Source organism: Oncorhynchus nerka, linkage group LG13 (genome assembly GCF_034236695.1).
Source record: "Oncorhynchus nerka isolate Pitt River linkage group LG13, Oner_Uvic_2.0, whole genome shotgun sequence".
In the NCBI taxonomy this organism is placed as follows: domain Eukaryota; kingdom Metazoa; phylum Chordata; class Actinopteri; order Salmoniformes; family Salmonidae; genus Oncorhynchus; species Oncorhynchus nerka.
This window is the reverse complement of record NC_088408.1, coordinates 39327659-39471837: the sequence shown is the minus strand read 5'-3', so window position 1 is coordinate 39471837 and position 144179 is coordinate 39327659. Positions and strand designations below refer to the sequence as shown.

At 42.8% G+C, this 144179-nt stretch overlaps 2 protein-coding genes and 1 pseudogene across 5 annotated transcripts in view; 1 reads left to right on the top strand and 2 right to left on the bottom strand.

The window, feature by feature from the left end:
- The first annotated feature begins 14792 nt into the window (after nucleotides 1-14792).
- LOC135574772 (gap junction alpha-10 protein-like) lies at nucleotides 14793-16739 on the top strand (annotated as a pseudogene).
- Nucleotides 16740-24472: 7733 nt separating this feature from the next.
- On the bottom strand, nucleotides 24473-119327 carry bach2b (BTB and CNC homology 1, basic leucine zipper transcription factor 2b). Of its 2 annotated transcripts, none has more exons than XM_029677017.1 (5): nucleotides 119059-119327; nucleotides 46059-46313; nucleotides 34142-35710; nucleotides 26367-26573; nucleotides 24473-24973 (listed from the first exon to the last, which is right to left on the bottom strand). In XM_029677017.1, exons 2-5 carry the CDS (start codon nucleotides 46299-46301, stop codon nucleotides 24491-24493), a joined length of 2502 nt encoding a protein of 833 aa, XP_029532877.1. In that variant the 5' UTR covers nucleotides 46302-46313; nucleotides 119059-119327; the 3' UTR covers nucleotides 24473-24490. The 2 variants fall into 2 exon arrangements, with proteins under 2 accessions (XP_029532877.1, XP_029532876.1); XM_029677016.2 differs by lacking the exon at nucleotides 119059-119327 and adding an exon at nucleotides 105494-105602.
- A 20658-nt stretch (nucleotides 119328-139985) lies between these two features.
- LOC115139520 (mitogen-activated protein kinase kinase kinase 7-like) overlaps nucleotides 139986-144179 on the bottom strand; it is a 21903-nt gene continuing 17709 nt past the window's right edge. For all 3 annotated transcript variants that reach the window (XM_029677011.2, XM_029677014.2, XM_029677013.2), the window contains one exon: nucleotides 139986-143433. In XM_029677011.2, the coding sequence (XP_029532871.1) occupies nucleotides 143253-143433 (181 nt within the window). In that variant the 3' untranslated portion in view covers nucleotides 139986-143252. The remainder of the gene's footprint in view (nucleotides 143434-144179) is intronic.

Sequence of the window (144179 nt, the reverse complement as noted above, 5' to 3'; positions counted from 1 at the left end):
GTTAAATTTCACTGCTATGCGGATGACACATAGCTGTACATTTCAATGAAACATGGTGAAGCCCCAAAATTGCCCTTGCTAGAAGCCTGTGTTTCAGACATAAGGAAGTGGATGGCTGCAAACTTTCTACTTTTAAACTCGGACAAAAGAGAGATGCTTGTTCTAGGTCCCAAGAAACAAAGAGATCTTCTGTTGAATCTGACAATTAATCTTGATGGTTGTACAGTCGTCTCAAATAAAACTGTGAAGGACCTCGGCGTTACTCTGGACCCTGATTTTTCTTTTGACGAACATATCAAGACTGTTTCAAGGACAGCTTTTTCCCATCTACGTAACATTGCAAAAATCAGAAACTTTCTGTCCAAATGATGCAGAAAAATGTATCCACGCTTTTATTACTTCTAGGTTAGACTACTGCAATGCTCTACTTTCCGGCTACCTGGATAAAAGCACTGAATAAACTTCAGTTAGTGCTAAATACGGCTGCTACAATCCTGACTAGAACCAAAGAATTTGATCATATTACTCCAGTGCTAGCCTCCCTACACTGGCTTCCTGTTAAGGCAAGGGCTGATTTCAAGGTTTTACTGCTAACCTACAAAGCATTACATGGGCTTGTTCCTACCTATCTTTACGATTTGGTCATGCCGTACATACCTACACGTACGCTACGGTCACAAAACGCAGGCCTCCTAATTGTCCCTAGAATTTCTAAGCAAACAGCTGGAAGCAGGGATTTGTCCAAAATAGCTCAATTTTTATGGAATGGTCTGCCTACCCGTGTGAGAGACGCAGACTCGTTCTGAAACCTTTAATTCTTTACTGAAGACTCATCTCTTCAGTGGGTCAAATGATTGAGTGTAGTCTGGCCCAGGAGTGTGGTGAACGGAAAGGCTCTGGAGCAACGAACCGCCCTTGCTGTCTCTGCCTGGCCGGTTCCCCTCTCTCCACTGGGATACTCTGCCCCCAACCCTATTACAGGGGCTGAGTCACTGGCTTACTGGTGATCTTCCATGCTGTCCCTAGGAGGGGTGCGTCACTTGAGAGGGTTGAGTCACTGACGTGATCTTCCTGTCTGGGTTGGCGCCCCCCCTTGGGTTGTGCCGTGGAGGAAATCTTTGTGGGCTATACTCGGCCTTGTCTCAGGATGGTAAGTTGGTGGTTTAAGATATCCTTCTAGTGATGTGGGGGCTGTGCTTTGGCAAAGTGGGTGGGGTTAAATCTTGCCTGTTTGGCTCTGTCCAGGGGTATCATCGGATGGGGGCACAGTGTCTCCTGACCCCTCCTGTTTCAGCCTGCAGTAGTTTATGTGTCGGGGGCTAGGGTCAGTCTGTTATATCTGGAGTACTTCTCCTGTCTTATCCGGTGTCTTGTGTGAATTTAAGTATGCTCTCTCTTATTCTCTCTTTCACTCTTTCTTTCTCTCGGGGGAGGACCAGAGCCCTAGGACCATGCCTCAGGACTACCTGGCATGATGACTCCTTGCTGTCCCCAGTCCACCTTGCCGTGCTGCTGCTCCAGGTTCAACTGTTCTGCCTTATTATTATTCGACCATGCTGGTCATTTATGAACATTTGAACATCTTGCCCATGTTCTGTTATAATCTCCACCCGGCACAGCCAGAAGAGGACTGGCCACCCCACATAGCCTGGTTCCTCTCTAGGTTTCTTCCTAGGTTTTGGCCTTTCTAGGGAGTTTTTCCTAGCCACCGTGCTTCTACACCTGCATTGCTTGCTGTTTGGGGTTTTAGGCTGGGTTTCCGTACAGCACTTTGAGATATCAGCTGATGTACGAAGGGCTATATAAAATAAATTTGATTTGATTTGATGATTTAAAAGGTGGATTGTATGATGTAATGTCAACTTTATACATTTCTATCCCAGGACCACTCAATTTTCAAATTGTCCAAAAATCTGCTGTGGATTACCCAGAATCCCATACCTTTATCACTGAGTGTATTACACTGAGTGTAATGTAAACACACGAGCGGCGCAGCGGTCTAAGGTACTGCATCTCAGTGCTAGAGGCGTCATTATAGACCCTGGTTCAAAAGCAGGCTGTATTATAACAGGCTGTAAATTTGGAGTCCCATAGGGCTGCGCACAATTGGCCCAGCATCGTCTGGGTTACGGTTTGGCCGGGGTAGGCCGTCATTGTAAAAAATAATTTGTTCTTAACTAACTTGCCTAGTTAAATAAAGGTTAATATATTTTAAAAATGTAACTTCATTACACCGTTACACTAGCATACAAACTCGGTAGCACAGAGTTGATCATCCATATGACCTTGGGAAATAGGGCATTGTGGGTAGTTTAGAAGATTTCCCGAAATAAGTTAATAAATATGTAATAACGCAAAAACATGTTTGTAATTATAGGTAACCATAAAATGACTACAACTAGCTTATTAAGTCTTTAACCACACGGTATTGTTACTCTGGTGAGTAAAAACTCATGCTTCCTACACTTTAACTTTTTGTCTGAAGATAAAATATAAGTTTTACTCAACTGCATTACCCACTCCAGTCAGCAGATGGCGATGTGGGACATTAAGCCAATGCTGCTAGTGTGACGTATAATCTAGAGGACGGAATGCTTTTTTCAACAGCAGCAACAGTTAGTCAGCCACCTCCGTAGCTTGCTAGACAAAATAGACAAACCAATAAAGCTCTTTACATGCTTTAGTGTTTATTAGCCACTGTGTTTTAAACACACTTCTGTCGTCTAGTTAGTTATCCGATTTAATTTCATATTTACGGTGTTGTTGTTATTAGTCAGCTAGCGGGCTGGTTAAGTTAGCATTGGCCTAGCTAGCTAACATCTCCGACCATGAGTTCACTAAGCTACTCTCCTCCTGCTAAAGAAGAGGGGGGCTGCTGGACGGAGAAAGAAGCTCTCGTCAAAGAGGAGGAAGAGGAGGCTGTTTCAATACAAAAACAAGTTGGTGAGGCTGTTACAGTGAAAGAAGAAGAGAAAGAATTTTCAATTAAAGAAAAGGAAGACGCGTTCAGAGTGAAAGGAGGATGCAGTTTTTGGAGTGAAAGAGGAAAAGGGGAAGATGACTGTCACATTGGAAGAAGAGGAGGGAATTGGATTTCTGGGCCCGGTTTCCCAAACGCATCTTAAGGCATCCAATGGTGAACTTAGCCGTAAGATGGTTTTGAGAAACCGGGCCCTGATTAATACTAGTAAGTACTGTCTTAAATACCAAGGCACAAACTCTGCAGTTGTTGAACTGATGTGTGGTGTTAAAGGGGAAATATGCAATTGCTACATCCGTTTTTGGACTTTTAACCCATGCTTGAGTTCCAAATATCTCTAACGGTCGCTCCAGCGTGAGTTTTTTTATGCACGTGATAGAATGTTCTCTCCATTCCAGAATGTGATTGATACGTAACAGTACATTTTATCCGCGCTGCCCTCAAACTAAAGCACGCAACTTGTTTATATTTATAGGCTGTTTCAACTTCAATTTCAAATGATTTTCTAACAAGTTTTTATTTTCTAAAAACAGTTTGAATTTAGGTGTGTTCCGCCTCCTTATTCATTCACATAAAAATACTTTTACTTTTACTTTTGCGGACAATTACATTTTTGGGAAATTTCTGACACGGACAAAATTCCCCAAGCACTTCCCAATTGTTTGTGCAGTTCACGTCTGCAGACATTTGCTCATCTCCCGTCAGAACAGGATCTGCACACATGTTCACATTTTTCCATTTTCCATTCCACATTTCTATTGTAGCGTACTGTATGTATGGGGCATAATATATTTGTGTATATTCTTTATAACCGTGGACACGTGAGATACCGTTACTCATTTTATAACCTTTATGGTGTTATAGTCAATTGTGCTTATGTAGATACATTATTCTATTAGCTCTGTAAAACAATGCTAAATGCGTCAGAGAAGTATTATCTTGTGTTGTATTTTGAAGCTACATGTCCTTATGACTCCCAAGTGGTGCAGCACATCAGTGCTAGAGGCGTCACTACAGACTCCCTGGTTCAAATCCAGGCTGCGTTTCTATCAAAGTAAGTGCCTTATTACGTTATAATAGTTTCCGTATGCTGTTTCTGCTGTAGCTCACTGTATGTATGGAGCATAATATATTCCTTATAACCGCGGACACGTGAGGTAACGTTACAGATTTGATAACCTTTATGGTGTTATAGTCAATCGTGCTTACGTAGCTACTATTAGCTTGTGTTGTATTTTGAAGCTATCCTGGCCTTATGACTCCCAAGTGGCGCAGCGGTCTATGGCACTGCATCTCGGTGCTAGAGGCGCCACTACAAACACCCTGGTTCAAATTCAGGCTGTATCACAACTGGCTGTGATTGGGAGTCCCATAGTGCAGCGCACAATTGGCCCAGCATAGTCTGAGTTTGGCCGGTGTAGGCCATCATTGTAAGTAATAATTTGTTCTTAAATTACTTGCCTAGTTAAATAAATAAAAAATATGACCATGGTTTCTTTATTTGCTCTATTCAGCATAGCTCTGTTCTGCCCTGCCTTGCCCCCTTGTGGAGCTCAAAAGTTAGTTTCGTACTGTTATAACTCAAATCTGTAATTTTGTCAATGCAATAAACAATTTTTATAGCAGTGTTTATTATGTTACTTCTTTGTAGTATTGTTTTATTGCTATATCCTTATATTGTATTCTAATGAATAATTCCTCTTTATTCTGTACTTTCAGAAACCACAAACATTATTTGCCAATATCATAACTGGAGCTGGACATCTTTGGAGCTGAAGAATGAGGACAGCTTTTGTATGCTAGCGTACACTCCTTAACAGTTTTACTGGATGAAAACACAGCAAGAAAACACATATGCCAATATGTAATAGTCATCTATTTTATTGTAGTATTGGTAGTTGGTTCAACAACTTGTTTTACTAGAAGACAAAAAACTGAATATGCATAACCCATATTTAATATCCATGCAGTGACTGAACAACTACTGCATTTCCACCCCCATCTCTAAAGGCATAGTATCATGGCAGGTCACCTGTCAAGTCACCTGTCAGGTCAGTCACTCACTTATTGCTGCAGATGTGCTCAATAATGCTTGAGCATATGATACTCCTCAAAGCATGGTGAAATACATAGAGGTGTATCACAAGCTAAACACATGTATTTTGTCATCTTCCTCTGCTTACTTCTCCTGGCGCCAGACAGGCAGACTTTGCAGTGCCTCCGTGTGCGACTACCTTGAGAAGCAGTTTGAGGGACTTTGCAGGGAAAATGCCGTGCAGTGAGGCGTAGGGGATTGTCTACAGCAGGACGACCCCCAGTGGATGGGCGCCGAGGGGTGTGGTGCTCCTCCAGCAGCTCTCACATGAGGTTCTCTCTGTATTTTTGGTAGATAATTACTTTACCTATGAGGGAGTGGGGAGGATGAGGAAAGTTAGAGGATGATGAGGCAGTGGGTAGGTGGGTGAGATATTGTCACTATAATTGCATAATGGATTTGTATGTGAACTGTACATCCAATTACCAAAAATAACTTGTTCAGTAATCATCTCACCCATTAGTTGGCGGTGAACTATGCTGCCGTTGAGGACAGTGTCGATCAGCTGGAAATATATCTTCTTATACCACTTGGTCGTTTTCCGAGTGCATTCCACAAAGCTGTTTATCATGTCCGCCTTATCCACGGCCCACATTTTGAGGTTATAATCAAGCACATAATCTGGTTTGATCTTTCTCTCTCCCATCAGGTGGTCCACTGTTAGGAAAATTATGATTAAATGACTGAACAAATCATTTTAAATGGAACTGTAACTAAGTAAACTTATACTCTGTTTTATTATATCTAATTAACCAATATGAGTTCATAAGAAGGGATTGTGTGACACGGACAAGGAGTAATTAAAGTTAATGAACACCATTCCAACTAGGCAGAAACGAATGGGTTGTGGATTAAGTAAGCAGATAAGGTAGTTAACCTATGATTGAACCGACGAAACTTAGCTCTGGGGTGTTTTAGATAAGAGAGTGAGTGCATTCCTAGGTTTTCTGTTAATTAGAACTGTCAGCTAAGTGGTGATCGATAATGTTGAGGGGTCAAAAGTTAATTCAGTTGTGTTGTGTGTCCTGTGCTAGGGGGGTCAGAATGAACTCAGAATGAACCTTTCAAGTTCCCTTTGACCCGGTCTGGAGGAGGAGATTCATTTTAGGAGCAATGAAATGACGTCATGTTATTGTATATAAACTGTTGCTCGTGGTAACGTGGCAGCGCGCTCAGAGAATAAATTATGTTACCTATTATTGATAAGACTGGTCTCCGTCTATTTTATGCAAACAAGAATCTTACAAATTCTCATAAAATAGATTAAGGGAATTCAATTAATGAAAACACATTGGTATAATTAAATTACAGTAACATCCACATTCCCTGTGGCCGACATGGTTGCTGTATGGACAGTGGAGAGGACATGGACATCTCATTTGTCATGCCACTTTACTGCCAGCTGTTGACCGCTCTCCTGGAACTCCCCTATCTGCATCTTCCTGCATCCGAATGCCGGCATCCCCTTCCTGTTCGACCTGACTGTGCCACAGGCCCCTGTGCTGTTGGAGAGCAGATGCTGGAAGAGTGTGGGACTGCTGTACCAATTGTCCACGTACAAAGTGTGTCCCTTGCCGAGATGAGGAGCCAGCATGGTCATCACCACGGACCCTGACACCCCAAGCCCCTCATAATGTTTAATGTCAGTGGTGGACCCTGTGTAAACTATAATATCCTGGACAAATCCTGTCTTCACGTCGCACATGAGGCTGCATTCATTGTAGCTGGGGATTTTAACAAGGCTAATCTGAAAACAAGACTCCCTAAATTGTATCAGCATATCGATTGCGCAACCGGGGCTGGTAAAACATTGGATCATTGCTATTCTAACTTCCGCGACGCATATAAGGCCCTCCCCCGCCCTCCTTTCGGAAAAGCTGACCACGACTCCATTTTGTTGCTCCCTGCCTACAGACAGAAACTAAAACAAGAAGCTCCCGTGCTCAGGTCTGTTCAACGCTGGTCTGACCAATCTGATTCCAAGCTTCAAGACTGGTTCGATCACGTGGATTGGGATATGTTCCGCTTTGCGTCCAAAAACAACATTGACGAATACGTTGATTCGGTGAGCGAGTTCATTAGAAAGTGCATTGATGATGTCGTTCCCATAGCAACGATTAAAACATTCCCAAACCAGAAACCGTGAATTGATGGCAGCATTCGCGTGAAACTGGAAGCCCGAACCACTGCTTTTAACCAGGGCAAGATGACCGGAAACATGACCGAATACAAACAGTGGAGCTATTCCCTCCGCAATGCAATCAAACAAGCTAAGTGTCAGTATAGAGACAAAGTAGAGTCACAATTCAATGGCTCAGACACAAGAGGTTTGTGGCAGGGTCTACCGTCAATCACGGATTACAAAAAGAAAACCAGCCCCGTCACGGACCAGGATGTCTTGCTCCCCAGGCAGACTAAATAACTTATTTGCCCGCTTTGAGGACAATACAGTGCCACTGACACGGCCCGCAACCAAAACCTGCGGACTCTCCTTCACTGCAGCCGCCGACTTCACTGCAGCCGACGTGAGGAAAACATTTAAACGTGTTAACCCTCGCAAGGCTGCAGGCCCAGACGGCATCCCCAGCCGCGTCCTCAGAGCATGCGCAGACCAGCTGGCTGGTGTGTTTACAGACATATTCAATAAATCCTTATCCCAGTCTGCTGTTCCCACATGCTTCAAGAGGGCCACCATTGTCCCTGTTCCCAAGAAAGCTAAGGTAACTGAGCTAAAAAACTACCGCCCCGCAGCACTCACTTACGTCATCATGAAGTGCTTTGAGAGACTAGTCAAGGACCATATCACCTCCACCCTACCTGACACCCTAGACCCACTCCAATTTGCTTACCCCACAAATAGCTCCACAGACGATGCAATCTCAACCACACTGCACACTGCCCTAACCCATCTGGACAAGAGGAATACCTACGTGAGAATGCTGTTCATCGACTACAGCTCAGCATTTAACACCATAGTACCCTCCAAACTCTTCATCAAGCTCGATACCCTGGGTCTCGACCCCGCCCTGTGCAACTGGGTACTGGACTTCCTGATGGGCCACCCACCCAGGTGGTGAGGGTAAGTAACAACATTTCCACCCCGCTGATCCTCAACACTGGGGCCCCACAAGGGTGCGTTCTGAGCCCTCTCCTGTACTCCCTGTTCACCCATGACTGCGTGGCCATGCACGCCTCCAACTCAATCATCAAGTTTGCGGACGACACTACAGTGGTAGGCTTGATTACCAACAACGAGGAGACGGCCTACAGGGAGGAGGTGAGGGCCCTCGGAGTGTGTTGTCAGGAAAATAACCTCACTCAACGTCCCGTGTGATGGTACGTGTGAAAGGGTTAAGTTATTTATATATAGCCATTGATTCTTTGAGAATATAACACATATAACACACTTAGTTCAGCTGTTGTACCCCATCAGAACCCCAAATAAGCTTGTTTTACTCCAATGGTTAGAAACAATGTAAATCAACACTGTATAGCCTCAAAACATGGTTTTAAACTATGATGTTGATATCATGGATGGTCAGTCCTTGCATCCATAGGTCTGTCTATGAATTTGAAAGTAGTTACATTTCTCCAACCCCATCATCTTATTACCAAAACAGTGTTTGAACTGCAGATTAGTTGATTGATTGATGTGTTTTTATTAAACAGCAACAAAATGGCTGCCCAGAGACTTGGTTTGGTAAACAGCTGAGGGATGGGGGCTGGAGAAATGTAACCACTCTCAAATTCATAGAGAAAGCTATTGTAGCAACCGTAACCCAACACCTACCGACCTCGTCAAGAAGTTCAGACATCTTTGCATAACAGTTATAAGGTTTTGACTTGACAGTCGCTGAACCCAGGTTTGAGTTCAGCTCAGGGCTACCCCCTGAATTCAATTAAATTCCATTCAAGGGCTTTATTGGCATGAATTCACTACACTATGAATACAAGGACTGGCCATCCATGATGTCATAATGATAGTTTAACCAGGTTTCTAGGCTATATAGTATATTCTAGAATTCATCCATGATGTCATAATGATAGTTTAACCAGATTTCTAGGCTATATAGTATATTCTTGAATTGCCAGTGAAGATTTCCTGTGGAGGTCAAATTGTTACCACTGATAAGTCATTGTTTAATATTCAGCCAATGTTTTTCATACCATTACATTAAAGGCTAAACATACCTAGATTCAATTACATTCATGAATTGGTTTGAAACCTTTGTTTTAAAACCTTCTCAAAGTTGGTCCCTTGACGGATTTGTAGAAAATGGTTTGTCATAAAACAATATTTTTTATTTATTTAAATGTCGGAAAAAGGAAACCGCACACTGCTCTTGGTAGTATCACTGATATTTCATAAGCTTACGTATCGGCCTCACGGCCTTCGTCAGAGCAATACTCAACAAATGTTCACTAGATATAATGCTATTAATCGTTAAACATGTGTTGAAGGAAGCAAAAGAAGTTGAAGTTATGATTAGCGAACATGAGATTATAATGAAGGAGATTCTAGTCCCTAATTTTATAGCCATAGACAACACAATCAGCCAGTCCATTGGAAAATACAGAGACTTTCTACAAGCAATAAAGATCAAGAAATATCATCGAGACACAGAGGACTACCAGCTTAACCAGTTGTACGCATGGGAAGGCCCAAGGACAGGAGCACGGAGAGGCCAACGTAGGGACGCAACACTGATCGGGGGACGCAGATACGCAGCAGTGGGAGGACATGGAAACTTGGACACAGAGGCATCCACCGAGAGTGAATTCCCTACAGACAGTGACTCCAGCTACCATAGCACACAGTCCGTTTTTTTAGCCCGGAAGCAACACAAGGCTCCACGAAAGAAAATAAACGATGTAGGAGAGGCAAGTAGTCGAAGAGGAGACCAGGAACACAGGCCGTGGACACGGAGCTACAGTAGGACACGATAATTAACCTCACTGACGCTCAAGTCTCAGTCTTATCTCAGTCTTATCTAAGGGCCTCTCTTTTGTACCTTCATGTACAGATAAACCATTTGATACGAAAGTAGATCTGTTTAAATTCGCAAGATTTAACTTAAGCATGTGTTTTCACAAAACACTGTTTCGGGCCTAGAAACACATCAAAGAACTGGTACCCATTTTAAGCCCAAAAGCAAATTCTGTCCCATGGTTAACTCCTCGATTAATACCCATTGTAGGTTAGTCGAACAAGAAGCCATGTCAGTATATACGAGACAAAAAAAAACACATTCTGAAGAATCTCACTAGAACAGAAGAACAGGCACTTAATGAATTAATGAAAGATTCATCTTTGGTTATAAAACCTGCAGACAAGGGCGGTGCTGTGGTTGTTTTAGACTATGAAAAATATAATGAAGAAATTCAGAGACAACTCAGTAATGAACGTTTCTATAGAAAACTGAGTGTTGATCCCACGCAGATGTTCCAAAGGGATATATGCTCTAATCTGGAGCCCTATTTTAAACCACCTCATCTCAAAACCTGAATATGAATATCTTTGCTGCAAATGTGCCATACGTCCATGCCTGTACATTTTACAGAAATTTCACAAACCTAAAACACAACAAGGCAACTATCCAGGCAGACCAGTGATTGCAGGAATAGGCTCAATGCTAGAGCCGTTCTCGAACTTTGTTGACTCTTTTATTGAAACTCATGTGCAAGCATTGCCATCATATGTAAAAGACTCTACAGACTTCATAAACAAGATCTCACCAATAATGGGTTTAAAAGAAGACTGTATTCTGGTCACATTAGATGTCGAGAGTCTATATACCAGCATTCCCCATGTGTGTGTGTGGAGGGGCAGCACTAACACACTATTTGGGAGACAGAGATACTAATGAATATCCACCAACAAACTTCATTCTAGAGCTGGCAGAATATGTTTCGAAGTATAACTATTTTAGGTTTGATTTCACACGCACCGAAACAGCATCTGCGCTATCTTCACCATGCCTCACCATCATAGAAGACACACCTGAGAGGGACCACAGCAAGGGTAAGACGGGGAAAAAGCGGACAAGGCACCACGTCGAAATGAAAGCAAAGCGGCCTAAAAAGGAGGTGATCCCTGAGAAGATCAAGCATAAAAAGAAGTCCTCAAAAAGGGCCAAAGGAAAGGAGACTAGAAGCTCCAAGAGCGAGAGAAGTAAAGTCACTACTCCACCCCAATCTACCCCATCACCCAACAGCCTGTCTGCCAAGAATATCATCATAAGAAAGGGGGCAGTGGTGGTGACTTGGACAAGGTGAGTTGGGTTTTAACATTCATGCCTTTTTGTTTACGTACCATCTTGCATGTTAGCTGTTGGGGAGTCTTGAAGGTCAAGTGTCATGATTTTCACTGAAAACCGTCATTTTCTTTTAAAGGGATGAAGACCGAGATATTCTGCTCGGGCTGAAGATGAAAGGTGCCTCTCCAGATACTTTCTCTTCCCTATCGGAGAAGATGAACAAGACACCCACTCAGGTATGTCTTTACCTATTTGCTGTGTTTGGAGTTTTCTTTTTCATAGTAATGGAATTCTATGTTTTCGATTTGAGACTAGCAGTTATTGCTGAGCATTAATGTCGGTTCTGTATATTTGAGTATTTAAAAAATATATATCTTTTAGATTGCAGAGAGATTTTCCCAGCTGATGAAGCTTTTTAAGAAGAAGAAGATGGCAAGTTGACTTTCCAGAATCGTGGAATTTTTCTTCATTCAATGAAGATTTCATGTACTATGCTTTTTACATTTTTTTTTACTCAGATGTCGCAAGGTCAAGGCTCGAATTTCCCATTTGACGAATGAGCAGAAGCAGATCATCTGAATTTGATCCCTGTAATGCTCCGGGTGTCGTGGGTGTGGAGTCAAACGCAGGAGACAGAGAGTGCAATGCTGTTTGTCTTTAATAGCACCAACAGGGTGCTCACAATAGTAACGGCCCCAAACACAGGGAATGAAAATGTACAACGGAAAAATCACGACCAGGCACTAACACGTACCTCTACAACAGAGCTCAAGGTTACACTGAAATAATCCCGCACAACAACCAGGCTGTCTAATAAAGACAAACTAATCATACATAAACAGGTGCTACCAATAAACACAAATACAAGGAGGGGGAGGAAAGACAATCAGTGGTAGCTAATAGGCCGGTGACGACGACCGCCGAGCGCCACCCGCCCGGGAAGGGAAGCCACCCTTGGTCGGACTCGTGACAATCCCTGGAATTGATGGCCCTGGAACATATGAAGGCCAAACCAACTAGATCTCAAACCAAAATGTTTTGTTTTTTGTTTGTTTGATGGGTGGTCAGCAAGGATCAAAATATCCTTGAGGTAACATCCACACAGGCTTCAATGTATCTCCCCACAGCCTAAATGAATACAGCTCGTATAAGCTGTTTTGGTACATCTGCACTAGTATTTTTATTTTATTTTTGTTTGCGTTAAATCTAATCTATCATGTTGATCCTGGGCAATATCCCATATCAACTTCACAACTCTTTAATATGCCCCAGCAAGTTTATACCGTATGTGGAGTTAAACACTGCTGCAATCATACATTTAATCTGAACTAATTGACACATTTTAGCAGTAAATGGGGAGTTGTCTCTGATACTTTTATGGAGCATTGTCGTATGTACTAAAGTTACTTTTTATACAACGTCTGGGGGGGGGTTGTTTGGAAATAAAGATTGGAACTACAATTCAGGTCACATTTATATCTTATTTAATGCTGTACGGTCACATGGCAGAAAGTACATTTTACTGTACGGTATGTCAACAGTATTCTATTTTGGATATATATTGTACTGACTTCAAGATGGTGAGTTAAATGAATAAATAAGGCGTACACGTTCCATTTTATGTACGATTCAAGGTGGTATGTTTATAGAAATTAAGGATTTTAAGGGGAATATTTCCTGTCAGATTTTTGGTTGGTTGGTTTGGATGAGTGACTACCTGGTTAAACAAATGTACAAATGTATATTGTGCATATTTTGGTTTTGTAAATAAAGTGTATTTATTTAACTTGGTTTTGATTTATTAATGGAAATTGCACTCAATGACTACTTACCACCCAAATGAGTACAGCATATTTTAGGCACATTCTCAACTGCTGCTTAGGTTTTATTAGCAACAGGCAGCATATCTTCTGGCCAAAAGTATGAAAGCTTCATGGTCATAGTTCAGCACACTTATTTTTGCTGCAACAGCTGTCATGGGATATTGTTCATTAATAATTAATCCTTCTGGAGGGCAATGTTTCAAGGTAATACATGCTCTAATATAAATATCCAGAAACTGGGCCACGAAGTATGGGAATTGAGGTCAGTGCCTAAGGATGTACTTGCCTTAGCTCACTGAAACAAAGTTGAATGAAGTTGGTTATAGCAGAGTGATTGTAAGGACACCTTCTCTTTTATGAGAAATGAATGTCATGGAATGGGATCATGGGGTTGAGACTCACATTTGGGTGTATTAAAGGGATATTTCACAAAAATATGTTTTTTATTCCTTACCCTGTTAACAGTCTAGGGAGAAAGTATGACAGCAATCCGGGCTTTGTTATTGTTTAACTGGCTGCTAATGTAGGTAACATTGACTTGCGTTGGATTTGTACCACAAATGCTAAAAAGTTAGCCTTTGAAACGGCCAGGTAAACAAAACCAAAGCATAGATTGCTGTCACACCTTGTCCACCGACTGTTTATAGGGTAAGGAAACCAATAAGCCATGTTATAATTTGGGTGGACTATCCCTTTAATGGTGGCTATTGCAACCACACAGTACCACGCAATGTAAAAGTAAGTGTTCAATACATTCCATAATTGATTTTTCTTTCCAATGATTAAATTGTTAACTCATCTTTAGGAATCTAAATGGGCTACTAAATATCAATGGAAAACATGTGAATATGTTGTTCTAATTGTGTCATCTGTTAACAGTTTTCATTTATTTAATTAACAGAACTTTTGGGGAGGTCTGGTTGGTCTGTTGCCAGACCAGTCCAGTGCCTCAAATAGCCCACCGTGTAGTGAACTATGAGATGGGGCATGACTCGTTGAGCATTCTGTCTGGCCCAATAGATTGTTCATTTTGACTTGGTCATTTGAAAACATTTAGTTATCAGATTTAGATCACATATAAACATAACACCAGCATACAGTGAAGATCAAGAGCTATTTGGAAAGTAAAAATAGCATGCATTTGACATGTATTGGACATTCAAAGCTAGGCCGTGAGCTGATTGGCGCTGTTGGTAACGTTACATGTCCTGCCATCAACAACTGTGTGGTAAAACAAGCCCCAGGCCATTGTCCCGTCGCTTGGTGGATCGATCCTCGCAATCTATGAATCCTGCTTGCAACAGATTGGCGATACACTCACTGTAGCGATTCTCAGAGATGGGTCGCCTATCTCGTCAATGGGTGGAAACAAAACGTACATTCTACCAAATATTCAGGTGTTTCTGAAGCAAGTGGAACACACAACCTAGTTGACATGTAAGTTGTTTCTTACTCTTAAATCCTTTATTTTGATATTGCATGCTTGAACAGTCTACATTTGAAAGAGGACAATTGCATTGGAATCATGAAAAATATACACACTAAACTGTGAAAAATGTGCTTATCCTGTGAGGTATTTAGAAAATACCATGGCCCAGTGGAAATTCATGTATGTAAAATCTTTTTTATAGCATAAGGATATGTGACTCAGAAGATGGGGGATTGGAACTTGTTGGGGAGTATCTTAGAAGAGGTACATATTCATTCAACCATCGTGGGAAAAATCTGGCTAACCATCCTTTTTATATTCCGAATGCTCGTTCTTGGTGTGGCAGCAGAGGATGTTTGGGACGATGAGCAGAGTGAGTTTGTGTGCAACACGGACCAGCCTGGGTGTAAGAACGTGTGCTACGATGATGCATTCCCCATTTCTCTTATCCGATACTGGGTGTTACAAATCATTTTTGTGTCCTCTCCCTCTCTGGTATACATGGGACATGCACTGTACCTTTTGAGGGCCCTTGAAAAAGGGAGACACAAGAAAAAACCTTCCTGAAAGCGGAGCTAGAGGGCGCTGAGCCCGTTCACGAGGACAGACAGAGGATAGCGAGGGAGCTGAGGAAGCTGGAGGAACAGAAGAGAGTAAGGAAAGCTCCACTCAGGGGCTCCTTGCTGCGCACATATGTTTTCCATATCTTGACGAGGTCAGTGGTGGAGGTTGGCTTCATAGTGGGACAATATGTGCTGTACGGAGTTGGATTGGATCTTTTGTACAAATGTAAGAGATTGCCTTGCCCGAACAGTGTGGATTGCTTTGTGTCCAGACCAACTGAGAAGAACATTTTCATGATCTTCATGCGCGTCATCGCTGGGGTTTCTTTGTTCTTGAATCTCCTCGAGATATTCCACCTGGGAATGAAAAAAAGTCAAGCAAAGTCTGTATGGAAATAAAGGTACAGATGACGAAAGCTTATTAGCGTTCAGGTCCAAGAAAAACTCCATGGTCCAGCAGGTGTGTGTCCTCACAAACTCATCACCCCAAAAGATGATGCAACTCACTCAGACGGCCTACACAATGGTCCCTAACAGCCACGTGGATGCTATCCCCTTGTACCTGCATTCGGTAGCTCCTCACAACGATAGTGGTGGCATCAACGACTCAGAGCAGTACCTCAGACAGACTGAGCTCCAGTCCCTGCGACAGCTGAGGAATGTGGAGCACCACTACACCCTGGACCAGAGGAACCACTCATGCAGCAGTGATGACTCCAACGGGCCTAAAGGCTCAGGCCATCCCAGGCACGGCGGAGCACAGCCACGGCCTTCCCTTATGCAAACAGAGCCGGGTCAGCACTCTGCAGGATTACAGTGACATGAGTAATTCACCTGACAGTGGTCACTATCCCACGGGGAGGAAGGCTAGTTTCATGTCCCGAGGACTCTCTCAGACCAACCTGGACAGTCCTTCTGATAGCCCAGAACTCCGGGAGTGGGACGGACACAGAGGCCAAGCGTATCGCCCAAGGAGAGAGCCCACCTATGACCCCGCCTCCAGCCAACGGACGAAGAATGTCAATGGTAAGTAGAACTATTACACAACACAAATTTTTTTTAATGGAGGATGCATTGTAGGATTCTCATCATGTGTTTCTTAAGGCTAAGATTCGGATTAAATAACTACTGACTAACTCATGTTGCATATTTCAATCTTTCAGAGCATGATTCTGGAACTGTCTTCAATCATGAAAAAGTGAGAACTGGCTGAGGGACCAGAAGGATCTGGGGACACTGATTACGAAGCAACATTCCCCTTCTAATTGCCTAATTGTATTCATAATAACATATGTATTGTGGAGGAGCAGTAAACGCATTAGTATAGTTACACTGAACAAAAATATAAATGCGTCATGCAACAATTTCTAAGATTTTACTGAGTTACAGTTCACATAAGGACATCAGTCAATTGATAGAAATCCATTAGGCCCCAATCTATGGATTTCACATGACTGGGAGTACGGATATGCATCTGTTGGTCACAGATACTGTACCTTAAAAAAAAAAAGTAGGGGCGTGGATCAGAAAACTAATCAGTATCTGTTGTGACCACTATTTGCCTCATGTAGCACAACATCTTCTTCGCATAGAGTTGATCAGGCTGTTGATTGTGGCCTGTGGAATGTTGTCTCCTCTTCAATGGCTGTGCGGAGTTGCTGGATATTGACGGGAACTGGAACACGCTGTCATACACGTTGATCCAGAGCATCCTAAACATGCTCAATGGGTGACATGTCTGGTGAATATGCAGGCCATGGAAGAACTGGAGGTCAGCTTCCAGGAATTGTGTACAGATCCTTGCAATAAGGGGCCATGTATTATGCTGAAACATAAGGTGATGGCAGGGGGATGAATGGCACGACAATGGGCCTCAGGATCTCATCAAAGTATTGGTAGCTTATGTCTACCCATACCATAAGCCCCCTCCAATCTTGTTTTTGGAGAATTTGGCTGTGCGTCCAACTGGCCTCACAACCGCAGACCATGTGTAACCACGCTAGACTAGGACTTCCACATCCGGCTTCTTCACCTGTGGGATCGTCTGAGACCAGCCACCTGGACAGCTGATGAAACCGTTTCAGGGAAGCTCGTCTGCGTGCTCGTCATCCTCACCAGGGTCTTGACCTGACTGCAGTTTGGTGTCATAACTGACTTCAGTGGGCAAATGCTCAGTTTTGATGGCCACTCATACGCTGGAGAAGTGTGCTCTTCACGGATTAATCCCGGTTTCAACTGTACCGGGTAGATGGCAGACAGCATGTATGGCTTGGTGTGGGTGAGTGGTTTGCTGATGACAACGTTGTGAACAGAGTGCCCCATGGTGGTGATGGGGTTATGGGAAGAGAAATTAACATTCAATTATCTGGCAACAGCTCTGGTGGACATTCCAGCAATCATTATGCCAATTGCACGCTCCCTCAAAACTTGAGACATCTGTGGCATTGTGATGTGACACAAAACTTCACATTTTAGAGTGGCCTTTTATTGTCCCCAGAACAAGGTGCACCTGTGTAATGATCATGCTGTTTGACCAGTATCTTGATATGCCACACCTATCAGGTGGATGGATTATATGGGAGGAGAAATGCTCACTAAGAGGGATGTAAACAAATTTGTGCACAACATTTGAGATAATGAATTTTTTTGTGCGTAATGGAACATTTCTGGGATCTTTTATTTCAGCTCATGAAACATGCGACCAACACTTTACATGTTGCATTTATATTTTTGTTCAGGGTATGTTTGCTTGGGTAGTTCTAATTTCAAATTTTTGATATGTCACATGCTATCTTTGCAAGAAATATCTGTGGCATCAAATGTAATTGCATTCGTGGAATTTTATATTTTTTTTGTCAAAGTGATATGACTGCAAGCTACTTGTTAGTGACATTTTGCTAAAAGACAGTCTTCTCATAAGATGAGAATTCAACATTTTGATTGATAATACATGTAAAACATTGTGGGATATGACGATAAACTCCACCATGTACATATTTGATCTCAAAATGTAAATATGATTATTTTTTAAAGCACTTTGATATTGTTTATCCTACAGAACGATGGTAAAGTTGGAGATGGAAGTGCTCTTCAAATTGAACAAAATGTGAATTTATTGATGAATATCTTGAAATGTTTTGTGAACCCTGCATTGGATGCTTTACAAAAAATGTAACATAATATCTTCAACTTTCTTGATATCGTTGAGAAATCTATACCCTGTTTGCTTGTACATAATGCTTTTCTAGGATCTGATGTACAACTATTCAAATGCAAATATGTCACATCCAAAATTATTGGCACCCTTGATAAACAATGACTGTATAAAATTATAGAATTACAAATACTGAGCTACATTGTATGCTGAAGAGAATTTTAATATGATTTTATTTTATACTAATACAATTGCTCAGAGAACAATATTTTGTTTAACAAGTAATATGAAAAAATCTCAAAAAGATGTGTCAAAATTATTGGCACCCGTTTTCAATACGTTGTGCACCCTCCCCTTGCAAGGATAACATCACTGAGCCTTTTTCTATCATGTTTTATGAGATTGAAAAACACATTGGGAGGGATATTAGACCATTCCTCCATACAGAACCTTTCCAGATCCTTGATATCCTTCATCTGTACTTATGGACAGCCCTCTTCAATTCAAACCACAGGTTTTCAATGAAGTTCAAGTCCGGAGACTGAGATGTTGATTTTGTGGTGTGTTTTGGGTGATTGTCTTGCTGGAAGATCCACTTGCGACCAGTGTCCTGGCAGAGGCAACCAGGTTTTTCTCTAAAATATCCTGGTACTTGGCAGAGCTCATGATGCCGTGGACCTTAACAAGGGCCCCAGTACCAGTGGAAGCAAAACAGCCCCATAACATCAAATATTCACCACCATATTTTACAGTAGGTACAATGTTATTTTCTGCATATGCATCCTTCTTTCGAGGCCAAACCAATCACTGGTGGGTGTGGCCGAAGAGCTTTATTTTAATCTCATCTGACCGTAGTACCCGGTTACAACCCAAGTGCCAATGCCATTTAGCAAACTTCAGGTGTTTACAATTGTTGGTTGCTCACAATACAGGCGTTTAAAAAAAAAATAGAAACCCTTCCAAATAGCCTTTTGGCTTGGAGGTGGCGTTCTGTAACTCTCCAATTGTGGCTCTTGGACTTTTCTTTGCCTCCCAAACCATCTTTCTCACTGTGCAAAGGGACAAGAAACACTTGGGTCCTCTTCTTATGTGACTACTTTACACCTTATTTCAAATCTGATATGATTTTAATCAGATAGTTCATATACCTTTGATTAATTTCGAATTACACCTTAAAAGTACAGATTATGATTTAGTGAAAGAATACGACGAAGTAAACAATATTTATTTGCATTTGCAGATATTCAAAAAAAAAGGACAAAAATAACGTACATGATATGATTCTTTATTTCATAAACAGAAATGGTGTCTAGACAAAAATGTCATTTATATAACACTAGCAATTGAAATGAATGAAAAGGGGGTTTACGCAACACTGTATTTACAATGGTTGTTAAGTCATTTGAATTCATTAGGGGTTGTGTAGCATTTAAAAATGAACAAGGTAAGTAGAGATTAAGCAAATAACAGTTATTTCAAATTGACAATATTAACACAAAACAGTCTTCTAGAAAAACAGGAGAGAAAAACAACTTTGTGACTACAAGCTTAAGAGTTATTACATTTAAAGAAAATGATGCACCAAAATCTACTAATACAATAATCCATATAATCTGTGTAAAAAGCATGTAAAAAAAACCACCTGATGCAGTTTGCTGATACAGTCATTGACCAATTATGAGAGGTATGAAGGATTTCACAGGTAGATAAGTGTGAGAACGTCTGCACTGGTGGTTACTCAGAAATGGGGGGCGTAGGCCCCTGCATACACTCACTTCACTTGAATGTGAACTATGGCCTCTGCAAGTTCTAAGGCAAAAATCGGAGGTGCACTTGTATCCGTGTAACTCTGAAACATCCCCAGTTGAATGAAAAGACAAGTTGAGGAAACACAGTTTTCTGTTTACAAAATGTAAAAACACTTAACCATCAGTCCAATTTTAACCTACCAATTTCTATATACATGGCAAATTGAATAAACACAACTTTTTTGTAAACATATTTAACTTTTCTTTTACTCCTAAAATGGTCTCAGCCTGTGCATGTAATCAGGATACCAGTATACTGTATTATAAAGTTGAGCAATTTGTGAAAAAGGCAAGTTTTGTTCGTCTTTTCAAAACAACAACCTTTGGAGTTGGAGAGACAGTGTTTTTTTTCTTCCAGAGAAGCAGCACAGAAAAACTCAAACAAACAAAAGTTCAACTAAACAAGAAAATATCCACCAACTAATAACCAAAGCCAGTTAACAAATCAAATGACATGGATTTTTTTGTTGTTGTTGTTGTGTGTTTGGCTTGTAAAAAAAACTGCAGAGGTAAAGAACTTGAGAGAAATCCAACTAATAATGAAATGTATTACCAAAACATAATTCATATTTGTACTCTAATGTATTGTGTACTCTCTGCAGCCTCTTGATGGGGTTGATCTGTATCGGGCCAAGCTCATTACACAGTATTTGCATTGGTAGAAATAAGCTTCGGGAATATAAAACCAGAGTTTAAAGCTATACTTTCACACACCCAAAGCAAAGCCAAAAACATCAAAGCAAACATAAAAACCAGCTAAAAGATACAAACGTCTGCTCCAAATTCAGAAATTGAGAAATAAAACACTTGGCACCCTGAGACGATATACAAGAGCAATGACTGATCCTGGTTAAAGTTAAACCAGACGATTGAGATGATGACACAACAAGCTTATTTCACCTGGAATGCTTGGGGGGTTGAGGTGGCCGTGCTCTACTTTCAACCACTGGCCACCATAGTAACACCACACATGGCATATCAGGCATGGAGCAGCTCTCTCAAGGCTAGAGGGCTAAGAGGTATGGACTGGACTGTCAAATGACTGGAGGGATGGTGCTGCTTTAAAAACTCTTCATGTATCTGCATCCACCCAACCAGCCTTTACATGAATCCAGGGGGCTCTTTTGGTAGAGCAAAAAACAATGATGAGGAATTAGAAATGTTACGCACAGTAGCCTACACACCAGAAATATGCTATGCACTCATTGCTATCCAAAGAACATCAACAGTAATCATAATAGCATTATAAGGACATCTACAAACAGATAGAAGGATATCTATTGGCATAGCTTTGATGGAGGACAATATAAACCTGATGCATTTCAATACATTTTCCCAAAATATGACATTTGTCAAAGTGTAGCCTAATGAGTGTGCTTTTCTGGTGGAACGTCATGCTTTTCACTTTTTACTTAAAAAAAAACGAGTACGAAAAAGTCGGAATTGCATATGGTTTGCACAAATGTCCACTTGAATCCACCCATCTTTAGTTTTCTGTTTTGTATCTAATAATGGGGATGAATACCGTTCCACTTCAGTGACGGCTTATGAATCAGAGCAAAGTGGAAAAAGAACCTAGCAAACAACAATTTCAACAGGCAATCAATCACAACTGCTCTAGACTGAAGCCTTCGAGCAAGGATGCCGTTACGACATGCATGGTGTGTGTGTGTGTGTGTGTATGTATTCATATTTGTGCCTATGCTTGTGGTTCTCTGTGTGAGACTGTATATGAGTCTAGCTACAACCTTAGGGAAACCTATGTGTATGGTCAAATAATCAGACTAGCAACCACACCGCAAAACACAGAGCACTCTTAATACCACACGGTTTGTTCTGTCAGGACTGGTTGGAGAACTACATAACTGTGTCCAACAGGGGGAAGCAGAGTAACGCCAAAGGGGAATTTGCAGACTCCTCAATATTTACAGTTGTATTTATCGCTCTTTCCTGACAAACTGTATAGCTTTTCGTCCTGAATGAAGTTCAAGTTATGAGCAAAGCTTTATATTCCAATTGAATTCACTCCTCTTCATAGGTTATGGCTCTATTTTCTTATATTCTGTATGTTCAAGCACATCTCTGACTGTTGAACAGATAAGAAAAGTATTTCTGTATATTTACATTATAAATGTAAATATGGTTCATCAACAAAAGACAAGAGTAAATCATTTAGCTGAGGACTATTGTTAGAAGCAAACGTAAGCTAGACAAACTAACTTAAGTAAAATATACAGGGGCATGCATTCACATCACAGAATATGATGTTTTCAACAAATGTACAACCAGGGCAAAAAATGTTACTATATCATATGATTGTTACTCAATCAGTTTGATGATGACACACACAGTGCTTTCACGTGAACTGAAGTCTCAATTAGCTTATTCAATTCTTAAAGAATTACAAATATAAGATGTGAACACTCTCAATATTATGTTAGCTTCCTTTTTTTTGTTAATAACCCTGTTTACTGTAGTTTAAAAAAATGTAATGTCTTCATAGAGATATTTATATCAATATTAACATTCAATAAGATGTTTTCATTTAAGTGCCAATTCAAGTGTTTCGGTATCAGACTTTTCAGGATTCTGAATCAGACATAAGCCCTCTATGAAGTGCTATTAGAACTAGTTATAACTGAGCATCCAGTGCTGGAAGGAAAGAGCCTGAATTGAGCCCAGATTCATTAGGAGAAAGTATCCTTGGTAAATAGAAATACTTTGTGTCTGTTTTTGTTGTTGTTGCAGACAGAATAGCTATCCCTCAGCTTGAGAAGATGTCTACTCACACATTCCTTGGCAACATTGAAACATAACACCGAAGAAATCCAAAGGGTGCCTGTGAGAGTTTTCCCCATCGTACATATAGCATCTTCAAACACTGACAAGGAGAAATAAAGTTTCCTCAAAAACACAACAAGCTGAAACTCGTTTTCACATTTAAAGTGGTGTCAAATTTTGAATGGATGTGGCTTGAGCCACTGGTTAATAACATACTTACACGGTCCGTGCCAGCAACATCCAATTTTCATGCAAGGGGCTCTGAAATGAATGTGTGTGTGTGTGTGTGTTTTGTGTGCGTGTCAAGCTGATTTCCTGAGTTTAAGAACACCCACCCTTATGGGGAATTTTCCTTTGGGCAGGAAACAGCAAAGCAAATATTTCCCCTTAGCAAAAACCCCAGTGAAAAGAAACGTCTAAGCCTCTACTTGTATAATATTACTGTGACAGTCACCATGCTTCATACTATATACATTATACGTTCTGCCCAAGCAAGCACTTGAAAGTTACCATTACAACATCCAAATACAATGGTATTGCTGATGTGTGGGAACCAGGATTGGGGTTAATTCCTTTTCCATTCCAGTTCATTCAGAAAGCAAACCAAATTGCAATTCCAATTTCACATTTTCCTCATTGAAAAGCCTTCAAGAGAGTTGGAATTCAGTGTACTTCCTGACTGGAATTGAAATGGAATTGACCCCAACCCTGGTGAGAACATAGCTATTTAACCACCTGTCAAATCGTTAGTTTCTCTCTTTCGTTTCAGTGCTGCGGAAGGCAAAGGAGGAATGTTTAGGTACTGTCTGTACACATTGTTTTGCTGTACAGAAAATGCAAAATGAGTGAAGCAGAAGACATTTTTTGCATATGAACATTTACAGTCTAACTGCTTCATAAATCTCTCATGTACAGAAGCTGTATTCTTATTTTCATGAATCATATCGAACATTCAGAAGATTTCTTCCTGAGTTTGAATTGCTGTGACAAGGGCCACCGAGAGAGAGTGAGAGAATAAGCGAGAGAGAGAGAATATACAGAGAGCGAAAGTGTTTTAAGAGGTAGAAATAGATTGATAGGAAATAGACAGAGTAGAAGAGCGATTGGGAGAGAGAGAGAGAGAGAGAGAGACAGAGAGAGAGAGAGAAAGGGAGAGCGAGAGAAATAGAGAGAGGAGAGACAGGGAGATAGAAACTGTAAGTTGATCGAGAGACAGAGGGAGCTGCTGTTAGGTCCATTGAGGTTTGAATTGAAGATGTGAACTTTGCCCATCCCCGTGAGTAGACTGTAATACATGGATAAAGAACACTGTGGAGATCGCTGCCTGCCCGGTCACGGTGTAGCACCATTGTAAGAGGAGTTTTGTGTGAGAAGTTCCCACTCTGTCATGGTTACAGAGAGGAGAATACCTGGAGAACAGTATTGCTGCTCTTAAGACAACTGTAGTGTCAACCTTTAAAAAGACATACAAACAAAAAATATTTTCAAAGAACACTGGCCAAGGCTGACCATCTCAACAACCCAGAGAAAGGGGTTTGTCAGAAGAAAATCAAAACTAAAAATTAAATAATAAAAACACAGATATTAAAACCACCGTTTACTAAGTACAGTCCTTTCTCGGCTGTTCATCAGTTGTACATTTATCAGTCATTTCCTGGCAGAAGTCTACCGTCACTGTCTGATTGGACTGTTCATTGAACGAGAGCCCCGCCTCCATGTATAACCTCGGCTCCTGGCCTTCCGCCTCGTTGCTGCCCGCCCCCCCGTCAGCCCCATTCCCCATGACCGAGTCAGGCTCGCTCTCTGAGGGCCCGGGGGACTTGAGGAAGCTGGGCTCCGGGGTGGCTGAGCCGGAGTGGGTGGTGAGGTCAATGCTGTTGGAGGCAGCATTGCCGGCAATGTCGATGGTGTTGGTGCCGGGCTTCAGGACCGGGCAGTAGTGGTTCAGGGACTGGACCTGCTCGGGGCTCAGCTGCACGTCCCTGCACACTTCTTGGGACAGACAGGAGAAGTTCTCCCACAGCTCACCCATACACTCCTTCAGCTGGTTCCTCTCTGTCAGCAGCTTGTCCTTCTCGTTCACCTGGTGGACACACAAGGAAATAGTAGGGATGAGGACTAGTGTCATGAGCTGTGGTCTGACCAGGAGCAAAGATACATGCAGTACATACTGTGATACCCTTTGATACTGCAGCTGCACAGTCGACGTTCTACAAATGCTTCACGCTGCCTATAGCAGCAGCGTGACATAGATACGTACTACATGCCAATTCACCTCTTCGTATCAACATAAAAGAGTTCACGTGACCTAGCTTTACTGCTTGTTCACCGAGCTTATATTAAATAATGCATGCTTTGGATGAGGTTTGTGATGGGCGAGCATTCCCAGGATGCTGTGCGCACCTAGGTAACATGGGACCAGGTGGTGGAAAGCGGTTTGAGATGATGAACTTGTTCTCATATCCTAGGATGCTGCTGGGTGACATCAAGGGAAAGGCTGTCAGTCCATTGTGGAGTGTAAAGCACTCGTGTGTGTGTGTGTGTGTGTGTGTGGGTGTGTGTGTGTGTGTGTGTGTGTGGCTGACACACACAACACATCAAAGGGCCCGCAGCTCCACCCCTCATCATGGAACAAAAGCATACTGGCTGCCTGTGAGAGACCACCCACCGCGATGCCATGGAAACGTGGGGGCGAGGAGGTAGGAAGAGAGACATACAGCCAGCACTCTACTGCGGATGCTCGACTCTTACTATTCTTCCCCCTACACACATTGCTGTACTTTGACAGCTTGGCAGCTAGAGGGCAGTCGGCCAGCGTGAAAGTGCTGACACGGTGTTGAGGTAATTAATATCGCTCTATCCCAAGGTAATGCTTGTTGCGCTGTCAACATGTGATTTAAAAAATAGATATATTTAACTCGGCAAGCCAGTTAAGAACAAGTTCTTATTTTACAATGACGGCCTACCCCCGGCCAAATGCTACCCTAACGACGCTGGGCCAATTGTGCGCCGCCCTATGGGACACCCGATCACGGCCAGTTGTGAGACAGCCCGGGATTTAACCAGGGTCTGTAGTGATGCCTCTAGCACTGAGATGCAGTGCCTTAGACCGCTGCGCCACTCGGGAGCCAACAGTTATCATTAGTCCAGTGAGAGATCGGTACTATATAGACACTACATGGTTCTACTACTTTACTTATGCCAGTAGGTCCACACACTATGTGCTGTAGTACTGTATGCGCCAGAGGAGGCTGGTGGAAGGAGCTGTAGGAGGACGGGCTCGTTGTAATAGCTGGAATGCAATGGAATGAACGGAACGGTATCCAACACATCAAACGTATAGAAACCCCATGTTAGACTCCGTTCATTTCATTCCGGCCATCCCAATGAGCCCGTCCTCCTATAGCTCCTCCCACCAGCCTCCTCTGGTGTGCACAGTGTATCTGTGAGAGAGACATGGCTGGAGACACACTCACCAATTTTCTGATCTCACACTCCAGGTTCATGATACAGTCAAGCTTCCTCTTGCGACAGCGCTGCGCCGCGATGCGGTTCTTACTCCGCCGCCGGACGTCATGGATGAACTCCAGCTGCTCTGAGGTCAGTTTGTGCATTTTGACCATCATTTGGAAGTCGTTCCGTGGAAGATTTGTGATCTGATCGACAGGGAAAGGAAGCTTTACCTGCAAATCAAGAAATAAAGAAGGGCTTTTCACATCTGACGTGGTACAGCGTTCACTTTTGAATGGAATATGGAAGGAACGTGAATGTGAACGAACATGTAACAGTTTGATGAACCCTTGCTGATTCGACTTTATGTGCGTGTCAAAAACGGTCAGCCACATTTTTTTTACCACAAGATGGTGCCAGAGTGCCGTCAGGACCTGGATTAGAGGATGTGATTTACATACACATGTAAAGCCTGCATCTCTATCTCTATCTCTCTCTCTCTGTCTCTCTCTCTCTCTCTCTCTCTCTCTCTCTCTCAACCTGAAATATTGAACATCGTGTAACCTATTCTCGGGCAGAGGGGGACAACGTGATCCAAGAAAGGAGTGTCTCTCCATCTGTCCCTGCGAGCTTGGAGAGGTGCCAGCGTGACAGATCGAGGAGGGACAGGCAGGGACTTGTCACCCCCATCCATAATGGTGTCAGGTGATATCTGTAGGGCATGATATGTAACATCTACACTAGGGGTAGGCAACTAGATTCAGCCGTGGGACGTTTTTTTTTTTGTCGGAGCTGAATGGTCGGAGGAACGGGACATAATTATAATCATTTCCACACTGCAAATTGACCCCAACTATAAGCCCCCAAAAATAGATTGTATTTGAAAATCACAATCATTTCATACGTTGAATAACATTGAGAGACGATCACATAGGTCTCTTTTTCTATTCATGGGAACACTTGGAAATGAATTTTTTTTCCTGAATTTAACACATTTGTTGCTGAATTCCTGGTGATTTTTACCGTCTTTTTTTTGGACACTACAAACGTTAGGGGGGGGGAGAGGCAAACAAATATAATCTTGCAGGCCAGATCTATACTATCAACCTGCAATAGTCCACGGGGACTGCAGAACAAAAGAACCACGCAGAGCCCATACTTTCTCTGACACCTTCAGTCACATAGTGCAACACTAATCCGGAGAAAAATCATTGGCAATAAGATACAGATAATTGCAAATTATCGCAATACATTATTTCCATGGATTTGCTGCCAATTTCCACCAGGGTGTGATTTTTCCTCCCCGCAAAGCATCAATAGATCGCCTGATTCTTTCTGTTCCCTTTAGGTGCTGACAAAACTTCTGATACCGACATACCCCAGCGGTACCTCACAGCACCAGGGAGCCATAGCAGAGTAGCTTGGGGGGGGAGAAAGAAACAGGATGGCAGAGAGAGAGAGAGGCGAGGGGGAATAACAAAGAGCCAGAGGAAGACAGCCAGAGAGCTTTTGCCAAGATGAGATGAGCTGCTGCTCTCTTCCGCTCTGCTCTCTCTCTCCCCCCCCCGCGGCTGCCTCTCTGGAGCACGTCAAGAACAAAGTCAAACGGCGAGGAGGGATAGGTGGGAGGGAGGGAGGGGGGAGGAGAAACGTCTCCCGTTCTCTCTGTACCTGGCCGCTGAACCAGGGCCAGATGGAGAATCCAAAAGCCCCTCGCAAACTGAGCCCCACTAAAACAGAAGACTGGAGGACAATGGACTGGGCTGGAGCCTGCTTACACTCCCTCAAGCTACTACACACACACACACACACACGCACGCACACACCACAGTGAGCCGAGATATACGGCATCACCTGGGGTAAGTGCTGCACTTCAAGGGACAAAGCAAGGTGCCTATTCACGAGCACATCGAAATCACTCTCCATTGAAAAGCAAATCTAGATGTCAATTTATCCCAGAGAGACCGGCTTGAATTTCCTCATTAGAAGCCCTCAGTCCTCCGAGCCGTTGAGCCTATTTCTCATCTGGCCGCTGCATGCAGACACATGAATAAATAATGGGGGGAGATTTCAAGGCCACACTAGGCCCTGCAGGCTCCCTCCCACTACCAGCCAGGGTATGACAGTAGCTACAGAGAGAATGAAGGCAGAAAGAGAGGGAGGGCAATGGAACACATCCATATCCTGCCTGCTCTATGTGATCTGAAAACAAACAGAAGATGACTCTGCCGGTGATGATGGCCCCATTGAGCACCATCTAATAACCACTAGTTATAGTCTATGGAGTGACCAGACAGATGCACCGATGGGGGGGCTCTCTCCCTGAGACAGGCTAGGGGAGGGAGGAGATGTTCAGCTACCTCTCCACAGCGAGCGACCTTGTAATGTTCTTCTCTTTTTTCCTCCCGGCAGTGGCGTTCGGCGTTCGGAAGGGGTTCTGAAGGGGTACCTAGGATATATTTAGTGGCTCCACCAGGAGAATCAGTCCAGCAGCAGCTCTGACGGCAGTCATAAATTCAAACCCAATGTGTTCTGGATTCTCACTAACTTTCTTTTTCCCCCTTCCGTCTTTCCTTCCTCTCCTCTTTCCCCTCTATTCCCCCCAGACTCACTCTTTCTCTGGGTCACTATGCTGCAAATAGGTCCAGAGTGAAAAGCAGGGCTTATCTGCTACCCGGGGCGGCACTGTGTGTGCAGTGCCTCTATACCCTACTTCCCTCTCCCCTCAGAAACACAGAGAGAGGCTGGGCATCTGGCTGCCTGCAGGTCCAGACTTGGGCCAAGCCTTAGGAGTCAGATGGTGGGGCGGCCCGACGATGACGGCTAACGCCTGGGGTCAGTGGGTTCTGTACTGCCAGTCCTCATCTGTAGGGTTGGTGACCCACGTTGAACCCTGGGAGGCAGTTTAACACTGCAGCGCACTGTGCAAGAGAGAGGCATGCAAAGCCACCTACTACTGTGTTCCTTCCGAGCTATTGACACAGGCCTTGAGGCAATATAAATACAGATGTGGGATCTTAATTTCATCACTCTTTTGTTGCTGAGAATTTTCCTGCACAGCAGGTAATGCTAATTTGTAGTGTATTCAAGATTTAAAAAGGCTTCTAAAGTTTGTAATTTCCAGGTTAAAATGTCAGACTTGATTTCCCCTAACAGTTTTTTTTATCAACCCCTACAAAAAATGTCCATTCATTTTAATGTACATAATAATCCACATTTCCTGTTGCCGCAGGAATATTTTCCTGCTATAGAAAACCTACTCAAATTAAGATCCTACGTCTGTACTTCCAATTTTCAGAGCAATTTTGTCTGAAAAGTGAAGCCATTGACTTAAATGGCCACGCACTGTGACTTGTTTTTCAGGTCTAACCGTCTCCCACTAGTTCTATAGTGCTGCTATCGTGACTGTGGCTCTGCATCAAAAACAGACCTTTATCTGGTGAGTACGATAAAACATGAACGTGAACACTAGCGTCCTTCTATGCTGATTATATACTACGTGCTCCCAGTTACACAGTGATATATCACTTGTTGGTTTATAATGTGATTACAGAGCATTATGCATCCTATGAAGATCTGGGAGAAGATCATGTTGTTACAGAACTCCGTTTAGTATCGTATTGCTTTTTCTACCGTAAACAAACGCTGTTGCCGGAAAACCCCTATGGGAGATGAGTTAGAGAGGCTCTGTGGTGAAGAGATGGGCTGTGTGTCTGTGGGTACTGTTACTGCAGGATGCCAGGTCCCAGGGGATGGAAGGCGAAGTGGCAGCACCCCAGCTGGCTTTAAAGCTGACACAGAGCCTGTTCTCAGCTGCCAGCCCCAGCATCCGACCGTTCCCCAATGGGTACAACAACAGCCTGACTCTGTCTGCACACAAGACAAATAACGAAACCTACAACAACAACAAAAAAATTGAAATGTCTGCACCAAATCAGTATAATGTGGTTTAAACTGTATGCCCCAAATGATTGAGACCACAGATGCATCATAACAAGGGTGGAGCAAGATTTTTTATATTTTTTACTGTAGACTATAATAGAAATAACAGAAGTGATATTTAGGTTTGTGCACTTCCTGTGTCACATGTTCATTCAGGGGTTAACGTTTGGTGGTGGGCGAGATCGGAAACATTGTGCTGCTAATATATCAACTCTACTTCCCTATCACTCCCACCTCACTCTCAGATCAATATGTGCAGCATACTGTGACCAGACAGTTAGACTGAGCTTAACGCCTACACAGGGAGAGAGAGAGAGAGAGAGAGAGAGAGAGAGAGAGAGAGAGAGAAAGAAAGAAAGAGAGAAAGAGAGAAAAAGGTCTCAGCTCTTTAAATCTCCTTTATCACTGTGAATTCCATCTCCTTTATCACTGTGAATTCAATCTCTTTTATCACTGTGAATTCCATCTCCTTTATCACTGTGAATTCCATCTCTTTTATCACTGTGAATTCCATCTCCTTTATCACTGTGAATTCCATCTCCTTTATCACTGTGAATTCCATCTATTTTATTACTGTGAATTCCATCTCCTTTATCACTGTGAATTCCATCTCCTTTATCACTGTGAATTCCATCTCTGCTTCCTCCTCTGTGGGTGGATAGTGCAAAAACATTGGCTGGTGGTGTACTGGGTTCCGTATTCACAAAGCGTGCTGATCTCGGATCAGCTCCTCCCTGTCCACATAATCGTATTCATTATGAACTGAAAAGGCAAAACTGATCAAAGATCAGCACTCACTCCTCTGAGACTCTTTATGAATCCGGGCCATGGTCCATGTTTCAGAGGGGCCTCTCCTGACCCTATTGGCTGATTCACTATGTATGATGTCGTCCAGCTGGGAAGCAGTAGAAATACAGTTAAGGTATAAAAAAGTGTCAATTAAAAAGTTACCCCAGTGTGGTGTAGTGTCTGCTATGTGGGAGGGTGTTGCTAATGTGGCTACCAGATGTGGGCTCGTATGCAACACCCTCTAACCTCAGTACTGGGAGCAGCCAGGAGACCTCAGACTACCTTGAATGACTATTGCCTCCCTCTGCCAGACTAGCCTCCAGTTTAACAACTTCCTTCCCTGTCAGAATTCATTGTTCCCAGCGCCGGGGCTGCAGCTATTTCCAACAGCAGCAGCGTTGGGCGCTTGCCTGACTAGCTCTCCCTGAGTGGGGCCCGGTCTGCCTGTCATTTGCTCTGCAAATACACAGAGGGAGAGGCATGGCAGAGGCCTCCCTGGACGCTAGCTGTGTTTGTTTGTACAGCCGACTCACTTGGGGGAATAAGGAAAAGGGGGCCCCAGGAAGCATGAGGTAGCAGTTTTGTTGCCAGATAAAGCTGGAGGAGAAAGCACGGCGGGATTTGGCCCCACACTGAGGCTTCTTATGTAAATGCTCTCCTACGCCTCCATCCATAACAACATGTAATAAACCAAACAGCACTACTGCGAGAGGTTCTCTCACACCACAGCAGCATCTGAGACCAGGCAGAGTCTGCCAACCTCATTCATAATCCATCTTATCAGCAGCAGGCAGATATAACTCCATGCGGGTCAATAGCGGTCTGACCAGGGGAGAGCGACTGCCCCCTCTCATTGAAGCCACGGAAGTTCAAGGCCGACCGCAGCACTGCAGGCATTGTTAGCAGAAAACAGGATTCCCCCCTTTTAGTGAATGGAAGAATGGAAATCTTCATGGTCAATCATTGTGTAAAAAAAATACAAATACAAATGAAGACAATCACGGTACCAATAATTGCTTCTATAATACACCAGATGTTTGTCCTTGAACCAATCGTTTTTTAATTGCACAAAGAAGAAATTACAAGGATAATTTAGTTGCTAATGGCAGCCTGCAGTACCCCGGGCGGCCTTTAACTTGAGTTACTCAAAGAGAGGGGGCAGCACTGAGCTAGCCTGCAACGTCACTTCCTGGAGTAGCTCAAACAGCGCATGTTATGTCTCCATGAGCCGCCATCTTAACTGACTTAATTTGGCTTCTATTGAGTCTTCACATAGGAATGAATGGTGTCACGTGATCAGTGACTTTGTCCATTCATATATACAGTCATTGGATCTGACAGTGGATATTGTGCTCTGCTAATCGACTGCCTACAATAGAGTGTAGTGTGTGTTCCATACACTCTTTGACTCATACAAGATAACAAAGGGAACTGGAAATGTCTGAAGAGTCATTTTGGGGCTGCTTTTCTCTTCCTCGACAGCTCTAACGCTGTAAATTACAATTGTCTATAGTAGAGCACTCAACAGTCCTTCAAACGGCCAATAAATCACTGGGTGTGGGTGCCACTGAGGTAATAATTACACATTACTGCTAGGGCTGTTAATCTCTCTGTTTGTGCACAGAAGAAGTGACTGACTGGATTCTTTCCACAGTCCCTGTCATGTGGCTCCAACACCGGCAAAACAGGGACGAGGCTCCGTGAATCCGATCGCCATGGCAACGCACCAGTTTCTCCCTCTCTCGGCTCCCTGCGCACTTCAAGGTCTCAGGCTGAGAAGCGGCGAGCCTTTATCTTCCAGGCAAAGAGAAAACACGTCTGCCTACAACAAAAGCAAATGCTACGGATGCAATAGTTTCAAGATGAAATTAAAGAGGCATCAGAGGCATTCTGTATGAAGAAAAAAAAGGATCATTTTACATTTCCTTTTGATGGAACAAAACCGCTTTCATCCTGATTATAATTGTCCACTTGACTAGGCTGTATTCTATTTATCCTTAGTGATCTCACAGTAAACAACAACAACAACAACATCAACAACAACACCAGAGCTGTTCTGCAGTCAGCCTGGAGGACATCGGTTGTCTGGCCAGATGGATTAGGGGATGATTAAGGGATTGGCCATCCATCCTTGTCAGCAGCATGCCAGGCGCTGCAGGATGCAGTCTCATCATGACACAATGCGGAGCAGGCCCCCCACCCTCCACCAAACCACGTGCACAATACAGCTACATCCTGTTTCATTACGCTGTTGTTGTCCGATCGCTATCGCAAACATACCGTATATGCTTTAAAGCTGTGCGTAACACAACATAGCCTACCTTGCGTCTGTCACATACATTATAAGCTATATTTGTTTATAACACAACAAAGGCTACCTTCGCCTTCAAGTAGTGCAGGTGTATTGGTGACACAGCATACATGTATACAGTGTGCATGCCCAAGCGAGGTGGCTCGACAATTAGCAGATGCAGATTGTGTGGAATTGGATTAGAGATGTCAGGTTTGTGGAGGGATAATATCAGCTATTTAGCCCGCGACAGCTAAGGGGGACAGAGATAAAGTCACAGGAGAACCCCTTCAGACCCCGGGCCTTAGAGAGAACCCGGACTCCTCCCCAGCTCCGGCCGTCTACATCTCAGTCTATTAGCCCTTCTACACACACCAGCGCTTCCCTGTCCATAGGATCAACCAATCACAGCCCTCGACACGACCACCGCATCCTCGGGTGTGTGTGTGTGTGGGCTCAGACTGTTCGAGCGAGCGCGTTCGGTTTGGACCCTCGCTCCTATTCAGACTCATTACACAGATCTCAAACAGTGCGTAGAGCCGATTAACATTATCAAGGCGCATCTGTGCCCCTGTTCTGTTCACGGTGGTGTTGCTGTAAATCTGTTATTGAAAGAATAATACTCCCGCTTCAATTACATGATGATCTAATGACTGTGAATGCAGACCCAGAGAGCAAGGTCACTGTGAGATGATGATTTGTCTCCAAGGTGGGACTGGGTGTATGAGCCATTGTGTACAACATGAGAGAAGGCAGTGTGATAGTGTTAAATTTACTCACCTCTGGCCCCTGCTCGACTCGGCACGACTCGCTGTCACCCTCGGAGAATGATCCCGACTCGTCGCTGGAGTTGGTGCCGTACGACTGCTCGCACTTGATCTTGGGGCGTACCTGGTTGAAGAGGGCATCTCCCCCTATCACGCCCTGGTCCTGCTGGTCGGTGGAGAGGCGGAGAGCCACGTTGGAGCACGGCGAGGAGGAGAACTCAAACTGGGGCAGGCTGCAGGGTGAGCCGCCGCTCCCGTCCTCCGCGTAGGAGTAGGAGGAGCAGGAGCTGGAGGTCCTCGTGCGGGTCTCGGAGGGCGGCGAGCGCGTGCACACCTTGATTGGTACTGGGCAGCTGGTGTTGGGCCGCGGGTGGCAGAGGAGCGGCGGGGGCTCTGTGGTGGTGGAAGCGAGGGTGGGGGCGCTGCTGGGAGAGTAGGTCTGTGAGGTGGGGAGGGACTGGCTGGCACCAGCCCACAGACTCTTTGGCGTGTGCTCTGAGAGCTCCATCTCCAAAGAGTTCCCACCGGGGTAGGAATGCGCCGGGGTGCCCAGACGGTCGCAGGCCCCCGAGGAGGAAAAGATGACACTGCGGCGGTCCAGCTCCACTTCCTGCTTGCAAACGCCGTCGCAGGAGGCGGACTTCAGCGACGACAGCATCGGAGGGAAGCCGTCCACTACCTTTGGGGATGTAACAGACAGGCCCAGCTCCACTGCAGTGAAAGGCCTGAAATCTCCCTGAGTGGTTTCTTTGTCTTCGGGGCAGACGCTGGCGAGTCTGTTGGCGAATAGCTGTTGTGACACGTTGGGCAGACCTGACAGGTCCGTTCCTTTCTTGAAGAAGGCGCGGATGCAGGTGGGGGACTTGCTCCTCTTGACGGAAGAGGGGGATACCACTGGGACACTGTCCAATTCCATGGCTGTCACGTCGTCCTTGTCATGGCCATCCTGCTCGTCCCCTGACAAGCACAGCGAGATGGCCTCTTCCTCTGCCCGAGGCTCCACTTTGATTTGAGCCACCGGCGGCCTACTCTGGTCCCGGACTGCCCCGTCGCTGATGCCACCGCTGGTCTCCTTAAATAATAATGTGCTTGGAAAACCTGAGGTACTGGTGTGTGAGGAGGTGTCGTTATTGTGCTTGTTGCAGGCCCACTGGTACTTCCTGTATTTGGGGCAGCGAGGGAGGTCCGATGCTCCGTGCCTGTCGAAGTCCAGCCGTCCGTCTGCGAAGTCGCTGGGCACCGCCATGGCTAACGGGTCCGCGTCTGGTGCTTGCCGCAAGGAGGCCAAGCATTCAGCGCGCCGCCGGGCCCGGGGGGAGGCAACCTTTGTTGTCGTCTCAGACTGCATGCTCTCGTCCTCAGCCTCGTGGTTCCCCTCGGCCGGCGCCACCTTGTGGCACAGCAGCAGGCCGTCCTCCTCGCTGCGGAGCTGGGCCTCCAGGAAGCGAAAGCACGAGTCCTCCAGGTTGTGCATGCGCAGGAATTCGGCACAGCGGATGACCTCCTGGATGTTTTCTCTGCTGAGTAACAGCTTAGCAGTGTAGGCAAACTGCAACAATGGGGCGAATCCCCTGGCAGTGACCTGCAAAAAAACAGGGAAATTGCCAGCATTACCATCAGCACTGCCATTGTTCTGAGCCCTTGGAGTGTGGTGAGACAACCCGACAGCTCTAATGACCATAAACAAACACTTTAAAGTACCAGTTAATCTTTTATCGGGTCAGCACCGAACTTTCTATACAGCCTGGCAAATTTTTAAAAACCCAGTGGTGCTGGGCTAGCTGGCTGGCTGTGTCCAACTCCCATTTTATGTTGTGTCCAACTCCCCATTTTCACTACAATAACCCTTGTGGCATACTGACATTCCACTGGCCCACCACAGTCTGTCTGCCCTGCCGCCCGGCGGTAGCCTATCAGTCCCCTGCAGCCCCTCTGAGGTGAAGTGCCTCTAAAACCTAACGATTATGCAAGACAGTGGCTAATCTTCACTGCAGCCATACGGAGTAAACTAGGATGAGAGAGGGAATCCTTCCATTTAGACTTAATGCTGGATAATTAGGTAAACTCCTGAGACTGCAGAAGCTTGGCCGCCCTCTACTACTGTTGTTGTTGAAGACAGAGAGACAGGAGGACAGAGCCAGGCTAGCTAGCTGTTTAATGCCATTCTGTTTGGTGTCTGTAGAGAGAAACCAGTGTTAAGCTCAATTTGAGAGACACATCCCTTGCGCAGGCAACAGTAGCACACAGTGCTGTTTAACTACAGTTTCTGATGGCGAACGCACCTCTGTTCGGGTCTGGCTCGAGGAATGCCACGTGAAACTACACAAGGCAAGGTGTCCTCACAAACACAACTACGAGGGTTTCACTTTGAATCGGGGAGCGGCATTGTTCAGCGAAGCACTTTTCTTTGTCAGAGCGATGTCAAGTTCCCGGTAACACTTAACGGGCTCTCTCAATGTGTTTTTAATGACCAGGGAGAAAAGGCCCAGTGTTTACTGATTATTTTTGCTTTCCATTGTTGGTAGGAACAACACAAGATGAATTCCCTAGGTGTAATGGTATTCTCTCTCTCTCTGAGAGAGAAGACTGCCCGCTGCCAACTGTCAGCAGTAGAGGCTGCAGGCAAACCGGCACTCCAATGCTCTGTGCCACGCACCCTTCTAGTAAAACCGGATATTCCCTCCTCAGAAATGAAGCTCACAAACCACAGAAATGTGCTTTTGGAAAAACAACTGGGCAGTGTATATAAGGAAATACAAACATAGAGGGGGATTTTTTTTTAAAAGCCTGAGGTCATTCAATCATTCCTAGCAGAAGGAATTAAATCACTGAGATGTGTGTTGATTGTGTTGGAGGGATTATTCTAAATGGGTTTAAAATACACCAGATTGGGCCTCCCCAGTGGCTTAAGGCACTGCTAGCTGTGCCACTAGAGATTCTGGGTTCGAGTCCAGGCTCTGTTGCGGTCGGGAGACCCATGGAGCAGTGCATAATTGGCCCAGCGTTGTCCGGGTTAGGAAAGGGTTTGGCCTGATCAAACAATAACACGAGATACACTCACCTACGTATTTATTTGGACAGTGACACTAAAACGTTTAATTTGGCTCTATATTCCAACCTTTGGATTTGAGATCAAATTCGTTATATGAAACGACAGTGCAGCATGTCAACTTTTATTTGAGGGTATTTCATACATATCTGTTTTCACAGTTTAGAAATGAATGCACCGTATGTATTTAACCCCGCCCATTAGAAGATGTCACAAGTATTACCGCATGGTACGGTATTTGCACCGCCCGCAACAGCAGGGATCTCCAGAGGGTAGTGTAGTCATTCCAACGCATCACTGGGGACACACTGCCTGCCCACCAGGACATCTACAGCACCCTGTGTCACAGGAAGGCCAAGACCATAATCAAGAAACTTAGCCACCCGAGCCATGGCCTGTTCACCCTGCTACCATCTAGAAAGTGGAGACCGTACAGGTGCATCAAAGCTGGGACCGAGAGACTTGAAAAACAGCTTCTATCTCTAAGCCATCAGACTAATAAAAAAATCACCACCTGCCGGCCTCTGACCAGTACCCTGCCCTGAACCTTAGACACTGTCACTAGCCGGCTACCACCCGGTACTCTACCCTGCCCTTTAAACACTGTCACTAGCCGGCTACCACCCGGTACTCTACCCTGCCCTTTAAACACTGTCACTAGCCGGCTACCACCCGGTACTCTACCCTGCCCTTTAAACACTGTCACTAGCCGGCTACCACCCGGTACTCTACCCTGCCCTTTAAACACTGTCACTAGCCGGCTACCACCCGGTACTCTACCCTGCCCTTTAAACACTGTCACTAGCCGGCTACCACCCGGTACTCTACCCTGCCCTTTAAACACTGTCACTAGCCGGCTACCACCCGGTACTCTACCCTGCCCTTTAAACACTGTCACTAGCCGGCTACCACCCGGTACTCTACCCTGCCCTTTAAACACTGTCACTAGCCGGCTACCACCCGGTACTCTACCCTGCCCTTTAAACACTGTCACTAGCCGGCTACCACCCGGTACTCTACCCTGCCCTTTAAACACTGTCACTAGCCGGCTACCACCCGGTACTCTACCCTGCCCTTTAAACACTGTCACTAGCCGGCTACCACCCGGTACTCTACCCTGCCCTTTAAACACTGTCACTAGCCGGCTACCACCCGGTACTCTACCCTGCCCTTTAAACACTGTCACTAGCCGGCTACCACCCGGTACTCTACCCTGCCCTTTAAACACTGTCACTAGCCGGCTACCACCCGGTACTCTACCCTGCCCTTTAAACACTGGTCACTTTAGGAGCTAGTAACATTAGCATTTCGCTGCACCCGCTATAACATCTGCTAAACTTTGTACGTGACCAACAAACTTTTATTTGATTTGATTTAGCCTAAAGCATGTTTAGCATGATAGTTATGCCTCTGTAACTTTTTCACTCATCATTATTCTCGATTAAATTCACGATTATCCGTAATTTTACACGGGTGGGTGTAACCCTGAATGCTGATTGGTTCAAACTTATCCCACAAGTTACCACCGGCTAAATCTATGACGTTAAAATTCCTATTTACTCTGTTCCATTTGACTGCGCAATCCACTGACTCATCAGCCCAGCAGGGCAATTTATAAACTTGAACTCCATTCTAAAAAAGCATCTAGACGTTATCTCACATATCTTTTAAACTAACATTATGTTTTCAACACCAGAGATTTGTATAAACCTTGCTGCCAGTCTCTACGTCATTTGCAACATTGTTTCAATATTCAAATTTGATCTCCAGCTGTTGCATAGTAATGAAGGTGTCGGGAGTCTGGATGAGACATTCAACCAGGCGGCTTTTCTCAGATAATTGAAATCATGAATCAGCATAATTTTTATAGATATATACAAAGAAATATCAATAGAAAACAGGTAAAACTAAACGAAGTGCAAATAGTTTGCAGTCTTTCCAGCTTCAGTGTTTGAAGTGATTGTGTTAGCTGTGTTGTTGGCTAGCTCCTCTGAACAACAGTGTCCTGACGAGGGAGCACATGTTCTATCTATGCCAGGTGAAATCACACCTCATTAGCTCATTGTTATATGTATCCAAATAAATATCACTAGAAAACAGCTTAAACAAATGCAAATGCTACTGTTGTTATTCTGGATGCACTGTTTGATGTGACCTTAAATTAGCCATAGTTGGCTAGCTAGCAAGCAAGGGATAAGAACGTTGCTAGCCAGTATGGCAATGGAACATTTAGAACGAACGACTGGGTTGCATCCATAGATACAGAATAAAAGGACTTAACGACTGGGTCGCGTCTCTGGCAACCGAACCGATAGAACGAACATCCAGCCAGCTTGGGTAGCAACCCTAGATTTGTGTCAGGACTATTTCTTGTGGAAGGACGAAATTGTATGAATAAATACATAATAATAAAGTTTTGAATATATGTAAATCATAATTTGAATAAATTGGTAACCTGTCGTGTGATAATGCCGTCGAAGCCGGTGTTTGGAGGAGATATTGGCACGGTTTGACTGCCGTCGACTTTGTCTCGGACCTAACAACACCCGTGGCGATATATCCCCCAAACACCGGCTTGTCGGCCATTATCGCTTCATCATGGTAGCATCCACGTTGATGTAGAAGTGTTCAGAAACATATTCTATTCCTATTTACAATAAAAGTGACTCCAAAAATTATACAATACATTATTTATCATTCCTTTCTATTGGGCACAAAATAATCCGAAACACATCCAAAACAAACTGCAAATGCATCCAAGGTTGCTTGATGTAGTTGTTGCATGATGTTGATGTTGCATGCTAGGAATATGGGACCAAATACAAAACGTTTGACTGGAATTTGTCCAAATACACCTTCAAATGGGGGGACTAGATACCTAAAAGTGCAAAAATTTCTCAACGGTAAAACAGACATGTATGGAAAATACCCTCAAATATAAGGTGACATTCTGTACTGTCACCTCATATAAAATATTTAATCTCGAATCCAAAATGTAGAGAGCCAAATGAAATGTTTTAGCTTTACAGTCCAAATAAACACGTAGGGGAGAATATCCTGATGTTACACACTATGTGTACGGTGCACAGTGGAAGGAAAGAGGCTTTGACTGGACTCGCCACTACTGATGAGCACAGCACCTCTACTATACCACTGCGGTACCACTCTGCCACATCAGTGTGCGCAAACACGCGTGCACACAACACAGGAACACAGACACCTCCCTGCAGACAGATGGAAAGAGAGAGAGAGAGAGAGAGAGAGAGAGAGAGAGAGAGAGAGAGAGCGCCTCCTCGCCACGCACTGTCCACCCCTCCCTTCCTTTGACACACCTACAAACAGGGCAGATACAACCAGCCGTCTTTAAACGTGAAAGTGGTTTGGGCTTAAATGAGGCTGGTCGGCTGGGCTTGGCTGGCCCGCCGCATCAGGGCTGCTGACAAACAAACACGGAGCTGCTGCTGGGCTGGGGGGGGGGAGTGCTGAGCGTCGCCGGGATCTATTTTCAGCTTGTATCAGCAGCTGCTGCCTGCGGGAGCACCTCTTTATGTGTGTCCTGCACCATACGTGATTACTCCAGTGATGAAACCAGCACAGTAGCCCAACGAAGGCAAGCGTGAGGGATCCGGAGGGGGAGAAAGAGAGAAAAAGAAGAGAGGGAGAGAGGGAAAGAAAGAAACAGAGAGGGAGAGAGGGAAAGAAAGAGAGAGGGAGAGAGGGAAAGAGAGAGAGGGAAAGAAAGAAAGAGAGGGAGAGAGGGAAAGAAAGAGAGAGAGAGGGAGAGAGAGAGGGAAAGAAAGAAAGAAAGAGAGAGGGAGAGAGGGAAAGAAAGAAAGAAAGAAAGAAAGAAAGAAAGAGAGAGGGAGACAGGGAAAAAAAGAAAGAGAGAGGGAGACAGGGAAAGAAAGAAAGAAAGAGAGAGAGGGAGAGAGGGAAAGCTACACTATAATAAATTAAAGGACGAACAAAAAGCAAAGGATATAGGATATAAAGAGCATTTCCTGGTCATTAGTGGATCGACATTGACATATGAAGCGTTTCAGGCCGTTAGCAGCACTTATTGCATGAGTTAAGACAAAGGGACAAATTAATCAAGGTGACAGATCTGGGCCATTATGCTAATGTGGGCTTGTGGACTGGGTGGATCTGGCCCTACTCTGTGTCTGGGGACTGGGGGGAGCGATACCATTACAGAGTAGGAAGTTATAGCAAGAGTGCATCACAGAACCCTGACAATTCCCATGCCATTTTTGGGAAGTCCTTTTCAAATATCCTTTCATAAACAGGCAGTGTGGAATACTATCCTGCCCCTCTCTCTTTTTCTTTCTTTGTCTTTCTTTCTCTTTATTTCTCGCTCTCACACACCCTCTTCCTCCAGTCTATCTCTCTCTCTGTTCTTACATCAGCCTTTCACCCCTCTCTGAAGTTGAGATGGTTAATTTATGCAAATGCACTCCAGTGAATTCCTGCATGTCATGCATCCTAATGAGGACATTGCATGGAATGACAATGGAGTACTTCCCCGGCCGCCGCCGCCGAGCCCGAAGATAAATACTCCCATCTCCACTGGAGAGTCTACCCGCTAGATGCTTTAATATCAGCTCTGCCGAGTAACCTCAACGACGATGAGTCACAGCACAGCGCTAATGGAGGGAGATACTGCATGGAGGGTTGGCTGTCAATGCGATTTACCGTCGTAGGATGGGGATGGGAGAGAGTGGAGGAGGGAGCACAGGGATAATGAACTGCTGCAGTAGAGCCAAGCCCATTGGTCAGTCTGTCCGGAATCCATTTAGGCTACTATGCCAATAACAGGAGGGAAATACAAAGTCATAAAAAGTCAATTTGACGGCTAATGTGAATGAATGCATAGTGTCTCATCAGTGATGAAAAGGAAAGGAACAACATGTTTTCCCACACTGGGACACACTGCAACGTCTAGCCACAGCTTAGCCGTAACCATAGAGTTTTATTTGACCTTTATTTAACTCGGCAAGTCAGTTAAGAGCAAATTCTTACTTTCAATGACGGCCTAGGAACACTGGGTTAACTGCCTTGTTCAGGGGCCGAACGGCAGATGTTTACCTTGTCAGCTCGGGGGATTCAATCTAGCAACCTTTCAGTTACTAGTCCAACGCTCTAACCACTAGGCTACCTGCCGCCCCAGTAAACCTCCCTTGACAGTGTGGATTAAATCAAACACTGCACTGCTTAATCATCTTGTAGTTTACTGTCCATGGTGAGACGATGGGGAGGACATGACCCTGCAGCTTTGCTAGGAGTACGCTCAGCTCTGACTTTACACACTGTCCCTGTCTTTACTCTTCAGGATGCTGCACTCTATCCTGCTTTGTTTCTATACAAACGGGCTAACTGCAGAACATTACTGCCGTCCCCCGTTTGAGACACCCAGCGTCTGAGATGAGACATTGAAAACACAGCGCAGCCCGTGGTTAATTGTCTGGGATCTCGTGGGTTAAATCCAGCCATTATAAAACACACAGGGATCACTCTGCAGGCTCTCACCGGGTGTCCCGGACTGACTGACTGGCTGGCTGGTTGACTGACTGGCTGGCTAGTAGGCTGGGAGGGAAACATAAGCTGCTCAAGGTGCTTCTCAGAGGAGCCTGCTCAAATGGCAGACAAAGAGCCTGTATCCTTACTGTCAGCTGAGCGCTGAGCCCTTGTGCTGGCGGAGAGGAGACCCCCTGCCACGACCAGGGGGGCTTGGCATTAGCACCAGCAGTTACACCAGGGGGTATCGCTAGCGTACTCGTTCCTCTCTCTTCCTTTTCTCACTCCCCTCTCCTCCTCCCTTCTCCCACCCCTCCCCCACTGTCAGTATGGGGAAGACTGAGTTAGAGATACGCGCCCGGCTCCCGCCATCTGTCTAATAAGCTGTAAATGTGTGATAGTCTCCTGCTTAGGCTCCCTGTTTGTGCAAAGCCATGCTGTTGCTGCTCTGCTTCCACCTCACCCTGAGTCCCTCAGATTAGTTAGCTGGGCTTCTGCAGGTGCCGACCCAATCAAGTGTCTGTGGAGGGGGGGGGGGGGGGGGATGTCACTCACCAACCCTAAACCTCTCAAGGCACATTACATTTCCCTGTCTCATCAGCCACTCATCCGCCATTCCCTCCCAACCCACTTCACCAGGGCTCAAAATTATACTTAGTACGGACTGACAAATCACTGCAATCGAAGCAGTGTGGCTGGGGTTGTATTTTTTTGTTTTGCTGAAGAGGGAGTTAACAAAATACGCACCAATGGGCCTGAGTCATGACTGAGGGAACTGACAAACAGGAGGCGGTTGGAGGTTTCCACCAACTGCCCCTCTGTTGAATCACAAGGGAAGGTACTGTACGTCCTTAATGTCACACTATGCCCTACATAGTCCACTGCTTTTTGAACCAGACCCCTATTGGCCCTGGTGGAAAGCAGTGGACTATATACAGTATAAGGTACCCCTCCCGATGCATGCTGAGTAAACCAGAGGCCAGAGACGGCTACCGGTCCAGCAAGGGGCCGCCCTCCTCCCTCCTCCATCAGTCTGGATCTGCAATCAATCTTCTCCCGTCTATTCACCCTGGTCGGAGCTGCTTTCCCATACTGTGGTGAAATGGGAATGTGCAAAGGACGCATGGCGCAAGTCAGTCGGCTTGCCTGTGTATGAATGAATATTTGAATTGAATTGATTTCATTATCAAATCTTGCGCCGCATCCCGTGCAATTATTCACTGTATTAGAATCCTAATGCAAATTCACTAATAATAATCAAATCACCCCTACAGCGGTATTGTTCACAAATATACTTCATCGGTCGCTGTATATTTACTATGAGGATATATTTTCGATAAGGAAACCAAGGGGACGTGCTGACAAGTAGGTCAAACTGACACCCTCCCAGCCGGGCTCCAGTGAGGTGGTGCAAGCCGGGGATCCAGTCAGACATTACACTTACGCCCAGTTTCATCATGTAGGAGAGCAGCTCTGAATTGATCGACGCGGACTCGCTCCTTAGCCGCACTGCTGCCCGCAGTAGCGTGATGACCACTCTTCTCCAGCTGGGGGGGGGCGGGGGGGGGGCACGACGACGACGACGGACGGACGACTCTCTGAAATGCCTCTCCTTCATTCGATCTCATATTACATCATACTGGTCCGTCTATGAATAGCCCTTTGTTCTGGCCCTGTTCTGTGATGTGGAGGAATGCTCTAATGTGACCCTGTGAGTGTAGCCTTCTATCATCCAATGCAAACCAAGTGTCCTCTGTTTGTTTGCTCTTGCTTGGCTAAGGACTTAAAGGAGACAAGACTTGATTGTTCTACTTTCGTGATCTGATCACGAACAAAGACCTTGACGAACGGGCCCCGTCTCTCTCTCTCTCTCTCTGAAACAGCTATGACATTAAATCGATGATGAGGTCACTAACCGGTTGCAGCACCGGCGACTTCGGACTGACAAGGTCATCTGGGAGGAGCGAGGAGTGATACAGTTTAGGGGAGGAGAGGATAGTGTCATAGCCCCCGCAATGGTCTTTGTTTCACATTTCATCTGCAGTGTGTTTCTCTCTCTCTCTCTCTCTCTCTGCGCCTGCCTGCCTGCCTGCCTGCGGTGATCATCAAGGCCTCCTCGGTTAGTTGCCCTTTGTTGCACATAGGTGGCAGCCTTCGGTAGTGCTGGGGAACACAGCCCCTCTCGATCTCTCTGACTGGAGCCAGACCCACCAGTATCAAGGAGGCCTAGTGAGCTAAAGGTTGGTCGGTGCTGCATTGTTGCCGACACAAATCGGTGGGGCGAGAGTGGCCATAAGGCAAATGTGTCAGCGCCTGTAAGTCACGGACCATAAAGACGCGGGTGACAGAGGACCTTAAAACTTGATTGGTGACATCAATGAAATGTCCTTCCCTACATGTTGGGACAGTGGCCCGTCTAGACAGGACAGTGTGAGAGAAATATTGGATGAGCCCGAAATGGCACCCTGTTCCCTACATAGTGCACTACTTTCAACCAGGGCCCATGGACATTAAAGACACAGGCTCTTTCAGAAACATGTCACTTTCCACACACGCTCACACCTGAAATACACAGCTGCTCATGCATTATGCATAACGCAGAAAGTGTGAATGAAAGGGATTCTGCTTCGGCGTGTGTCGGGGGGGGGGGGAATAACTGATAGTAACTCACTCAACACATGATGCTCATTGTACGTGAGGCAGGAACGGATTGATCTTTCAGGAGAGATCTCCGCAGCAGAAGCCATTTGACAGGCGTTCATGTTATAAACCTGTGGTGTGTGCCCCAGTTCCGCGCACCACATGTTTGTACGGCATGTGACGTGTAAGTGTGTTAAATAAATACATCTGTGGAGAACTTGAATCACTCCATGACACATCTATGAGTGAATGACTGGAGGCTGGAAGGACAGGGGTGCTGGGAAGAGGAAGCCGAGTGTTGGCTGTGTGAGGGAGAGGACTCTACCTGCGACAGAGAGCTGAGGAGCTGAAGAGAGCAGTGAGCTGAGGGAAAGGTGATAATTGCTAATCATGTCTCTACATTATCTACTAGCACCGTCGCTAGCACACCTCCCTATCTCACTCTCTCGCCTTCAGCTACTAGACCTCACAGATTCAATTAAAACACGTATGTTAACTTGTTTCCTGCCTGGCTGACACCATTCATCTCGATACCATTCCCCTTGACACCGTTCACGGCAAAGTGAGTTTCAGTATTGGAATGAGAAGTTATCAAGTGACTGGTGATAAAAATGGGCCGACGATAAAAGAACCTGATTGGAGGGAATATCTAACTGTGTGTTTGACCAGGTGTGGAAACGAAGAGGTTCTTCTGAACGCACAGGGTTTTTATACAGTAGATACGTACCTCTCCAGGTAGGCTGAGGAACAAGCCATTCTCGGCCTGTCGAACCAGAGCCTGCGAGAAGTACTCTGAGCAGGCGGCCAGCACGGCCCTGTGGCCGCGGAACTCCTTGCCCTCCACCAGGACAGTCACATCGCACAGGATATCCTGCTTGCGCTGGTCGTTCAGGCACAGGAGGATATTGGTACAATGAACCGTCGACTCATACACGTACATGGGGGCTTCAGGCTTCTCATCCACGGACATTCCGCTCACGCCCTGGAAATAGAAGCACAACAGGGGGGGGTCAGCTTTCAGCATAATGCGGCGGGCCCTGTCGGTGAGTGTGCGCATACTGCAGGGCTGACATCAGTGGCCCTCTCCTTGCACAGCCTCATCCCACCCCACCAGCCCCAAACACAGTCAACCCCATGATTCAACACTTGCACCATGACGAGATTAAACCGCCTCCGCCTAGCTCAGCATTCAGCTCTACCCTCTCACTTCCCCCTTCCCTGGTCTAGCATCAACACACGCACGCACGCACACACACACACACACACACACACACACACACACACACACACACACACACACACACACACACACACACACACACACACACACACACACATACACACACACACACACACACACACACACTCGAGTCACAGGCACTTAACACATTCCCACTCATATACACCCGTGCATGCAAACACACAAGCAATAATACAATCCTCCCCCGTCCACACACACATAACTCCACGTAGACTCCTGTAGACAACCCCACACACAACCCAATCCTGACCATACTCCCAAGCAAACACACGCACGCCACAGCGCAAACAGAAAAACGGCTTGCATACCTCACTGCACACAGACACTGACATAGCACAACAGAAGGCTTAGTCTCAAGGGTGTCGTCCTTTCACACAGGCAGTAAGAAGAAAAGGCCACATGCTGGTAATCTATCCAGGTTGGGAGGGATCGCGACGATGAGTGGCACTCGAACACACTCGGCACAGAGTAACACGAGTCTCGACAGGGAGAGGAGCGAACACCCGCTACACAAACACAACTCCAGCCTCCTCACCACCTCTGTGTAAACTGTGTGAGGGAATGCAGTTGTTCCTGTTGCTTTAAGCCACCAGAAAGCTGAGATTTGGCAGGGAAGAAATGCATATGGTCAAGCTATTCAAATGCTATCAGTTGTCCACATACACAGTGCGGTGAGAATCTGCAAAAGGGGATCTTTTTTGCACTCAAACAACGGCACGTTTGGACGAACGTTCCGTCTCGAGTGATTATGAAATAGGAAATGACCGAAGAACAATGTAAATGATCAACTGAAACCATTTGAAATCACTATAGAAACCAAGCGATGAACACAGATAGTGCCTGCCAGGCTGTTTTCCATCACATAATGACTCTTCACTTCCGCAGCACTGGCCACTAACGTAAAGCTAAAACATGACTAAATCAGAACTACTGCGTGACTATATAGTTCTTTCAAAACACATCATCATCCTAAGAAGTCCTGCACTGGGAACCGGCTGCGCATTTGCGTGAAGTCAGTGCCAGCCTAACGTTCCCCTCTGCTCACCCCCTGGTGATTGATAAGCATGAAACTATCTTCCCGCAGAGAAGTCATATCACTCTTTCAACCCCTGAGTTTGCTTACCCGACAACCCCTACTTCATTCCTGGTTGTTCACGTGGAAGACAGACCACTTTGTGTACATGTAGCGATCAGTCACATTAAATTGAGTCCCTTGTGACCGGCCAGACCGTGCATTCCTTAACCTTCTGACACCGTGCCACATTTGAAAGAGTCTTGGCTCTCACTCAGTCAGGCAAATATAATATCGGTAACACGACTCCAAGACACCGCCTCGCCATAGGGGACGACGACATTACTGGTGAGAATGGAGACTTCTCCCCTGGCAAATGGAAATGTCTCTGTTGAAAATGGGAATCCTGCCTCGCAAATGGACGTGGACCCGGGTGTGCTGTGGACACTCTGGATCTCAGACGGAGGAAAAAGTTACTCTGCTGCACCGCAAGGGTAGTGAAATGCCACGCATGTCCAGGTTCTTCTACAGTCCACACCATGTAGTCATCAACTACCTGAGGGGATAGAGTACTGGCTGTTACCTCTCCAGGTATAAAAACAAACTGTTACTACACCAGACATCATTCCAGGCAAGGATATCATATGTTTTCCATGCGGGGATCCCCTGTCCAGACATTTACAGTGGTTGTCTGAGTGGCCAGCCCTAATTATTGTTTCTTTTTTTTTCTCCTTTTTTTCCACCAAACATTTCTCAGTTGGCTTGGCAGGATGATGACCTGTCTTCCAAGAATAATGTCTCCAGATGTGGTTGCAAGGTTCATAACAACTCAAACATGCTATTTCCAACCCTGGAATGGGCATTCGCCTTGCTTCCATTTCAGACTGTCTGTTTCACAGTGGGGAAAGGAAAATACAAGGGATATATACACACACACACACACACACACGCACCACAAAATAGCTGGCTATGGTCACGTTCTGATTCGAATTGCTGAGGGATGCAAAAGCTCTTTTTCTTTTTTCAAGTTTTTTTTTTTTCAACTGTAGCTCTTTTCGCTAACCGACGCAGCTAACCGACGCAGCTAACCGACGCAGCTAACCGACGCAGCTAACCGGCTTTGTAACTAACACTCCTGCACAGATCAAAAAGCGTGGCGGTGAGTTTCCCGACACCCGTCAACAGAGCTGACTCCAGGGGCTTTACCACAACTCCTTCTCCCGAAGCACTAACACAGATCTGAGTGGCACTGATTAACACTAATGAGGCTGGAGAGGAGTCAGTTCTCGGCTCTACACTTCACACATCACGGTTGAAACGTTACATATTCTGTACATGCAGTGGGGTCTGGAATGATTGACGTCCTTAATAAAGACGAGCAATAATATAATAATTCTGAGTGAGAAAGTTACAGAGGGTCAAAGATCAAACCTCTAAGACATTCTAACCTCCCATGTTATTGGTAATGGTGAGAGGTCGGCACGTCTTGGGGGAATGATCTTTGACCCCGATTAATTCATGATTGCCATAATCATGGTAGCATCCACATGAATGTAAGTGTTCAGAAACATCTTCTTTTCTGATTTACAATAACTCCAAAACGACACAATACATCATTTATTCTTCAGTTCCTATTGGGCAAAACATAATCCGAAACACCGCCAAAACAAACTACAAATGCATCCAACAAGTCACAACCTTGATGTAGTCATTGTGTGCTAGGAATATGGGACCAAATACTAAAATGTTGACTAGTTTATTTATATGAATCTTTAGGTGTTAATCATTTTAACCTCTACCTTTATGAGAAAAAAAACATGTAAAAAATAACCTCTTTCCTCTGAGCAATTGTACTAGTATAAAATAATAGATCATTTTTTTGCATACAATAAAGCTCAGTATTTGAATTATGTATTTTATTATTGCTAATCTTTAACAAGGGTGTCAATAATTTTGAACTACAATGTATATACACGCATACACATACACACATACACATACACAATGTACGTACGCACGCATGTATGTACACAAGCACGCACACACACCTGCACACAGCCTATTTGAATTCAATGCAATGTGCTACTACAGAACAGTATGTATTACTACAGTACAGTATGTATTACTACAATACAATATATGTTACTACAGTACAATATGTGTTACTACAGTATAGTATGTGCTACTACAGTACAGTATGTACTACTGCAGTATAGTATGTGCTACTACAGTATAGTATGTTCTACTACAATACAATATGTGCTACTACAGTAGAGTATGTGCTACTACAGTACAGTATGTGCTACTACAGTATAGTATGTGCTACTACAATACAGTATGTACTACTACAGTATAGTATGTGCTAATACAATACAGTATGTGCTACTACAGTATAGTATGTGCTACTACAATACAGTATGTGGTACTACAGTATAGTATGTGCTACTACAATACAGTATGTGCTACTACAGTATAGTACATGCTACTACAGTATAGTATGTGCTACTACAGTACAGTATGTGCTACTACAATCCAGTATGTGCTACTAAAGTATAGTATATGCTACTACAGTATAGTATGTGCTGCTACAGAACAGTATGTGCTACTACAGTATAGTATGTTCTACTACAGTATAGTATGTGCTACTATAATACAGTATGTGCTACTACAGTATAGAATGTGCTACTACAATACAGTATGTGGTACTACAGTATAGTATGTGCTACTACAATACAGTATGTGCTACTACAGTATAGTACATGCTACTACAGTATAGTATGTGCTACTACAGTACAGTATGTGCTACTACAATCCAGTATGTGCTACTAAAGTATAGTATATGCTACTACAGTATAGTATGTGCTGCTACAGAACAGTATGTGCTACTACAGTATAGTATGTTCTACTACAGTATAGTATGTGCTACTATAATACAGTATGTGTTACTACAGTACAGTATGTGCTACTACAGTATAGTATGTGCTACTACAGAGCAGCACGTGCATACAGTACAGTATGTGCTACTACAGTATAGTATGTGCTACTACAGTGCAGCATGTGCATACAGTACAGTATGTGCTACTACAGTATAGTATGTGCTACTACAGTACAGTATGTGCTACTACGGAATAGTATGTGCTACTACAGTGCAGCATGTGCATACAGTACAGTATGTGCTACTACAGTATAGTATGTGCTACTACAGTACAGTATGTGCTACTACGGTATAGTATGTGCTACTACAGAGCAGCATGTGCTACTACAGTACAGTATGTGCTACTACGGTATAGTATGTGCTACTACAGAGCAGCATGTACATACAGTACAGTACACAAAGGAGCTACTTACAGAAAACATTTTTTCTTGTGTATGACAAAACAGTGGATGGTTTCATACACCTACGACATGGCAGTAAGATGTGTTCCAGCTTAGGGGGCTCTGAAGGAGAGGGGGCGATGACAGCATCATGATGGGCTCTGTGATGTCTCTCTGTGTCTCTGAGGAGCCATATGCAGAGAGGGGACTGACAGGAGGGAGAGGAGGGGGAAATGGGGAGGGCTCCACACCAACAGCCCCCGGGCTTGCTCGTTCTCTCTCTCTCTCTCTCTCTCTCTCTCTCTCTCTCTCTCTCTGAGCACGAAACAAAGCTGAGAGTGCCACACTCATGACAAGAGAGAGGTCACATGACTCATACCAGAAGCAGGGCATCATCCCCTCTAATGGCGACCAAACCCCCTCCCCCACACATACACCCTGGATGCCATTACAGCGCACTCCTCTTCAGACCTACATGCCTCTATTTCTCTCCAGCCATTTCCACGGATTGGAGTAGGATGTGAGGTGTCTTAACGGACAACACAAAGGACAAGGTTAGACTGTTTTGACATCGTTCACTACACCATCTTACATTTACATTTCTTCCCTTTAGAGGAGAATCAAGTTGAAAACCGAGCAGTTGCATTTTCAGGAAACAACAAAACCCAGTCTCCTGTGCTTAGGAAAGATATCATTTGAAGTCTCCTTGCTGTCTTATATAAGACGGGCCTCACTGAGCTCCTTTGATTGGTAGGAAATGCCAGTCTAGTGTGCAGTGAGTCATTTCCTTCATTGGCTCTGACACAGAATCAGATTCAATGGCTCATTACGTTCAAGATCCACTTGGCATTAATCACGGGTCTCTAATGACAAATCCTGTTGTTCCACTAGTATAAATTCACCTTCAAGGGGCATTATATAGTCTATAAGCAATGACGCCACTGTACAGGCCATACAGACCTGTTCAACATGAAATGTATCTGGAATTCATATATTTTTCCAAGGCAAGGCTATAATGTTATTCATTACAATTAAACATAGACGACCATGATGTCAGAGGGTTGTCCTCCAGAGGCCCTGTGCACAACATGCAGGTAATGAGCATGCTGTTGCTGCCGCTATCGAGATGACGTAAGTGAGTAATATGAGCACATTTCTTAAAAACCTGAGTCATTTAACATGTCCTGTCTACAATAACAATGTGTGTATGTACTGCGGATAGCCTGGCGGGTAGGAGCGTTGGGCCAGTAACCGAAAGGTTGCCGGATCGAATCCCTGAAATGACAAGGTTCAAATCTGTCATTCCGCCCCTGAGCAAGGCAGTTAACCCACTGTTCCTCGGGCGCCGAAGATGAGGATGTCGATTACGGCAGCCCCCTGCACCTCTCTGCTTCAGAGACACTGACTAGGTATCTCCCTTTACAGTATATGTGAGAGATATAGGGGAGAAAGAGAGCAATTAGGAATGAATTTAAACCGGGGGTCTCTTTGCTAGTCTCAACTCTCATCTGAATAACTTGTCTTGTTATTCCCTACCCATTCCAAAACTGAAACGAGTATTTCTTCAACAAACAATAGAACTACTGTGCTGAGTGCCGACACCCCAAATGACAAATCCTTATATTTGCATACCTTATCGTTCTTTGAAAGCATATAGGCCTATGCTTACAGTATAAAACAAACAAGTTGATGTGCTGTACCTGCTGCTGTGGTTAAGAACATGAGTTAAATGAGTTTCTTCATCATGGGAGCAGCTTGGCCAGAGTCTTACCAAAGTTTCTGCCCTGGAAAACAAACAAATAGCATAGTTCCCATTCAAAAAAATCAGAATCACTCTCTATGATTGCATTTGCTGGTCGTAAAACAAGCCCTGTCTGCCGCTGCAATACTAGGGTTGCGTTCCAAATGGCACCCTCATCCCTTTATAGTGCACCACTTATGACTAAGGCCCATCAGGCTCTGGTCTAGGGAATAAGGTGCCATTTGGGACGAAGGCCCAAGTCTCCTAAGCAGGATAGTAGCAAGGCTACGAGGAACAGGAGAGAACACTGTGTTACTGTGTACCATTAGGACAGATGCCTGTAATTACTCTTGAGGATGAGCATGGCTTTAATGACAGAATCCAAATGAAGTAGCTTGCAATAACAAATATGCTTGTAGAGGTATGGATGTCAAACATGGCTTTAAAGAGCCACTGAACATGTCGATTGGCACGTGTGTTTTCTTGTGTCTAAGTGCTGAGCGATTAGGTCGGTTCTATAAAAAAAAAAATGAAATCACGTTTTTTTCAATTTAAATCATTTTTTAAAAACGATCCATTATGTGGGTTGAATGCTGTAACACAGAATAAAATAAAGTCCCATGATGGTAGTGACTGCCCATTACTGCTGATCACTTATTAAGCATAATTTATTCACATGATTTGACTTTAATAAAATATTTAATTTGTTGTGTATATTACATGTGTTTTATTTGATGACTTTATTATTTAATTCCAAGTCATCGTCTCATCTCTATAGAGCTGCTGCCTGTGTGGTCTGACAAAATCACTATTTTGTAGATCGTAAAAGTAAATAAGGCATACTTTTAGGACTGCTGAATACTGACTATCAATCAGTTAGATCATGTATTTTCAGGTAGAGATACCTCACTAAGCACCAGCTGCTCTCTATATAACCTCACAATCAAGCATTCTTTTGTCTCTTCTGTAGCAGGTATAAAATAAACACAGACTGGACAAGTAGATGCGCAATGGATTATGGTCCTTGTCGTTAATTACCACATTTTATGCGCTCAACTATGTATAATATTGGCCTGTTGCAAACTAAAACTCCCTACTACATCGCACAGTTCAGACTGGATGTGATTTATCTTTCAATAAATTATAATCAAATAAGTAAACCGACAATTTTTACATCTAACAAAGGTGTTTGGTGCAGTATTTGTCAAGTAAAAAAATGTGCGACGTGTTGTCTTATGGAAACAAAGTGGGAGCTGCCGGGCAGGTCTGTATCACTGCCTATGCTGTTGGATAGAGAGCAATCACAGCTGTTACCCATACATGTTAGTGGGCAAATGGACATAGTCAAGTCAAAAACCAACCTTCAATTACCCGTTATGACGCACGGATGTTCCAAACTCCGTTTTAGACAAGACTGACTTCCTGACCCAAATGATCCTATTTACAATTTGACACTGGCATAGTGGTTTCTGAATCGAATTGAGGCTACAGTTTTCAAAGGGATTTGTTGGTTTTTAAAGGCAGTCACTTTATTGTGAGGGGTTGATATGTTTCAATAGTGCTCCAATATTTACAGACAGAGACAGAGAGACAGACAGAGAGAGAAAGAGAGAGAGAGAGAGAGAGAGAGAGAGAGAGAGAGAGAGAGAGAGACAGACATGTGTTCCTCCCAGTGCCTGATGTATGTTCCTATAAATGCATACATTCATCTTTGCAATTTCTCTAAAATGAGGGAGCAGATCCCTCCACTCACTGCAACATGAAGGTCAACCCAGATGACTATTCCATTATACCTAAGTGGCAATTTCCTCAAATCAATGCTCTCAGGCTCCTGCATGATTCTCTTCATGCAGCTAGATTTCTCTCTCTCCCGCAGGAAATGACAGAATTCTGCTTATTAAACCACCTGGAGGGCCTCATGGGTAGTTGTTCAACTATTAAATCGTGAAGTCATCTATTGATATTACAACAGTGATGCAGGAATCCATGTAGTACATGTTCTCCTTGCCATCAAGGTAATTATTTCCTCAGCCTGTTAGAGGGATTTGGTCTGGGGCTTTAGGTAAATTAATTGTAGTAGATTCATGAAACCGAATCATTGAGAGGCGCAGACAGTCAGACACCTGAGAGGGCTGGGCAGAGCACTGTTAAGGTGGTGACGGAATTTGTGGAGATGTTTCTCCCTAATTCTGCATATAAATAAATCATACAAAAATATATAAATAACAGACAAGTTGAAGTGAGCACATGCTGTAGGTCTCATTGATATTCATCAAAAATCTGTGATATCACACCGAAGGTGGCAGTTCATTCCTAGCCAAACTACAGCGATGGAAACATGTTAATGCTTCATTATAGAATATGCAGAGTGAGGATGTTTGAGAATAGGAATTGATTGAAACAGAGATCACTATCAGAGGGCTCATGACGAATTGTAATGAGAATGGACTCAGAAGCGCTGCCTTTAAGTGACCTTAGATGTCTCTCTGGTACGTACCACTGGGCTTTATCAGTGTCTGGTGTTCCTCAAGGCACCATTCAAGGACCAATACTATTTATTGGGCTAAGGAGTAACCTTAATGACTGGTTAATGACAGAGGCTGGCAATGTAACATATGTTGTCGTAAACACGTTTTGCTTATGACAAAATGTACATTTAAGTACTACGGCAGATCATCAGTATGAAAAAGTACGAAAATGTATGCACTCGCTACTTAATGTAAGTCGCTCTGGATGAGAGTGTCTTTTAAATCAATGACTAAAATGTTAAAGAAATGTATCATGCAAAGAGAGAGAATGATTCTCTTGCCTGAGGGAGAAAAATGGCAGAAACGAGAGTGAAAGAAAGGATCTCTTCTCAGCGGGGGTTTCCAGCTGACTGTGTAACCACAGACAGATAAGACAGTGACGTCAGTGGCTGAGAAAAGCTGTTACTCTCAGAGGCCAAGATATGGATCAATCTGGCTTCCATCGGTTCAATGGATTCTCATATTGAACCGGAGACCATGCATACAGGACACAGACATTCGACGTGCTGACGGCGCTGACTGAGCTCTTCTATGGAATACAGTTGATCTGTAAACAATGTGACTCAACTGAACTGACCTCGTTGAACCTATTTTAACGTGGAACCATTTTGGTTTAGCCTGGTCATACTGCATGGTTACTTTTCTGTCACTTCTGATCTCATTTTTAACTCATTAAATGATGGAGAACCATTTACGCAAGCGAGTTCATGCTGAATCTATGACGTTGAATACATTTGAATTCTACGTTAGACATAGTTGAGCGTTTGCATCAGGAGGGTTTCCCCTTATCACCTCCACAGGCCAGAATGTTGAATACAATTTTATTTTATTTTATCTATCTATAATAGAGGTCTCTACATGAACACGTGGCTATGAGAGCACAGTGGATAGTGCATCTGCATTGAACTATGGGTCTGCTCAGGCCACAGAGAGGGGTTACAGATGTGGCAGACAGACCATAAGCAGGAAAGAGAGACCTCAGCGTTCAAGGCAAAGAGCTGGGCCAAAGACACAGAGATGAGTCAGGCTATGCCAGGAGTTCATTAAAGCCCAACTCAATCAACAAACGGACCCAGAACCTTTTCACCCAACTAGAGATAAATATTGCCTCCCTACACTTTGATCCCGAGCCAGAGCTAAAAACAGCATATCATACATTTTCGACCATAGGTTGCCAGAGACTTGAAATATTAATTTAAGGAATTTTGTAAGACACTGTGCATGTGGCATGTTCATCATTGAAAAATGGAACATTGCTTTACAATGGTTAGAGTCTGAAATAAGTGGATAATATGATCCCAGGTGTGGTATGCAATGTTACTCAGACCTGGTTCGGGACAGTCTTTTGGAATAGAGCCTCTGGGTCTATGACTCCCTAAGGTGATTCTCTGCAGTTTTGCAGACCAAACCCTGGAGCTCCTGCCTGCTGACATTGATGAATGGGATCAGCTCTGTGTCTGGTGATTGTGAAGGCGGGAGGAGAGAAAAGTGAGGGAGGAGAGGAGGAAGGAGAGGGAAGGAAGAAGGGAGGAGAGAGCACAACTGATTTTGCACACCTGCCGGAGCACTGGGAGACTTGCACAGTAATGACATTAAGGGGTGGTTTCCCGGGCACACAGATGAACCTTTTCACATGTGAGTTTCTTTTTATGCGCGTAATTTCAGAATGCACACACTGTTCCAAAATGTGATTTCTACGCAACAGGACAGTTAACACATGCTGCCCTTTATAGGCTATGCTTAAATTTGTCAATTTCAAATTAGTTTCAAGTTTTATTTTCTAACAACATTTTGAATTGAGGCGTATTGAGGCGTGTTCCTTCTCATTAATTCACATAGAAGTAGCCCATTTTACTGTTGCGAACAATTAATGTTTAAGGCTTTACTGAGCAGGACAAACATCTCTCTTCGAGTAGAGGCCAATCACTTCCCCAGTGTTTCCGCACATCAAGTATGCAGACATTTGTGCAGTCTTGCACAAACTTTTCCCCCCTGGCACATTTTCTGGCTGGTGCTCGAATTGCCTTCATTGTTGTTTTCCTTACAAATAATAACTTTGGACGTGTGTGTGTTCCTATCAAAGTACGTGCCTTATTTTCTGTTTATCTTGTTGTCATTTCTAGTGGAGCATACCGTATGTATGTATGGAGTATAATCTATTTACAGTCTTATTCATGTTTTCAAGTACTGGTGACACCAATTCTTGCATAGATTTTAGTGGACACATATGATGTGTGTAAAATACTTTTATGAAGGTTGTACTGATTATGATGAGCTAATGCTAAGCTATTTGCCAGCTATGTGTGGTGCCATGTTTGTTGACATGATACAATGCATTCTGGGTGTCACGTAAAGTCTATCAGACAAAAGATGTTATAACAAAATGAGGTGGGATGGTTCACTCCTCTTTCAAGTAAACTCCCGGAAGTGAATGAAGGGAAGTGAATGATGGTAGACGACACACCCTCTTCAACATGCATATTGCAAACAGACCAAACTCATTTTGTCTCATCTTCTTATCTTTGGTTGCCTCAACAACAACAAAACATGGCGGACCGCACAAACTACCCATCGTTGGATTACTTAACATTTTTATAATGTTTTTTACTCAATTATTTCGATCAATGGTGAGCTCACCTGTGATGTGATGACTTGTAAATAGCTATTAGCTATTAGCTTATTGATATTATGGTTTCTGTCAGCTGAGAGTTGACCGCTTGTGTTACGTCAATCTTTCCTCAGCGCTAGGACTAATGTAGCCTACATTTTCTGGTTTGGATGAATGTGTTATGCTAACGCTACTTCTGTGAATGTCTGAACATTGCATCCAAAAATAAACTAGACACATTCAGGATATAACATTGTAAGGACTGTGTTTGTGAAACAAGTTTCTGTGAAAAAACAGGGTAGCCATCTCAAATGCTGACTGTTGCATCAATCGAAACTGGACGTTCTAAATAACCATTATTTTTTTATAAAAAATAAAATGTACACCTTTTTTCTCCCCAATTGGTAGTAGTTACAGTCTTGTCTGCGTCCTCCGAAACACAACCCAACCAAGCCGCACTGCTTCTTGACACAATACCCATCCAACCCGGAAGCCAGCCGCACCAATGTGTCGGAGGAAACACTGTGCACCTGGCGGCCTGGTCAGCGTGCACTGCGCCCGGCCCGCCACAGGAGTCGCTAGTGCGTGATGAGACAAGGATATTCCTGCCGGCCAAACCCAGACGATGCTGGGCCAATTGTTCGCTGCCCCATAGGCCCCCCAGTCGCGGCCAGCTGCAATAGAGCCTGGACTCGAACCCAGAATCTCTGGTGGCAAAGCTAGCACTGCGATGCAGTGCCTTAGACCACTGAGCCACCCGGTAGGCCCTTTAAATAAGCATTCTAATCACACCATTTTGAGCGTACGCTGCAGGGACCACTAGAATGATTACACCTGTGTGTCAAAGTTAAGCCTAGTCCATTTTTTTTGCCCAGGACTAGGCTTAATCTGTGTCCGGGAAACCGGCCCTTAGAGTTCTGTACAATCTACCATTAAAATCAAAGGTAGTTAATGTCTTAATGAGGCAGGCAGAGTGCCATATCCTTCAGAATGTAATCAATACTAAGCACGCCATCGGGATTCACCCTCCAAAAAGAAAACAATTAGTAAAAAGTACAATAGCACACACTGTTTAAACTATCTAAGACAACTGTTAGCCAGATTACAGCAGGTTAAAATGCTCACGTATTGCCTGTGAGACAAGAGGGTGATCATTACACATGTAGCTAGCAGAGAAGTTATTCCAGACAGTCCACATTACAGGCTCTCTCATGAGTCATGACTTACTGTTGATTGAAATGAAACATACATCGTACTGTATAGCCTTCCTTCTGATCTTACCTGCAGAGTAAATCCCTCTCTTTAAAAGTATCAAATTCATTCTAATGATGAAGTTAAGGGGATTTTTGTTTTATCTAATCAGTGCTCTTTAATTCCACCGCACAGTGCCTTAGTCAAATTAGTATGTCAACATAAGCAGCAACGTTTAATTAGATTTTTTGAAGCAGTCCCTCATTTAGATGAAGTTGTAATGAGGTTGCAGTGATTTAATTGCTATAATTGCAGAATCTACTTTACGACAAGAGTGTTAAGACTACAACTACGTGACTTACCAAAAACAATAACACAGCAACTCTTCACACCACTTCCCGACACAAAATGCAAGTTACGTAGCTCGTACCTGGAATGCATCTCAAAATATAGACAAACATGCTAGCATTACCTCAGAAAGCCTTCTCAACTTGGCCACTCATTCTGTTACTCTACACACTCTGGTAACTTTCTCATGTCTCACAAACTGTTGCTGAGTACATCTGTGCATATGTGAGTGTGTGGGTGTGCATGTGAGTGTGTGAGAATTGCATACCAGAGTATTTTAGGCTCCGGCCTGCATTAGCTGCAGCTTGCATGAATCATGACTTCCCTTCCCACATTGTAGGTCAGAAAGCAGGGTGAGTCATTACGCTGTCTTATATGGTAACAGACTGCAAATGTGATAGAAACACGGAGTTATCTATAGACCTTGGCTATAATTCTGCATGGACTCAAATGTAAATAATATTCACTGTTGTATCTCATTCTGTGTCTACTTTGATATTAACGATGTGGCCACACTTCTAATACAGTAGAGTAGATTCCTCCATACTTTAACATGTTTCTATTACTGTATTTCTGAGCTGGCCAGTGTCCGTGACAAACATTTTGTTGATTTGGAAGGTAGATGAGGCAATGGCTGTCTCCAAGAAGAGTACGACAATCCACTGTATCCAGACATTGTTTCTACCTGAATTGTAACTAGCAACTTGATATTACTTACATGTTAGAAATGGTAGAAAAGTAATGTGGCGTACACGCTTTTGTGTGTCTAATCTCGGAGAGTACATTGGTATTGACTAAAGCAACAGGATAATCACTAACTACCCTAATCTGCACCTCAAGCAAAATCCCTCTCCTTTGTCTCGTCGGTTAATGACCCCTTCCTCCTCCTATGATCAGTTCAATAATCACAGAACCCTTTCTAATGAAGCTACAATGCAACCACGGACACCTCAGCGATATCAACCACACAAAACTCTGACACAAGCAAAACACTCACACCATCACTTTGGCCTGAAACTGCCAAAAAGATGATCAAGATAGTATTGGGGTTATTTCAGATGAATCTTCATTACCATGAAGATTTTGAGCGTTGCCACCAGAGCCAGAGGTGTGTGGTGATTGGTGAATGGGTGGCCGGGCGCTTGGCGACCATGCTCTCACGTGCTAATTAAGCCGGGTGATTGGCAGGCCGGGGGGGAGGAGTGTTTCCGAGGCGGGATTGTCCCCTGCATTATTAATGGGGCCCAATGGAAGGTGCTGGCTGGAGGATGAGGGGTAGGAGGGTAGGGAATGGGGGGTAGAGGATGGGGGTAGTGGTGGGAGAGAGACCAGATGGAGGGCTTTACACGAAACAAGAATACAGAGAAAGAAAGAAGCCCATATGAGAAAAGTTGATGTGATAATTGGCAATGAAATAAACCTTCAACAGGCTCAACAACAAACAAAATAAAACAACACCTTGCAAATGGAAACTCTCCCCATAGGAAAAATATGGCACACAAAACCACCCACATGAAGCCTTCAAAGGCTGAGTGTGTTGTTCAGTGTGTGTGTGTGTGTGTGTGTGTGTGTGTGTGTGTGTGTGTGAACGTGCATGTGTATGTAGGTCACTCCAGGAAATGAGTGCGTTTTGCGTCCCTTTGATATTTGAAGTAGAAATTGTGCACCAATATTCAATTTAAAAGCCTGTTAAATTAAACTAAGTGCCCTTTAATATAAACCACATGGAGAATTCAATAAATCTGATTTGTCATATGAATAAAGACTTGTTAAAGTGCCACATTTCAGCATTTTGACATGACCCTCCATGCACCCTCTGTGACTGCTAGGAAGATTTTAACCCACTTGACCCAAAGATTTCTCTCTAAGTTGTCACCATTACTGTAAAGCCAGAGTTATTTTGTTGCTTTGACAAAGTTAACAAAGACAAAGTTTAACAAAGTTTAAAGATTATTATTTACTTCATGTGATTAGTGATTCATTTACATATGTCCTTCATTTGAATGTGAACGCTGTTATCTGAACTGTACTCTTGTTATAATATGGTGAAACTACAATTTTTTTCATTTTTTTTTTTCAAAAAGAATCATTGAACATCTAAGAGTGAAATCATAGTATAAAAGCAGGTGAGCTAGTTCTACTCCTTTTGGCAATTTTTGTGTTCTGTGGTGGAAAACTGAACGTGTCGAACATAACATATCATCCCTGTTACCCACAGATAGACAGGCGAAACATATTTTTAACAATAAAAAATGTTTTGTGCCACACCCTGTTGCACACAACAAGTTTCCATTCCACCTGTCACAAAAAGGATTTATGGCTGATTTAACTTCTGAAATCATCAACCTTGTTAGTCAACCCCTATTACTTTATTTGGCACTTAGATGCAGAAAGTAAACATCATAGTGGGTCAATCTCTGCAACAACTAAGAGCGTTGAAACGCGAGGCTCAACTTCTCTGCTAAATTGGCCCAGAGGCTGCCACACTGTAACAGCGTGAAGAGAACCCGTGCAAATGCATAGATATGCTGCTGCTCATGGCAACTTCATTTCACTCAGTCTATCTTTAACAGGCACCAACTATAGTCATTTTTTAAATTTGACCTCTTGAGATGGGAAAATTAGTTTTTTTTATGAAGATGAACATGTGCTCTTTATGACAGAATGTTAAAATGAGGTGAAATCAAAAGCGTTTAATTTTTTTTGCCGTGGGGAATTGCTTCTATACAGCCACAAGAGCATGAGTGAGGCCGGGCACTGATGTGTGGCGTTCCAATTCATCCCAAAAGTGTTTGATGGGGTTGAGGTCAGGGCTCTGTATAGGCCAGTCAAGTTCTTCCACACCGATCTCGACCAATAGGGTGCCATTTGGGACACAGAAAAAGATCCTCCATTTTCACATGACAATCCTGTTTCTATGGTTATTTACAGTTGTCATTATATGCCACAATAAGCCCTGTTCTTGCAGGAAGAACGATCATACACTCAAAATAAAAGAGAACCATACGAATGGTCCTTTTTTGCAGAGGAAGGATATCGCTGTGAAGGCTATCGCTCATTCATAAAAGCTGAAAAACGACGTAATCATTAATGAAGTCTGTAGTTTTGGTTTTTCCACCAATGTTGTGAAATGTGACTGAGAATTTCAGTCATTCATATTTTTAACATTGACCCCCGTCAGCATTTCCTCTTTAAACTCAAAATCCGCGAAATGTGTCCTCAAAATCGAATTGATGAAAAGATGAATAAATTAAATATGGTTACACAAATACTCTAATGCCAATAGAATGATTAAAAAAAGAAGGATCCACCATAGATATCAACAGTAGACTCCATAAAAATAATCTGTTCAGAGTTTTCATAGGCCTGTGTTAAACAAAGCATCCCTCCCTCTACTATACTATAAGGTAAATTATAAACTGGGTGATTTGATCCCTGAATGCTGATTGGCTGAAAGACTTGTTATATCAGACCGTATATAACGGGTATGACAAAACATTTATTTGTACTGCTCTAATTACGTTGGTGTGTGGTATATGGCCAATATACCACGGCTAAGGGCTGTATCCAGGCACTCCACGTTGCATCGGAGTACCTGGCGTTTAGCCATATACCATACCTCGGGCCTTATTGGTTAATTGGACAGGTGACATAAATGGATGTCATGTAGCGTGCCAGTAAGGGTTTCTAGTGATACACTGCCTGCCTGTAAACCCGTTCACGACTGTTGTACTGTGGCTGCCTGGCTATGGTGAGAGGTTAAAGCACATTCACACATACCAATACATGAAGTGTCCCTGGACCTGACCAAGCGGGGCTAGCTCACATTACACAGGCAGATAGTGACTGCCAGTGCCCATACCAAGTCAGATGACCCGCTGGCAGCAACGCTGACAAGAGTGTAAGAAAGCTAATTTTGGAACTAAGGTGAGGCTACAACACATAGAGTATGGATACGTAAATGTGTGAGTGGGGATAATTAGTCTGCATGTGCACACTGAGATGGGAACGGGGCGGCAGGTAGCCTAGTGGTTAGAGTGTTGGGCCAGCAAACAAAAGGTTGCTTGATCGAAACCCCGAGCTGACAAGGTAAAAATATGCCCTTCTGCCCCTTGAACAAGGCAGTTAACCCAGTGTTCCTAGGCTGTCATTGTAAATACGAATTTGCTCTTAACTGACTTGCCGAGTTAAATAAATGTAAAAGACAAGCCATAACATTAGCAGAGGAGTAGGTTAGTCTAGACGTTCTGAAATGAACGCCATGCAGATCATCAAAAATGATCGAATAATACTAATAATGGAATAATTTGACCACTCACTCCCCACTCATTGTACACGCAAGTCATGTGATGTATTTCTTCAAAATGCAACATCTGCATGATTTGGCCTCTTACAGTGGTGACTCCATGATAAGGTTAATGAGGGACTGACACGGAAGAATCAATCTGGGGCACCCCAGACGTGCTCAGTCATAGATAGGTGTAGCTACGTAAATGCAACCCACGTGCGTCTGAAATACACTGTGAGGGCACGGACTGAAAGGTTATGGTTGAAGTTGGCAAAGATGTGACACATACTGTGGTTAGTGTGGGTTAAGACAGACAGCGCTGCTGGTGACTCAAAGTGAGAAGAGAAAGCCATATGCACTCTTGTACGGATGAGGGACTTGAAGATACGGTGGAAATATTCTGAGGGAGGCGATACCGACTGTATCTGTGGCGATGATGAGTGTGACTACAGTAACTTCATATCCATCATCGACAGAGGTGATTTTAGATACAACAATTGACAATGAAAATGTTATGTACATGAGCAACACTCACCGTTGCTTTTTGAGATGAGTACCGGTTGAAGTATTGTTTTAGTGAGGGTGGGGGTTGTCTCATCCACCACATTTTGGTAAAGTGGGATATGGTTATCCTCGGCCTTCATCAGACATCTGATATTACCACTTACTGTGGACAGATAGCTGCTATACAGTGGGGCAGAAAACTATTTAGTCAGCCACCAATTGTAATTTTCATTATAGGTACACTTCAACTGTGACAGACAAAATGAGAATTTTTTTCCCAGAAAATCACATTGTAGGATTTTTAATTATTTTATTTGCAAATTGTGGTGGAAAATAAGTATTTGGTCAATAACAAAAGTTTATCTCAATACTTTGTTATATACCCTTTGTTGGCAATGACAGAGGTCAAACATTTTCTGTAAGTCTTCACAAGGTTTTCACACACTGTTGCTGGTATTTTGGCCCATTCCACCAGGCAGATATCCTATAGAGCAGTGACGTTTTGGGGCTGTTGCTGGGCAACACTGACTTTCAACTCCCTCCAAAGATTTTCTATGGGGTTGAGATCTGGAGACTGGCTAGGCCACTCCAGGACCTTGAAATGCTTCTTACGAAGCCACTCCTTCGTTGCCCGGGCGGTGTGTTTGGGAAAATTGTCATGCTGAAAGACCCAGCCACGTTTCATCTTCAATGGAAGGAGGTTTTCACTCAAACTCTCACAATACATGGCCCCATTCATTCTTTCCTTTACACGGATCAGTCGTCCTGGTCCCTTTGCAGAAAAACAGCCCCAAAGCATGATGTTTCCACCCCCATGCTTCACAATAGGTATGGTGTTCTTTGGATGCAACTCAGCATTCTTTGTCCTCCAAACACGACAAGTTGAGTTTTTACCAAAAAGTTATATTTTGGTTTCATCTGACCATATGACATTCCCCCAATCTTCTTCTGGATCATCCGAATGCTCTCTAGCAAACTTCAGACGGGCCTGGACATGTACTGGCTTAAGCAGGGGGACACATCTGGCACTGCAGGATTTTAGTCCTTGGCAGCGTAGTGTGTTACTGATGGTAGGCTTTGTTACTTTGGTCCCAGCTCTCTGCAGGTCATTCACTAGGTCCCCCCGTGTGGTTCTGGGATTTTTGCTCACCGTTCTTGTGATCATTTTGACCCCACGGGGTCCATCTTGCGTGGAGCCCCAGATCGAGGGAGATTATCAGTGGTCTTGTCTGTCTTCCATTTCCTAATAATTGCTCCCACAGTTGATTTCTTCAAACCAAGCTGCTTACCTATTGCAGATTCATTCTTCCCAGCCTGGTGCAGGTCTACAATTTTGTTTCTGGTGTCCTTTGACAGCTCTTTGGTCTTGGCCATAGTGGAGCTTGGAGTGTGACTGTTTGAGGTTGTGGACAGGTGTCTTTTATACTGATAACAAGTTCAAACAGGTGCCATTAATACAGGTAACGAGTGGAGGACAGAGGAGCCTCTTAAAGAAGTTACAGTTCTGTGACAGCCAGAAATCTTGCTTGTTTGTAGGTGATCAGATACTTATTTTCCACCATAATTTGCAAATAAATTCATAAAAAATCCTACAATGTGATTTTTTCTTTTTTTTTTCTTCTCATTTTGTCTGTCATAGTTGAAGTGTACCTATGATGAAAATTATAGGCCTCTCATCTTTTTAAGTAGGAGGACTTGCACAATTGGTGGCTGACTAAATACTTTTTTGCCCCACTGTATGTGACAAATGCTGTCTAGTATCAATGGTGCTCAAATCTCAACTTCAACTTGATCCAAACATGTTTCAGCCTTCATACCGCCCTCAAGTGTTGCCTGTGTTTTTAAACAACCACAGCATCAGGCTGTTTGCATGACCATACAGATGTAGGATCTTAATTTGATCACTCTTTTGTGGCTAAGAAAAGCAAAACTTGTAGTGTATTCAAGGTTTTAAAAAGGCTTCTAAAGTTTCCAATTTCCACATCAAAATGTCAGACTTGATTTGACGTAACAAAACATTTATCAACCACTATAAAAAATATCCATTAATTAGAATCCACATAATAATTCACATTTCCTGATGCTGCAGGATTATTTTCCTACTTTGCCAAACTGGCTGAAATTAAGATGCTGTAGTACAGAGCCACTGGGCAAATGACTATGTTACACTCCTTATTCTAAAATAAAAACTCAGCAACCTACACACAATACCACATATTGACAAAGGGAAAACAGGTTTTTAGAAATGGTGCAAGTCTGTTAAAAAAAACACCTTATTTACATTTACAAGTATTCAGACCCTTTGCTATGAGACTCCCAATTGAGCTGGGGAAGGGTACCAAAACATCGATTTGACTTAAAAAAAAAAAAAAAAAGTGAATAATTTATTCAAAAGAATCTAAAATAATCCTACTTTTTAATTCATTCTCAGACCATGAGAAACAAGATTCTCTGGTCTGATGAAACCAAGATTGAACTCTTTGGCCTAAGAGCCAAGTGTCATGTCTGGAGGAAACCTGGCACCATCCCTACGGTGAAGAATGGTGGTGGCAGCAACATGCCGTGAGGATGTTTTCAGAGGCAGGGACTGGGAGACTAGTCAGGATCGAGGGAAAGATGAACGGAGCAAAGTACAGAGAGATCCTTGATGAAAACCTGCTCCATAATGCTCAGGACCTCAGACTGGGGCGAATTTTCACCTTCTAACAGGACAATGACCCTAAGCACAGAGCCAAGACAACGCAGGAGTGGCTTCGGGCCAAGTCTCTGAATGTACTTGCATGGCCCAGCCAGAGTCCCGACTTGAACCCTTGAAACATTTCTGGAAAGACTTGAAAATAGCTGTGCTGCGACGCTCCCCATCCTACCTGACAGAGCTTGAGCGAATTTGCAGAGAAAAATGGGAAAAACTCCCCAAATACAGGTGTGCCAAACTTGTAGCGTCATACCCAAGAAGACTCAAGAGTGTAATCACTGCCAAAGGTGCTTCGACAAAGTACTGAGTAAAGGGTCTGAATACTTACGTAAATGTGATATTTCCTTTTTCAAAAAAACTGTTTTTGCTTTGTCATTATGGGGCATTGGGTGTAGATTGGATGAGGAAAAAAAGCAATTTCATACATTTTAGAATAAGGCTGTAACGCAACAAAATGTGGAAAAAGTCAAGGGGTCTGAATACTTTCCGAAGGCACCGTATCTCTGTAGCAATTGGTTTCCGCTTGATTAAAACAATGCATCTTAATAAGACCTCCAGACCAGGAAGGGAGGGAAAGAGGGAGGAGTGGGTACACTGAGTGCACACAAGGTCTTGTGAGGGGCAATACTTGCGGAAAACAAGACAAATAAACAGCAGGATAATAGGTTACGGGTGGGGTAGGTGGACTGGATAAAATGGTATCTATACCATTATAGACCATACCATTATAGAAATGCAGCATATTTCTGAGTATCCCAAACATTAGGAACACTTTCCTAATACTGAGTTGCACCCACCCCTTTCACCCTCAGAACAGCCTCATTTCTTCGGGGCATGGACTCTACAAGGTGTTGAAAGCGTTCCACAGGGATCTTCTGGTACATTGACTTCAATGCTTCCCACAGTTGTGTCAAGTTGGCTGGATGTCCTTTGGGTGGTGGACCATTCTTGAGACATACAGGAAGCTGTTGAGTGTGAGAAACCCAGAATTATTGCAGTTCTTGACACAAACCATTGCGCCTGGCACCTACTACCATACCCTGTTCAAAGGCACTTAAATATTTTGTCTCGCCTATTCACCCTCTGAACGGCACACATACACGATCCACGTCTCAATTGTCTCAAGGCTTCAAAATATTTCTTTAACCTGTCTCCTCCCCTTCATCTACACTGATTGAAGTGGATTTAACAAGTGACATCAATAAGTGATCATAGCTTTCACTTGGTCAGACTATGTCATGGAAAGAGCAGGCATTCTTAATGTTTGGTATACTCAGTGTACAGTATATTGTAAAAGAGGCTGGTTGAAAATGGTTGGTTGAAATGAGTACAATTGAGTTTCTATCAAAAGGGACCATATCTATAGGCTGCTGGGAGGTAGAGAACAGGAAACTGTTTTATTTATTTAATTGCTTAAACATTGATTCGGTTAGTGAAGTAACTATATTTCTCATGACGAAAACAAGACGTCTCATCTCAAGAGGTTTATCCCGCCCGCAAATATAAAAATAAACGAGAACGAAAATTGGTTTCTATACTTCAGGGCTTAGTGTGTTGTAAAGATCCAGTAGATGAATAGGACTCTACTGGATACAGTTAGTCATTCATTCCATGTACAGTACCAGTCAAAGGTTTGGACACGCCTACTCTTTTAAGGGTTTTTCTTGATTTTTTACATTGTAAAGCTGTCATCAAGGCAAAGGGTGGCTACTTTGAAGATTCTCAAATATAAGATATGTTTAGTTTGTTATTTTTTCAGAAGGAGGTTGTGTAACATTCAAAGTCATATTGATTCAGATATACTCACATATTTAGTTATCATATTTGCATTTGATATCATATACATTTACTTGTACCTGTGGGCTGCCACTCAAAAGAAGAAGACAAATCTAGAGAAATACGTACAAAGATAAAGAACCGTTTCAACAGCTTTGTAAAAAAAATTTTTATGCAAGGACATCTGAGGTATAAGGACAACCTCATGCAACTAAAGCTGTCCAACTTCTCTTTTAATACGTGCTTTTTGTCTCCCTGTTGAAGGTAGACAAAGAGGTGAATGGTATTATAATATAACAATATATGCCATTTAGCAGACACTTTTACTCGAAGCAACTGACACACACGTACATTTGAAATTCTTTGTTTTATACGCGATAAACCTCGGCGAAAGATAGTGGGTGTAAAGAGGTTTAAAAAGCTTCCAGCCTACTGAGCGAACCTACGTCACAGCTTAAAAAAAATGCACCCCCCCCCCCCCAGCAGTCAGTCAGTCAGTCAGGGTGAAAGAGGCAGAGAGGTGTTTTCTAGGGCAACATTCCATGGCTGTTCATCCTTGTATATTCCTCAATTTAAAAAAATATATATATGAGAATAGAAAGAGCCTCAAAGTAAAGTCCATCCTCCCATATGTACAGTAGATGTTGGGCAGAGTCTGACTCTGGCCCTGGCTCCTGACTGTGTGATTCCCAAAGGTCACTCTCCTTTTCAACTCGCGCTCTGTTTGAAGTCAAGTGCAGAACAAATACAACAATGACTGATGTATCAGGCCATGCAGTGTTTTCTTCTGGAAGCAGGGATCTCGTGGGAAAAAAAAAGAACACACACAGGCTGTTGCTATTTGGAGATTAGGGCAAGACGCTGACTGAAATTACACATTGGGGCCAGGCGGAGGTCTACGAACAGGAGGGACATTTTCTTTTCCAGCGGGAGGAGAGGAAAGGACAGTTCTTGGAAGGCAATGATCAATGCGCCGTGTCTGGCTGAGCCATGCTCTTGCATCTTAGGCATTTTAGCTCTAGTCTGTGGGCTAGCCAGAGCACCCACGCACAGACTGGACATAGCCTATTGGCCTCAGCCTGTCTGCCTGCTAGAAGGCCACTCTTCCAGGTCCCAACATACAGCAGGGCTAAACAGCACTTTTCTATCCCGCCGCCTGCTGCCGCTTCCTGACCAACCAAGGTCAACCTCTGGCAAACCACAAATTACACCCTGAATCGCAGGCAGACAGGCCAGCGGAGAAAAAATACTTTTTTTGTTCCTCCACGTAAGCGGCTATTTTTAGCAGTCTAATACAGGCTCAAGTTTTACAAATTGAAACGCATAAATAAAAAAAGGTTTGTGTTAAAGTGTACCCACCCGGGGTTGTTGTCTGATCTTTCATTAGTTGTGCTCCTAAAATATCCCAGGTTTAAAAACAAATGGCAGAAACTTACATGCCATAATATAGAGTACAGACTTCTTAAGAGCTTTTATCCCATGGCCATAAGATTGTTAATGTCTAACAACTACTGCTCCCCCTCTACGCTGCTGCTACAAAAACAATTTTTTTGATTTATTACTACCACTACACTGCTGTTCATTGATTATTGATTGCCATTAACATTCATATGTATCGATTTATCCAGCTACTGGTCACTATTACTCCTTTTTACATGTATACAGTATATTACCATTAGTATATTACCGTAAGAATTTACAGTTGAAGTCGGAAGTTTACATACACCTTAGCCAAATACATTTAAACTCAGTTTTTCACAATTCCTGAAATTTAATCAGAGTAAAAATTGCCTGTCTTTGGTCAGTTACTTTATTTTTAGAATGTGAAATGTCAGAATAATAGTAGAGAGAATGATTTATTTCTGATTTGATTTCTTTCATCTCATTCCCAGTGGGTCAGAAGTTTAAAGCCCTGACCATAGAATATTTGTGGGCAGAACTGAAAAAGCGTGTGCGAGCAAGGAGGCCTACAAACCTGATTCAGTTACACCAGCTCTGTCAGGAGGAATGGGCCAAAATTCATTCAACTTATTGTGGGAAGGTTGTGGAAGGCTACCCTAAACGTTTGACCCAAGTTAAACAATTTAAAGGCAATGCTACCAAATAGTAATTGAGTGTATGTAAACTTCAGACCCACTGGGAATGTGTACACATACTGCTACACTGCAAATGAATGGCCCCAGCCTGCTGCTAATGTACTATAATGTACTGCTAATCTCTATTGTAGCTCCGGATCAAAATGAACACACACACAGACAGACATTGGTCTTTCGTCCTTTTATTAGGAACAAACTGTTCTAATCTTCTCCCACCACACATGAAACAAGGCCTGAGGACACCAACACACTCTGACTACCCTGCTGAAAAATAAACAGTGTCGACCAAAATTGCTGTGTTTTTGCTGGTGCCTTCGCTGTGTTTTGGCTGGGGACCAGCATTTGCTGTGTTTTTGCTGGTGACCAGCTTGCCCTGTGTTTTGGACACTGATGACCAACATGAGCTGGTCACCAGCGTGCCAGCATATGCTAGTCACCAGCAAAAACAGCACCAAAATACATAATTATTTAAGACAATACATTATATATATCATAAAGCCTTACTTCGAGGGCCTAATACAGTGGTCACATCAGGCCTGCAAGTCACATCATGCTGGCTTGCAAAGTGATGTTTAATTCCTATTGGAATCCAGCCAGAGTGGGGATATTCAACAATTGGAACTTTTATTCACCGCAATAAGTCCCCCTCGTAAGCGGCTATTAATGGAAGTCTAATCCGTCAATGGATTTCTAATGGCTCAGATTGTGCAGATGAAAAAACATGAATAACAACAGGTTAAACGTTGTTAAAGTGTACCCACACAGGTTTTTTTTTGTCTGACCTCTCATTAGTTGTGCTCCTAAAATATCCCAGGTTTAAAAACTAGTGGTAGGGAGTGCGAGACCTGTGTTCTGAACCAAATGTTGGAGTTACAGTATGAACACGGTTACATTTAGATACAAACGTCAGACACATTGTCTAACATGAACACATTTCTAGGATGACTACCAGTCGGAGGATTTCATTGGCTAGGAAAACAACCCACTATATTCATTGAGTGCCTTCTTCACTCAATTCCACTAACTCAGTTGGTAGCTATAACAAACTAGCACTGCTGTCTGGCCAGTCCAGATCCTACACATACTGCTACACTGCACATTAATGCCCCCAGCTTGCTGCTAATGTACTGTCGCTCTATTGTAGCTCCGGATCAAAAATGACCTCACACAGACAGACATTGCTCGTTCATCCTTAGGCTTTTATTAGGAACAAATTGCTCTAATCTTCTCCCACCACACATGAAACAAGGCCTGAGGGACACAAACACACTCTGACTAACTGACTGGCCTCAGCCTCAGCCTCTCGCCTGCCTCCTAGGACTCCAAAGAAAGAAACAGATCAGCAGCCCACTGTGGACAAAAATGCCCTTTATAGCTGCAGCCTGCCTGCTAATGAGTCAGCGTAATCCAATAGGAAACTGTCTAGTCGCACATCGTAATTCTCACAAGGGGGGAGCTAAACACGCACAACAAGGAATAACGAGCCAAGTAGTAGTAAAAACACAAACAAACACGCAGTCCTGCTGAAACAGGGGAAGGCATGAGGCATCTTTCAGTCAGAGTAAACACATAAACACTCTATGTAGCATTCTCCTCTTGAGCCTGCCTGGCACACTCCCAGGCAATAGGACGATAGGCTCTGATCTGCCTTGGATCTCAACTCCACACGCAACACCCTGATAATGATCTGCTCTCTGTGATGAAGCGATAGTAGCTGATGTATTTGCTCTCTATTTGATGAATGGGTCACATTCCAGCCTGTGTCTGGTGGAAAACCCAGCGGCAGCTTTGCCCTGTTCTGTCCTGTGCCTGTGGTGAGGCTGTGTAACGAAGTCAAACCCAGAGAGGGCTGGGGGGAGGGGGGGCAGCAGAGCAGCAGAGCAAATAGAGAAAGACAAGAATTAAACTACAGTATATACAGGGAGTAACAGCACCAGACAAATTCGGTATTTGAAGTACATATGTACATATACAGTAGGCAGGGTATAGAAAATAACAAAATTAAGAAAGGAACAGAGTAGTGACTTGCAGCACACACACGTCTGTCAGGTCGGCCTTGCCTCTGGATCTCATTTAGGGTGAGGTCTGGACAAGAGGAATACCTATGTGAGAATGCTGTTCATCGACTACAGCTCGGCATTTAACACCATAGTGCCCTCCAAGCTCGTCATCAAGCTCGAGACCCTGGGTCTCGACCCCGCCCTGTGCAACTGGGTACTGGACTTCCTGACGGGCCGCCCCCAGGTGGTGAGGGTAGGCAACAACATTTCCACCCCGCTGATCCTCAACACTGGGGCCCCACAAGGGTGCGTTCTGAGCCCTCTCCTGTACTCCCTGTTCACCCACGACTGCGTGGCCACGCACGCCTCCAACTCAATCATCAAGTTTGTGGACGACACAACAGTGGTAGGCTTGATTTACCAACAACGACGAGACGGCCTACAGGGAGGAGGTGAGGGCCCTCGGAGTGTGGTGTCAGGAAAATAACCTCACACTCAACGTCAACAAAACTAAGGAGATGATTGTGGACTTCAGGAAACAGCAGAGGGAACACGCCCCTATCCACATTGATGGAACAGTAGTGGAGAGGGTAGTAAGTTTTAAGTTCCTCGGCGTACACATCACAGACAAACTGAATTGGTCCAACCACACAGACAGCATCGTGAAGAAGGCGCAGCAGCGCCTCTTCAACCTCAGGAGGCTGAAGAAATTTGGCTTGTCACCAAAAGCACTCACAAACTTCTACAGATGCACAATCGAGAGCATGCTGTCGGGCTGTATCACCGCCTGGTACGGCAACTGCTCCGCCCACAACCGTAAGGCTCTCCAGAGGGTAGTGAGGTCTGCACAACGCATCACCGGGGGCAAACTACCTGCCCTCCAGGACACCTACACCACCCGATATCACAGGAAGGCCATAAAGATCATCAAGGACAACAACCACCCGAGCCACTGCCTGTTCACACCGCTATCATCCAGAAGGCGAGGTCAGTACAGGTGCATCAAAGCTGGGACCGAGAGACTGAAAAACAGCTTCTATCTCAAGGCCATCAGACTGTTAAACAGCCACCACTAACATTGAGTGGCTGCTGCCAACACACTGACTCAACTCCAGCCACTTTAATAATGGGAATTGATGGGAAATGATGTAAAATATATCACTAGCCACTTTAAACAATGCTACCTAATATAATGTTTACATACCCTACATTATTCATCTCATATGTATATGTATATACTGTACTCTATATCATCTACTGCATCTTTATGTAATACATGTATCACTAGCCACTTTAACTGTGCCACTTTGTTTACATACTCATCTCATATGTATATACTGCACTCAATACCATCTACTGTATCTTGCCTATGCCGCTCTGTACCATCACTCACTCATACATCTTTATGTACATATTCTTATCCCCTTATACTTGTGTCTATAAGGTAGTAGTTTTGGAATTGTTAGCTAGATTACTTGTTGGTTATTACTGCATTGTCGGAACTAGAAGCACAAGCATTTCGCTACACTCGCATTAACATCTGCTAACCATGTGTATGTGACAAATACAATTTGATTTGATTTGATTTGAGGTCTGTGCATACAGCGCAGTACTGTGAGGGTCTGTATTGATACCAGGCTAAAGCAACAGAAGCGCATTCTACATGTACTGTATGTATTAGTCTCTCATGGCAAACGTGTTCCAAAGTGAGCCTATGAACTCTCTGCAGGAACTCTCTGAACCCCCCGAAGCAGCACCTTGAAACTGAGTGTGTCAAAGCTGACTTTTTCAGTAGCATACAGTGATGTACATGTACACTGAACAAAAAACATAAAACACAACATCTCATGAGCTGAAATACGCTCAAAAAGCGTATTTCTGTCAAATGTTATGCACAAATTTGTTTACATCCCTGTTAGTGAGCATTTCTCCTTTGCCAAGATAATCCATTCATGTGTAGCTCGTTTTTGGTCACAGGTCCAGGAATGGCTGAAGAATTGCAACATTTGCTGAGAACTAATGCTACAGATAGCAATACTGGGTGCTATGAAAAGCCATAGTCAATCAATCAATAATATAATAATTAGTTTAGCAAAAAATGTTATCCTTAATTTACAATCTATGGAACCTATGAGAATAGAAAGGTTCGGAACTTTTGTTAAGCATCACAGCACAGTTGAAAAATATATGGCAAATAGAAATCCAAAATGGAGGGTGTAAAGAGATAGATGGGAGGGGTAGAATGGAGCTGAAGGGTGGGACTAATAACAAGATAACCAAAAAAACATATGGGTCTGTAAAATGTATATAGTTTCAGACAGTTCATGAAATAGCACAGTTACAAATAAAAATCGAACTGGATGGACATCAGACATAGAAGGACTAAAAACAAGCAAAATAGAACTATTGTTAAATAGATTGTGTCTGTAAAATGTGTATAATATGTATAAACTGAAGGTAGGAGCCTAAGTGTTATTGTTTATTAGTTTACTCCAATTGCTGGAAGGGTGGTAGGGTTTGCGGGGAATAATACAGGTATATTCTTTAAAAAAGTATATTTATCTATGTACAGTTTAAGTCGGAAGTTTACATACACTTAGGTTGGAGTCATTAAAACTCATTTTTTCAACCACTCCACAAATTTCTTGTTAACAAACTATAGTTTTGGCAAGTCGGTTGGGACATCTACTTTGTCCATGACACAAGTCATTTTTCCAACAATTGTTTACAGACAGATTATTTCACTTATAATTCACTGTATCACAATTCCAGTGGGTCTGAAGTTTAAATAAACTAAGTTGACTGTGCCTTTAAACAGCTTGGAAAATTCCAGAAAATTATGTAACGGCTTTAGAAGCTTCTGATAGGCTAATTGACATAATTTGAGTCAATTGGAGGTGTACCTGTGAATGTATTTCAAGGCCTACCTTCAAATCAAAAGAAATCAGCCAATACTTCAGAAAAAAATTCTGGTTCATCCTTGGGAGCAATTTCCAAACGCCTAAAGGTACCACGTTCATCTGTACAAAAAATAGTACGCAAGTATAAACACCACGGGACCACGCAGCCGTCATACCGTTCAGGAAAGAGACGCGTTCTGTCTCTTAGAGATGAATTTACTTTGGTGCGAGAAGCGCAAGTCAATCCCAGAACAATAGCAAAGGACCTTGTGAATATTCTGGAGGAAACAGGTACAAAGGTATCTATATCCACAGTAAAACGAGTCCTACATCGACATAATCTGAAAGGCCGCTCAGCGAGGAAGCCACTGCTCCAAAACTGCCATAAAAAAGCCAGACTACGGTTTGCAACTGCACATGGGGACAAAGATCGTACTTTTTGGAGAAATGTCCTCTGGTCTGATGAAACAAAATGGTACTGTTGGCCATAATGACCATCGTTATGTTTGGAGGAAAAGGGAAGGCTTGCAAGCCGAAGAACGGGGTTGGCAGCATCATGTTGTGGGGGTGCTTTGCTGCAGGAGGGACTGGTGCACTTCACAAAATAGATGGCTCATGAGGCAGGAAAATGATGCGGATATATTGAAGCAACATCTCACGACATCAGTCAGGAAGTTAAAGCTTGGTCGTAAATGGGTCTTCCAAATGGACAATGACCCCAAGCATACTTCCAAGGTTGTGGAAAAATGGCTTAAGGACAACAAAGTCAAGGCATTGGAGTGGCCATCACAAAGCCCTGACCTCAATCCTATAAAACATTTGTGGGCAGAACTGAAAAAGTGTGTGCGAGCAAGGAGGCCTACAAACCTGACTCAGTTACACCAGCTCTGTCCGGAAGAATGGGCCAAAATTCACCCAACTTATTGTGGGAAGCTTGTGGAAGGCTACCCAAAACGTTTGACCCAAGTTTAAAAATTTAAAAGCAATGCTACCGAATACTAATTGAGTGTATGTACACTTCTGACCCACTGGGAATGTGATGAAAGAAATAAAAGCTGAAATAAATAATTCTATCTACTATTATTCTGACATTTCACATTCTTAAAATAAAGTGGTGATCTTAACTGGCCTAAGACAGGGAATAAATGTCAGGATATGTGAAAAACTGAGTTTAAATGTATTCGGCTAAGCTGTATGTAAACTTCCTACTTCAACTGTAGGTATGTTGTTGTATGTATGTATATATGTTTATATGTATGAATGTTTATGTATGCATATGTATATGTATGGGTATGTACATGTAGGTATATGGATATATATATATATATTTCCCCTCCAAAGATATGGGGGATTGGAAATTATGCAGACAATTACATTGATGGAAGCAACAATCATTCCGCAATATTAAGCTGATCCACCCCTATAAAAAAAAGGAAAAAAAGACAATTAATGAATTTATCTAATTAACACTTTGTTCTAGCTAGCGATTTGTGTAGGTAAACACAATGATAGGTGTGGCATATCAGGAAGCTGATTAAACAGCATGATCATTACGCAGGTGCACTTTGTGCTGGGGACAATAAAAGGCCACTAACATGTGCAGTTTTGTCACAGAACACAATGCCACAAATGTCTCAAGTTTCGAAGGAGCGTGCAATTGGTATGCTGACTGCAGGAATGTCCATCAGAGCTATTTCCAGATAATGTAATGTTCATTTCTCTACCATAAGCCGCCTCCAACATAATTTGGGAGAATTTGACAGTACGTCCAACCTGCCTCATAAATACAGACCACATGTATGGCGTCATGTGGGTGAACGGTTTGCTGATGTCAATAACACAAACAGAGTGCCCCATGGTGGCGGTGGGGTTATGGTATGGGCAGGCATAAGCTACGGACAACGAACACAATTGCATTTTATCAATAGCAATTTGAATACACCGAAATACCGTGACGAGATCCTGAGGCCCATTGTGAGGCCCATTTATTTTAAGGTATCTGTGACCATATCTGTATTCCCAGTCATGTCAAATCCATAGATTAAGGCCTAATTTATTTATTTAAATTGACTGATTTCCCCATATGAACTGTATTCAGTAAAATCTTTGAAATTGTTGCATGTTGCCTTAATATTTTTTGTTCAGTATAGATGAGAGGTTTGGGTAAGGTGTTCAAGGGGAAAAACCATGTAAACTGCTCATGACAGTAAAGCAGAGTGTATGTACGACGTGCCTGAACCCGACTGGTATAAGAGGATAAATAAGAGCAGAGTCATCATGTCAGAGGGTGAGCCTGTGGATGCATGCCAAATGGCACCCTATTCCCTATGTACTTTCGACCAGGGACCTATGAATAGGGTGCCATTTGGGATGCAGATGCTCCCTGTCCTTGGGTCTCTCTATAAACTAGGGTACCAGTGAGGATTTCCTACACTGGACAACTTGTTACAGGTGTTGATAAGTCATTGATAATAATTTGCCAATCTGTTGCATGCCATTACCTTAAAATATAAGGGGGGAACATAGATACATGTATTTTCCATAAAATTCCCAAGTTGATGTAAACGCCTATGTTTAACCCTTTCTCATGGTTGTTGTCTTGACAGATTTGTCTAAAATCGTGTGACACAAAACATTACTTTTCTGTCCTTGCATTTATGGTAGAGTAAATTGTCATTATATCATATATTAAGCATTAACCAGTTAAATTAGATATTGAACTTGAACCCTGTAAGAATCCTGGATCTAGCTATCAGACAGTTGTTTGTAGAGATCTTTTTGAAATTCAGTGTAACTATGTAACATTTTGTGTCGCCTTATGTTACGTGGTGAAAACCGTTTCCATGGGTACAAGAATCCCCAAAGAATGATGCAATTGCAAAATAAAATGCTTCTAACCGAAAGAGTGACCTTGACACTGAAAAACAAAATTGTTACTATCATTAATGTGTGTTCTTCAATAATTATGTACGACACTTGTTGAATGTGCATTTGGTGTCAAGCTGTTTAATTACGCCGTAGTAATTTCACACATCATCAACTGATCCAGTGATGAACAGCTGTCGTGATAACACGTGCGATTTTGTTTTCCATGCTACACCTGCAATTTTAAACAATATACAAGAACTCAAATTTGGAGCTCAGAAATTCAAGTACTGGAATGTAAATTATTACATTTGAGTAATTTAGCAGACGCTATTATCCAGATGTCTGTATAAACCCTGTTTTTAAGGATGTATCGTCCTAGTCCTCCGATGTTGTTGTGTTGCTGGAGTTATGGCCAATGTGAATATTATCCTCTAAATACACATGTGGAACTCCACACAAATACTTTACATTTTTTTGTTTCAAACCATTTTGACATTTTTATCCCAATGTCACACATGGGCCCCGTTATCTATAGAAAGACCCCCTTACTCCACACCATAAGACCTGCTTCTAACTGGGAGAGCTCATAAAAAACCAAGCCCAAACTCCAACTGTCAAGGCGCTAGCCAGCCGTGAGTCATGGCAGGATTCATCAAAGCTTTCTCTGCAGAGTGAAGGTCGTCTGAGGGAATGGTTGGCTGACGTAAACCAGTCAATTGTTCCCCTCGTCCTGCTGAAGAAGGTCGACTCAGATGACTAGTGTGTATGGGGAAATGCACGGGGGGAACGTACTGTAGCATACCATAATGATTCTATCAGTAATGTTCATCCCACTCCTTTCACATCTTGCCTGAGCGAATCGAGTAACCTTTTACCATTCCTGGTGAGGTGGGGAGAGCGGAAGCAAAGGGTGGTGTAGGTAAGATAAGGTGGGGAGAGAGAGGGGTCCCAGGGCTAAAGAGAAGAATCATAAACAGCTCGCAAAGCACTGAGGCGACAGCAGGGAATACACCCCCCCCCCCAAACACGCAAGCGTGCACACACACACACATTTTGACTCCCACATTTTCACATGCATGAACACACACACACACACACACACACACACACACACACACACAGACACAACCATGTGTACACCTCCAACTCCCCCCACCCAGATGCACTCCAAGAATGCTCTGATGTCTGATTTAGTTTTTTTGCTCCCTCCCTCTGAGTCATAATTTCAGTGAGGGAGCCAGGAATGAGTCAGAGAATATTCCAGAAGGCTAATAGTACATTGTCAGAACGCCATGACAGACTCTCAGTGGCTAGTTTTCCTTCATCGGGCTGAATCAGTTATAGTGGGAAAAAAGTTGTCAGCCTTTTCTTTCTGTTGTTATTTGCGGTATTATGAATGAAATACACAATCAGTCATAATAACATATGACATATGAACATCTTTCTATGCCAACGACCCTTTATTATGAACATGTAATACTTTCACGCGTAGCCTCAAATATATCACATATGATAATAAACCGCTACCACAGTCTCAAAATTAGCTTTTTTCTCTCTTTGAAATTCTATTCCACAATAGAAATTAATTGGCTTTGCAGATGAAAGAGAAGTGTAATTGTTAAGTGCTAAGTGCTGCAATGAGAGGCTTAGCGAACGTGCATCACATCAAAGCTCGGGCCAATTAGACCGGGTCTCCCCTGCTCCACTCAGAGGGCTAGGGCTGACGAGGAGGGCGTGACTATGAAGGGTCCTTTCTAATTACCCATTCAGTCAGGCTTCTCTCCAGACAGCTGCTCCCCCGAGACGCAGAGAAACACACCCCTGGGAACACCTCTCCATCCCAACATCACTGCTCTTAGACAATGTATAGTCATGGTGCCCATGGGTGGCTCCATCACAGAGCCTGACTTATAGAAGTCTTGAGGTCCACACCTTTCATACTACAACAGTACATTATATCAAGCAATATCACACATCAAGGTAAGGTAGTTTTCTTACATGGGTGTTTTAACTCAAACCCAAATCAGAAACCTTCCGTGATCAGATCAAAGAGAAGGGGGTTTACGTCGTATATTTCCCTCTCTGCCACCAATGCCAGAGGTTTAAGGCGTATTTGTATTTATTAGGGATCCCCATTAGCTGCTGCCTCACTTTACACACAAAACGAAAGATAAAACAGTACATCATATAACAATATTACACCACTACTAATTTACAGTACAAAATGTATAACACCACCATACAGCAATATTACTATGTACATGTGTACAGTGCGTGTGCTAGCGTGTGTGTGTATGCGTGTGTCTGTACCTGTGTGTGTCTCTTCACAGTCCCTGCTGTTCCATAAGGAGTATTTGTTACTGTTAAAAAAAAGAAACCTGATTCTACTGCTTGCATCAGTTACCTGATGTGGAATAGAGTTCCAGTAGTCATGACTCTTTGTAGTACTGTTAGCCTCCCATAGTCTGTTCTGGACTTGGGGATTGTGAAGACACCTCTGGTGGCATGTCTTCTGGGGTATGCATGGATGTCGAAGCGGTGTGCTAGTAGTTTGAAACAGACGGCTCGGTGCATTCGGCTTGTCAGCACTTCTTACAAAAACAAATAGTGATGAAGTCAGTCTCTCCTCTACTTTAAGCCATGAGAGATTGACATGCATTTCATTGGTGCCAGGTGTGGGGATGTTTTTCAGCAGCGGGGAATGGGAGACTAGTCAGGATCAAGAAGAAGATGAACGGATCAAAGTACAGAGAGATCCTTTATGAAAACCTGCCCCAGAGTGCTCAGGACCTCAGACTGGGGTGAAGGTTCACCTTCCAACAGGACAATGACCCTAAGCACACAGCCAAGACAACTCAGGAGTGGCTTCGGAACAAGTCTCTGAATGTCCTAATGTGGCCCAACCAGAGCACAGACTTGAACCCGGTCGAACATCTCTGGAGAGACCTGAAAATAGCGGTGCAGCGACGCTCCCCATCCAACCTGACAGAGCTTGAGTGGATCTGCAGAGAAAAATGGGAGAAACTCTCCAAATACAGGTGTGCCAAGCTTGTAGCGTCATACCCAAGAAGACTCAAGGCTGTAATCGCTGCCAAAGGTGCTTCAACAAAGTACTGAGTAAAGGGTCTGAATACTTACGTAAATGTGATATTTCATTTTTTTTTATTTTAATCAATTCGCTAACATTTCTAAAAACCTGTTTTGCTTCGTCATTATGGGGTATTGTTTGTAGATTGATAAGGGGGAAAACTATTTAATCCATTTTAGAATAAAATAAGATCACAAAATGTGAACCAAGTCAAGTGGTCTGAATACTTTTCGAATGACCTGTACATTATCAAGCATTTCACACATATCATCCAGATACTAACTGTTAGCACTTGGTGGTGTATATCATCTTCCCACAAGAACAGGCTTTTGGTGAGGCAGATAAACCTGTAGCCATATTACTTCAACAGTACTTAACATGAGATCCTCTTTAAGCTTTACAGGAATTTTGTTTGGAATATAGACCGCAAGGTTGAAGACAGTAGTGTTCAGTAGAAAGTAGCCGTCGCTGTAGTGTAGGAAGGGAGGAGGAGTAAGGTAGCGTCTCTAATGGCACCCTATTCTCCATGAAGTGCACTATATCCCCCGAAACTACGGCACTGTATAGGCAATAGGGTGCCATTTGGGACGAACTGAGGTGATGGACGATTCCTCACATAATACCTCAGCCCTTCCATGTGAGCCACGAAGGGATAGGAGCCATTCATCAAACTTTGGGCAGCACTACAAGTGCGCCGCTGTTTGAAGTGCTGTCAACTTAGTCATGCTATTCACCCAAAACAAACCTTCTGTACCCAGTGCACAGAGTCAGGATTTTTTTTTTGTGAGACGTGAAAGAGGTCTTTTGTTCGATGTATTGAGGGAGCCTGTCAGCGTTGTGTGATCAAGGTATCAGTGTTTTTAGAACAGACCGTTTGGAAAGAGACTACTCGGCATTCATATACATCATGACAGAGCAGCAGACATTCTTGAAATAATCCAAACTAAACACAAAGCACATTCTTGCAATATAACTCAAGCCAGGTGTCTAGGTCTTTTGGGGTCTTGTATAGGTGGCTATAGTATAATTTGGTACTTCAGCTTTTTTATGCCAGGCAGTGCATGATACTGTATCTGTAGTAGGGGTCAGAACAACTTGCCTGAGGACTCATCCTGAACTTAATTCCGCTGCTCCATCGATGATTCCATACCTCAGTCTGAACCTGCCATCCTAGAAATTGTTTGAGCTGATGTCAAACTGATGTGATTCATGATTCGTGTCGGCCAGCTCTGGTCCAGCCCATCCGTTTCTGGGACCAATCAGAATGGCTTGAACGTGTTCACTTTTGAGAAGTCGTCGGGGAGGATGCAAATCCAGACTCATCGCGGAGAAACGTTAGTGGACGCGGTTTGGCCAGAGTGCTGTGGATGGGTAACCAGGCAACAGAACAACATAGATTGATCATCATTTGGCTAATCTGCTGCTGCACATGTTGTGTATTTTGTGGAATTGCATTAGTGTGACCTTCGGGGAAAAATGTTGTAATTTCCCGGGTCTTTTCATGCCATTTTTCTGATAAATGTGAAGAGTGTTCCCGGGACAGTCTCTGGATCCCGGTTACCCATGTTAATACCTAGTGCTGACTAACAGAAAGTAAATTGTAGACTATAAAAAATAAATAAATAGAGTCACAAACTTTTTAGATCAGTTATCGGGCATCATAGTGCCTTACTCAGGGTAATATCATGAATGTTTGAACAGGGTTATGAGGACAAACAGTACAATTTGTGCAACCGATGACCACAGAGTGATGAGACATGAAAAAGTAGAACTGTTCAAAAATAATAGTTTACAGCAGGTAATCCCAAACTGGGGTACGCCAAATAAAAACGTTTATTCACATTTTCAAACAGTCCATTTATATTTCCCAAGGGGGCTATACATTTGGGTGAGTTTTTTCTCTCTCTCGCCTGAGTAGCCTTGTTTCACTGCCAAAAATAAAATTTGACCATCTAGTGTTCAACGAAATAACAACACAATATCAAATACAGGTAGCCCCGTCAAATAATTAACATCCAATCACATTAACCGCTACTCTCTCGCGGGAATTCCACTGACGGTCCGTATGTAGCCAAACGTAGCTGCTGCTCATGTTGGTATCTGTACCGATGGGGCAAAAGCCATGACAGGGAGTCATAGTGGAGTGGTAACGCGCGTGCAAGCAGTTGCTCCAAACGCCTCTTGGGTACACTGCAGCATCCACCGAGGGGCTCTTGCTGCCAAGGGAATGCCTGACAGCTTGAAATACATTTTGGACACTACAGTGAAAATAACTTTGTTAATTAAAGCAAGGCCCCTGAACTCTCATATATTCTCCACACTATGCAATGATATGGGCAGCGACCATGTAATGCTTTTACAACATACAGAAGTGTGCTGGTTATCATGGGGCAAAGTATTGACCCGTTATTTTTAAAATTGAGAGAAGGGCTTAAAGTTTTCTCACTGACCATAATTTTCACTTGTCTGACCGCTTGCATGATGAGGAGTTTCTCACACGACTGGCCTATCTGTTTTTTCTTGCCTGAATGATCTGACTCGTTATCCCTTTCATGCCCTGCCTCCAGTCCACTTACCAATATCTGAACAAGAGAGCCTCATCGAAATTGCAACAAGCGGTTCTGCGAAAATGTAATTTAATCAGATGCCACTGCCAGATTTCTGGATTAGGCAACGCTCAGAGTATCCTGCCTTGGCAAATCGCGCTGTTAAGACACTGATGCCCTTTGCAAACACTACCTACTGTATGTGAGAGTGGATTCTAGGCTCTCAATAGCATGAAAACGAAATACAGGCACAGACCCTGTGTGGAAGATGATTTAAGATTGAGACTCTCTCCAATACAACCCAACATTGCATGTGTGCATCCTTTCAAGCACACCCTTCTCATTAACCTGTGGTGAGTTATTCACAATCTTCGATGAACAAATACGGTTTTATATGTAAGATGGTAAAATAAATAGCAAAATTATTGATTATTATTATATTATTCTTTGTGCCCTGGTCCTATTAGAGCTCATTGTCACTTCCCACGAGCCGGGTGGGAAGTGTTTAATAACTGTATCGTATAGTGTGTGTGTGGCAGGTTTACAATGATGTCAAAAAACCCTGGTGCTAGAGGGGTTACGGAGCTGGAGGTTGAATGGGGTACGGGACTATAAACAGTTTGGGAACCACTGGTTTACAGCATGTTGAATATATTAGGCTATTATTTTCACCATCATACTGCAACATGATTAAATATTGTATATAGTATTAACGTCATAAATCATTATTATTCAATTTCATGTTCCCTTGTTTACATTTCATTTAACCATTGTTCCATATAATCTTTTAGTTAAAACATATATAGTTGCCCCACATGATATCTTCTTTCTCCAATAAATATTGATTTATAATCGTGCCACATAGGGGCAACACAGCATGCCGATACCCCACATCCATTCCTTTAGTGAAGTGTGCACGTCTTTCCTCTGATGTCAGAGACAGAGTAGGCCTATAGTATGATCACCTCAATATGCCCTGATTCGCCGAACACAACACAAGTCAAACGCTTTATTTTACGATTCAATAAAAAAGACTGAGCCACAAGAGGCACAAAGCACTCCGTCAATGTCAAAACCCCCGACATCATCGTATTTTTACTGGTAATCGAATAAATCTCACCTGTTTTTCTCTCCCTCTGTTTTCTCTCTATGACAGCCGGGGATAGGTAAGGGTCCCTGTCCATGGATGAGGTCACTATGGATTCTATTCAGGGCCTGTAACAATTCACAGTAGACTGCCAGGCCTGAGAAGCCAGCGGCGACCCATCAATGACTGCCTTTCTCCCTGGGGAGCCACTGTTTACTAAGTACAGGGAGGGATGGAGGAGGGGAGAGGGGGAGAGAGGCAACAATGGTGCTCCTGGACCAGTGAGCCTAATATTGATGTCATACTACTCATTCCACATTATCCTCTCTATTGATTAGGCTGATCTCAGCCTTGCAGAGCCATACTAAACCAACCAGCATCTATCTATCTATCTATCTATCTATCTATCTATCTATCTATCTATCTATCTATCTATCTATCTATCTATCTATCTATCTGTCTGTCTGTCTCTGTCTGTCTCTGTCTGTCTTTCTCTCTTACCCAGACAGTGTGCTGGGTTCACATTGTCTCTCCCCCTGCATCTCTCAATTCTTAGTTGAGTTCTCCCTCTACGCATAAGGATGAATAGACTGAGGTGACTGTGTGTCAGCATCACAGACACAGACACACACTTACAATGTGCTGCCTCTGGGACAACATGCTACTCTAGATATATGCATTACAGTTTTTCTCAGTCGCTTTGGTGCATTTTTCACATCATCCCTAACATGTGCAAAATAATAAGTGCATTTCTCAGAACAATTTGTACAAATTGCAATATACAATAGATATGTTTCTAAAGCTAGTCAGTCACTAAAAATCCTTAGTACATCTCTCAAAAGTAAATATTCATGCCAATGATCATGTCAGTGTCATCAGAATGATAAGTCATTGAGTCATTGTTCACGAACAAGGTCGTCAAAATGTTTAGGCATGTTGTCAATGTAACTGTGTACTTTGACAGTATTACCTGATGTAAACTTAGGCTACAGTTTGGATGACAGCTACTGTATTGAAAATGCACAAGGCTGCACTTCTATGGCATATATCAATTTTAACAGTGCTATTTACTTATTACTGTATGTGGGTTATTGATTGAAAGAGACTGGACAACCCAAGAGGCACAAAGGAAAAAAAACTAAATGATAAAGAAACACAGGAAACCACCCCTAAGGCACAACTTTGCCCGCAGCACTGTTGTGCTGTCTCTACACATCCAGACGTTCCTGTCTGTCGGCCCACATATTCTCATCCACATCACACCGGATATTTTCCCTTCCAATGCAACGTGGAAAGAATCTTTTGGAATGCCTTATCCATCCTCTGCAGGTGTCTACTGTGATGTCCTCACATGCTGCATCCATTGCAGCCAGCAGGGTCATCTATGTGTGTGGCTAACGATCGTACACCTTCCACCTCCATGCTGAAAATAACTCCTCAATTTGCTTAAGGAATGGTGAATAAGGTGGGAGGAATTTTATGAGCATCCTCGGGTGGGTCACAAAACATTGCCTTATGTTTGATCGATGGAAACTCACATTATCACAAATGACCACATACTTTGGCAAATCCTCTCTAAACAGACCCCTCTCATCATCAGGGATGAGAGCCCTGTAGAGAGTCTCTAAAAAGTTGAGTAGATGCTGGGTGTTGTATGGCCCTATAAGGGGGATATGGGTTAGGACACCATGCTCCGAAATAGCAGCACACATGGTGATATTTCCTCCCCGTTGGCCTGGCAAATCCACAGTAGCTCTGTGACCGATGATATTCCGACCCCGTCTTCTGCATGTGGGAGAGTTAACTTGATTCCAACTCCATTATACACTATATCCCAGAACACACAGTTGAATTTGTTTTGGTAAGGAAGAGTGACATAACATGTACATATATTGCATGTTCCTTCCACCTTCCACCAGGCTATGAGGGGTGGCCAGTCCTCTTCTGGCTGTGCCGGGTGGAGATTATAAACCTAGAGAGGAACCAGGCTAAGAGGGGTGGCCAGTCCTCTTCTGGCTGTGCCGGGTGGAGATTATAAACCTAGAGAGGAACCAGGTTATGAGGGGTGGCCAGTCCTCTTCTGGCTGTGCCAGGTAGAGCCTATGTCCTCTTTTGCCTCTTCCTCTGTTTTGCCTTCCACCATGCATCCTTGCTCCTCTTCTTCCTCCTCCTCTTGGCTGTTGACCCTGTTCATTTCCTGGTCCATCCATTATTGGAAAATTGCAACTCTGTGTTTTTGGTCTGTCTATATATGCTTGCCAATTGATTCTTCATGAGATGCACCTTTGAGAAATGTAGACAACTGGTTGATTGTTGGTTGAACTAACACTTTACATTCCTTCATGAGTGAGGGTCAATTTCACCTGCACGATTCATCAATTCACGTTTTTGTACAAAAGGTCTAATAGAAATGTGTAAAACTATGCTTGACAGTTTATGACAAATAGTTCAATAATTTTGCATGTAATGGCTTATGCAAGGAACTAATGCCTAGATGTTTTGAGGGGTAAGACTATTCAACAGAGAACCATCTACTACATTTTGATCAACATGACATGAGCAATTGATAATGTGGAAAAAAGCTGACACTTGTACATTATCAATTGCAATTTGCTCTAAAGGAATAAGAAATTGCTTTAATGATGTGCACAAGTGACTAGATGATTTGGAATTTGTACAAGTAGTTTCAAGAATTGCACTTTTGATCTAAGAAATGCACCAAAGCGACTGAGAAAAACTGTAAGCGTGGTGACTTAAATGTCACTCATTAATTGTAGTGTACAGTTAATGGAAGTGTATCTGATTGAAACTTAAACTACCTGTTAAAGACAGGCAATGGCCTTGACTTTCAATAAAGCTTATGTTATATTACCTGAACTGTCAGTTGATTATCCTTGAAGCTAAGTTGTCAACTCTCTATGTGATGTAGTTAGGCATGCAGTAGAGCAACTATTTAAGATGGTGTCACACCATTTAGCAAACAAATTACTCACAGACAAAGAAATCACTGTCTGCCAAGTGGCTCATACAGTATGTGGAAAGTATGAATCACTAAACAGTCACTTTTAATGAAGACAAAAATCTGTGGAAATGTGGGTTGTGCCTATACCCCTCAGAGTTTCCATACAGGGAAAAATGTGCAGGGTTTATATGACCATAAAATGTAAAACATTATTTGAGTGTAGGGGTACTTATCTCCTCTAAGAATGGTGGAAGTAACGATGGCATCAATTGAATCTATCGATGAGCAATCAGGCAACTTTTTGAGACGTTTCAGTCTTTCAATGCACTTTTGAAAAACAGGAGATTTTAGATTGGTAAATTAGTCTAAACTTGCAGTAATCATGGCCAAATACCGACCGTGAGGGGGGAGCAACCAAATTTCGCCTTAGGGCCCCCAAAAGGCTAGAGCCGGTCCTGAATGAAAGGTTTCTCCCTGCCCCTTCCCTGCATGGCTGGCCTTTTGCCCAGGCTCAGTCACCCACTCTGGCTCAGTGTCCTCTTTCAGCCTCTACCACTGACATCATTAGTGCCTGAAAGGCCTGGCCGGCTCCGCTCTACAATCCAGGGTTTCATGTAAAGTAAAGTGTAGTAGGTGTATAATTGGTCCTCCGATGTCTGGCAGGTCACCCTATGGCTAGATGCAAAAAATACACAGCGACGCTGTGTGTCCTCGCTCACATGTGGTGTGGGGAAGTCCGGGCAGAAGGTAGCCGGGCAGGAAAAACAAATACGAGATTATTCAAAGGGACCAGAATGGAAACAATGTAGCAGAATTGTTCCAATACACTGTTCTTCCTTTAAAAATAAACCTACATGTTTATGTTTTGTAATGTAGCTACTTGTGGGCCTTCAAGTGGTGTTACTTAACACGCACTTTAAGGTTGTGGTTTTTTGGTCAGAGATCTTGTGAAAGAACTGTAAATTGGTAGCCTGCAAAGGAATCAATCACCTTTACTGGAGTGTTCGCCACATATTTTCAGACCTGTTCCTCTCTCGCTCTCTCTCTCTTTCTCTCTCTCTCTCTTTCTCTCTCTCTCTCTCTCTATACAGCTGGTTTATTATTCACAATCCTACGGGTCAGCAGTCTAGCTAGCAGCATGTGTAAGAACCTGTCTTACTTGATTTTTTTATCTCTTGGCATTTAATTATTCTGGGCACCAGGTCAAGCGATAGGGGCATCATCTGAATTTCTTTGGATGGGGAGGAAGGGGTCACAGAGCAGTTAAACTGAAAAGACAGCTTCTTTCCCCTGGCAGAGTGAGAGAGAGAGAGAGAGAGAGAGAGAGAGAGAGAGAGAGAGAGAGAGAGCCTGCCAGTGAAAAGCCTGGTCTACTTGGCTCGGTGGAAACAGGTGTCAAACAGGAACTCTGTGTTTAACGTCTCCTACTGCAACACGCTTCCTGGAGACAGATGCGGCCTCTCTCTCTCATGGGCCAACCGCCCTGCAAACTGCTGCCTCATCCTTTACCTCTGTCAGATTGTGACCCAGTTTCGGCTGTGTTGGGAAGAGTCAAAACAAAATAAAAACATAACACACACGTTCCACATTCACCCCTCTGCGCTTGCTTTGGAAATAGAGTTGGATCACAATAGTCACATATTGTGTGTTTAGCCCTTGACTAAACTTCTCTGAATCTCCACAAGCAGACAGTACATGTAGTGCCACACTGAATTCCATTTCATGTTAGTAAAACTGATGTACTTCTTCATGTACATGGTTGAATTGAGCACAACATATCAATCCCATCACATCCATCTACAAAATCCAGAAAAATGAGCTAAACATAAGCATCACCCCGCAACGTTAGAAGTGAAGGGGATCCTTGCTTTGCTATTTTTTTTCAAATGGACCCATTTCCACGATGTCAATGAACACAGCGATCATCATGCTGAGATTTAAGGCTCTATTGTGCACAGAGCAATACAAGTCTTTCTGTCTGAGTTAATGGTTCAACGGTGATAATTGAACAACAACTTAGCACCAGCTTCAAAGGCCAACTCCTCCCCATCATCTGCTTTTCTATAGATAGAACACCTCACCCACCATAATTATCACAATGCCAAGCTCGCTCCCTCCATGCAATTACAACTAATGCATTCTGCAGAGGCGCACTAAGGGCCTGCTATGGCCTTGAGTAGTACTAAAGAGACACTTTCAAAGCATCAGACCAGCGTCGGCTTTCACACACAATAGGACACAACGAGACATCAACAGCAATTCACCATATTTGAGGTTCATGTTCATTCATCCAGCCCCCAAGCTATCATTGCTCTGTGACACAAAAAGCGGCATCGGTGTGCTTTAGGACCATGCGGATGCTTTAGAGCGGTCGGGTAGGCTGTTTGGCGGTAGAAACCAGCTGTATTTAGGACCCTGCAGGCAGCACAGAGCGTGCAAACAGAGGGAGCTGTTGTCTCTTTAAGGAATACCTAGGATAGGATAAAGTAATCCTTCTCCCCCCCCCCCCCCTTAAAAGACCTAGATGCACTATTGTAAAGTGGCTGTTCCACTGGATGTCATAAGGTGAAAGCACCAATTTGTAAGTCGCTCTGGATAAGAGCATCTGCTAAATGACTTAAATGTAATGTAATGTAAATGTCTCTGTGTGTTGTGCTTTTTCTCCGAGTTGTAAAAGCAAGCAGAACAGAAACTACCTACTCTTTATTTGGATTTAGCTGGCAAGGTAACTGATTTTTGACTTAACAGAAAAATGTATTTATCACCAGTGTGGAGTTAGTAGTGCAACTGGCATGTAACTTTAGCAAAAACGTGCCATACTTGAGTAAAAGTAAAGATACCTTGATAGAAAATGACTCAATTAAAAGTGAAAGTCACCCAGTAAAATACTACTTTAGTAAAAATAAAAGTACGTATAAAAAGTAAATGTAATTGCTAAAATATACTTAAGTATCAAAACTAAAAGTAAACGTATAAATAATTTCAAATTCCTTATATTAAGCAACCCAGCTGGCACAATTCTAGGGGCACACTCCAACACTAAGATATAATATACAAACCAAGCAAACAAAGCATTTGTGTTTAGTGAGTCTGCCAGATCAGAGGCAGTAGGGATGACCAGTGATGTTCTCTTGATAAGTGTGTGAATTGAACCAGTTTCCTGTCCGGCTAAGCATTCAAAGTACTTATGGGTGTCAGGGAAAATGTATGGAGTAAAAAGTAGATTATTTTCTATAGGAATGCAGTGAATTAGAAGTTAAAGTTGTCAAAAATATAAATAGTAAAGTCAAGTATTTTTACTTAAATACTTTACACCATTGCAAATGCATTACATGTTTCATCCCTCCTTGACTGAAGTTCTGTCTGAAGTGGATAAACTAGATAGTTACAGTGCCTTGCGAAAGTATTTGGCCCCCTTGAACTTTGCGACCTTTTGCCACATTTCAGGCTTCAAACATAAAGATATAAAACTGTATTTTTTTGTGAAGAATCAACGACAAGTGGGACACAATCATGAAGTGGAACGACATTTATTGGATATTTCAAACTTTTTTAACAAATCAAAAACTGAAAAATTGGGCGTGCAAAATTATTCAGCCCCCTTAAGTTAATACTTTGTAGCGCCACCTTTTGCTGCGATTACAGCTGTAAGTCGCTTGGGGTATGTCTCTATCAGTTTTGCACATCGAGAGACTGACATTTTTTCCCATTCCTCCTTGCAAAACAGCTCGAACTCAGTGAGGTTGGATGGAGAGCATTTGTGAACAGCAGTTTTCAGTTCTTTCCACAGATTCTCGATTGGATTCAGGTCTGGACTTTGACTTGGCCATTCTAACACCTGGATATGTTTATTTTTGAACCATTCCATTGTAGATTTTGCTTTATGTTTTGGATCATTGTCTTGTTGGAAGACAAATCTCCGTCCCAGTCTCAGGTCTTTTGCAGACTCCATCAGGTTTTCTTCCAGAATGGTCCTGTATTTGGCTCCATCCATCTTCCCATCAATTTTAACCATCTTCCCTGTCCCTGCTGAAGAAAAGCAGGCCCAAACCATGATGCTGCCACCACCATGTTTGACAGTGGGGATGGTGTGTTCAGGCTGTGTTGCTTTTACGCCAAACATAACGTTTTGCATTGTTGCCAAAAAGTTCAATTTTGGTTTCATCTGACCAGAGCACCTTCTTCCACATGTTTTGTGTGTCTCCCAGGTGGCTTGTGGCAAACTTTAAACGACACTTTTTATGGATATCTTTAAGAAATGGCTTTCTTCTTGCCACTCTTCCATAAAGGCCAGATTTGTACAATATACGACTGATTGTTGTCCTATGGACAGAGTCTCCCACCTCAGCTGTAGATCTCTGCAGTTCATCCAGAGTGATCATGGGCCTCTTGGCTGCATCTCTGATCAGTCTTCTCCTTGTATGAGCTGAAAGTTTAGAGGGACGGCCAGGTCTTGGTAGATTTGCAGTGGTCTGATACTCCTTCCATTTCAATATTATCGCTTGCACAGTGCTCCTTGTTCTTCATGATGCTCTCTGCGCTTTTAACGGACCTCTGAGACTATCACAGTGCAGGTGCATTTATACGGAGACTTGATTACACACAGGTGGATTGTATTTATCATCATTAGTCATTTAGGTCAACATTGGATCATTCAGAGATCCTTACTGAACTTCTGGAGAGAGTTTGCTGCACTGAAAGTAAAGGGGCTGAATAATTTTGCACGCCCAATTTTTCAGTTTTTGATTTGTTAAAAAAAGTTTGAAATATCCAATAAATGTCGTTCCACTTCATGATTGTGTCCCACTTGTTGTTGATTCTTCACAAAAAAATACGGTTTTATATCTTCGTCGCAAAGTTCAAGGGGGCCGAATACTTTCGCAAGGCACTGTACCTATTTAGGCAATCCCTAGCTGCTGGGCTGCTCAGTCCTCGCCCTGGGGGTCTGCCGTACTGCTGGTTTTCCCGCTGGCCTTGGCTTAACACACCTGAAACCAATAATGAATGTTTCACTAAGATCCTAATGATGAGTGGGGTGTGTTGTATTGAGGTGCTGCAGGGCAGTGGACCCTTAGGAGCAGGATGAGTCGATCCAGCTATATTGTGTGCAATTAAAAAGAGCTCTACAGTAGTATTAGGCCTATGATATGAATCACGGTGCCCTCCATAATTACTGGGACGGTGAAGCATTTTTTCTTCCATACTACAAAAGTTTGATTTGAAATCAAACAATGACTATGAAGTTAAAGTGCAAATTGTAATTTGAGGGTAGAAATTAGAGCACTTTTTGTACATAGTCCCCCCATTATAGGGGGACCAAAAGTATTGGGACAAATTCACTTGTATGTGTATCAATGTGGTAAAAAGTATTTGGTCCCACATTCATAGCACATAATGATTACATCAAGCTTATGACTCTACAAATTTGTTGGATGCATTTGCTGTTTGCTTTGGTCACTTTTATTGTAAATAAGAATATAATATGTTTCTAAACACTTCTACATTAATGTGGATGCTACCATGATTAGGAATAATCCTGAATGAACCGTGAATAATAATGAGTGAGAAAGTTACAGACACACAATATAATAACCCTAAGACATGCTAACCTTTCACCATTACAATAACAGGGAAGGTTAGCATTTTTGGGGGGGGTATGATTTTTGTGCGTCTATAACATTCTCACTCATCATTATTCACGATTCATTTAGGATTGATTATCCATAATCATGGTAGGATCTTAATGTAGAAGTGTTTAGAAACTTATTCTATTCTATTTAATAATACAAGTGATCCCAAAAAGACCCCAAAAGAGTCATATTAGATTGTGAAGAAATGCAGGAAATTAGCTTTAGATGCCCCAAAAAATGTGCTGTATCAGAATCCTTCATCAGGCTATTCAAGCAATGATCTGGTGAGCCAGCCAACGAACACACATCTGCCTGTGTTTTCGTTCGTCACTGGCGTGCACAAACCGTCTCCAGTCTCCTTCAGCCTCTGGCACTGGCACTGGCACTGGGCACCACTCTGCTCTGAGTGGATTTTTTGGGATGATAATGTGTGCATTACACAAGCTGGAAATCACAGTGTGTAAATCCACCGAGAGAGGTCTTAACAGGGAACCAAGGAAAGCCCAGCCACAAGCAAGAGAAAACCAACTGCAAACCCGTAGAGAAAAGTCTAGATCATAGATCAGTGCAGTCATAAGAGGGTGGGTGACACATGCACATAGGACTGACACATACAGCATATGGTTGGCTGCGACATGGAACTATAATTCCACGTGAGAACATCCACAAGAGGCTTCTGACAGTCTATTCAGTATCCACTGCGTGCCACGCCACGCATTTAAAAGGCACACAATGCGGACAGACGTTCAAGTGCACAAACACATACTGTCTTCAAAGACAAATCTGATCTGAATTACACTACTCTACCCCCTCTTCTCCCTCCCTCTCTCTATCTCACTCTCTCTCTCCATGTTTAATCTGGACTTGATTGTGAAAAGACTGCCAATCCAATATTCACAAAGGGTTTAGGTTACATCCAGGGTGACATGAATATATTGCAGTGTGAAAATATTTGTTCATTCATTATGCACACTGTACCATTCCCACTGGGCACAGACGTCAATTCAGCGTCTATTCCTTGCAGGTGCCAAGTGAGGATCCACACAGTACTTAACAAAGATATTCAGTAAAATGTGTAGCTGAGAAGGTCAAGCAGGAGATGATCCTGTTTAGAAACAGGGGTGGGAGATGGTGGGGATACGGTAATTTCACTTCTACAAACTAAAGACCATTTATCAGACTGTGATAAATAGCGTGTGTTCCAAATGTCCGTGCGTGGCTGATCGTTTGCACTGTTCTTTCCACTGCCAGGCTGGAACACATTGACATTGATATTTCATCACCCATCCCTCAACAAATTTTCATCTTGACCTCAACACTGGGACTGGAGGGCGAGTTACAGGGGGTCAGGTGGGGTGTGGTGGAAGAGGGAGGGGGGTGGACAGGGTTGCTTTTGAGAGCAGGGCAAACAGCCCAGCCAATAGGCTCGCAGCAGCCTCGAGTCTCGATCAATGAGGGGGGTGGGGAACGGAGACCGATAGAGAAAGAGAGGGGGTGGAGGGAGGGGCGGACTCTTCACCAACTGTGACAGGAGAGACTGGTTGGGAAGACGCCAACTCAGGCAGGGGTCACTGGGTTCAGCTAGTAAATAAGTCATTTGCTCCGAATGCATTCCAAGGCTCCACCTCACCCTCCCGCCCTCTGGTCCAAAGTCTCTTTTCGGTTATTCCTGGGGTTTCTGAGGCTGCTCTCTCTCTCTCTGCTCTCCAATGGTGTGTCAACATTTCCTGACGGACTGCCAGTGTAGGCTGTGGTCTTATTCAATGTAGGGTGTTCACTGCACATAGAAGAGGACTGGAGGAAGGCCAAATTAGCGGCTGCCTTGTCCCTAACAAAAACATAATTCCACTCACCACAGTAAATGAGCCCTGTGCTGGTGGACAATTCCTTCAGGAACCCAACACTGGAAAATAGTTTTTTTTTTTTCTTCAATCTTTGAAAAATGTTCCCATTCAGTCATGGCTAGAAATGTACTACTACACCAAAATAATCCTTGCATCCAAACAAGCCAGTCAGTAGTATATGCAGATGAATACACCCTGCCTTAAGCAATGCAGAATCTGGCCGTGGCGCCATCTGCCTCTGCTTTTGCTAATCACCTCAACCAGATGGGTTAGTAGCAGATCTTTGAGGAAGGTTGTTTTCCTGCATAATAAATGTGAGCATTGCCGGCCCACTAACTGGAGTAGCTGCAGAAATGAATATTGCTTTTTTTTCTCCTCTCTGGGTTTTAAAATGGAAAGGATTTCAAGAAGAGCGTTTGATTAAATTGCCGATAGAGCCATTTGAAGATTGATGACTGCTCAGACTATTACACACAGTGCTACTGAACACTTCTCTAATAGGACCAAGTAGTGCCTCTGAAGGGCAAAGAGTCATTGATTTAAAACGTTGATATTGAGATCAGTCCAGAGTCCATTTGGCAGCCAGAAGGGTCTGCAGATCTAGGTTAATAACCAAGCAGGCCTGTCCTCGAAAACACTCATCAAGCAGCTTTGACAATTCATCGACAACAGGTGGGCACACTGAATGATCGGCACTTTAAAGGCCGAATGTGAATATCAGCACATCTGTTCTGAATGAAGTCTTCGTAATTTAATTTGGGCTTTTGCCATGTTAGGGAAAATATGAGTAGTTATTCAAGGCTGCTGCACAACCCACTTTACTTGCCTGATGAATCTCCAAATTGAAGTCACTCCCAGTACCAGGTGAAAGCAACAGCCAAAATCGGTCTCACAGCCAGACTGCTGCTCTAAGCGCTCTAGGCAGAGGATGAGGACATGTTCATTTCTCGTCTTTGAGCATAAATGTGATATACTGTAAACGTAGGTCTAAATGTGATGAAGATTATAATAATGAGATACTGGAAATATGGATGAGAGATGTTTGGTATTCTTAAACGCCTCACTACAGATATCAAATCTGTACATTACGCAAACAGACAGGGTATGAATGGTTCATTCCTGAGCTTCGTGGCCCACTGCAATTCTGAGAAAGGAGGCTGAAGTAAACTATGTCTGAGCCAATGGCGAGAGGTTGAAGATCAGGAGAGTAGGATAGTAATATATAAGTAATAGTAATATATAATATATAGAGGCTTTCCCAAGGAGGTTTCTAAAGTGGTCTACCCTGACAATTGTCCCACATAATGGTTTCCATGGCAACCAGAATTTAAGATCTCGTCTGCAAACCTCTAGTCCAGAAATGAACTAGATGAACAATGGCCAACAACTTCCCACCTCCAGATTCTAGGACATTTTTTACACAAGTATTTTTTTTCATTTCAGTATCCTGAAGTAAACAAACTTCCATTTGCTGGGAAAAAGGACTCTTCTCCTCTCGCAGCACTCCTGTTCCTATGAGCCGTGGCCGTATCCCAAGAGTTCCAAGAGCATTTATCCCAAGAGTATCCTTTCAGTCCTCGGGTCTCCAAAAGCTCAGCAGGAATTTCGATGCATCAATAGAGGTCTTCGGCTTACGAGAACGCTTCCTTAAGATAACACAAGAGCTAAAAACATGAAACCCCAAAGGGAGGGAGACTTTTATTTTTATTCATCTAACCATGTATTAGTTATTTTGATAAGACTTTTTGGCCAAGTAAAGAGTTCTACTGATGTGGATTTAGAAGAAAGTCGTTTTAATAAAAACAAGCAGCAAAAACAGCTCTAACTGTAACCAGCTCTTAAAGCTTGAGTACATACGACTGAGGTTCCATTCTCTCTAACTGTAACCAGCTCTTAAAGCTTGAGTACATACGACTGAGGTTCCATTCTCTCTAACTGTAACCAGCTCTTAAAGCTTGAGTACGTACGACTGAGGTTCCATTCTCTCTAACTGTAACCAGCTCTTAAAGCTTGAGTACGTACGACTGAGGTTCCATTCTCTCCAACTGTTCCAGCTCTTCTTAGAACCCGTCTGGTAGTCAATAATCCATTAACCTGCTACACATACTTCAATTATTTACAGTATAGAGTTCAGAGTGAACAAGGGCACTCCATACTTCAGTCTGTCTGAGCAGGGCCACAGGGTCCACAGGGGTCAGTGGGAAAGCTAAGTCCAGACCAACCACTGCCTGCCCTGCCCTGCCCAGAGGCTGCACTGTCAGTTAAGGAGCCAGCTCACAAACAAACACGCTGCCACTGCTGGCAAAGTGGTTTAGGCCTTGTGACCATTCTCATATTACTAACCAGCTAATGCTACAAAGTACATTCTGGGGGGAACATTTGGGCAGTATGCACATTCTCTTGTAGACATTTGCTCAATTTCACTCTATTCTGTAATCCATTAGATAGACATTGATATCATGTGCCTTCTCATGCTGAAGCCACTAGCCTCTTTTTCTACATACCTATGTAATGTAAAATCAACAGCATCTAGAGGCAGTTTATTAAGAAAAAATGCTTTTTAGTTGCTTGTTTTCCCCCCAAACAAACACCCATTTAAAGCGCATAATTACTGCCTCTATTTGCATAAACCATTCATAAGGAGATGTAAATCAAGGGATTTAAAGGGTTTAAAGATATGTACATGTATTTTTGTGAAAAAAAAGCTATGATTACAGTCTATTGGTATACTACTTCCTTGTTTTGGATAACATTGGATTCAACAAACGTTTTCGCTTTCTATACATTTACAGTGCCTTCAGACACTATTGACTTTTTTCCACATTTTGTTGTGCTACAGCCTGAATTTAAAAATGGATAACATTTAGATTTTTTGTCAATGGCCTACACACAACACCCCATAATGTAAAAGTGTAATTATGTTTTTCGAAATGTTTGCAAATTAATAAAAAATGAAAAGCTGAAATGTCTTGGGTCAATAAGTATTCAAACCCTTTGTTATGGCAAAGTTCAGGCATACAGATTTGCTTAACAAGTCACATAAAACCTTGCATGGATTCACTCTGTGTGCAATAATAGTGTTTAACATGATTTTTTAATGACTACCTCATCTCTGTACCCCACACAATTATCTGTAAGGTTCCTCAGTCGAGCAGTGAATTCAACCACAAAGACCAGGGAGGCTTTCCAATGATTAGCAAAGGTAGATGGGTAAAACATCTACAATAGCAGACATTGAATATCCCTTTGAGCATGGTGAAGTTATTATTACACTTTGGATCAATACACCCAATCACTACAAAAATACAGGCGTCCTTCCTAACTCAGTTGCCAGAGAGGAAAGAAACTGCTCAGGGATTACACCATGAGGCCAATGGTGACTTTAAAACAGTTACAGAGTTTAATGGCTGGGATAGGAGAAAACTGAGAATGGATTAACAACATTGCAGTTACTCCACAATACTAACCTAATTGACAGAGGGAAAAGAAGGAAGCCTGTGCAGAATACAAATGTTCCAAAACATGCATCCTGTTTGCAACAAGGCATTAAAGTAATACTGGCAAAAAATGTGGCAAAGCAAATAACTTTTTATCCTGAATACAAAGTGTTAAGTTTGGGGAAAATACAATACAATACCACTCTCCATATCTTTAAGCATAGCGGTGGCTGCATCATGTAATGGGTATGCTTGTAATCGTTAAGGACTGGCAAATTTTTCAGGATAAAAAATACATGTAATGGAGCAAGGACACAATCCTGGTTCAGTCTACACACCACCACACACTGGGAGATGAATTTACCTTTCAGCAAGACAATAACCTACAACACAATGCCAAATCTACACTGGAGTTGCTTACCAAGAAGATAGTGAATGTACATGTAAGACCTGAAAATGGTTGTCCAGCAATGATCAACAACAAATTTGATAGAGGTTGAAGAATCCAGGTGTGGAAAGCTCTTACGAGATTTACCCAGAAAAACCCACAGCTGTAATCGCTGCCAAAGGTGATTCTAACACGTATTGATTCTAACATGTGGTTGAATACTTATCTAATCAGCATAAAGTGCCTTGCGAAAGTATTCGGCCCCCTTGAAATTTGCGACCTTTTGCCACATTTCAGGCTTCAAACATAAAGATATAAAAGTGTATTTTTTTGTGAAGAATTAACAACAAGTGGGACACAATCATGAAGTGGAACGACATTTATTGGATATTTCAAACTTTTTTAACAAATCAAAAACTGAAAAATTGGGCGTGCAAAATTATTCAGCCCCTTTACTTTCAGTGCAGCAAACTCTCTCCAGAAGTTCAGTGAGGATCTCTGAATGATCCAATGTTGACCTAAATGACTAATGATGATAAATACAATCCACCTGTGTGTAATCAAGTCTCAGTATAAATGCACCTGCACTGTGATAGTCTCAGAGGTCCGTTAAAAGCGCAGAGAGCATCATGAAGAACAAGGAACACACCAGGCAGGTCCGAGATACTGTTGTGAAGAAGTTTAAAGCCGGATTTGGATACAAAAAGATTTCCCAAGCTTTAAACATCCCAAGGAGCACTGTGCAAGCGATAATATTGAAATGGAAGGAGTATCAGACCACTGCAAATCTACCAAGACCTGGCCGTCCCTCTAAACTTTCAGCTCATACAAGGAGAAGACTGATCAGAGATGCAGCCAAGAGGCCCATGATCACTCTGGATGAACTGCAGAGATCTACAGCTGAGGTGGGAGACTCTGTCCATAGGACAACAATCAGTCGTATATTGTACAAATCTGGCCTTTATGGAAGAGTGGCAAGAAGAAAGCCATTTCTTAAAGATATCCATAAAAAGTGTCGTTTAAAGTTTGCCACAAGCCACCTGGGAGACACACAAAACATGTGGAAGAAGGTGCTCTGGTCAGATGAAACCAAAATTGAACTTTTTGGCAACAATGCAAAACGTTATGTTTGGCGTAAAAGCAACACAGCCTGAACACACCATCCCCACTGTCAAACATGGTGGTGGCAGCATCATGGTTTGGGCCTGCTTTTCTTCAGCAGGGACAGGGAAGATGGTTAAAATTGATGGGAAGATGGATGGAGCCAAATACAGGACCATTCTGGAAGAAAACCTGATGAGGTCTGCAAAAGACCTGAGACTGGGACGGAGATTTGTCTTCCAACAACACAATGAAAAATCTACAATGGAATGGTTCAAAAATAAACATATCCAGGTGTTAGAATGGCCAAGTCAAAGTCCAGACCTGAATCCAATCGAGAATCTGTGGAAAGAACTGAAAACTGCTGTTCACAAATGCTCTCCATCCAACCTCACTGAGCTCGAGCTGTTTTGCAAGGAGGAATGGGAAAAAATGTCAGTCTCTCGATGTGCAAAACTGATAGAGACATACCCCAAGCGACTTACAGCTGTAATCGCAGCAAAAGGTGGCGCTACAAAGTATTAACTTAAGGGGCCTGAATAATTTTGCACGCCCAATTTTTCAGTTTTTGATTTGTTAAAAAAGTTTGAAATATCCAATAAATGTCGTTCCACTTCATGATTGTGTCCCACTTGTTGTTGATTCTTCACAAAAAAAATACACTTTTATATCTTTATGTTTGAAGCCTGAAATGTGGCAAAAGGTCGCAAAGTTCAAGGGGGCCGAATACTTTCGCAAGGCACTGTACATTAATGTTTTATTTTTCAGATTTGTTTTTACGAATTCAAAAAATGACAATGCAATCCATTTGAATCCCACTTTGTAGCACAATTTTTTGTTTTTGACAAAGTCAAGGTGTATGAATACTTTCTGAAGGCACTGTAGGCTACTACGTCACATCCTCTGGGATTTGATCTGTTAACCTATAATGTCCATCAGTCTATGAACAATACACTACTATGCTTTTGATTATAACCATACACAGCTTTGGGGCACCGCAACATAACCTACCACTACAGTATAACACCAAACCCCTATATAGCCTCTACATGTACGTACTCTATGCATCACTGCAATGCTAAATGCCAGACTGATGTGACAAATCCATATCTGTCGGCAGGGCAGTGAACTCAAAACATGGTGGTATCAGGGGAATCACTCCAACCACAGGGAAGCACAACAACCCCATGGAAAAGGAATACAAGCTCCTGACAGTGGAACGAAAAGCAACCCAATCTGATCATGCGGATTAATAGGTCAAACTAGCAGATTAATAGGTCAACTGAAACTTGCCTCTTTGTGTGTTTTTGTCGTCTGTGGTGGTTAACCTAATACAATGTCCTGTCTTGTCCGACGAGTGACTGTGATTCTGGGACAAGCTGGCAGGGAGCTGGACGTTCCTCCCCTCCCCTCTGGCTCTGCCAGCAGTGTATTAAAATAAATCTGTGCACAGGTCCCACCCCTGCATGTTCGCCAGACATTACCTTATACAAGGCTGGCTCCAGTGCATTCCTCTGTCTCCCCTAGCCTGTGAGCAGCTTTTAACCCCCCTGCTGCCCCTGTCCTCATCCCTCCCTTCACCCTGGTGTGGTTCTGTCTCTGTGTGTACATGATCTCACATGACTCAACAAAACTCTGGGCCTGGAGAGGGCTGTCCAGAGCCTTTCCCAGGAGGACGAAGAATGACTTTGTGGAAGGGACCCGGAGCTCTGCCGGTAATTTGGCTCAAATTAACCGCTTGTCAAGCCTGGTGAATTTGGCTAAAAATGAAAGAAAGCGGAGCCCACGACAGGCGGATGAATGAACCCAGCGGTCCCCCCTGATAACTGGCCTCCCAGTTCCCCCCGCGCCACGCAGCGTCTCCGGGAGGACCCGCTCAGCTCGGAACAAAGATGTTCTAATGCTGGGCACGGCTCAGAGTGCTGAGAGCATTCCAACAACAAACATTCCCCTTTTCTCAACAGAGGAGAGTACTGAAAGAGAAAGGGGGGGGGTAGCAGAACGAATACATGATGAGCCAAAGTGAGAGGGAATTCCTGTGCTTTCACTCACTCTCCCCATTTGCCCCTCCTGTAAACATTCCCACTCCAAATTTATAAAAGAGACATCACTCCAAAACAGTGCAGCAAATTCAGAGCCAGCCTCCAGAATCCAACCGAAACAAACATGAACACAGCAGATAGACAGGCCATACTTTCTCTGGGCTCTGAAAGAGAACTGAAGTCCCCCCATCCGGCCATCAATCGGAACAGTCTTAAGTCTTAAGTCTTAAGTGTGAGGAGTAGCGGTCCTGGCGCTGAGCAAGAGACGTAAGTGCTGCTAATGCAATGAGGAATGTCCTGACGTGGAGCTCCTTTAAATAATTTCATAGCTGTTTACCGTATATGTTCAGCTCCTATGAGGTCTGCACGGGTGTTCCAGACTGCCATCTGGTTTCTATTTGGAATTGCAGATGCAGTGACAACGCTGGTAGTGGCATAGGCTGTGAAATGAGTGCATTTTCAGCTTTGCAACAGGTCAGTCCCGGATGTCGGGTTCACCTCGCACAGCAAACACACACGCACACAGTCACAAGATGGATTGTTGTGACGAGATTCTACCTCAAGAGCAGGCTACCCAAGAGCATCCTGAAACATCATCCTCACCTAACAAAATACCTAAATGGCAAGAGGAGATAAGTGGCACAGTAGGTGTTAAAAATAGGCCTCTCTGGGACAGATACAGACAGTTTTTTTTCTGGCATTTACACTCTTGCGTGGTGACTCTTGCGCGGTGACTATGTAGCTGAGGGAGAATGTCACAGCACCGCTGATACAAATGGTGCACTCCAGACAAGATGCTGAACAACAGCCACTGAAAACATACTGTCCGTCTGTCTGAGAGGCTCGGCTTCCAATGAGAACAACAAAAACAAAAACATTCTCACAAATGCCTTTGTCTCGCTGATACAAAGTGTTCCACAATGTCTAAATGGGGCTAATGTTATCTGTGAGGCATAGACAACCCTGAAAAGACCTGGGATCCTGCCTTTTCAGATAGAGGTATTATTATTTTTTTTTTTTATGTCAGTGCTGCTATACATGACATCTTACCATGTAAAGGATCATGAAAACATTACATCACACCAGAAAAGGCCAAGTGAGAAATCAAACCTTGACAGGTGCAGTTTACTGCACATCAATCAATGCCTTCTGAAGGAAAGGGAAGACAGAGGGAGAGAGAATCCCTGAAAGCCATTTGTTTAGCAGAAGACTTCGATTCAATAGATTCAATAGACATCTGAATCACACTCCGGAGGTCGAGTTTATTCTCCAACCCGTAAACAAGGAGCACTGAGTCATGTTATAGTATGAGCCATTTCTTCTGCGTAACGATGAAATATAACAATTCTAATTTTGCTATGCTCTTGGTTTTAAAGAGGGAACTGAGTGTTTCCATTAATTTTATCTCACAATATTGTAACTTTAAATTATCCTACTTATCAGTGATATTTGCATGCCATGATATTTGGAATGAATACAACTTTATTTAAACTACTTTGCCCTTCTCAAATTGAAGCCGGTTATAAAACGCATTTGTTCTCATACAATTGATTGATTCAAAGATATTCCCAATGTATAAAATGGCATCATATCTCTCTCTCAGTGTCACACCCACATGCAACATGCCTCAGAGTGCCACAAACAATGGCCTCTTTCACTGCCTTCCCCATGCTGGATGAGAATAGGTGCGCCATGGGAGCCAGACTGCTTGCTTGTAGTGCATGTGGATAATTGTGAGACATTCAAGGAATCCAAGCATTGGTTAATGTCCCTTTAACTCACAGGCATCTGCTCTTGAACTATACGGTTCAATTAGCCCCCCCAAAAAGGTTGCTTTGCAAGATAGGCATCATGGAATAAAAAAAATGAATCAGGACATTTGGGTTGAGACAGACCTTGCCACTGATCCTAAGGCACTAGCATGTACTCTGAGCAGGTCTTAGCCATGTTACATAGCTGCCTAGATGCCATCCAGGTGATCTGAGGCTAATCGCTCTTCTGGGTTGTACTCCTACTATAACCATTAGCATTAGCTCTAAGCCTTGTATATGAGACTAACAGCAGTGAGACAGAATGTTCAGGGGCAGAACGACAGATTTGTACCTTGTCAGCTCGGGGATTTGAACTTGCAACCTTCCGGTTACTAGTCCAACACTCTAACCACTAGGCTACCCTGCCGTACACACTTACCCATTATTTTTACAACACATACATTCAATTGGATCTTATATCGGAATTGAAATATTTAAAAAGAGTGAATTGGGAAAAGTATATGAATTAATTGTTGTTTCTGTTAAATGTTTCTACATAAATTTGGCTACGGCCAAAATTCTAGCACCTGCAGAGGAAGTCACAAAAGGAAGCTTGATTTCCGTAGCAATTTTTTAAATAAATAAATTGAATCGCTTAAATATATTTAGTCTGGCTGAAAATGTGTTGCAGTGAACTCTGTCAACTAACAGTTGACAACACAGTTCAACTTGGGGTATAATTCCTAGAGACTACAATCATCCGACTCCAAGGATTTCTTAAAGAGTTTTGTGGCTCAACGTCTCTCCTCCCAGCTTTGCCGTAAACCAGGGCTCCGTGAATTAGGTTGAGATAGACCTGTCTATTTTCTTCTGTTTCTTCTGATAAGCTAAGCAACTGAGGACATCTTTCTTACTACGCAGTTCAAAAACATGGGGGGGAGGAAATTAAACCCAAAGAAACGTATTTCTAGCAAGTAACGTTGATGAATATGACTTTATAAACATAATACTAGATAAGTGGTAAATAGTCGATAGACGTTATTGTCAAAGTAGCAATAAAAAGTAGCATTTGTGACCACAAAATACTTTGCTGTATAACATGAAAACAGCTTCCTTGACAACATAAATGTTACTTTGAGAACATCGGTTACTTACAGGTTTGTCGTCCATGGTGTTAGTAATCAGTAACAAGTCATTCACCAGCAGCAGTGACTCTATAACACCAGTCGCACTGCTATGTAAAGGTGTTATGCCAGTCATTTGATTGGCAGCTCAGGGGTCTGTAGTGTGGGCTTCATGTATCACTCTCACACACAGACACACACACACACACACAACTCCTCGCAGTAGCACTTCCCATTGGCTTATGGCCCAGACCAATGGCAAAGACTCACAACCAAATATGTGTGATGTCAATCTAACTATCTTATCACAACTGAAATAAGACATTCCAAACACAAGCGCACATAAAGGTCACGAAGCACAGATGTGCCTACGTAGTTTATGTTACGCCACAATTTACCCTTCAAACAAAAACCTGATCAAATCTGCACCATCATCACATCATAACAACAAAAGATCTGCTAACAGTTATAACTTTGATGTCCACCAAACAAGCGGCAAATCAAATTGAAGAAGCTTGTAAAACACAATACTACTCTATAAATTGGACTGTGCATGATAATCAAACCACTGAACCAAGAAAGGTGCTTAAAGAGCTGCAAACGTATAGTAGTATGGCGTAGTTTCCTGGGGCTCAGTCCACTGGATTGATAGCAATCTATTGATGAATCACACTGACTTTACAATGCTTCATGGCTACTCATTACCCTGTTCAAACAGATGACACAATGTCAATTATGAATACAGTAAGAGAACGCTAAGCTAACCTAAAAGTGGATGCTAATTATGATTAGGACTAATTTGCTTCCTCCCCTATAAATACAGCGTCTGAGAGTAAGATGAAAGAGATGCGGCGCAACAGTAATCCAGCTGAACCTTATCCATCTTAAAGCCTTTCGTGCAGGCGGCACTATCGATCCAGATTCTCTCTGTCGGTGATGGAAAAAACACGGCGAGAGGAGCTATTGTCTCGAGAACGAGTGGGAGAAAAGAGCAAATGCTATTGACGTGGCCATAGATACAACTGAGAATTGATTATACGACAGAATTATCAAGTTAATTCATCTAAAACTATCCTCCGTTGTGTTCAAAGTAGTGCTGAGCAATTAGTGCATTTTGAAGTCGGTTCGGTTTCGGTTCAATATTTTTTTTTTTTATTATCACGGATTTTGATTTTGGGTTTGGATAATTATTTTAGACATTAAATGCAATATGTGGGTTGAATGCTGTGACTGCCAGTCTGCCACAGAACAGCGCAGACTGGCTCTAACCAGAATAGAAAGAGGAGTGTGAGGCCCCGTTGCACAACTGAGCAAGAGGACAAGTACATTAGTGTCTAGTTTGAGAAACAGACGCCTCACAAGTCCTCAACTGGCAGCTTCATTAAATAGTACCCGCAAAAACACCGGTCTCAACGTCAACAGTGAAGAGGCGACTCCGGGATGCAGAGTTCCTCTGTCCAGTGTCTGTGTTCTTTTGCCCATCTTAATCTTTTCTTTTCATTGGCCAGTCTGAGATATGGCTTTTTCTTTGCAACTCTGCCTAAAAGGCCAGCATCCCGGAGTCGCCTCTTCACTGTTGATGTTGAGACTGGTGTTTTTGCGGGTACTATTTAATGAAGCTGCCAGTTGAGGACTTGTGAGGCGTCTGTTTCTCAAACTAGACACTAATGTACTTGCCCTGGTTGCTGATAATGGGCCTCTGTACGCCTGTGTAGATATTCCATTAAAAATCTGCTGTTTCCAGCTACAATTGTCATTTACAACATTAACAACGTCTACACTGCATTTCGGATCAATTTGATGTTATTTTAATGGACAAAAATGTAGCTTTTCTTTCAAAAACAAGGACATTTCTAAGTGACCCCAAACTTTTGAACAGTTGTGTATGTAGATAAATACATGAACATTTATTAATTGTGTGGACTAAAAGAGACTCAAAAGGGAACATCACATTTGTAACAATGGGGGTGGTTTTCCAAGCAACATCCTTCAACGTCCTATTTCATCTAAAACATACATACATCAAAGATCCACCACCATATTTTACAGTAGGTATGGGGTTCTTTTATGCTCATGCGTTCTTATTTCGACGTCAAACACAACACTGTGGTGCGTGGCCAAAGAACTCTATTGTTATGTCATCTAACAAATATAAACGCCTGGGACCTCATGTATGTAGTGTTTATAAAAAACGAACTTGACGTGAGAATGTGCTTATCCTCCCGCAAACTTTAGACCATGCATACGCACAGTCTGTAGTGGTTGAAGTACTGCACTGCAAGAAGGCAAAAGTAGCCCCGTAGCCTTGTACAAATGGGGAATGTATGATGACCCTCTTATTCATAACAAATAAAACAGGTAGCTAAATATAATAACAAGACGCAATCATTTGCCGTTAGTGAAAATGATCCTTACACAGGTGCACCTTGTGCTCGGGACAATTAAAGGCCACTCTAAAATGTGCCGTTTTGTCACATATCACAATGCCACAGATGTCTCAAGTTTTTAGGGAGTGTGCAATTGGCATGCTGACTGCAAAAATGTCCACTAGAGCTGTTTTTTTTTAATGTTCATTTTCTCTACCATAAGCCACCTCCAACAGTGGGTGGGCCTTGCTCCCAAGTGGGTGGGCCCCTGCCCAGTGATGTGAAATCCATAGATTAGGGCCTAATGAAATTATTTAAAATGACTGATTTCCTAATATGATCTGTAATTATGTAAAATCTTTGAAATTGTTGCATGTTGCATTTATATTTTTGTTCAGTATATTTAGGTCAAATAGGCATCTACAGTGAACTCCAAAAGTATTGGGACAGTGACACATTTGTTGTTGTTTTTGCTCTGTACGCCAGCATTTTGGATATGAAATTATACAATATGAGGTTAAAGTGCATATCGGGTTAACCATTTAGAAATTACAGTACTTTCTGTATGGGACCAAAAATATTGGGACAAATTCACTTACGTATATGTATATTAAAGAAGGTCAAAGTTAAGTATTTAGTCCCGTATTCATAGCACGCAATTTACTCTACAAACTTGTTGGATGCATTTGCTGTTTGTTTTGGTTGTGTTTCAGATTACTTTGTGCCCGATACAAATGAATGGTAAATAATGCATTGTGTAATATTGGAGTACTTTTATTGTAAATAAGAATAGAATATGTTTCTAAACACTTCTCCATTAATGTGGATGCTACCATGATTATGGAAAATCCTGAATGAATTGTGAATTTATTTTTTATTTAACCTTTATAGGCAAGTCAGTTAAGAACAAATTATTATTTACAATGACAGCCTAGGAACAGTGGGTTAACAGTGGGCCTTGTTCAGGGGCAGAACGACAGATTTTGAACTTGTCAGCTTGGGATTCGATCTAGCAACCTTTCGGTTACTGGCCCAACACTCTAACCACCTGCCGCCCCTGCCGAATAATGATGAGTGAGACACACAAATATAATACCACCCCCAAAAATGATAACCTCCCATGTTATTGTAATGGTGAAAGGTTAGCATGTCTTGGGGGTATGATATTTGTGCGTCTGTAACTTTCTCAATGATCATTATTGAGAATTCTTGGTTCAGTCTATTCATATTTAAGCAATACGGTTTGAGGGGGTGTGGTATATTGGCCATATATCACAAAGCCCCGAGGTGCCTTATAGCTATTATGAACTGGTTACCAACATAATTAGAGCAGTTCAAATAAATGTTTTGTTATACCCGTGTACGGTCTGATATACCACGACTGTCAGCCAATCAGCATTCAGGTCTCGAACCACCCAGTTTTTAATGCATGTTATAGGATGGTAATACAGAGTGACAAGTAGCCACGTTAGGAATACGCTGTACAGGAAGAGCTTACATTCCAAATGTCAAACTCCATTGTGGATTTTACTGAGCCATACTTTAATGTTTTCCATTCCACAAGTGTGCAAAACGAAATGGAAAATCCATCCCTTTATCTGTGGTTCTAACTTTCACTCTCTCTCTTTTAAAACACGCACCACTTTAAAATGGTAAATGTTCATATTTAATAATACTAGCAAAATTGTAATTGTATACTCTTTGCTATTCTTTTTCTTTATGGGAGAGTTGAATGATCTGTTCCAAATGTGTTTTCTTTGCTACACTTATGTTTTTTTTTCATCGAGAAAACACACCACACACAAGAAACAGGCACAACTAGCCACACCACCACACAAAGCTCCTCCACCAATGGCAGCCTATTGTGAGGCGGAGAGAGAGCTGCCACCGCAAGGCAAATCCTGTTGATCTGGTCGTGAGCCAACTGGTTTACAGTATTTCAACAGGAAGTGGGCACTACGCCCCTGCTCCTCCACGCCCACCTCCTCTCTTTCCGCCCTCCTCCCAACCACCTGTGCAAGTCTCACAGGATGAAGATCCCCAACACCCAACAGTCTCATAAACACTAGCTAGGTCTACAGCTGCACCATACCCAAAACCACACTACGTACGTGTTTGTCTACTTTTACACTACACTGCTTCGATTTCAATGATTTCAATTAAAATATTGTTCTGTATTTCAGGAACTTGTATTTTGACCGTAATAAAACACATTTCAAACATTTTTTTAGAATAACTGACAGTAACTGCATGATTCTAAGTATGAAATGGTTATACTTGTATAATTGCAGGGGCAAATCAATGAAGTAGCCTACACATGAAAACAAATAAAGAGAAGTTCCATGAAGCTGATTCATAGATAATCATTATTATGTCGTGACTTGTTTATCTTGACCCTGGAGAAAGGGACTCATTCGAGAAAGAAAAAAATAATTATTATTCATACAGCGTAAATCATCAGACACAGATGTTGGAGCTCTGTGTTTAACATCCCCTCACACACACAGGGAATATTTTGTTTTTCGGGCGAGCCGTTCTGATATGCTAAGCAGTACAAATAAATACGTCTAGAAGGAATGGTGACCTTTGCCAAAGCCAAGGGTTACCTCAGAGTTCACAGTAACGGCTGACTTGCCCTGGGCCTGGGTCTGGCAGACAGACAACAACAGACTGCCACGGGATCATCCCAGCTCTCCCTCTACTCTCCCTCCCTCACTCCCTCGCTCCCTCACTATAACAATGATCTCACTCCCCTTACCAGGACTCCACTGATTGTTTTAAATACCTTCCACTCTCCAATGCTTGAAAGACTGCTGCCCCCCTCCATCGACTAAGGAGAGAAACAGGAAAAGGGGGGAAACAAAATTATACTGGCAGGAAACGTTGGGCCCTCTAGCCACCCTGGGACTCGGGTTCACTCAGGTATCAACCTATATTATTTTAAATGACCGACAACGACGACAAAACCCTTGTAATTTAATAAGGCTCGGTGAGAGAGAGAGCACACATGGAAAAAATATCCAATTCTTTTACGGAAGAATTGCTGTTGGCAGGATTGTGAGGAATCCGATGATGACATGGGTTGCCAAGGTGAATGAAGTGAAGGAATACCTCAACACCTAATACCATATCTCTGGTGAAATGAAGATTACGGAAATATTGACAGTATGCCTGTGGACTGTTCATTTGAGATTTTGCAGGTCTGTTGCATCACTCAAATTACATTTTACAATATCATCTTTTTTAGATTTGCACTTTTAACATTATCTATAATCAGAGAGGAAACAAAGAGACCAAAGATAACCCTGAAGGAGCTGCAAAGCTCCACAGCAGAGATTGGAGTATCTGTCAATAGGACAACATTAAGCTGTATACTCCACAAAGCTGGGCTTTACGGAAGAGTGGCCAGAAAAAAAGCCATTGCTTAAAGAAAAAAATAAGCAAACATGTTTGGTGTTCGTCAAAAGGTACGTGGGAGTCTCCCCAAACATATGGAAGAAGGTACTCTGGTTAGATGAGACTAAACTTGTGCTATTTGGCCATCAAGGAAAACGCAATGTCTGGCGGAAACCTAACACCTCTCATCACCCCGAGAACATCATCTCCACAATGAAGCATGGTGGTGGCAGCATCATGCTGTGGGGATGTTTTTCATCGGCAGGGACTGGGAAACTGGTCAGAATTGAAGGAATGATGGATGGCGCTAAATACAGGGAAATTCTTGAGGGAAACCTGTTTCAGTCTTCCAGAGATTTGAGACTGGGACGGAGGTTCACCTTCCAGCAGGACAATGACCCTAAGCATACTGCTAAAGTAACACTCGAGTGGTTTAAGGGGAAACATTTAAACGTCTTGGAATGGCCTAGTCAAAGCCCAGACCTTAAACCAATTGAGAATCTGTGATATGATTTATAGATTGCTGTACACCAGCGGAACCCATCCAACTTGAAGGAGCTGGAGCAGTTTTTCCTTGAAGAATGGGCAAAAATCCCAGTGGCTAGATGTGCCAAACTTATAGAGACACACCTCAAGAGACTTGCAGCTGTGAATAGTGATGCATGTTCAAGTTTTCAGTTTTTTTGTCTTATTTCTTGTTTGTTTCACAATAAAAAATGTTTTTTAACATCTTCAAAGTGGTAGGCATGTTGTGTAAATCAAATGATACAAACCCCCCCCAAAATCTATTTTAATTCCAGGTTGTAAGGCAACAAAAAAGGAAAAATGCCAAGGGGGTGAATACTTTCGCAAGCCACTGTATATTACGACAAAGCATGATGTTGACATGCAATAGTTGATGTGATTCCTGTGTGCCACTCGTGTGACTCCGACTGTATGTCCTCCCTCACAGGTTTGTGTAGACCCTGTGCAGAGATACAGCTTAACTCTACTTGAAGCCCACACATTAGCTTTCTGGCACACCCCTCATTGATGTGCTGCACATTTCTCTGCACAACAATACGTCCTGTATAATGCTGAACACCAGCAGAACAAAAGAGATTGTCGCAGGGATAACAGCAAGGATGTGACCTCAGGCTAAATAGGAAGACAACAGAACAGAATTCTTTTGTCCTGACATCGTGTCAGGCTGTGGCCACAACACAATCAGTTAGCGTCCGACAGAGATAGAGGGTAACCTTCACAAAAAAAAGAGTAGCCCTCGCAGACTCATGCTTTGAACTATTGAAGAGGAAAGCATTAGCAGTGTAAAACAAGTCGTGAATGAGGACGCGCTGAGTAAGTTAGAGACAGGCAGGCGAGTGATTAATAAAACGTCTAGATGCCGTAAATCGGACTGTTGAGCCCCTCTGCTCCACTAGGAGCTGAAAGTAAGGCAGTGTAAGTTGGTTGGTTTAGTAATGGGAGGTTGACTGGGTGGATGAGTGAGCAGTCGGTCATTGGTCAGAGGGGCTCCGGTTCGCCTCCGCATTTGACTCAGCTGCTGCAGATGGAAAATGCTGACAGGCGGGAGGGGATGGCTCTAAATTTAACTAGGAGGAGTATGATCTATTGCGTTCCCCATACCCAACACAGACACCCTGCAGACAAGATCCAGTTCTTCTGCCTCAAATTCACAGCAAAACAGCCCTAATTTGATAAGGTGTGTAACATGCATGTCATCACCACTATGAGAGGAAGGCCCCCAAGGGAGTAGACAACACCTGGAACAGAACTGGGTGTTTTGCTTTGCTCTAAATATAGAATATGCATCTTAGCAACACTAACAAAGGCTTAGGAAACGAAACAAAATGCAGACAGGGATTTGTCATCTAAATTATACAACTACTCCCATGACACACTGGTTCATTTGCTCTTTGGCCATTCCTTAGCTGGATGTGGTTCTGGTAAAGAACCAATGCCTGCCTGGTGCATGTTGGACTGTAACTGTGCTGCTGACACAGTCAGACAAATAGGCCCAGCTGAGGCTCTTGATGTGGTTCCTATGCCGCCATTTTCCGAGTCAACTACAGAAAAAAATGACTTGCATCATCACGTACGTCACTCAAGTCCTCTGATGCTTAAGAGGAGAGGACCACACACAGTGGCAGGGCTGGTGAAAACATGCACAGCCTACATTTAAATGCTCAATTTTAAGACATGTAGCCATGCACTCTCACGTGATACCATAAGAAGATATACAAATGAGCAAATGCACAGAAAACAATGGTGTGAAAACATAATTAAAACAGACATTGACAGTGACACTGAATGCCATTGCTATACATCTACAAGTGGAACCGAAAAAAGGGGTTTGATTTCAATGGAAGTGGACAGGAAATGCAGGTGTTGGTATTGACTTCCCATTTAAGAAGCACACTGGTATCCCATCACCAATACAACAACAGTCGTACTGTCAAGCAGCAGCTGAAAGGGACTCCTTTGGCATGATACTCACGCCTTTGCCCTCAGATAAGAGCTGATCATTGAGGCTCTTCAGTGACACTTGAGGCTGAGAGCACTGCAAGCCCACTCCTTGGCATAGTCTTGTCTCACCAGAGAGCGCGAGAACACTCCTATGCTGGCGCCTTTTCTGTGAGGGGCTCACCGTGTCCAAATGGCAGCTGTGCCGGCTTTACCACGCCCGCTCCTCACACTCCCCCAGCCCCCTCTACGCTTCACAAAGGAAACCAGAAGATCCAGCAATGTGAGGAGGACACTTCCAAGCACACAGCACCTCCAAGCACACAGCCATGCCGAGCGCCCATTAGGGAAAGTGATCAAACACGGTGGCGTCTTCCAATTCACTTCTGAACAAAGACATCACTGCAAAGTGATCTGAAAGGGCTCATTACTACTTCTCCTTGAGTGATTCACTTCATTGGATGTCTATTATTTTATGTGACTAGTGGTTCCATCATCGTCCCTAGTCTCTGTTGTTTTCACTTCAGCCCAATTCAGACCAAATGTGAGTAAGTTAGTTTGCTGAAATCCGTTTTGCACAATTAAAAAGTAATGGATGATCACGGGATGGGTTCCTAATGAGCATTAAGTTAATTGTCTGCGTCAAGGCCTGGGGCCACGTGGTGGGGCTCTGAGGTGATCTAGTCAGTCACTCTCATCCTGGTGGAAAATACAGCAGATGATCACAGACAGTCTGATTACACAGTCACCGGGGTTATTTAGGGGTCTTGATAATCTCTCGCAGGCAGTATAAAAACTCCAAGCAAAACAGAGCAATCAGTATCGTTCCTGTAGCGTTTTGCGTGTGATGTGTTTTTGGCACTCTGTCTGTGATATGTTTTACTGTCACATACACCGGATAGGTGCAGTGAACTGGAAGGGAACACAGTGAGGGGCAGGCAACACAGGGCTGTTTCATGGAGGGCATTGCAACCGCAGATGGAGCTGGATCTGGCACGATAATGAAGTCTGAATTCACATGAGAGAGAGAGAGAGAGAGAGAGAGAGAGAGAGAGAGAGAGAGAGAGAAATAAAAGCCCTTGGCCTGAGTTGCATGATCTTAGAGTTCTCCCAGCAGTGCTGTCCCATCTATGGCTCCCACTGGCTGGAGCCCAGTATAACAAACATGCCTTTGTACTGACGTAGGTGAACTATGGGAACACATTTTTTTTCGTACTCAAGACTGTGATTAGAGATGTTGAGTTTTTGCTGGTAGGGGTTACTTAAAATGCCTGGAGGGATAAGAACAACCCCTTAGCGTGGCAATCCGCAGTTGAAACAATTAAAAAAGGGAATCCCCGCCTTTGTTTTGGTAAAAAGCTGAAGGATGGGCCTGGAGAAAATGTAACCACTATCACTTTCATAGTCAGAGCTATGGATGCAAGGACTGACCATCGAAGATATCAAAATTATAGTTTTATTCTATGTTTTAAATGAATATAAGCACATTTTGAGGCTATTACAGGGTTTGTTTACATTGACAATGTTTACATACATTTGAGTTAAAGAAGCTTATATTTTGGGTTCTGATGGGGTGTGACAGTTGAACTAAACTCATGATTATAATTCATCTATAATTATATAGCATTCATAATTTATATGTCAAAAAATGTATGTAGCAGCTACATACTGCCCCTTTAATGATGCCGAAAACAAAGTTGTATGTAACTTGCTCAAGACAGATACATTTCATTTGCCTTTTGATTGTTCCCTTGTAAAAAAAACACCTATTTATTTTCCTACAGACAGTTCCATTCATGTGCATAATATACCTAATATCTACAGTGGCAAGAAAAAGTATGTGAAGCCTTTGGAATTACCTGGATTTCTGCATAAATTGGTCATCAAATTTGCTCTGATCTTCATCTAAGTCACAACAATAGACAAACATAGTGTGCTTAAACTAATAACACACAAATGATATTGAATACATAATTTAAACATTCACAGTGTAGGTTAGAAAATGTATGTGAAACACTAGGCTAATGACTTCTCCAAAAGCTAATTGGAGTCTGGAGTCAGCTAACCTGGAGTCCAATCAATGAGACGAGATTGGAGATGTTGGTTAGAGCTGCCCTGCCCTATAAAAAACATTCACAAAATGTGAGTTTGCTATTCACAAGAAGCATTGCCTGATGTGAACCATGCCTCAAACAAAAGAGATCTCAGAAGACTTGCATAAAGCTGGAAAGGGTTACAAAAGTATCTCTAAAAGCCTTGATGTTCATCAGTCTGCGGTAAGACAAATTGTCTATAAATGGAGAAAGTTCAGCACTGTTGCTACTCTCCCTCTACATGCAAGGTACAGGGCATTGCTAACATGGCAACACAAGATTACCACAAAGCAAAGGTAACACAAAGAGGAGTTAGTATGTATGAGTTAGTATGTATGAGTTAGTATGTAGGCCTGGTACTTCTGCGTTTAAGGACGTGGAATGAGAATGGAAAGACTGCATGGGAGGGACAAACGGTGTCAGGTGAAGAGATCTTGTTCAAGTGTGGGATTTCAGCGGTGGTTAGGCGCTGGGAGGGAACCCTACTGGGACTCATTATGTGTGGATCCTCAAACAATCTGTTTACATCACAAATGGCACCCTATTTCCTACATAGTGCACGACATTTGACCAGGTCAAAGGTAAGTTAAATGTCGTGCACTATGTATGGAAAAGGGTGCCATTTGAGACGGGGACAGTCAAATTCAGACAACTTCCCTAATAGTCTATCCCTGCATGAGAGGGATATTGACCAGTCATCATGTCTGTCATTATGTGATAAACGGTGAGTTGTGAGGGAAACTTGGATTTTATGATAATATTGGAATATAAGGTATGTGCTTTTTTCTTCTTTGTCTTCGAGGTAATAGAAGTAACTGACTCTCATAATTACTTTGACTGTAAAATGATGCTGTTGAAAACAGTTACAATAATGCAACAACAACAAAAAACGTATAAAGGAAAGAAATGTTCCAACCAAAACAAATTAATCAAAGCACACACACACAAAAATGGCTATATAATGTCTGATGTGGGTTGTTGGTGTGATATTGCATCATATACTGTATCCAGCCAAGGTTCACTGTCAATGCCTCAAATGATAGATTCAGATTCACTGGGTAAGTGAAGCATACACTGACACTAATAGGGGAAGCGTGCGCATGTACAGAAGATAAAGACGGCAGAACAATGGCATCATATCTGCAGCACATGATTACACAAGTGCTACATAGCGTGCATTGCCATATTGATTGATAAAATGCGCATCAATTACACCAATGGGATAGAAGCATAGTTTAAAAGTGTATATTTTCTACTGTTGTGTTTCTTGGTTCAAGAACAGAGGAAATGTAATCCAATTAGATAGCCTATACCTAGGCCTATGAGTTATAATGGTGTTATAGCCTTCTCAAGCGTTTGAGGCTCAATTTAATGGGAAATTAGTTTTCAAAATTACATACATCAGTCCAAATCATGAATGATCACTGAAAACATATTTTCAACGCGCATATTCATGGCACAATCAGCCACTGTTGTGCCATGAGCAGTAAGGTTGAAATGCACTAGTAGACAAAGGAATGTCTTGATCCTCTAGGTGCATGTCACACTGCTATAGGCTACAAACTGCGGTAACACCGCATTAAAATGTCAACATCGTTCATCTGAAACGCAGCGCTTATTTTTCCAGACATATTCTCATTTGACAACACATGGCCGATGGTAGAGATTAAAATTTAGTTGTTTTGTAAGGCTATGGTGTCATTCTTTGGAAATTGCCAACGCATCGCAATCCCAGATTGCCTAAATGTGCGTCGCGGAGAGAACACACATGACACTTTCTTATCACAGCCGAGCGCAGCAAACGTGGTCGCCTTTGCACAGCATGCGAGAGAGATGGTGTGTAAACTATAGTAGCCTAATGGACGGATCAGAGCCGCTGTCCGTCGGTGATTTCAAGATGAGGACAAACAAAGCCGCTAAATCACTGTACCAATTATCCCATCGTCAATTAAAACGTCAATAAAAACATTGAATAGAAATAATGAAATTATGGGAAATAGGCTAAATATGTATAACGGCAATAATGCCCTCCACGTTGTTGCCAATATAAAGTGAGCGATGACAAAGCACGAGGACCGTCCGTGGGTAAAGGCGAAGCTTTTGTGGCAGGTAGGCTATACAGTATATCGTTTCTCAAACCACATTGCTGTAGGAAATGCTGGGCTGCTATGAGACCAGGCTGAGGATATGAACTATTGTAAACACATGTAACCTCAATTAAACTTGAGTTAGGACTATAATGCAAATATGGAGAGGGGGGATCACATTCCCCCGGTTTCACTGAAATATATGTTCTGGCTCTTTAAATGGCACCCTCGGACTATTGAGCCGATTGCATTGGCTGCTGAACCAAATAAAGCTCGCAGTCCTTACACAGCAAATATTTCGCTGATTTTCTGTGGATTAATGGGGTGGTTGTAGTATAATGGATACTAGTTTTACATGAGTGCAGTTCAGCCAACTGTTGCCAAATTGCTTTTGTTACTCAAAAGCAACAAGTTACTGTAAAATGTATGCGAGTAAATTATTTTTTAACATCCGATTCGTCGCAGGAGCACATTGGGTAGCTTTAAAGAATATAATATAATTACTAAATAACATAATACTAGCCTAACAATAATGATACTAATCATAATCATTATTATCGTCAATGGAATTTGTCAGTTAGAGTAGCCTAATCGTTAATGTATAAGCTATACTCGTAAATTTAATTGCATTGCACATTTGAATCACCCCGAGTTCATTTCTGCAGTGAATGAGGGCGGGAATTCGGACTGGGGGTATTTGCCTTCACCATGGCCCATTAAACGGTTAAGGCCTTTGCAAGTGACAGCTTCTTTTCTCTCAGCGAAAACAAGAGTCATGCCTAACCCAGACGTTCCTCCTCCTCCTCCAGGATAGCAATGCATTCACTACTCTCAAATCGGAGGGAGCTCAAATCGGACTGACTCAGATCATAACAGGATGTGGTATAGCCGTATGTTTCACTCTTAAAACGAGTGTTCACAATCAAAACTAGGCTAATAGCTACAACCAGACAAAAATGATCAGATGCATGCCGCCAAGTGTTGGAGATTTACGCATGTATTATTTTGGAGAGGTTTTCATATCTTCGAACTCCAAACATGAACAGTCCTCTCACCGTACAAGTTTGGAACTCCATTCGCCGTTATAAACATACTATATATAGTCTATTCGAGCACTTGCACAATAATTAAATAATTAAGACATTCGATAACACATTTCAGTAAAAAGGTTGAAATATGCATGCAGCTCACCTTTTAACTTTCGCTTGTTTTCTTGTAATCCAACCTTTTTGTCCGTTTACCAAATATTTTTTATCACATGGTGACTTCCTTGCAGTTTCCTAAAGCCCCCGACTGCAGGGAGAATACCTTTACTTTACACTATTCGTTTATTTCTTTCTTTTTTTAAATTAAGTTTTGTGGTTATAAAAAAGTGTTGTTGTTCTTCTTCAGCAAATGTCAGTGTGTGTGATGATCCTGTGCAGCGTGCTGCTCCGTCTCCGCTGTTTATTACACTCGAATGGAACGCCTACTCTGAATGGCTACATTGTTGACATTGGGCCACTGACGTCATTCTATCCCTCATTCACAACATTACGCCGTGCAGATTGCGTTGGCGCCCCGGGCAGTAGGCACATACTCAAAAAAAAATATCCGCAGTTGAGGTTTGTGAATTCCTATTTCGAGAGCGCGCAGCGCGCGACCCTAATCTGTCCAAGCAGCCTCTGTCAATATGAGCAGTTGTAATTTTTTATATTTTATTTTACCTTTACTTCACTAGGCAAGTCAGTTAAGAACAAATTCTTATTTACAATGACGGCCTACCCCGGTCAAACCCTCCCCTAACCCAGACAACACGGTAGCGTTGGACTTGTAACCGAAAGGTTATAAGGTCGAATCCCCAACTGAGGAGGTAAAAATCTGTCATTCTGCCCCTGAACAAGGCAGTTAACCCACTGTTCCTAGGCCTTCATTGAAAATACGAATGTGTTCTTAACTGACTTGCCTAGTTAAATAAAAAATAATTGTGCGCTGCCCTATGGGACTTCCCATCCCAACCAGTTGTGATACAGTATATTGCCATGACTTATACAATATACAGGGCAATTAAGGAACATGCAAGGATGGGCATAGTTACAGTTCTAAATATATATTCCTTTACAAAGGAGGATATTTAAACCAGATACAAGACACCAGCCTTTTGAATTGAATAATATACTTATAATTACGTTATTACCAATGCAAATGTCCAAATCAAGGAACAAAGAATAGCCTAACCTACAGTTCGATTCTAGAACGGCAACTTCCTTTTACTAGAGAGAACATACATTCTTACAAGAGTTTTAAGTAGATCTTGAACATGTAAACCCATGTTGTGGTTCAGGACCAAGGTGTAGGCATGGAAGGGAAGCTGGCGGTAGAACATGAGGCATGTTACTCAGGCACGTTTTGTTCTGGATCAGCCCACATACTGTTTGTACAAGAGAGCTTTGGCTGGAAATGTTTTCATTTTATAATGTAAGATTCTTCCTCAGGGGAGTTTGCGTGTAATTATGCATGATCATGATGCTACAGGCAGCTTTTAGTTTTCATCCCCAATACATTCAGTTCACTCACTCAACATTTTACAGTGGCACTCAGTGAGTGCTGTAACACCCCCATGTTGCTCCATGTGTCTCACTTGTGGTAGGGACATCAACATACCAACAGGCATTTGTTTATGCAACAGCAGAGCAATATGGGACCAACGTATTATTATGAGTGACATAAGACTTACATTTGAAACGGAAGAAAACACATTAAACATGTTATTTGAGATGTATTGCACAGGGACATGAAACCTGAAATGTGGGCCTAGTTGTTGGTCTATACTGTTCCCCCAGTTCTATTCCACAACTCAACAAACTAATATCACAATTCATCTAGAAGCCTGCCTGAGCACCCGTGTGCTCCTCAAAAAGATGATTCCTGCAAACAACAAATGCATGATGATTTTCATAGATGCCTGTGGGATATTTCTCAATACTTTCAGCTGCACAGCATCACAAACAGTAGAACACATTCCCTGCAAGGGATATCTCTGGAAATGACAAAGGATTGCATAGTTATTGGATAGTTCAGCAGACTCCCACGGATAGGGACAATTGATTCCAAGTAGACAGGCTCATAGCAGCCTCTTGCCAGGCTTGCAATGGTATGTTAGACAGCAGACTAGATCAGACTATGTACTGCTCTTCATGTAAACTATGTTAGTGTAACAACGGTTAATGTACGAACAGCGTTAATGTAATAACTTTTCTATTGGTAATACCTTTTAGATTTGTTATGGAATGAAACGGTTAAGATAACTTGCCTGTTGACATAATAAAATTATGACCTTTAACGTAAGAGCTTTTCCTGCTAAATGTAATACGTCAGTACATTAACAGGTGGTTATCACATTAATCAGTGAGGAGCAACTTTTCTGATGAATAATTGAATAACTTCAATCAAGTAATAGCATACCAAATAAATGATTTTATGTAGCCTTATACTTTCCTCAGTTTGATGCACATATCACCACCCACTGCCAATTACAACACAAACAAACTCATGCACATTATACTAGGGATATTCGTGCACAATGTCGAGGCAATCACAAGCACACATTGAAATGCACACACACACACACACACACACACACACACACACGCGCCCCGCCCGCCCGCCCGCCCGCCGCACGCACGCACGCACGCACGCACGCACGCACACACACACACACACACACACACACACACACACACACACAGGGTAACACTCCACTAGACTTTAGATTGGCATTCATGAAACCTTTACAAAACCATTCCTGACATTCATTTTTCGAATAAAAGTTTCAATAGAACACATCATTACTTTATTTGATTTATTTTTAGGCAAGTCAGTACAGAAAAAAATCTTATTTTCAATGACGGCCTAGGTTAAACTGCCTTGTTCAGGGGCAGAACGACAGATTTTTACCTTGTCAGTTTGGGGATTTGAGATTGCAACCTTTTGGTTACTAGTCCAATGCTCTAACCACTAGGCTACCTGCCACCCCAGGTTCAATTTAGGCTGGGATTCAGTCCGATCGGCCCTTTTGAGTATCCACCATTTAAAGGCAATTTGACTCTTGTCGCGAAGATTCAGTAAACACTGCAGATGTCCGCTCAAACCTTTAATGTCAACCGTGCTACAACGCAGCTCTTCCAAGACTCGAATTGAATCCTGGGCATTGTTCAACTGGAATATGCCTTTTTGCTATCACAGTACCCATATATCAGGATGAGTACCTTGCTTGAGACCTTGTGGTAGACCGAGTTAGAGAGACCCGGATTAGAATCTAGTCTGTGCCTGGAAGTGTAACAGAGGTGGTTTGGTACAGATATAGGATCTTAATTTGATCACCTTGTTTTTGACTTGATTTTTCTACAAAAATGTATATTAATTAGAATTCACACAATAGTTCACATTTCCTGTTGCTGCAGGATTATTTTCCTGCTGTGAGAAACTGGTGTAATTAATATCCTACATCTGTAGTTTGGAGTAACCTCGTGTGAGACCTGAAGACTTGTGTTAGCCCCCCCCCCCCCCCCCCCAAGATACAAAAATATTACACTTTAGAGTCATTTTGTGGTTGTGGCACTATGACAGGATATGGCATCTAGGATTAGACACCAGAAAACCTCCATTTGCCGGTTCACAAAGACTAGATTTTTCCAATCGGACTTGGGATTCAAACCAGCAAACCTCTGGTTGTTTGCCCCCCTATAGTTACCTTGCCTATAGTTCGGCACGGTAACAAGTGACCCAAGTTTGAACTTAGTCAATGACACCAGCAACTGTCTGGCTCACACCTGCCAGATTTTGCCTGTCAGCCCAAAACAGCAACCTTACAGTTACTGGCCTTACAGTTACTACCAAATTAATCTCTTTAGGTATCAAAAAAGGTTTCTAAACACACAACAAGAATAGTTTACAGAACCACCTTCGTTACACCCCACCACCCATTTCAACTCCTCACAGATACCTATCCAGGTCACAGCACCAATGGGACAGACTGGTGTCAGACTGGTGTCTAACCTACACTATATATACAAAAGTATGTGGACAACCCTTCAAATGAGTGGATTTGGCTATTTCAGCAACACCCGTTGCTGACAGGTGTATAAAATATAGCACATAGCCATGCAATCTCCATAGAAAAATATTAGCAGTAGAATGGCCTTACTGAAGAGCTCAGTGACCTTCAACGTGGCACTGTCATAGGATGCCACCTTTCCAACAACAGTTCATAACATTTTTGCCCTTCTAGAGCTGCCCCGGTCAACTGTAAGTGCTGTTATTGTGAAGTGAAAATGTCTTGTAGCAACAACGACTCAGACGCAAAGTGGTAGGCAACACAAGCTCACAGAATGGGACTGCTAAGTGCTGAAGCGCGCAGCACCTAAAAATCGTCTGTCCTCGGTTGCAACACTTACTACCAAGTTCCAAACTGCCTCTTGAAGCAACGTCAGCACAATAACTGTTAGTCGGGATCTTCATGAAATGGCTCTCCATGGCCGAGCAGCTGCACAAAAGCCTAAGATCACCATGCGTAATGCCAAGCGTTAGTTGCCAAGTGTTGACTGAAGTGGTGTAAAGCTTGCCGCCATTGGACTCTGAAGAATAGAATCACGTTTCACCATCTGGCAGTCCGACGGGCGAATCTGGGTTTGGCGGATGCCAGGAGAACACTACCTGCCAGAATGCATAGTGCCAACTCTAAAGTTTGGTGAAGGAGGAATAATGGTCTGAGGCTGTTTTTCATGGTTCGGGCTAGCCTCCTTAGTTCCAGTGAAGGGAAATCTTAACGCTACAGCATACAATGACATTCTAGACGATTCTGTGCTTCGAACTTCGTGGCAAAAGTTTGGGGATGGCCCTTTCCTGTTTCAGCATTACAATGCCCCATTGCACAAGGTGAGGTCCATACAGAAATGGTTTGTCAAGATCGGTGTGGAAGAACTTGACTGGCCTGCACAGAGCCCTGACCTGCACAGCATCGAACACCTTTGGGATGAATTGGAATGCTGACTTGGAGCCAGGCCTAATCACCCAACATCAGTGCCCGACCTTACTAATGCTCTTGTGGCTGAATAGAAGCAAGTCCCCTCAGCAATGTTTCAACATCTAATGGAAAGCCTTCCCAGAAGAGTGGAGGCTGTTATAGCAGCAAAGGGGGGACCAACTCCATATTAATGGAATGAGATGTTCGACAAGCAGGTCGTCCACATACCCGTGGTCATGTAGTGTAGGTCTCCTGCAGGCCACAATACTGTGTTACTCTGCTAAGCTTAAGCATTAGATCAGGGAGCTTACACAAATCTTTAGGTCTCAGATAAGTTTAATTACACCTAAATCACTTTTCAGGTGGAATCCCCTACTGCCTTGGTGGCCATGAATAAGGCACTTTGTCCCTAAACTGTTACAAGGGCAACGCTGACCGTGTTCTGCTCCAAGCCTGTTCTGTATTTGGTGCGTCATAGGGTTGGGGACGGTGCATAACCGCGGGAAGTTGTTTTGAGTTTTTTTTTTTTAAATACCATCAAAAATATATCACCTTTATAAAAAAGCATTGCATTCATCTATGCAGACTTACAACAAAATACTATTCCCAATGTGATTAGTAGGACAAGACTTGGTAAAAGTATCACTGCCGCCTAAGTTAATTTCATATCATGGCTGTTTGCAAAAAAAGCCTGTTGTGAACAGCACGCATATTTCTTGGTACTGCATAATTACAATGGGTGTATGTGAGAGATGGTTTCAGGACCATGGACATCTATGTAAGCCATCGTGTAAAAAAGTGCTCACCTCGATCGATCGAGCACAGGCGGGGCTGTGCGGTGGGCTATAAGCCTATACCTATGTGTTTGGCAGGAGCAGGCCTACAAGTTGAGGGCGAAAGAGTGCCATGTACCTTATTTGATATTGTTCCCATTCCCTTTTCGCCAAGTTGAGAATAGTGAACTAGTAGAAAAAGTGAAAGGCTAATTGTGAGCACTACTCCAGATCACTTGATATCCACCACAAGGTGGAGAGAATAAAAGAGGCAGAGAGAGATGGGGAGAGGGCCATAGGATGGAGAGAGAGAGAGACTAAACCCGACTAAACTCAAACTAAACTGTGTATCATACAGCAGAGCATGTGTCCGACTTCTAACCATCACAACTGAGTAGATAAGAGCGTAAATCATGAGCGCACCGCTTACAAAACAGAGCCGAGAACTCGCCATGCAGAATTGGACCGATGCCACCCAACTAAATCCAGCAAAGTTGACCCACTTATCAACAGAACCTCCCACCGAAGCACACAATTGTTAGAAATAATTGCTCAACAAACCACAACAACTGCATTAAAGAGAAAAAGCACAGTTGACTCATTTCAGTAGCCAACACCATACTATCCACAAGCTTTTGAGCATAAAGCACAAGAGTAGGCAACACACTATCCTCTCCGAGGATGGGACAGCGATCGGAAGACAGAGGCACAGTTTGATTAGGGTTTCTACTTCTCTAAAGAGACCTCTCGTTTGTGGGTGAAGTTGGGCCAGAGTTCAAGTCAAATCAAACTTTATTTGTCACATTCGCCGAATACAACAAGTGTAGACCTTACCGTGAAATGCTTACTTACAAGCCCTTAACCAACAGTGCAGTTCAAGAAGAGTTAAGTAAATATTTACCAAATTAAAGTAAAACATTATAAAAAGTAACACAATATCATAACAATAATGAGGCTATATACAGGGGGTACCGTTACCGAGTCAGTGTGCAGGGTACAGGTTAGAGGTCATTTGTACATGTAGGCAGTGCTCCAGTACCGCTTGCCGTACGGTAGCAGAGAAAACAGTCTATGACTTGGGTGACTGGAGTCCCTGACATTTTTATGGGCTTTCCTCTTACACCACCTATTATATAGGTCCTGGATTGCAGGAAGCTTGTCCCCAGTCATGTACTGGGCCGTACGCATTACCCTCTGTAGCGCCTTACGGTCAGATGCCGAGCAGTTGCCATACCAAGCGGTGATACAACCGGTCATGATGCTCTCGATGGTGCAGCTGTAGAACTTTTGGAGGATCTAGGGACCCATGCCAAATCTTTTCAGTCTCCTGAGGGGGAATAGGTTATGTCGTGCCCTCTTCACGATTGTCTTACTGTGTTTGGACAATGATAGATCGTTGGTGATGTGGACACCAAGGCATTTGAAACTCTCGACCCGCTCCACTATCACACAGGCATCCAGAACAGCTGGTGCTCTCGTGCATGATTCAGTGTTGCTTGCCTCGAAGCGAGCATAAAAGACATTTAGCTCGTCTGGTTGGCTCGCGTCACTAGTCAGCTCACGTCTGAGTTTCCCTTTGTAGACCATAATAGTTTTCAAGCCCTGCCACATCCGAAAAGCATCAGAGCCGGTGTAATAGGATTCAATCTTAATCCTGTATTGACGCTTTTCTTGTTTGATGGTTCATCTGAGGACATAGCGGATTTCTTATAAGTGTCCGGATTAGTGTCCTGCTCCTTGAAAGCGGCAGCTCTAGCCTTTAGCTCGATGCGGATGTTGCCTGTAATCCATGGCTTCTGGTTGGAATATGTATGTACGGTCACTGTGGGGACGACGTCGTCGATGCACTTATTGATGAAGCCGATGACTGAGGTGGTATACTCCTGAATGCCATTGGATGAATCCCGGAACATATTCCAGTCTGTGCTAGCTAAAACAGTCCTGTAGTGTAGCATCTGCGTCATTTGACCGCTACTGTATTGAGCGAGTAACTGGTACTTCCTGCTTTAGTTTTTGCTTGTATGCAGGAATCAGGAGGATATAATTATGGTCAGATTGTCCAAATGGAGGGCGGGTTAGAGCTTTGTGTGCATCTCTCTGTGTGGAGTAAAGGTGGTCTAGAGTCAAGGGACTGTGCATCCAGTTGAGTTGTGCTTCCTTTTGCAACGTTAATGATGTTTTTCTCTCATCTTGCTGATATCCCTAGCCCTTTCTGGTCAAATCTTCTCTCCATTTCTGAATGCACCAGATCCACCGATTTCAAAGAATTGGGGCTGATGGCATGTTTTTTTGGTTGGCTATACCAGGATTGAAGAAATCTGATATATTTTTCTGAGACACTTAGATTTTGATTGACCTTGATCTTGTAAATCATAATTGCTAGCCTGCAGGAAGGAATGAACCGGAAACGATCAACCTCGCGGTAATGCATTGTCAATGATTGGTTGTTATTTTAGAGTAGAAATGTTTGGTGAGACTGAGCTGGATGGTTGCTGGTGTTACTGACTTGGTTAGTTATGCGTAGCACAAGACTTTGATAGCCTCTGCTCAGCTTAAGCCAAGGTGTTAGCTTGTGGAGCTAATAGTCTTCAGGTTCAGGAAAGGTTACTCAACATGTTAAAATTACAGCATTTGCCCTGATGCCATCCAGATCTGGGTTCAAATAGCATTTGAAATCCTTCAAATAGTTACTTTAAAATTTCTTATGGATGGGGGGCAGTATTGAGTAGCTTGGATGAATACGGTGCCCAGAGTAAACTGCCTGCTACTCAGGCCCAGAAGATAAGGTATGCATATTATTAGTAGATTTGGATAGAAAACACTCTGAAGTTTCTAAAACTGTTTGACTGATGTCTGTGATTATAACAGAACTCATATGGCAGGCAAAAACCTGAGAAAGAAATCCATCCAGGAAGTTGGAAATCTGAGGTTTGTAGGTTTTCAAGTCTTTGCCTATCCAAGATACAGTGTACATTTGGTCCGATTGCACTTCCTAAGGCTTCCACTAGATGTCAACAGTCTTTAGAACCGTGTCTCAGGCATCTACTGTGAAGGGGGAGCGAATAAGAGCTGTTTGAACCAGGTGTCTGGCAGAATGCCATGAGCTAAGTCATGTGTACGGCCGTGAGAGCTAGCTGCGTAGCTTTTAATTTCTAAAGACAAAGGAATTGTCCGGTTGAAACATAATTGAAGATTTATGATAAAAACATCCTAAAGATTGATTCTATACATCGTTTGACATGTTTCTACGAACTGCAAAATAACTTTTTTGACTTTTCGTTCGTACTTAGTGTGCCTGTGCCTCATGAATTTGGATTTGTGAACTAAACGCGCGAACAAAAAGGAGGTATTTGGACATAAATGATGGACTTTATCGAACAAAACAAACATTTATTGTGGAACTGGGATTCCTGGGAGTGCATTCTGATGAAGATCATCAAAAGTAAGTGAATATTTATAATCCTATTTCTGACTTCTGTTGACTCCACAACATGGCGGCAATCTGTATGGCTTGTTTTGGTGCCTGAGCGCTGTACTCAGATTATTGCATGGTGTGCTTTTTCCGTAAAGCTTTTTTAAAATCTGACACAGCGGTTGCATTAAGAAGAAGTATATCTTTATTTCCATGTATAACACTGGTATTTTCATCAACATTTATGATGAGTATTTCTGTAAATTGACGTGGCTCTGTGCAAAATTACCGGATGTTTTGGAAGCAAAACATTACTGAACATAACGTGCCAATGTAAACTGAGATTTTTGGATATAAATGTGAACTTTTTCGAACAAAACATTCATCTATTGTGTAACATGAAGTCCTATGAGTGTCATCTGATGAAGATCATCAGAGGTTAGTGATTAATTTAATCTCTATTTCTGCTTTTTGTGACTCCTCTCTTTGGTTGGAAAAATGGCTGTGTTTGTCTGTGACTAGGTGCTGACCTAACATAATTGCATGGTATGCTTTCGTCGTAAAGCCTTTTTGAAATCGGACACTGTGGTGGGATTAACAACAAGTTTATCTTTAAAATGGTGTATAATACTTGTATGTTTGAGGAATTGTAATTATGACATTTCTGTTGTTTGAATTTGGCGTCCTGCACTTTCACTGGCTGTTGTCAAATCGATCCCGTTAACGGGATTTCAGCCCGTCTCATCCCTACAGCTAACGCTGTACTGCAGCGCTAGCTGTGCCACCAGAGACTCTGGGTTCGTGCCCAGGCTCTGTCGCAACTGGCCGTGACCGGGAGGTCCGTGGGGCGATGCACAATTGGCTTAGTGTTGTCCGGGTTAGGGAGGGTTTGGCCGGTAGGGATATCCTTCTCTCATCGTGTACCAGCAACTCCTGTGGCGGGCCGGGCGCAGTGTGCGCTAACCAAGGTCGCCAGATGCACGGTGTTTCATCCGACACATTGGTGCTTCCGGGTTGGATGTGTGCTGTGTTAAGAAGCAGTGCGGCTTGGTTGGGTTGTGTTTCGGTGGACACATGACTTTCAGCCTTCGTCCTTCGCCCGTAAGGGAGTTGTAGCGATGAGACAAGGTAGTAGCTACTAACAATTGGATACCATGAAAAAGGGGGTAAAATTCACACAAAAAAAATAAAAAATAAGTTTTAAGCTGCTTGAGCCTGCCTGGACTGCCAGATTGATGAGTTTTGTACTTTTAGGACTATTCCATCGATGTCCATCAAAATAAGGGAAATAATACCTAAAATCATTCAATTTGGTATCTACATGATCAGTTGAAGTTATTACATTATTCATCAAAAACGTTGCTACTCCCCTGATAACGTACTAACTACCTGACCGTTCAACAATGTATTAAATTATCAGATTGAATCCCAAACTAAGTAAAGGTGTGTTCTATTGCAGCTTTTATTTGGAAAATTACATTCCACTATGAATGGTTTCATATGACCAAGTAAAGTGTTACGCCTGTGTGTGTGTGTTTGCGTGTGTGTGTGTGTGTGTGTGTGTGACTGTACATGTGTGCTTGTGAGTGCTTCTATGTATGAGTATTCCTGTATGATGTGCATGAGTTTGTTTGTGTTGTAGTTGGCAGCGGGTGCTGGTATGTGCATCAAATTGAGGGAAGTACTGTAGTACATAAAAACATAGGTTTTGTTATGTTATTACGTGATTTGTTGAAGTTATTCCATTATTAATAAAAATACGTTTTTACTCACTGGTTAATGTAGTAAGTACTATTTAATGTAATAACATTACATTAGGCAGAAAAAGTTATTACATTAACCGTTCAATCCTTTATTACGTTAATCGGCAAGGTATTACATTAACCGTTCAACCTTTTATTACGTTAACCGGCAAGTTATTACATTAAACCAGTATTATTAACCGGATTTATTACATCGAAAAAAATCCCAAAGTTATTACATTAACCACAGTTATAACATTAACCGTTGTTACAGGGTGGCTTTTGTATCCATGAGTAATTGTAGGCCACCCCCAGATGCAGATTTGTAGATTCTCTTTTTTACCCCTTTACTGTACTGTGTGTCAATTTAATATAATTTCTGTAGGAACATAGGACTCGTACTAAAGACCTCCAACGCTGTCGGTCTTGGGCTACTTTCTTTGCCTCTGCCCATGACAAGTGGATGGTTTTGAGTTCCGTGGTCAGACATCTGCGTCAGGTCATGGTTGATCTTGCTCCTCTTCGTTTGCCTTTTGTCACGCCCTGACCTTAGAGATCCTTTTTCTGTCTCTATTTTGGTTTGGTCAGGGCGTTAGTTGGGGGTGGGCATTCTATGGTTTGTGTTTCTATGATTTTCTATTTCTATGTTTTGGCCGGGTATGGTTCTCAATCAGGGACACCTGTCTATCGTTGTCTCTGATTGGGAACCATACTTAGGTACCCTTTTTCCCACTTCTGTTTGTGGGAAGTTAACTTTGTTTGATGGCACATAGCCTTAAGCTTCACGGTTTCTTTTGTATTGTTTATTGTTTTGTCAGCGTCATTTTGAATAAAGGAGAAAATGTATGCTCCCCACGCTGCACCTTGGTCCTCCTTTTTCAACAGCCGTGACACCTTTAGGATAAAGCAACATGCATGAGTGTAATTTTAGAGTCTATGTGTAACCCACACAAAAGTTAAACTTACATTTGAGATAATAAGTACTAAATGTTAAATGGTCAAAATGAACTGACCCTTGTTAGTGGAAAAAATGTGTGAAGTGAGACATTTTGTGAGGAGAAGACAAGGAGGTCTGTGAAGGAAAGATTGATGGGAGGCCAGAGACACACCATTTGACAAACCCAAAGTAATCCAGCAGATTAGAGAAGCCATTCATATTCATATTCATCCACAGAAACCTTCAGGACATCTGAAGCTTTTAATACCCATCCAAATGGTTTAGCACCAAAGCGGGGCTGGGGGCCTCCAGAGGGAAGGTGTCCCATATCTTAGCATAGAGAGACAGAGAGACATGGCTCACTCTTTTGTCTCAGCAGACAATGCTCCTGAAGTCAACATCGTGCCTATGCTGAGAATGCTCAAAGTTGCACGAGGAGAAGCTAATTTCAAACGTCTGTGGAATATAAGGAGTCTAAAGTGGGGATGGCAAAACCTTGGTTTCCCGCCTCCACTGGGGACAAACACTGAAGTTTATGTCAGGAAGACTAATTAGAGCTAATCCAAACAGCATGTTCAGTGTCTGACATTCAGGCAAGACATTGGAGGTATGGCAGCATAGTGTAGTGAGACGCTACAGAAAGGTTTGACTCAACTCACCCACAGAGTGGAGTGGAATCTGAGAAACCATGAACTTTCAGTTGTGAGGAAAAGGCAGTTGCACGGATTGCTCAACATGGAGGAATGTTGTTTTGTGTTGAGTTGCATAAACAATAGGCAGAAGGCTATCTGTCCATTATGAGGAAACATTTTTCACCAACTCGAGATAAGTGAATACAGATACAACGATGCAATTTTAAGAAATCTCGAAAAGTACATTTAAACTCTAATGGGACAGCATACTATCCCATTATTGTATTTGTACTCAGATGAACTGATGTACCTCAGAGCAATCCAGACAGACCACACAGGATTGGTATATCTACATACACTACATTCCGGGAGAGTTACCTCGCTGAAATGCCATCTTGAAAATGCAGTTCTTGGAAAGAGTAGAACATTCACACTAATGGCTTTTGATGTTTACTAATTGCCTGCATTACTTATACTTCATGTATACACTGTATATTTAAAGGTACAGTATATACACTACCACATCGCAAGCAAAGCCTGTACAATCCTGCATTTGTTCGAAACAAGTGACTCATAGCAAAAGTATTCGGAGTAAAACCAGAAACAAAAGCTCCGTACAAACTGAGAGAGACAAGTCGGTCAAACAGTCACATCTTAGTGTGTGGAGGGATGACTCATTTCAAAGGGATTCATTTGGGTTTTGCGGTCGAACGATAGGACCCAGAGACAGAAATCATCCATGAATTTGCTGGCTAAGGCGTACGGCAAGCTCAGACCTAGGCACAGACGTAAATGCAGCCTTGTTGTCAGCTAGCATGAGACCCAAACCCAAATACCTTGATTACGTCAATTACAGTAGCTCTAACAGTGCCCCAGGGACCGTTCTACCGCCATTCATAACAAAGCCTGCCACAGAACAACTTCCCTGGCTCAGGTTACCTTCAGAACAGGTGACACGCATTCAAACACAATAACAGACCGTCCGTGCCTGCCTCAGGCCTCATACAATAGTTGTCTGGCAGTTTGAGTTGGTTTGCATTTTTTTCTCTCTTACCTTTGAGATGGAAAAATAAAAACCAGAACTTCCTTGGCTGACAGATTGTTTTTTATGTTCATCAAGTGTGGACAAGTGCGTGTATGTGCGTGGGCGGTGAGGCTGGGGTTGCAGGGTTCACACCAATGCCAAACCAATGCCTTGGCTCATAAGCAGAACCCTCAATCACTCATATGGTCTAAACAAACCCAAACAGTAACAGAGCTTTTTTTACTGCCCGTTTTTAGCCACTGATGTGTGTTCTGGCCAGTGAGGGAGGGAGGAGCAGGAACAGGAATTTCTGAGTGGCTGCCAGTTCCACCCAGGAAAAAGTATTTAAGCAGATAAGCTGGAGAGGGTATAGCCATGACACAACTCTTGTGTTGATAAGGAGTTTGTACACAGATGCTTTTGAAGAATTCACTGTGTGCCTGGATAGCGCAGTAAACAGAGAAAGCTCCCTGTTTAGTCTAGACTCTAGTCAGACTCAGCGGGGTTGCACGGGCTGTTTACATGGGAAGTGGACCTATATACACTGTGCTCTAAGCTGCTTTCCGTGTGGCTGAACAGGTGAAATCCTTTAAGACAGTTCCCTGTCATCACCACGCTCACTCGTTGCTCTGTCGATGAACGGGCCGAGTAAACAAACAGAGTGAGCGATAAGTCATCACATTTTGAGCTACCCGTCTCTCTCTCTCTCTGTCTGAGAGCCTCAGTCTTCTACGCATCTGCTCCCCTAGAGGCCGTCGTCACCACACGCATGCTTGAATGCAATTGCTTTTCGCCCACACGCTGTCAGTCACATGGGCCTGTAATAACAGCTTGTCGCACTGTCCCACTCAGTCACAACACAGCCAGCGCTTCAGCGCTCTCCCCTCTTTCCCACTCTCTCGCTCTGTCACATATACAGTACATACAATTGTACACACATACATATTTTGATTGTGATTACTGTTTTATTGGTATTAGTTGTCTGCTTCGTGGAGGAAAATGTGCAGATTGTAAGGTGCAAGGGAATGGTGGATTGTTATATAGCTAGCCCTGTACTATACAGCCAGTCCTCCCTCCTTCCACTCCCCACCCCAGACCCATCTGGGGAGAAGATGCGGTATGCAGCTCTTGTGATTGAAGATAAAATATAGACACGTCACCTCTCACCCACACTGCACAGAGTACAGTGCAGGAGACAGCGACTCATCTCAATGGGAGCATCTTATCAGCACATAAATAAAAAATATAACATGTCTTTCTATCGCAACACCTTACATCTTGTCTGTCATACACATACACATTGGAGACCTCTTGTTCATGTTTCTCTGCCTCCGTCTTGGTGGGAGAATGTCTCCGTCACCCTCAACAGGAGTATAAATTAGGGCTGTGACAATTATGGCATTTTTGGGGTAACGATAAATTGTCAAGCAAATAGTCACGGTTATTGTTATAATTGGCATTTATGTAGAAAAACTTTCTGCACTTGTATACCTAATCATACAACAAAGCTTCGGCGACACCTCTGTCTTGAAATTGAATGGTTTGGACCGCTTTGAACTTGTGGAAACGAAGCTTCTAAGTGAACTTTACCCACTTCACGTAAAAATGAAAAACTGCTATTTGGTGACCTATCCATAACTGTTGGTTCAGTGATTAGTCGATAATTGTGCTAGCCCTACTTGGAATGGCATGATGTATACGTATTTATCCTCCCAGTCCTTTCCTCCGCATGCTTTGCAGAGAGCTTGAACCTTTCCCATCATCAAAATGTGTGAACATTACAACTGTCAATTTCAGCACATAATTATACAGTAGGGTGTCTTTGCTTAATTGCCATTAGATCTAATTATTTTCAATTGACGATTTTCAGCCAGGCTATCTTAAAAAGGATGCTAATGAGGATTATTGTGAACGGCTAGGGAGGGAGGCAGTATTTTCAATGGGCACACACTGGTTGAATCAACGTTGTTTCAACTTAATTTGTCAACGTGTTGTGACGTGGAACCTAACGTGGAAAATAGATTGGATTTGAAAAAAGTAATCAACCAGTACTGTTTTCATCTCGTTTTAATCAGCTCTGTAAACATTGAAATGAGGTTCAAACTTAAACATATTGAATTAACCTGAGTAATAAGTGGATACAATTTCAACATAATCATCAGAACTATGTACATGTTGAAAGGGCATTGAAAATTCCACATAGAAACGTTAAAAATAGACTACATAAACGTAGACCACCTAAATAACATTGAATAGTTGAAAGTCACTAACTTTTCTTACACAATCTGTATGTAGAAGTCAATTTGGAGTGAAGTTTACGTAGGCTACATTGACATCTGATTTGCCTAAAGCACACCATAATAGGTATACTATCATTAATCCATGGTCGATTGAATCTTTGGAAGATGAGTAGTTACCATTAGCTCTATAAATGCGCGAGCGGCAGAGTTGATTTCCGCGGTTATAAACCCAGGGTCGTTACAATACTATCCAAGTTGGATTCATATCTCCAGCTCAACCAAAAATCCAAGTTAAAGAATTGTACAAAATCAAATCAAACTTTAAATGCACTTCAAATAATTTGATTTGATTTAGTCCTATTCTTCAACTTAGATTTTTGGTTGAGATGGAGAGGTGAATTAAACATACTAATAATTTATAGATTACATTTGAAATCAACCAACCAACCATCCTTCATATACAAGACAATAACAAAAAGGTAAAAGTGCATTGTTAATATTATGAATTTGGCATCCTATTTATAGTAATTACTTCTAAACAGCCAATCAACCATGGATGAATGATAGTATACCTACCTACACATTGAAATGATGGCACAATCTGTTGGGCAAGTTAGATGTCAATATAGCTTACATAAACCCAACCTCATTCTGATTTTACTTTCACAAACAGCTTGTGTAAGAAACGTTAGAGTAGTTACTTTCAACTATTCAATGTTATTTAATATGGAAGCTGATCATTGTCTAACTGTGTTGACATGATAGCTCAGCTGAATTAAAGCTAAGTTGGGTACATAGAGATAGGCCTCTGGCTGGTAGACTTGTTCTCACTGAAGTGCATTACGCCTCATACCAGTAGGAGTCACTGTTCAGGCAGAAATCAGTAGACTGTGGTTTCACATTTGATTTCAATGTACCTCTTTATTGATGTTGAAACAATGGCATTGTTTCAAACATACCATTTTACTATCAACATTGAAACAAGGTCAAATAAAATATTTATAATAAAATCTGCCATTTCAACGTATATACAGAACCAGTCAAAAGTTTGGACACTCCTACTCATTAAGGGTTTTTCTTTATTTATTTTTTACCATTTTCTACATTGTTGGATAATAGTGAAGACATCACAACTATGAAATAACACATGTAGTAACCACAGGTGTTAAATCAAAATATATTTACATTTTAGATTCTTCAAAGTAGCCACCCTTTGCCTTGACAGCTTTGCACACTCTTGGCATTGTCTCAACCAGCTTAATCTGGGATGCTTTTCCAACCGTCTTGAAGGAGTTCCCACATATGCTGAGCACTTGTTGGCTGATTTTCCTTCACTCTGCAGTCCAACTCATCCCAAACCATCTCAATTGGGTTGAGTGATTGTGGAGGCCAGGTCACCTGATACAGCTCTCCTTCTTGGTCAAATAGCCCTTACACAGCCTGGAGGTGTGTTGGGCTATTGTCCTGTTGTAAAACAAATGATAGTCCTACTAATCGCAAACCAGATGGGATGGCATGTCGCTGAAGACTGCTGTGGTAGCCATGCTGGTTAAGTGTGCATTGAATTATAAATAAATCAGACAGTGTCACCAGTAAAGCACCCCAACACCATCACACCTCCCCCATGCTTCACGGTGGGAACTACACATGCAGAGATATTCTGTTCACCTACTCTGAGTCTCACAGACACGGCAATTGGAACCAAAAATCTCAAATGTAGACTCATCAGACCAAAGGACAGATTTCTACCAGTCTAATGTCCATTGCTATGTTTCTTGGCCCATGCAAGTCTTCTTCTTATTGGAGTCCTTTAGTAGTGGTTTCTTTAAAGCAATTTGACCACGAAGGCCTGATTCACACAGTCTCCTCTGAACAGTTGATGTTGAGATGTGTCTGTTACTTGAACTCTGTGAAGCATTTATTTGAGCTGCCATTTCTGAGGCCGATAACTCTAACAAACATATCCTCTGCAGAGGTAACTCTGGGTCTTCTGTGTGCGGTCCTCATGACAGCCAGTTTCATCATAGTGCTTGATGATTTTTACGACTGCACTTGAAAACAAAGTTCTTGGAATTTTCCGGATTGACTGACATTCATGTCTTAAAGTAATGACGGACTGTCATTTCTCTTTGCTTATTTGAGCTGTTCTTGCAATAATAGGGACTTGGTCTTTTATCAAATAGGGCTATTTTCTGTATACCACCCCTATCTTGTCACAACACAACTGATTGGCTTAAAACGCATTAAGAAGGAAATAAATTCCACAACTTAACTTTCAACCAGGCAGACCTGTTAATTGAAATGCATTCCAGGTGACTACCTCATGAATCTGGATGAGAGAATGTCAAGAGCGTGTAAAGTTGTCATCAAGGCAAAAGGTGGCTACTTAGGGCGGCAGATAGCCTAGTGGTTAGAGTAGTAACCGAAAGGTTGCAAGAACGAATCCCCTAGCTGACAAGGTAAAAAAATACATGTTGTTCTGCTCCTGAACAAGGCAGTTAACCCACTGTTCCTAGGCTGTCACTGAAAATAAGAATTTGTTCTTAACTGACTTGCCTAGTTAAATGAAGGTAAAATAAATACAACTTTGAAGAACCTAAAATATATTTTGATTTTTAAAATACTTTTTTAGTTACTTCATGACTCCATGTGTTATTTGATAGTTTTCATGTATTCACTATTATCCTACAATATAGAAAATAGTAAACATAAAGAAAAACCCTGGTATGAGTAGGTGTGTCCAAACTTGACAGGTACTGTGGTTCTGATGATTATGTTGAAATTAGAATGATGTAACCTGTTAATCAGGTTAAGTCAATGTATTTGTTTTACACGCTGGTTGAAATGAGATGAAAACAGTACTGGTTGATGACTTTTTTCAAATCTAAATGTATTTTCCACATCACAATACATTGACAAATTATGTTAAAACAACAGTGTGTGCCCGGTGGGTTTTACTACCCAATATTTTTGATATTTGTGGGCAATCATTTCTGTTTCGGTTGCTAATTTGTTTCTGATCCAGTAATTGAAGAAAATAACAGAATGTTTATTTTTATGGTAAAACAATAGATTTTTTTTTATATGACCACGTAAAGTTAAATTACTACCATCCAAATATATGAAATGCACATGAAATACTACACCTGGTAAGATGTAGCCTACAGAAAGTAAACTGCCAACACAGAGCTGAAACCGCCGTCATGTCTTTGACTCTGCAGACGAGAACTTAAATAATCACCCACAGCCTCTTTTGAAGGCCAACTAGGGATTCATACAGATTAATGGAATACGTATCTGGCACACAGTGCAATTTATAGACCAACATACACGATATTATGACCCAAATTCTGTCCATTATTAAAAACTGCAACATCTCTCTGACCGTTTCTAGCCTATTTATGTCACACAGTTTCCATGGCTACCATGAGATAGAGAAATTCTAGTGCACATTAAGTGCAACTTCAACTTTCCTTTTCAGAGAGAAGATGAATGATCATTCTGCCTCCACACATTGTTAAACTTCAACGCAAGCAGTAATTTCTCAACAGCCATGTCTACAAACAGTAGTAATGAACAATATCATTGTGCAATAGCTCAAATAAAATGAAATTGTATTGGTCACGCACATATTTAGCGCATGTTATTGTGGGTGTAGTGAAATGCTTGTACTATAGGCATTCATATTGCCAACCACTTACATCATTGTTCGACAAAGTCAAGGAAAGACTGTGCAAAAGCATGATGACTGACAACAAAAACTGGTATTTTTGGCTGTAATCGTGTAATGCAGTATGTCATACCTTCCTACGACAGATGCACAATAGTTCTTACGAATTTAACTAATCCCCTACCAAGAATATAAACACGTAACAGTTGGATCCAAGCATAGAATTTGAAATCAGTGTTGATGTGTGCATACAAAACACACTCACAAAAGAAAGACATCTGCATATCTAGGAAAGAGAAAGACTTCATTCCAAATGGCACCCCATTCCCTTTATAGTGCACTACTTTTGGCCAGGAGTAGTGCATTATATAGGGCAGCGGTAGGCACCAACTAGGCACCACACCTGACCAAGTGAGATAATTGATCAGTTCAGTGAATGCCTAAATTCAACACAGACAAATTCAACACTGCCTGCGGCCCTCCAGAACCAGGGTTGCCTACTACCCTTGTTATACGGGATAGGATGTAATTTGGGACACAGGCCCAAAGATGGCATTCTTGTTTCCATGGCCAGACACAGACCTTCGCCATCCATTTCCTCTCTGCAGAGACAAGAAGCAAAACACAAAATGAGAATGTCACTGTGAGAACAAAGCAGCGCAGCACAGGATAGGGCTGCTAACAAAACGCTCAGTTCCTTATTTCCACCACACTCAACAGTTCAACAAGGGCATGGAGGCCAGCCAAAGCAAGCAACACAATACCTGGCCACAGAAGGGAGATGACATCATTTCTCCTGAAAATTATTAATTGTCTTCTCTTTTAGCGGTCAACTTCAAAACACACAAGATTAACTCTATTGTGAGGGTGAAAACACAGCCTTCGTAAAGCAGAAGGGAGATCATTTTAACAAAAAAATATAAAAACATTGTGTTACATACCTTTTGCCCTTGAAAGAGGAATCAGATCATCGGTTTTTGCTAAGACTTCAAAAGGCAAATCTGACCAGCTTTGTTAGGGACTTGTGTAACTAATCGTGTTGTTGCCATATAAAACAAGATCATAATTTCATGCAATCAATAAATGAGGTTACAAGTCTTGAATCATTACCGTACACAAAGTATTAAGAGTCAGGTTTGATCCCCTCAACTGTTACACCATACAGTGGCAAACGCTCAGTTTCTTTGTCCGTGAAAAATAGCCTCAGTTCCTGGACAGAGAACATGTCTAGATCTTGTACGCCACCTCCTGGCAGAAAACAAAAACACCCAGAAATCCCCATTATATAAGACAAAGAACCACAAAAAAAGATGAGCGGGACGAAAACCCCACCTAGTAATGATTGAACTTACACACAGTAAGGTCCTTGACCGATGTGATGCCAGTCATCAGTAGTCAGTCCTTTAGCAGACTCATTTGTTTGTGTTGCCAGTTCAGGTGTGAACAAACACCTTACCCAGCACCCCACAACCTTCACTGAAGGGTGTTATGGGAAGCTTCGAGATATAAGATGAAAACACAATCTGCAAGACAAATTTAGCTCATCTAAATCATAACAGGGATAACGTTTTGGCATTTTTTGTAATATTGAGCCATGTGGATCAATACGTTTTATGAATTATTTGGGTGGGCGTGTAGACCATAAATTCTCACACAAAAAAAATATATAAAACATGTTAAAAAATACAATTTCTCAATGTTAAAGTTTATTTCATGATGCCTCCCTCCCAGGAACATACAGTGCCTTCAGAAAGTATTCATACCCCTAGACCTTTTCCACATTTTGTGGATAATAATTCTGCAGCATTGAAGGTCCAAGAACAGTGGCCACCATCATTCTTAAATGGAAGACGTTTGGAGCCAACAAGATTCTTCCTAGAGCTGGTCGCCCGGCCAAACTGAGCAATCAGGGGAGAAGGGCCTTGGTCAGGGAGGTGACCAAGAACCCAATGGTTAGACTGACAGAGCTCCAGAGTTCCTCTGTGGAGATGGTTGTCCTTCTGGAAGGTTCTCCCACCTCTTCAGCACTTTACCAATCAGGCCTTTATGGAGTGGCCAGTAAAAGGCACATGACATACCGCTTGGAGTTTGCCAAAAGGCACCTAAAGACTCTCAGACCATGAGAAAGAAGATTCTCTGGCTTGATGAAACCAAGATTGAACTCTTTGGCCTGAATGCCAAGTGTCACTTCTAGAGGAAACCTGACACCATCGCTACGGTGAAGCATGGTGGTGGCAGCATCATGCTGTGGGGATGTTTTTCAGCAGCAGGTACTGGGAGACTAGTCAGGAACCAAGGCAAAGATGAATGGAGCAAAGTACTGAGCGATCCTGGATGAAAACCTGCTACAGAGCACTCAAGACCTCGGAAGGTGAACCTTCTCCCCAGTCTAACAGGACAAAATCCCTAAGCACACATCCATGACAATAAAGGAGTGGCTTCGGGACAAGTCTCTGAATGTCCTTGAGTGGCCTAGCCAGAGCCCGGACTTGAACCCAATCTAATATCTCTGGAGAGAACTGAAAATAGCTGTGCAGCAATGCTCCCCATCCAACCGGACAGAGCTTGAGAAGATCTACAAATAAGAATTGGAGAAACTCCAAATACAGGTGTGCCAAGCTTGTAGCGTCATACCCAAGACTCAAGGCTGTAATCGCTGCCAAAGTTGCTTCAACACAGTACTGAGTAAAGGGTCTGAATACTTATGTAAAATGTGATTTCAGTTTATTTTTTAATACATTTGCAAAAATGTCTAAAATCCTGTGTTTTGCTTTGCCACTAGGGGGTATTGTGTGTAGATATTTAATTAATTTTAGAATAAGACAAAACAGACAAAATGTGAAAATGTCAAGGGGTCTGAATACTTTCCGAAGGCACTGTACCTGTTCCCAATAGTTCTTACACATTTTATATACAGTAATGGTTAATAAAATGATAGTGAATATAACTTTAAGAAAAGGGAAAAACTAGGGATATAACTGCAGCAAATGAACCCTTACACAATTTCACCTGTCACCTCCCTTGTAAACCATCATAATATATACTTTGAAGTACAAGACCCAAACGGTTAGTTACATGTAAATCAGTAAAACCAGAGGATTGTGCAAAACATTTGAAGGACTGTAGCAGCAACAGCAGGTCTGGTCAAATGAAACGGCAAGACAACATTTCAAAGTAAGATCAATTCTCATTGTAAGTTTAGATCTCTAAATCAACTTTCTTCTTGCACCGATACTTAAAGCTACATGGATTCATTCTATTAAATTGGGAAAAGCAGTGACAGATATCATGATTTCTTTTGCAGCCTATTGACATCATTCATTTGACCAGACAATCAGCCTCCTGGTAAACCATTGGCATAATATACAATTCTCCCTCAAAACAAAAGTCAAACCATTCTCACTGACTGACTGTCCATTACATTCAAATGAGGCGCAAGTGAACCCCGCAATAAAGGAACGAAAAACAAGTCAAATACTTTAAAATCTACCAATCAAATTCTAAGGCAACATGTGAACTAAAAACATATAGGCGAGGGATAGGCCTCTTGTACATCTCTGCATTCCCATACCAGATAAAAGTATAATCTCTAACACCAAAATGGATAGGAAAAAAACAAAAGGAAACAAAATTAAGTCATGATAAACATGTTGCCCTTTGAACCTCGTACATAGTTAATTTCAATTAAACAGGTTGAGAAAATAAGTCTGTCATCTTTGCTTGTGTTTTTTTGTGGTTGTTGAAAGAAGACTATATTTAATCTCTGTTTGAGGCCCGACCCATGTTTCTATCCAGGTACTTGTGACAAGCCAAGTCCTTCCTTTTTTATCAAAGACATCATGGATGTGCAAGGCATATCTAAAATACATCCCCCGGTAAAATAAATAGAACATACATTAAATACATTCAGATAGGTTGTGGTGGATTTCTTTTGCAAGGGGTTGTGCTCACCAAAAAAAAAGAAAAAAAAGGTGGCTCTTTTTGCATTAAAGGGTAACAAAACAACACTTAGAGATCAAAGATTAGTCAAATAGATTCTGGTCATAATTCATTAAAACACCAACTTCTGCACATAATTCACACTTTTTGTCTAGACCGTCTTTGTTTTTCACATTCTCAAGGACACATGGCCATTGGCCAGTTAGGAGGACAGGTCAGGGTAAAACTAACCAATGGGAGGACTGGACTGTGGGAGGAGGGGTGGACACACACTGACCATGCAGCCCAGGGGAGGGTCCGAGGGGCCCTGAGAGCAATAGAGACAAACATATTTCACACCCCTCACTGGCCTCCCTCTCCAATCAGGCTCAGCAGTTACTGTACTCACATACTTCAAGAAGCAGCAGCAGTTACTGTACTACACTCACACACCTCAAGAAGCATCGCATCCAGACTAAAAGAATGGCTGACAATCGAGGCCTAGAAGCCCATCGCTCGGTCCCGTGTGTTCACTAAACCCAGAGCAGGCAATTTAGGACTCCAGCTCTTTATGGGCAGAGAGAGCAGATGCATGCTGATTGTTTTGGCCTGCTATCAAAGAATGTACTGTAAAGATGTGCAAGAGATATTCCATAACAGCTTGATTGAGTGCACATCTAATATTCCGTTCCATGTTATCAGCAGGGTGTGTCAATAACGCAACATGCAGATACACAGTAAAACACAGGTCTCTTTACAGTACAAGGTAAAACCAGATCCACTCACTGGAACCTACAGGGTGAAGGCGTGGGCACCTAGGTTGAGATCATAGTTGTCATGGGGCAGAGGGAGGAGGAGGAGGAGGAGAGAGATAGTGTCAATTATTTTGCAGGTAGGGTCTGGGTTTCAGACTAGACTACAGGTGACCCAGGAAAGAGCAGAGGCAGGGGATGAGAACAGGGGATATGACATGGGGACAGTTTGTTTGTGTGTCTCTGCAGCACGAGCCAGGTGGCGGCCAGCTTGTGGCCCATCACGAGGTGCCCTGTCTCTTCTGTTGCTGAGCACGGATCAGTTCCAGCTGCTTTTTGCACTTCTGGTAGTAGGTGGACAGAGACTTGTTCTCCTCCAGTAGCTTCTTGTGCTCCTGGACCAGGCGGGACGTGTTCTGCTGGTCCTTCTCGTCTCGGTCCAGTTCAGCGATCAACTCTTTCCTGGAGATATAAATTGGTTTTATTTACACATACAAATATAGCTGCCGCAATGGTGGACTTGAGCAGTTTACAATATGGAAAACTGAATTGCAGTGCGGCAGCTTACATCAGATAACAATAACTAAAAAGAGAAGCACATTGCAAAAGAGAAAAAGGTCAAATGCAAACAGAAAGAACAATACATTTTTATTTATTATAATATTACACACACAAAAATAAACGCAACATGTAAAAGTGCTGGTCCCATGTTTAATGAGCTGAAATGAAAGATCCAACAAAACGTTCCATATGCACAAAAAATAGTATTTATTTCAAATAGTGCAGACATGCATTTACATCCCTGTTAGTGAGCGTTTCTCCTTTGCAAAGATAACCCATCCATCTGACAGGTGTGACATATCAAAAAGCTGATTAAACAGCATGATCATTACAAAGGTGCACCTTGTGCTGGGGACAATAAAAGGCCACTCTAAAATGTGCAGTTTTGTCACACAACACAATGCCACAGATGTCTCAAGTTTTGAGGGAGTGCGCCATTGGCATGCTGAATGGCTACCAGAGCTGTTGCCTGATAACTGAATGTTCATTTCTCTACCATAAGCAGACTCCAACACAATTTTTGAGAATTTGGCAGTACTGTACGTCCAACCGGCCACACAACCACAGACCACGTGTAACTACGCCAGCCCAGGACCTGCGGGATCGTTGAGACCAGCCACACGGACAGCTGATGAAACTGAGAAGTA

What these genes read in the sequence shown, in the direction of transcription:
- bach2b (XM_029677016.2), bottom strand. Translation starts at nt 105,598, where the DNA reads ATGACTGGCATAACACCTTTACATAGCAGTGCGACTGGTGTTATAGAG. An exon ending in ACACCATGGACGACAAACCT is followed by an intron (nt 46,314 to 105,493) that starts GTAAGTAACCGA and finishes TTCTATTTCCAG; the next exon opens with GGCGTGAGCGGAATGTCCGT. An exon ending in AGTGTGAGATCAGAAAATTG is followed by an intron (nt 24,974 to 26,366) that starts GTGAGTGTGTCT and finishes TGTGTCCACCAG; the next exon opens with GTGAACGAGAAGGACAAGCT.